Source organism: Cajanus cajan, chromosome 6 (assembly GCF_000230855.2).
Source record: "Cajanus cajan strain Asha chromosome 6, NIPB_CcT2T_4, whole genome shotgun sequence".
In the NCBI taxonomy this organism is placed as follows: domain Eukaryota; kingdom Viridiplantae; phylum Streptophyta; class Magnoliopsida; order Fabales; family Fabaceae; genus Cajanus; species Cajanus cajan.
This window is the reverse complement of record NC_138522.1, coordinates 22,347,502-22,491,680: the sequence shown is the minus strand read 5'-3', so window position 1 is coordinate 22,491,680 and position 144,179 is coordinate 22,347,502. Positions and strand designations below refer to the sequence as shown.

Below are 144,179 nucleotides of genomic sequence, written 5' to 3'. Positions count from 1 at the left end.
GGACCAAAATAGACCAGCCAATTAATGCAACCAACAACATAACCCATAATCAAAACTAGAACTACAAACCAACAACTCCATCAAGCCAAAACCATATATAATAGCAATACCAAACCAAACCAAAGATGTGTAATGTGTTTTACCATTTCACTCTTCATCTTTTTCTAATTCAATTTTTTTGGACATCTTCGCCACCAGATAATTCATAGGAAAAAGGAAACTGCTATGTTCTAAGCATGGTTTGGAGGAAATCTTGATTTCTTTAAATTTAATTACAACTCAATTATATATATCAAGACAAATGTAGATCGAAGTCTTGTCACTATTTATCATGATGTCTTGTCACTATTTATTTATTTAATGGTAACTTTTCATTTTGTGATAGATTTAATTGTAGTTTTAATTATTTGCGACCTCTCTCTTGTTAAAACTTGATTGTATACCAATATATATACATATCTATTTGTCTTTCAAACCTTTGGCTACTATATCCATGGCCTACTAGTATTCCAACAATGTGAGTTATTACACTGTAAATCGTTATCCTAGGTTTAATTTTTTATATTAAATATTATTCAATTATATATAGATATTGCTAATTGGAGCTCATGATGATAGCTTTTAACACCTTGCTCTACTAACTTCATGTTTCACGTGCTAACTAAGCTATGTTTTTTAGCTTCTAAAACTTGCTTTCTCTTGCACTTCTTCATATGCTTTCTTTACCAAATCAAGTGTTTAGTGTAGAAACATATGATGAAAACACACTCACATAGACACTGTGGAGATACTATTATATATAATGAAATAATTGCATGGATCCTTCATGTCTTATCTACCATAACTAAAGGATTTTCCTTATATATATATATATTCTAAATTTTCAATATGTATACATCATTGTGTTTTGTTATATTTAATGACTAGTAATATGTTTTTTGCTATTAGTAAGACTATGTATGGCTGCATAATGGTAAATACACATACAGTAGCTACGATAAACCATTCATATCAATCATAGAATCACTACTTTATTAGTCATGGTTCTCAAATTAATATTATAGCTTTATATATTTGAAATTATAAGGTGTATAACTAAAAGTGGTTAAAAATAGGAATTTATCTTCAAGTGAATTGTTTGAAAAGATAGACCAATGTCAAAGCTCACCATGTTAGAGATATTGTGAGCTTTTTATTTTTTAGTTCACTTGGATTTAATGATGAGACCACAAAAAAAATCTTACTTTAAATCTTTTTATTTTTATTTTTGCTATGTGCTTGTGTCAAAAATCAAGATGGCTTCTGTACATGTGTCTAAGACTAGTTATGGGTGAAAATCAAACCATATTAATTAAGACATATGCACATTGTTTTGGCACGCTGCTTCTATGGATAGTTGCAAGCTTTAAATAAAAGCATCATGGCATGGTTGACTCAACTACATGACATATATTCCATGATACAAAAACTCTAAATGTGATTCCCATGATATATATTCCCTGACACAAAAATTCCAAATGTGATTCTTTTTTATAGTATTGGCATTAATAATTACTTATAGTAGATTCACAATATAGTTTAGTTTATAAACTAAATAATTGATTTCATTCCGTTAAAACAAAAATGGACAGAATTAGGCAATGTATTGAATTCTGTTTATTTAATAAAAATTATCTTTTTTGAAAATTATCATTCAAATCAATCATCCAAACTAAAGTTAGACTAATTATTCATCAAATTCAAAGCCTTCTTAACAAATAAAAGGTCTTTAATTAATATTGCACCAAATTATTCAATGAACACAAGCCCTATGTCAAACACCAGACTATCATAATTACTCAAAATCATTTGAAAACAAAGTGAAAAAAAAGTTATGTATCCCCTCTATGAGAGTAACCCATACACTTAAACTAAACTTATCTAGAATACTTGTAAAGCCTGAAGAGGCTAGGAAAAAAATACTTGTAAAGCCTGGAGAGGCTTGTCAAAGAATACTCACTGTGAGCCAGAAGTAGCTGAGTAAAGAATACTAGCGTTGATGAGTGAAGTCAACGGGCCAGGAGTTGGTCGAGAATACTCACTGGGAGTCAGAAGTGGCTGATTAAAGAATACTAGCGCTAGTGAGTGAAGCTGGCAGGCTAGGAGTTGGTCGATAATACTCACTGAGAGCTAGAAGTGGCTGAGCAAAGAATACTAGCGTCAATAAGTGAGGTTGACGAACCAGGAATGGTTGAGAATACTCGGGCAACCAGAAGTGGTTTAAGAATACTAGCATTTGTGAGTGAAGCAGACGAGCCAGAAGTGGTTGAGAATACTTGAGACCAGGAGTGGTCGTGACCTGGATGGTCTATAATACTCACTACAAGCCTGAAGAGTGATGGAATCATGCTTTGGAGTGCAAGAGGTGACATACTCAAAGATCCAAGAGGAGTTGGCTAGACATGAAGGTTTGGGCCAGTCAGATGGGCCTGGGAAAGCCCAAGTTGAACTTTTCATGGGCCATATTTTGTTATATCTATTTTCATATGTTTTGTATACATCTTGTTAGTATAGGTATCATATATTTTGGTCTTATATTTTGGGCCACATAGAGTAGCATTTTAGGTTTTAGGCTTGTTGGGCCTAGTTTTGGGCTTCATGGGCCTTTGGGCTTTTGGTACCCAATATTGGGCTCATTTTCATTCTTGTAATTTTTCCTTTCCATTGTATTTGTTTTACCATTGTATTTAGGTCATTAGATTAGGAAAATACAAGAAATACTAAAGTCGGCTAACTAGGTTAAATTAGGTTTAATTTGGAAGCCATTTAAGTTACATTTGAGTCACATGTTTTGCACCAATTGGTGGCTGAACATGTGACACTCAAATTAACCCTAAATGACTCTCAAATCAGACCTAGATGCACATTAGGTACCTAAAATTTCGGAGTAGCACATGGGAGCCAAAATTTGAATTCAAATTTCAAATTTGAATTCAAATTTTGGGCGCCACTTGTGAGCTTTAACTTAGGCGCCCAAATGTTTGCAAAACCGGATGCTACTTAAGTGTTTCTTCTACTCTTTGTATTCACTTTTGAATATATGAGAATTTCTGAATTCAATCTTCAGCTAATTCCCTCAAGAGTCACCGAAGTTTCCAAGAGAGAAAACCTTAAGAGAGTGCCTTCAAAACCATTAGGAAAACCTAGATTCCTACACTTTGAAGTGTGCAATCCCTTGAGAATTTGAGCTTTGATGCTTCCTTCTTCCATTTCCGCAAGAGTTCTTCATCTCAACATGTTCATCAAGTGTGTCTTAATCTCCATTGAAGAAGATCCGAGCCTAGGAGGAGCTTAGAAGGAGTTTGTGTTTCACTTCTTCTACTCACCTCCATCAATTTTGGTATCAAGAGCAAGGTCTTCAAGGAGATAAGTTCTTCATCTATTTGTTGTGTCCGTGTTCTTGTGTTTTTGTGTTTGTCTTATCTTCTTTGAGTTTCTATTAGGATCTAAATGTTTTGAAAAAATTTTTGAGTTCATAGATCCATTGTTGATTGTTCTTGATTTTCTTCCTCAATCAACTTGCTTAGGAACTATTTGCTTTGTGCTAATTTTGATTTTATTTTGAGTCTCTCCATTCCTTGTATGTGTCCGTGATTGGACCTCATTCATTGCATTAGAATTTTGTTTTGAATCCTTGTTTTGTCTTAGAAGTTCATGTGTAGTCCTTATATGTTACAAATTCCTTGAATAACATGTTTAACCTAGTTTTATTTTGAATTTTGTGTCTACATGTTGCTCTCGGTTTGTGTTCTTATTGTGCCTACCTATATGTGCTTTTTCTTTTACCTTATTGTGTTCATAATTTGCTATTAGTCCTAGCAAATTTCTTTAGAGTTAGGTTTCCATTGTGTTCTTAAGTTTTCAAATCACTTTCCATTGAAAATCTTATAAAAAATTGTGATTCAAAATTTCAAGTACTTCTAGTGCACTTCTTCTTGTGGATTCAAATTTAAAAAAAAAAAAGTGAGTTAAGTGGCTGAAAAACAGAGTTTAAAACAGAGCCTAAATACCTAAAGTTCAAAAGAAAAGAGTGCAAAAAGGAATCCAAATCAAAACCTAAAGACTAGTGCACTAGTTTCTCAAGTTTACTTGAATTTTGACCTAATTTTTTTGGCTAACTTGTAGTCTCGGTTTCTATAGCTTGGAATCATAGAAAAATTTGAAACAAAAGGCGAATATACTCTCTGGACTCTTAACTTGAAACTGGAAAAAGAAAGAATAAAAAAAAAATATAGAGAAAACAATTTAAAAGGAAAAAGCCGAGAGGTGTACAAGCTGAAAAATCACTTGATTCCTTGTTATTGTTTTTGACTACTACTTGTTCTATACTCATCCAATTGCTTTCAAATTTTTTTTGTTTTGTTCATCTACTCTAGTACCTATCTAGGAACATTCCTAACTGAGTGCTAGCTTTATTTTGGTTTCTTAATTTTCAGTTTTACTTGTTGAACTTCTTTGTGTCTTGTCATATACACCTATTACTCTTAATTTTGGTATAAGCTTTCCAAATTGTGCTTTATTGCTTGTCTAGTTTTCTTTCAATAATTTTCTTGTGCTTGAAGTGGCCTCAAATCCTTGCTCAAGGATCAAGCATTGCTCAACAAAGAGTACGAAAAGTTTGGACACTAAGACCTTAAAATTTGACCTAAATTAGTGACCAAAACTTCTCCTAAACTTCCTTCACTTGAGTGACCATTCCTTTCACCTTGTGAGGCAGCCACCATTAACCTCTTTGTTGTGTTTCTTTTGCAGGTCCAGTAGCATCATATTTGAAGGATTAGTGGCGGATTAAACACTTGAACAAGTGTTAGAAAAGTTGAACACAAAAACCGTCACTAATTGGTCACAAAACCGCCATTTATTGCTTTCTAAGCTAGTTTACATTTTTTGTCAAAACTCTTGTATTGTAAATCAATTTGTAAAGCTTGGAGGGAGTATTAAGAAGCTGGTCAGGTATATCTAAATCCTTGATAGCCTCTCACGTGTAGTACTAGTGGAAGTGGCTTGGAAATTTCATATGTTTCAAGCTTCCACTTAGGGTTATACGACTAGCTACTTATCCTTGCTTCTTTTAAGCTTCTTGTTCATATTTGTGTTTACTTTGCTGCCTTAATACGTCTAAAACTGTGTAGTTTTATTTTTCTCACGTTTAGTTTAGACTCAAAAACAAACCAATTGAGAAAAGCATACAAAAATTTTTTTGTGAAAAGCTTTGGGGGATTGGAAATACCACAAAGGAGTTTAGTGATTTCCACTTGAAAAGGCTTGGTTATTAAGTGGCTCTTAGTAGCTCACCTTCCTTGATAGTGCAACTTGTACACTTAGACTTCCAAGTGCTATTTTCATTCCTAGAAAATACCAAAAACATTTTATAACTTTTTGCATAGCATATAAAATTCTCTTTGCTTAATCATGAGTCATATTTCTCAAAGTAGTAGTGACTTTGAATCTCCTAAAAGTTTTAGAAGAATTGTTAAGGAGGTTGAGGCACTAAAACTTTGGAAGCAACAAGAGGTACTTCAAAAAGAAAAAGAGAAAATTGAAAGAGAAGTACAACTAGTTGCTTTAGAGGAAGAGATAAACAAGATCAAGCTAAAAGAAGAAAAACTTTTGAAAAAAATTCATAAACATAAAAGCCAAAAAAGTTCTTCCACTAAGAGTTCCAATGACTCTCAAAGCCAAGAAAAAGATGGTAGTTTGAACATGGATGCATACTACCAACCTCATCCTCGGAGAGTCATTAAAGAACACAAAGTGAGGGAATCAAGGGTTGATCTCCCTTACTTTCAAGGCAAAGAAAATGTGGATGCCTACTTGGATTGGGAGATGAAAGTGGAGCAAATCTTCACTTGTCATCAAGTAGGTGAGGAAAGAAGAGTTCCTCTAGCCACCCTAGCTTTTCAAGGACAAGCCATGTATTGGTGGACATCCTTGGAAAGAGAGAGAAGACTTCACAATGATCCTCCCATCACTTATTGGAATGAATTGAGGAGTGCTATGAGAAGAAGGCACATTCCTTCTTATTATAGTAGGGAGCTTATGGATAAGCTCCAAAGACTCCAACAAAAGAATATGAGTGATGAGGAGTATAGGCAAAAGATGGAGTTGTATCTCATGAGGGCTGGGATAAGGAAGGAAGAAAGATTGACCATTGCTAGATTTTTAAGTGGTCTCAATTTTGACATAAGAGATAAGGTTGAGTTACTCCCTTATAGGGACCTTGATGATTTGGTCCAACTTTGTATAAGGGTGGAACAACAAAACTTGAGAAAAAGCTCTTTTAAAGGCAAAACTCAATCTAGCTCTTATGTTAAGAAAGATTACAAGAGGGAGGGTCAATATGATTCTTCTAAAAACTCTAGTAAGGGTCAAGAAAAAGAAAAAGAAAAAGAAAGTGATAAAAATAAAAATGTTGTCACTTCTAGTAGTAAAACTAGTGTCATCAAATGTTTTAAATGTCTTGGGAGAGGCCATATAGCTTCTCAATGTCCAACTAAAAAGGTCATGATTTTGAGAGGACAAGACATTTATAGTAGCCTTGATGAATCTAGTTCTACCACTTCAAGTGATAGTGAGACTAGTAAGGAAGACCCTCAAATTGAAAAGCTATATCCTGTTGATGGTGATCTTCTTATGGTCAAAAGGCTTCTTGGAAGTCAACCTTGTCCCACTTCACTATCACAAAGAGAGAACATCTTTCACACAAGATGTTTAGTTTCTAAAAGAACTTGTTCTCTCATTGTTGATAGTGGATCATGTTCAAATTGTTATAGTAAAAGGTTGGTTAACAAGTTAACACTTATCACCATTCCTCACCCTCACCCTTATAAACTTCATTGGCTCAATGAAGGTGAGGAATTGGAGGTGAATCAACAAGTGAAAGTCAAGTTTTCTATAGGGGATTATAAAGACAAAGTTTTATGTGATGTGATCCCTATGGAAGCTTGTCATATTTTGCTTGGTAGGCCATGGCAATTTGATAAACAAACTATACATAATGGCCTCACTAACAAAATATCCTTTACTCATAAAAATAAGGAAATTGTTTTTAATCCTTTAACACCACCCCAAGTGTTTGAGGATCAAAAGCAAATGAAAAAGAAAAGAAACAAAGAAAAGAAAGAAGGAAAGAGTGTGGATAAAGGGGACTCCACTAAGACCTTTGTGACAAAAGATAGTTATTTTATGACCAAACAAGACTTGAAAAGAACTCTCTTTATTCATAAAAGTCTTGACTCTTATCCTAATGCTGCCACTTATCTTAAAGTTGAGAATGAGGAACAAAATGAATTTCAAGCAAAGAATTCTTCTCAACTTCGAGATATAGTGAAGAAGGAGTGGACTATACCTAGTGTTACTCCTTATACTACTTCCTTGAAGGTGCACAAGGAAGGAAGTATTTCTTTGGATTTCATAAAGCACCCAATTTTCGGTTTACATTGTTTAGTAGATATAACTTGTAATAATCTATATTCTATGTTTGATCTTATGGGAAGTTCTTACTCTTTTGAACTTAATATGTTTCCTTCCCTACAAGATAAATATAGCTTATATGATTATAAATATCTGCTAAACAATGAAATCCAAAATTGTCTAGGACGTTTTCTATTAATTTTTTCTTTATATTTTAGGAAAAGTCTAGGTTACCATTTAGGGTACTTTAGGCAAGATATAGTAGTGTTTAAAAATCATTCTTTTCATTGTATTAGTTATAGTGTCCTTACATTTTTAGGGTTTACTTCTAGGTTATGCTTAGAAGAGGAGCCTATTTTTAGGGAGTCTAATTTTTATAGTTTATTTTTTCTTAGGCTAGATAGAAGGACTCCTCCTAGGATTTCTGAAAGTTTCATCTCTTATCCATTTTATGTTGTACATGTAGGTGTTGAGTTTTCTTCCATTCATCCTCGAGATTTGAGGACAAATCCTTTTCAAGAGGGAGGGGATGATGGAATCATGCTTTGGAGTGCAAGAGGTGACATACTCAAAGATCCAAGAGGAGTTGGCTAGACATGAAGGTTTGGGCCAGTCAGATGGGCCTGGGAAAGCCCAAGTTGAACTTTTCATGGGCCATATTTTGTTATAGCTATTTTCATATGTTTTGTATACATCTTGTTAGTATAGGTATCATATATTTTGGTATTGTATTTTGGGCCACATAGAGTAGCATTTTAGGTTTTAGGCTTGTTGGGCCTAGTTTTGGGCTTCATGGGCCTTTGGGCTTTTGGTACCCAATATTGGGCTCATTTTCATTCTTGTAATTTTTCCTTTCCATTGTATTTGTTTTACCATTGTATTTAGGTCATTAGATTAGGAAAATACAAGAAATACTAAAGTAGGCTAACTAGGTTAAATTAGGTTTAATTTGGAAGCCATTTAAGTTACATTTGAGTCACATGTTTTGCACCAATTGGTGGCTGAACATATGACACTCAAACTAACCCTAAATGACTCTCAAATCAGACCTAGATGCACATTAGGTACCTAAAATTTCGGAGTAGCACATGGGAGCCAAAATTTGAATTCAAATTTCAAATTTGAATTCAAATTTTGGGCGCCACTTGTGAGCTTTAACTTAGGCGCCCAAATGTTTGCAAAACCGGATGCTACTTAAGTGTTTCTTCTACTCTTTGTATTCACTTTTGAATATATGAGAATTTCTGAATTCAATCTTCAGCTAATTCCCTCAAGAGTCACCGAAGTTTCCAAGAGAGAAAACCTTAAGAGAGTGCCTTCAAAACCATTAGGAAAACCTAGATTCCTACACTTTGAAGTGTGCAATCCCTTGAGAATTTGAGCTTGGATGCTTCCTTCTTCCATTTCCGCAAGAGTTCTTCATCTAAACGTGTTCATCAAGTGTGTCTTAATCTCCATTGAAGAAGATCCGAGCCTAGGAGGAGCTTAGAAGGAGTTTGTGTTTCACTTCTTATATCACCTCCATCAAAGAGGATGAACAAATAATACTTGTACTTAATTGTTTAATCTAGTGGAACCCTTCTTTTGAAGGAGACTGGACATAGCTCAGTGTGAGTGAACCAGTATAAAAATACTTGCACTATGCTTTAATGTTTTAGACTCACTTTATTTGATTGATCTTAATCATTAAAAACTTCGTCCAATGATAATTGTCTATTAAAACATCTTCAGATGAAAACCATACCTGTTCAACTTATCACCTCAAAGAACGATTTTCGTTTAAAGAAGCATTTTATCTAAACAAACGATGAAACTCACAGACTGAAAATGATTTTGATAAACCAATCCTGGGTAGTTTCTGTTCAACTTTCACTATTATTATTTCACTGGTTGAAAGATAGCTTAGTTGCGAAAAAGATTTTAACATTCCTTTAGTCACATACACATATTTAACCCATCCTTCTATGTGTTTTTCATCTAACTTCAATTGGTATCGGAGCTTGACCCCTTGGGTTGAGCATCTAACAATGCAGGGGAACACAATGATCCATGGAAGAACAAGGACAAAGTGAAGCTGAAGAGCAAGGAGGACGAATGACTGGTATAGGTAAAATTGGTATCATCTTATCTACTCAAATAAAGCATGTTCTATATGATATAAAAGTAGATCACATCTGATGCACTAATATACCTATACATGTACCACTCTGTATAGTTAGAAACACAATAGGAAGTAAACATAGTAAACCACTGCATCTTAATATCTCTCAAAATGCTGTAAGAAATGATAGGGTTTGAAACTCTTCATCCTATGAAGAATGTAAACTTCTTGTTATACGTCTCAAAATTTCACTCTATCATATTCTCATTAAAAAATCCTCAGATGAAGACTGCCATGCAAGCATTTAAAGAATCAAGTCTCAAAGGACAAATCAAGGCATCGTCTACGACCACACAAAAGCTCTCAAATGAATGCGCAAGAAATATAAGAAAAAAAGAAAGAGAAAATCAAGCGTAGAAGTAAAAGCTTGCATGTGTCAAAAAAAGTACATCACTTTTTCAGATAAGGACCACTTCATAGCTACGTGACCAAAAAGGACAAAAAGGTTCCTAGGTCTCTGCTAAATTCAGACACAACTACTAACAAGGCAAGAAGAATTCACGCAATGTCTATGAACAGGAAGCAACATTTAATGCAAGATTCTAAGATTAAATGAAAAATTAAACTAGTCATGAACGACTATATCCGCTTCAATGGACACTTGCAACAGGCATATTTCACTAGACTATATATAGGTCACAACGTTGAACCTGGAGAGGTTGGCTGTTTGGCTCGAAATGGTTCAAGCGAGAAAAAGAGTGATATCCAGCCCGTGAAGCAACAAAACCAGAGATAGAGCGTGTAAAGTCAAATGTATCATAAGACATTCATTTCTGTAGACTAAGGAGTTCCAAGCATGTGCATCTTAGGAACAAAACCTTAGTGAGTGTACCAATTTATGTATCCTCTCTGTGAGAGTAGTCCAAACACTTAGCCGGTGTAAAGACTAAGGTTGCACACCTTAGTGAGTGTAAAAACCTATGTATCCTCACTATGAGAGTAACCTAAACACTCAAACCAAACTTGCCTAGTTGATATTTGAAAAGCTTGAAGAGGCTAGGGAAAGAATACTTGTAAAGCCTGGAAAGGCTTGTAAAAGAATATTCATTACGAGCTAGAAGTGGCTGAGTATATAATACTAGCCTTGATGAGTGAATTCAACGGGCCAGGAGTTAGTTGAGAATACTCATTGGGAGCCAGAAGTGGCTGATCAAATAATACTAGCGCTAATGAGTGAAGCTGGTGGGCCAAGAGTTGGTCGATAATACTCACTAAGAGCTAGAAGTGGCTGAGCAAAGAATACTAGCGTCAGTAAATGAAGTTAACGAACTAGGAGTGGTTGAGAATACTCAGGCAACTAGAAGTGGTTTAAGAATACTAGCATCTGCGAGTGAAGTTGACGAGCTAGAAGTGGTTGAGAATACTTGGGACCAGGAGAGGTCGTGACCTGGGTGGTCTATAATACTCACTACGAGCTTGAAAAGGCTGAACAAATAATACTTGTACTTAATTGATTATCTAGTGGAACCCTTCATTGGAAAGAGACTGGACGTAGCTTAGTTTGAGCGAACCAGTATAAAAATACTTGCTCTACGCTTTAATGTTTTATGCACATTTTATTTCATTGATTTAGTATTTTGAAAACTTCGTCTAATGCTTACCGTCTGTTAAAACTATCTTTAGACGAAAACCATACTTGTTCCCAAAAGAATGGTTTTCGGTTAAGTAGTAATTTTCTCTTAACAGACGATGAAACTCCCAGACGCAAAATGATTTTGGTAAACCAATCTTGGGTTGTTTAAGTTCAAGCATTTACTAATAATATTTTTACTGGACGAAAGAGAGCCTTATTGAGAAAAGTTTTTAAAACTCATTTGTTCACATACATACATATTCAACCCCCCTTTTATGTGTTTTTTCGCTAACTTCAAAGGTGACACTTGACACTCTATGATTGGTTCTTCTAGATCTAAGTGTCCTCTCCTTGTCTTCTAAGAGACAAGGTGACACTTGGCACTCTATGATGGGCTAATCTAGATTTAAGTGTTCCCACCTTGTCTCTACCTTGTCTAGCTTGCACTACAAGCTTCTCCACCATTATATATAGTTTGTTCCTCTTGTAAAACTCACTTTTGATCATATATGATCTTTGGCTGAGTTTTCTATTTAGAATTCTCTCTTTCAAATTTCCTAATTTCTTTTTGATTTTCTTTCAATTCTCTTATCCATTTCCTAAGAGTGTGGGGAGAATTGAAGTGGTTTATCTTCTACCTAGAAGTGAAACCACTTGAAGAGAGTTCTTCATCTTCCAAGGTGAAACCGGAGGTCTCTACCTCCATTAGAGACCTTGAAGAATCTTGATGAGTGTCAAGAAGCCAAAGATTTAGGGAGGAACTTGAAGGAGAAGCCAAAGCTATTTGGTTACTCTTAAAGGTTTCCCACCAACATTTCTTAATAACTTATGATATAATTTGATTGTTAATGACTTGAGGTGTTTTGATGATAGCAATGTCTAATGACTTAATATGTGATATTGATAAGGTTGTTAGGTTATTGAAGCTATTGATTTGAATACTTAGTGATTCTGGTTAAGGTGGTACATATGATTAGACAATCTCATAATGATTCTATCTTGAGGTGTAACAAATGATGTTGTGTAATTGTTATTTAAACCATAAACATTTGTAATCATTGTACTAATTAATATTGATAACTAGTTATGGTATCTAAGTATGCTATGATATGATTATGAGCTATGTATGAGTTGCAGTGATGTAATTCCTAACACAATTGATTGCTAATATTTAATTTATATATTTGAATTGTTAATTACTATATTAAGATCAATTGACAATGAAATGATATGATAAGACATCTAATATGTGAATTAGTAAGATCATATGAGTTGTTATGCATAGAGTTTTTTTGACACGTATCATATGCATAAAAGTGTTTGTAAGGGTATGATATAGAATACACCGCTAGTGAAGGTCCCTTGTGTAAAAACTTGGGAACCAACCTTGGGGATAGCTTGATTTGGAAGTCCTAGTCTCACCCTTTGTGTGCATGAGATGTATCTTGCATGGCTCAGCTATCTTTACTGGACCCTGGTAGTATATTCTCCTAGTGAGACGGTGTGACTTGGCATGTACCCCTAGGCTACTCTATGTGTATTGCTAGCGGTGATACATAGTGTGATGTTATATTTTTACTAGTGCCACATGCATGATAACTAGTTTGTGTCCATTGCATAATGCATTTTAATGTTATGTGATATTTAAGTATTATGTCATGAAAGGGTGAAATGAGTTAGTGTTACCAATATGTATGTGTTATATATATAAGTATATATCTTGTTTGTGTTTGGTTGCCTGGCTACATCTTACGTCGTGAGCCAGAGTAAAATGTTTCTCACTTCCCTTGTTTTTTGTTTGTCTCTATTGTATGTTCTTGTAGGTGTTTTACATCATGAGGTTGAGGATGTTGCTGGTGAGGAATTATCTTCTTTTGTCATGTTTTGAGATAATTATTAGTTTCATTCTAATAGATTTCATTTGGATATCAGTTGGTTTTTTTTTGTTAAAATGTGATATTCTCTATGTTGAAACACAATAGATTTTCATTATGATAAAAAAAATTTATTCAATTTTACTTATTTCAAGTATTGTGGTATGTGGGGTAGAGATGTAACAAAAAGGCTTGCTAGTGTAGCCATCTTATGAATCATATCTACATTTGCATTACCATCCTATTAGTTATCAAGGAGTTCTCCTTTTGCTTGAACAAAAGTAGCAAAATTATCATGGGACAGATTCTTGTGGGAACCTTGCACACCAATACCAACAAGTTTTTCATGTGATTGCTTCCTACATTGAGAAACTTCATGTCCAATGGAATGGCATAGGTTACAAAGCTAGGAATTTTTTCATATACTACCTACAAAAAGATAACAAACTTTTCCCTCTCAATCAAAATATCATTATGGAATTGACCAAGTAGATCAACATCTATCAAACCCATTGCCCAAAGTTGTGAAAATCCTCGATTGAAGCGAATGAGAATCTAAAACCCCCTTTCCTAAGGGATAACCTTCCATAGTCAAATGGGTTTCCATAAAAATGATAGCTTAGAACACAAGTCATTCATCTTGTAAGGTTTATCTCCTTTCGTGAGGATAATATGACCATATAGATTGTTTTAACAACCCTTTGAATTTTTTTTATAGAGATAAAGTCATCTTTTACACAAGGGCGAAGAAGATGACTCGAGGGAAAGTCTAAAGAGTTATTGAGGGCTTGAGTTGCAAGGGAGGTTGGGTCCACGCCATTTCTTGTTCATTTCTATGATTTTAAATGTATAAATGACATTGAATGTTAATCACCAAAAAAGTAATTAACATTTAATATCATTTATACGCTCAAAATTATAGAAATGGACAATAAATGGAGAGAAAGAAAGAGAGATCTCAATTCGATGTAGGGGGTGCGAAAACACACAAAGTGTAGGGAGACATAGAGAAAATGGCAAGGAATGCCCAAGGGCATATTAGAGTAGCTATGATTCAAATTTTATTATAATATTTAGCTATAAATTTTCTAAATCATGATTGTGACTATACTTTATTTTATAAAGAGTAACTTCACATTTTATATGAGTCAAATCTTAAAATTTAAAGGAAAATAAAATGAAAATTAATGCTAACATTTTTGTAATTAAAGAGCATAATGGTGTGATTGGACGAAGATTAATATAAACTCAAGAAATTTGAAATCCTTAAAATTTGAATTACTTTATTTCAATTATCTTCATTCTTTAAATATTTTGTTTGGGTAACTCAATTTAAAATTTTTAAATTTTAAATTCTTAGTTTAAATATGGTACTTTTTAATTTCTGCCATATAAAATTGATTATATATATATATATATAAAGAGGGAGGGAGGGAGGGAGGGGGGGCAAGGGAGTCGCCATCTGTTGCAACCCGAAAATTTCCGATCTTGCGACCTATGACTTAGACATCCTTTTAAAAATCACATCAATTAAGGAATGCTCGAAGACCAGACTAATCCTTAATTAATGGTTTTGAAAAATGAGTTCATGGAGTCCCCACCAATGTTTTACTCAAAACATTGGAAAAAGAAAAGGTTTTTAAAAGTTCAATAATGGCCTTGATAACCAGAATTGAATTCGGGGGTCGGTTACGTGTAGGGAAGGTATTAAGCACCCCTACAACGCCCTTAATCGGTACCCTTATGATGAAGTTAGCATAATAAAAATTAATAGTTAAATATTTAATACCCTTTATTAATGGTTATTTACATGTTTGAAATTTAAATTACGATTGAAGGGAGTCGCCATCTGTCGAAACTCGAAAATTTCCGATCTTGCGACCTATTGTTTAGACATCCTTTTAAAAATCTCATCAATTAAGGAATGCTCAGAGACTAGACTAATCCTTAATTAATGGTTTTGAAAAATGAGTTCATGGAGTCCCCACCAATGTTTTACTCAAAACATTGGAAAAAGAAAAGGTTTTTAAAAGTTCAATAATGGCCTTGATAACCATAATTGAATTCGGGGGTCGGTTACGTGTAGGGAAGGTATTAAGCACCCCTACAACGCCCTTAATCGGTACCCTTATGATGAATTTAGCATAATAAAAATTAACAGTTAAATATTTAATCCCCTTTATTAATGGTTATTTACATGCTTGAAATTTAAATTACGATTGATCCTAAAATGTCTACATGGTTGCTTTTATTATAACGATATTTAAATTGAGGAAATAGAGAAAAGAGAAGAGAATTAAATGAAATACTTCTTAAAAGAGCTTTACTAAATCTTCAAATATGGGGATCTATTAGATGTATTTTGGCAACCTAGCACACTACAATGTTCAACCATGACTCTCCGGCAATGATCACAAACCACTACTAGAAAATTGCAAAATAGTGACCGAAATTAGCGACCGAAATTTGTCAGTCACTATTTAGCGACTGATTTAGCGACCGATTCTAAATAATCAAAATACCGACTGATTTAGCGACCAAAATAAGTCGTCGCTAGAAAATCAGTCGCTAGCTACTAAATTGTAAAAAATGTTGCGACAAAATTGAATTTAGTCGCTAAATAAGAAATTTTGATTTTTTAGCGATGGAATTAAATTCGGTTGCTAAATATTAGTTAAAATTAGCGACAGAATTGAATTTGGTCGCTAAATATTAGTTAAAATTAGCGATAGAATTGAATTCGCTTGCTATATAAAAAATTTTAATTTTTTAGCGACAAAATTCAATTCGGTCGCTAATATTAGTTAAAATTAACGACGAAATTCTATTCGGCCACTAAATATTAGTTAAAAATAGCGACATAATTAAATGCAATCGCTTAATATTAGTAAAAATTAGTGACGAAATTTTATTCGGTCGCTAAATATAACTTAAAAAAATTTATAAATTGCTTAAAAGTGATGATAATATTGTTGTTGAGTATCAATCCCATTTTTTTTTTGTAAGAGTAAGACATTAATTTATAATAAAAAATAATATTTATATGCACTCCTACATAATTAATACCAATAGTTATTATGTGAAAAAATATTTAGAGGTTTTTTTTTCCGATTGGATTTTTAGGCATTGTTTTAATTAGAGTATATGAATTTTTTAAAATTTCTTATTTATTTTGACCATGTTTATAATATATATTTCTAACTTATGATAACTTTATTTTTAAATAAATTTTTATATTTAAATTTTATTGATAGAAGAGATGTGATATCTTAAGGAAAAAAAGAATTATAACATCCTCTCTCTTTCTAATAAGAAGAGTACAAATGTATTTTCTTAACTATTAGTAATTCTTTATTGTTGTGTGATAAAATTGATTATTTTAAATTATTTAACTAGAATCTTATTAATAATTTACTATATGATTTTGATATTTTTGTATAACTAATATATGATTTTAAACTTGAAATGAAAATATTATGATATAACTAGATAAGATTTTAAATTAGTATTTTATTAATGGTTGATAATTAGAAAATAAAACAAGGATAAATACATTTTTTGAATTTTATATCTTAGATTTAAGATGAATAAATATATTAAGTTAATTAATAATTTATTTAAAATGTTAAAATTTAATTTATAAAAATAATATTTTAAAAGAGAAGGGTTATAATAGTATCGGTGTAACTTTTACTAAGTATTATATCGCTCAATAACTTTATATTAAATGTGAATTTTATAAATTCAACCATTAGATTGAAAGTTTTTTACCCTTAGATCATATATACAAAATTTTATATGAATTCAAGATGATTTGATACTTCATTCTTGTAAAACAAAATTGAAGTAATATATACATTTCAAATAAAATATGAGCACTTTGATTACTTTCAAGTTGTTGTTCAATTTTAACAAAACTTGATATAAACATATAAAGTTATATGAACTTTTAATCTAACGGTTGAATTTAAAAAATTCACATTTAATATAAAGTTATTGAGTTGTGTAATACTTGTCGCAACCCGAAAATTTCCGATCTTGCGACTAATGGTTTAAACATCCTTTTAAAGATCTCATCAATTAAGGAATGCCCGGACACCAGACTAATCCTTAATCAATGGTTTTGAAAATAGGTTTTATGGAGTCGCCACCAATGTTTTACTCAAAACATTGGAAAAAGAAAAGATTTTTAAAAGATCCAATAATGGCCTTGATAACCAGAATTGGGTTCGGGGGTCGGTTACGTGTAAGGAAGGTATTAAGCACCCTTACAACGCCCTAAATCGGTACCCTATGATGAAGTTAATGCAATAAGAAATAATAAATTAAATATTACATCCCCTTTTATTGATGATTATTTACATGATTTAAAATTTAAATTAACAATTGACTCTAAAATATCTACATGATTGCTCTTATTATAAACAATATTTATCAAATGTAAGAAATAAAATAGAGAGAAGAAAATTGATTTGAATACCTCTTGAACGAGCTCTATTAATCTTCAAAGATGGAGATTTGGGTGCTTTTTGGAATCCTTTCACACTACAATACCTCACAAAAATCTCAAGAAATACAAAAAGAGAGGGGAAGAGAGAAAAAGAGAGAAATTTCGAGCTATAGGAAGTCTGGACGAAATTTCGGTGTCCGGAAAAATGAGCCCCAGCTGTCTATTTATAGGCTTCGGGGAGGGGGTCCAGAATGGCCCGTTCCAAAACCGGAACGGCCGTTCTGGATATGGCCGTTGTGCCTAAATTTTGTACCCCAGAACGGCCCGTTCTGAAATCGGAACGGCCTGTTCCGGGGGGGGACCAGAACGGCCCGTTCTAGATTCAGAACGGCCCGTTCTGGGGGCAGAACGGCCCGTTCCAAAATCGGAACGTTCGTTCTGGGGTAACCAGAACGGCCCATTTTGAAATCGGAACGGCCCGTTCCGGGGGAACCAGAACGACCCGTTCTGAATTCGGAACGGCCCGTTCCGGGCCCCTAAAAATCCCTAATTTTTCTTTTGGGTCCCTGACATCCTATATTGTTGTTTTGTACCTCCCGGACGAAATTGGGTGTTTACAGCTGCCCCTCTTTACTTGTCTTTTGGAATAATTGTGTTACTTTTCCAAAGGCAAGTAAAGACGTAGACATTTCGTCCGGGTCTTCTCTTTGTCTCTTTGTGTGATGCTTCTACGTTGCTTCCCTTGGATAGATGTATTTGCTCGTATCATCACCCTTTAGAGCAGTTGCATACTCTTGGGTAACAAGGCTGACAAATTGTACACCTGATCTTCAGTCTTCGAGTAGAAGCTCCATTGTTTTTCTTGTGATAGTGAGGTGAAAATTCGGATCTTCACTCTTGCTTTGACAATGGATACCTTCACATTGTTTCCTTTGGGTAGACGGTGTTCCCTATATCCCTGCCCCTTGGAGCAACTAAGTGTTAGGTTGTATGCTCCGTTGGGTGTTAAGGATGGTAAACCGAAACATCCAGCCTTCAAGATCCATGTGAATGCCCCATGTCGCTTTCTGTGTCCGAGTCCTCTCCTTTACTTCAGCAGTGTAGATGCCCCCACATCATTCCTTTCGGGTAGATGGTGTTTACCTGTATCCTTGTCCCTAAGAGTAACTGAGTGTTGGTTTATGCTCCGTCGGGTGATAAGGATGGTAAATCGAAACATCTAGGCTTCTGGTCTTGATATAGACGCTTCCTACTACTTATGCTTGTCTCATGGTAGTGTGTCTCTTTATTTGTGGCTTGTTAATGAGGGAGTATATTCTAAGCTCAGCCTCTCCAAGATGGACTGATATTTAGGGCTTCAGCCGGCCCACTCTAAGGTCAGGTAACCCACTTTGTTGTTGAAGTAGTTTTGTAGCTCAGCCTCTCCAAGCTGGACTGATATTCTAAGGCTTCAGCCGGCCTCCTCTAAGGTCAGGTAACCCACTTTGTTGTTGAAGTAGTTTTGTAGCTCAGCCTCTCCAAGCTGGACTGATATTCTAAGGCTTCAGCCGGCCTCCTCTAAGGTCAGGTAACCCACTTTTTTGTTGAAGTAGTTTCGTAGCTCAGCCTCTCCAAGCTGGACTGATATTTAAGGCTTCAGCCGGGCTCCTCTAAGGTCAGGTAACCCACTTTGTTCTTGTACTAGTTTTAGGGATCTAGCAACCCTTTCACTAAGGTCAGGTAACCCACTTTGTACTAGTTTTGGGGATCTAGTAACCCTTTCACTAAGGTCAGGTAACCCAATTTGTACTAGTTTTGGGGATCTAGCAACCCTTTCGCTAAGGTCAGGTAACCCACTTTGTACTAGTTTTGGGGATCTAGCAACCCTTTCCGTGTTTGTACTTGATGTCTTCTTGTTGGTGTTGTGAGATGAAAGTCTGCCCCTAGGTGGATGGGTAGGAAATGTTTGATGTGCCCCTATGTTGGTGGGCAAAGATAGATGGATGACAAGGATTCTAGTGTTTCCCCTGCCATGTGAGTATTATGATGCCTCTCCAGGCGTCTTCATTGTGGGATGGTTGGTAGGAGTTTGGTTTTGTTCTTGTCAAGGTGAGTATTGTAATGCCTCTTCAGGCATCTTCTTGTTGTAGGTTTTTTCTTTTCATTTCTTTGTTTAGCTTCGGATTTTTCACATTTGAAGCTTGCCTTTTTCTGCTATTTTCATAAATTGCTTCGGCTTTTTCAACATTTGTGAAGCTTGCCTTTTTTTGATGTTGTTTTTTCTTTTTTATTGTCATCATTGGTGGAGAGATCTATCCCCATGATGATGTTATCTGCTGAATCTTTATTGATGAGTATTATTTTGGAAGCCACTCCTGGCTTTGGTAAGGAAACCATTCCTAGTCTTGGCATTCTCTTGGATCATCCTTCATTTAGTTGAGGAGTATGGCACGATGGCCTCTTCATGCTTACAGACTTGCTTGTTTGATCGATTCTATTCTATTCCATTGTTGATATGTCTTTGCTTAGTAGGCACATAGAATCACTTGGGGTTGCCATTTGACACCGCTTTGACTCATGCTTGGCTATTGAGCTTTTACGAGTGCTTTGTCCTGATGAGTCATCTTGACCCATAGCAAGTATAATGCATGGATGCATGGATGCAAAGAAAATGCAAGACAAGAATGATTCTTTTATTTTTTTTGTGTAACGCCCTTCCATATGCCCCTAACTCATATGCATGCGATACAGTTTATGCTTGTGTTTGTTCCTAAAGATGCAATTCATTTTTTTTATATCGGGAAATTAACCTGTACGTGTTAAGGTTAATGATGACGATTCCTTTTCATTCATGTCGTTTATGATCATTGTTGGGATATGTTCTTTTGAACACGAGCTTCAGTGGCTACTTGACTATCCGGTCGATGTGTGGTCAAGCGTCTCTAACCTCTGTTTGAGAACATCTCGGCCTTCCCTCTGTGAGTATTCACTGTGCATTTTTCGTGTATCTTTTCAGTGCTATTTTAATGCCATAAGGGTCAAGAGAAAAGAAGAAAAAGGATGTTTATTTTTTTTTCAAAAGGTTGTTAGAAGGGATTTTTTTTTCAAAAGGGGTTTTTAGAAGAATGGCTGGCCAAGGTAGGCTTTGGTGTTTAGGGTTATTAAACAAAACGTATTTGCTACAAAGAAGCTATCATTGTGTTTAGCCTTTTTGGAAAGTGAAGTGATGACTCGGGGTCGTACTTTAATTGGATGATTCTTCTGAGCCGCCTTTGAGTTTTCAACTCAGGTTGCTGTTTTAACGTCCTAACATTTGCCTAGGTCACTTGAGATGTGTTTCCTAGCGGACATTTTTCTTTTGATCTTTTTCTTTTGCCTAGGTTACCCATTTTTACTTGTGGATTGCCTAGCAGATCCTGCCCTAACTTTTGCGCAGCCCCCTTAGTGGGTTTCCTGCCGGGCCTTCTTTTTCGCAACATTTGTGTGGGACGACTTTATTTTTATTGAACCCTAGTCATGTTCGGTTTTCTGATTGTTCTTTTGTTATCCTTTCCATGCTATTTTCGAGTAACATCTTTGTCGCAAATATATTTTGTTTATTAAGGGTTGATGGATGAGGCCTAGAGTGAATATTTTAAAGGGAGAAGAGAAATGAAAGAATGTTATGGCATTTAAAACAGTACTTCCAATTTACACGTGCCCCTTTAGCAAAGCTCGGAGGCTCGGGCATGCCCCGAGTTCGTGATTCATACACAGAGAGATTAACCGAGGTTGCCCCCTAGAGAGGCATGGTTGACGATTGGTTGAACTGCATTATGAATGCATTCCCACTTGCTTGAATGTGGGTGTTTCGACTTCAGAGTGAAACCTTTATGAATTCTTTCTTTCTAAAGGGAATACTCAAGCCGCCTTTCATTTTTTAACTCAAGTAGGCATTACTTTTTATTTTTTATTTTTTTTATTTTTATGTATCCCTAACTTTTGCATAGGACGTATCCTATCGGGATTTTGATTTTTTTTCTTTACCCTAATTTTTGCCTAGGACACCCTTTACAGGTTTTCATCCTAGCGGGTTTTTGTCATGCAATGCCTTTATTCTTCAATTGAGTTTTGTTGTAATTCCCTAGAAGCAAGGATTCATTCATTCTTGATTGTTCCTCCTATCCCAACAGTTGTCATTTCCGCATGGGGAACTCTTGGTGTTTGAATCGTCAATTTGGGCGTGTTATGCCCCCCAGTTTTCTTGCACAATTACTGGTTTTTAAGTGCTTTCAATTTGATGTATCGAGTTTGCACTTGACTACCAGTGATCTCATTATTTGATTAACACGCACAGGTTAGATTTCCCTTTTTATTCTTATTTATTATTTACAAGGAAGACATATTATCTATATGAAGTGCAAAATAGGATGCAAAGATGATTGAGAAATTCAACAAATATCATTCTCATTGATTTATTTGTTTAGAGAACATTCTTTGTACAAATCTTTTGGTGCACTTTGATGATGTTGTTGAGGCTACAGAAGCTCATGCTTGAATGATGTCCCTATGGACATGTTTGCTCGTTCGTTAATTTGCAATTAGTTCTTGTTTCTTCTCAGATTCTCTTCTTGTTATTCCCATCAGAAGTAACCATCAATAGGATCTTCAAGTTCACCACTATTTTGGTGATTGCCAAAATTTTCATCTTTATTGACGAGGTTGATGAGTTAGAAAAGAAAGATGCAATTTGGAGTGATTTGATAACGAATTGGAGGATTAGGGGAGCTTATCATCAAATTTTTTTCGCTTCAATTTTTTTTTTTTTTTTTTTGCGTGCCTCCTTTTCGAAATTTCAAATAATCTCCTATTTGAGTTGAGGAATGACATCTTTTTAAATCGGAAGAAGTCTGAGAAGATGTAGACTTTGCCTTCTATGGAAAGGATGACGAGAGTCCAAAGCCTAGTAGGCCTCTTTAGTGTGTGCACACGATTCTTGTACTTTAGAATGTTCTCCTTTCTCAAAAATCTTTACATACTATGTGTCTTCCATTTTCTAATGAATGTATATGCTAAACTAAAAGATGCATGATATTTGTTTTCTGCCTAAACTTTATCATTCATTTTTTTTACTAAAAGGAAATGATGCATGATTTTTGCTATATATTTATCTTTTTTTTTTTGAAATAAACTATCTTATATGATGCTTTGAAGTTTGGGTATATAGAAGGGAGTTAAAATTTTATCATATTTTTTTTATTAATATTAATTTGTTTGTAATTCTTATCTATTTGAAATAAATAAACACAAACAAATGCAACACACATATGCTCAAACAAATGTACACCCGCGAACAATCACATTTAAATTCTTGGTCTGTGGTCCCTGCAAGAAAAGTGCATTGTATAAGATAGTTCTAATCTCGCTGGTCTTAAGGCCCCCAAGGTGCCCCCATTATAGGGACCCAGTATCTCTGTCGCCGTCACCTGGCAAACTCTAAGGTTTGTCGCAGTATTTCGGGCTAGAGTAACCGGTTATCACCTTGAGTGTGATTTCCGACAAGGCTCGCAGGCTCCAAGGCCAAACTTGGGCCGGTCGTACGTCAACCACTCCTTATGTTTATTACCCTCATGCCCCCGGGTGTAGGGAGAACTGTTGTGTGCAAAGGATTGTGTATAATTTTTATTTCAAACAAATGCTGAATTTAAACAGGCAAACAAATATTAAAGCCAAACAAATAAAGCAAACAAAGTAAAGGGGAAAATATTTAAATTATTATTTTTATTTTATTAACTTCATCAATTAAATGGGTCTGACCCTCTTTAAACGTCCCTAGTGGAGTCGCCATCTGTCGCAACCCGAAAATTTCCGATCTTGCGACTAATGGTTTAAACATCCTTTTAAAGATCTCATCAATTAAGGAATGCCCGGACACCAGACTAATCCTTAATCAATGGTTTTGAAAATAGGTTCTATGGAGTCGCCACCAATGTTTTACTCAAAACATTGGAAAAAGAAAAGATTTTTTAAAGATCCAATAATGGCCTTGATAACCAGAATTGGGTTCGGGGGTCGGTTACGTGTAAGGAAGGTATTAAGCACCCTTACAACGCCCTAAATCGGTACCCTATGATGAAGTTAATGCAATAAGAAATAATAAATTAAATATTATATCCCCTTTTATTGATGATTATTTACATGATTTAAAATTTAAATTAACAATTGACTCTAAAATATCTACATGATTGCTCTTATTATAAACAATATTTATCAAATGTAAGAAATAAAATAGAGAGAAGAAAATTGATTTGAATACCTCTTGAACGAGCTCTATTAATCTTCAAAGATGGAGATTTGGGTGCTTTTTGGAATCCTTTCACACTACAATACCTCACAAAAATCTCAAGAAATACAAAAAGAGAGGGGAAGAGAGAAAAAGAGAGAAATTTCAAGCTATAGGAAGTCTGGACGAAATTTCGGTGTCCGGAAAAATGAGCCCCAGCTATCTATTTATAGGCTTCGGGGAGGGGGTCCAGAACGGCCCGTTCCAAAACCGGAACGGCCGTTCTGGATATGGCCGTTGTGCCTAAATTTTGTACCCCAGAACGACCCGTTCTGAAATCGGAACGGCCTGTTCCGGGGGGGACCAGAACGGCCCGTTCTGGATTCAGAACGGCCTGTTCTGGGGGAAGAATGGCCCGTTCCAAAATCGGAACGTCCGTTCCGGGGTAACCAGAACGGCCCATTCTGAAATCGGAACGGCCCGTTCCGGGGGAACTAGAACGGCCGTTCTGAATTCGGAACGGCCCGTTCCGGGCCCCTAAAATTCCCTAATTTTCCTTTTGGGTCCCTGACATCCTATATTGTTGTTTTGTACCTCCCGGACGAAATTGGGTGTCTACAATACTTAGTATAAGTTATACCAATGTTATTATAACCCTTCTCATTTTAAAATATATAAATTATTACTTAAACTTTTAAATTTATAATAAATAATTTAAATTGTATCATAAAATTAATTTTAAATAGAAATAAGTAGATTGTTAATTATAAAAGTAAGTATATATATAAATAAAGATTAATTAAATATAATATAATTATTATTATTAGTAATATAATTATTATATATTTATAATGGTCCGGATACACCAAAATGATAAGGATCCAAAGATAGTATAAATATGAGTTTGGATAGTTGAGGATGCCTAAAATGAATTAATTTGTACTACTTATATTAACAACATGCATCTGCTTTTCGGTAGCTTATCTCATTAGAACTTTACAGTTAAGCGTGCTTGACTTGGAGTAATATAGGGATGGGTGACCTTCGGGGAAGTTTCCATAAATTGTGTAATTAATGACAAAACATGCTAAAAAGTTAAGTATTGTGAAATAAAATCCTTAAGAGGCAAATATGAGTGGTTTGTAGCGACCAAATTTGCGACATATCTATAAAATTTAATAAAATAAAAAATAAATATTTAGCGACCGATTTATTCGGTCACTAATTTGGTCCCGTAAACTTCAACGATCAAAATCTTGCAACCATTTTGTGACCAAAAATTTTTCTGTCGCTAAATAGCTTAGCAACCAAGCTTTTAGCGACTGATTAAATTCGGTCGCTAAGGTAAATAGCGACCAATTTTAGCAATTTAGCGACCGATTTTGGTGGTCGCTAAATTGCATATTTTTTGTAATGAATGACATTGATAATTTGGTGAAGGAGTAAGGCGTGATGGTCTCTTCATGGAGTCGTCACCAATGTTTTACTCAAAACATTGGAAAAAGAAAAGGATTTTAAAAGTTCAATAATGGCCTTGATAACTAGAATTGGATTCGGGGGTCGGTTATGTGTAGAGAAGGTATTGAGCACCCCTACAACGCCCTTAATCGGTACCCTTATGATGAAGTTAGCATAATAAGAATTAACAGTTAAATATTTAATCTCCTTTATTAATGGTTATTTACATGTTTGAAATTTAAATTATGATTGATCTTAAAATGTCTACATGGTTGCTTTCATTATAATGATATTTAAAATGAGGAAATAGAGAAAAGAAAAGAGAAATATATATATATATATATATATATATATATATATATATATATATATATATATATATATATATATATATATATATATACACATATAAAGAGAGGGGGGAAGGGAGATTTTACGATTAAATTTTATAAAAATAAATACTAGCAAAATTTTAAATATTTAATAGTGTTAAAAATTAATATTAAATGATATTTAATAATTTAAAAAATATTTTGAATATTTAATAATTAATTTATATATATATATATATTTTTTTTTTAATATTTTTTATATAGGTGAGATAAAAAGAAAAAAAATATGAAGAATTTCAAATTCTTACTTTTTTTTTTTAGAAATTGAAACTTTACTATTTAAAGAATTTTACAAATACTTGGAATATTTTAAATTCTTCACCCAACTAAAACATTTTACCATAAGACATTTAAAATTCTTCAAATAAATGAATTAATATACTTAATTCTCGATCCAAACATACCATAATGTTGGAATTTACGATGGTCATAAGATGTACATTAAAAAATTACAAATATAATCAGAGAATACATTTTTTTTTCATAAAAACCTCCAGTTGACTTTGTTCTTGGCCAGGAGCCACCTTTCTTTTGCTAAACTACAAAAACAAACAAACAAAATAAATAAACCACCCGTCAATATCTCATCCCATCTCATTCTTTAGTATCTCATACATTTGCATATCATTATTACATGTGTGTTATTATTCAACAAAATGCATTGAATAAATTAGTACATTAGATCCAGTAGTTACTTTTCCAAATTGGATCAAAACAAAAACAATGAACTCATCGTCATCATCAACAACAGGAGACACGACCAAGGTACCACCAATAAAGTCATCGTCGTCGATTGCAGATTCATTGTGGGGATGCGGAATTTCGAGTGGTATTCATGTGAAAAAGGAAGAGCTTAAGCAAAAGCTAACAATACCACAATACCTACGCTTTTCAATGCAAGATTCCATCAAGTTTAGGGACCCCACCGCTGGCCAAAGTCATTACATTCAAAACAAAGACAACGACAATGTGGTGGCGCCATCCACACCTTTGGTTGTTTTCATTAACCCTCGTAGTGGTGGTCGTTGCGGCCCTATTCTCAAGGAAAGGCTTCAACATCTTATGAGTGAAGAACAGGTCATGTTTTTATCTTTCTTTGCATAATAATAAAATGCGATTATAATATTTTGATTTTGAAATTGTAGTTTTAACTCAAGAATGCCTATTTATGATAGAGCCAATTTCTAAATAATAATAATAATCAACAAATATATAAATATATGCAATATTTTTAATATTCTCATCTTCTATAGAGTAAAATCTTTACATGCCATTTGAAGACACACCCAAAGGATCAAGTTTCTGCATGGATGTGAAATAAATGTTTGCCATATATGAGTGTCTATATATCATTATGCTTTACTCTTTATTTTGAGATATATGGATGGAAGGAACTAAAGAATAAAAAAAAGAGAAGAAATTAATACATGTGACAAATGGTCCAATAAAAATTGAAGAGAAACATAGAAATGTTGAGTGTGTGAATATTATAATTGTTTTTTAAAATACTTTTTATTTGGGATTTAATTTTAGATGGTTTTTTTATGACTTTCAAATTGGAGTGCAACAAATTTAATTTTGTGATGATGAACATATGTACTAATGAAGTATAGAAAATAGTAACTTATATTTGTTTATAATTACAATTTTTCTTGTTAGTTAATTCAAGTTACTGACTAAAAGCGAAATCATAATCTATGACTATTGTTGTTAGAGGATCTTTAGGAATTGATGTTAATATGATTAAAGTAATGTTTATTACAGGTTTTAGACATGTTAGATGTGAAGCCTCATGAGTTTATTCAGTTTGGGTTAGGCTGCCTAGAGATGTTGGCTGGTCTTGGTGATTCTTGTGCTAAAGAAACACGTGAAAGAATAAGGATTGTGGTATACTCTGCTACATTTATTACAAGTGTGCTAAACAACAATATACATTTTGTTTTCACATAATAAACACACAATTATTTGGTTTCATCAACCTCATATATTATTTGGATTATTAATCTTTAATATCAAAACTCATTATTTAGTCTTTTGCCACTGTCCATACATTGTTTAGAAAAATAATAAGTTAAAACCCAAGCATTAGATATTGTATTCTTTTTTCCTTCCTAAGTAAATTCAAATTTATCTTCAAAAATATTTGTTGACACTTACACTAGTGATTAAGAATGTAAAATCAATCTCAATTTGGTCTCTAAAAAATACAATGGCTAGCAAAGGGACAAATATAAGAAATACTGTGACAAACCTTTATGGTTCTTAAAATTGAGATAGGGTTTTTCAATCCCATAAAGACATGTATTTGTAGAAAATTTCTTATGGGTGAATTTTGAAGTTTACTTTTTTCCTCTCCAACATAAAATTAAATAAATAAATTAATATTGATTGTAAATGAGTTTATTAGTTAATATAAATATTTTGTGCATGTATATATGTATGTATGGCGGATGAATGTTTATATCAACTTGATAGGTAGCCGGAGGTGATGGTTCAGTTGGATGGGTATTAGGATGTCTCACAGAACTTCATGAACGAGGTTACGAGTCAGTTCCTCCAGTAGGGATAATACCACTTGGTACAGGCAATGACCTATCTAGGAGTTTTGGTTGGGTAAAATCATATGCCATGAAACTGTGTAAAATAAAAGTTGATTATAGTTGTAAATAATATTAAATTCTTTTTTAATTTATTATGTATTGCCAGGGTGGTTCGTTTCCTTTGACATGGAAACCAGCTATTAAGAGAACTCTTTACAAGGCTAGTATTGGTCCAATTTGTCATTTGGATAGGTATATATTATCTTATAATTTTGCATGGTTAATTATGGTAGACATGCATACTTAAGTTGGTGTCTACAAATTAGTAGTTATTCAAAAAAGTTATTAAAATCTAAGTTGTTGTTTGGTAGAAGACTAAAAATATTGTTGCATATATATGAAACAATTACAATAATGATTTTTTGTAATGATCTTCTAATTCTACTATAAATATTGAATTGATTAAATTAATATAGATGATGACTTCTAGCTTCATGAGTTTCTATTTGCAATTTTAATATACTTAAAAAAACACATCTTTCAAATTTTACTGCTCTCAATTCTTATACTCGAAGAATGGAATCAATACACTAAATTATCGAACAAATTATTACTAATATGTTTCATCAATTGACTTTTTTTTATTATTATAAAAAGATTAATCTATATTTCATAGTTTTTATGATTTAATATGATTACTTTTTTTAAACAAGACAAACTATAAGACACTTTAATGAGTTTTCTACTTCAAATTTTTCAAATAGCTTACAGTATTATTTTAGCAAATTAATTTTTTTTCATAGAATATTTTCTCTTCCAAATTTCAATGCTTCAGTTATAGTTTATATTGTTCCCAAACTGATTTAATTTTATCAATTTGTAAGATATCACATACTTAACTGATAGAATTTCTAAAAGGCTTTGCATTTTTAGTAGTAGTTTTGTGATGATCATGATATCTCTTAGAATTTGAATATAGGTAGACATAACTCTTTCTCTAAATTTCTTCTATGCAGTTGGCGATTTTCACTTTCAATGCCAGAAGGCACAATAATAGAATCACCACATTCTTTGAAGCAAACTATAGAGTTCACACTTGATGAGGTTTTTGGTTCATCTTTTATGTCATATAGCTAAATTTATTCTAGGCATTCATAAAATTAATTGAGTTGGCTTATTTTTTTAAATTGTTGAGGTTCTTTATCAATGTTTTCATATTCATATGATTTTGTTAATGCATACATGAATGATAACCAATTAGGTTATTGTCTTTGAGGCAGTGTCTCATGCTTTAAATAATAAATATTGAATTATGATCAAAATGGTAATAACATATTTTTCTCAATATATATAGAGAAAGTATCAAATGAATATACTTCTAATCATAATAAATAAAAATTATAAATTTAGACTATTAAATATCATTTGAATGATTAAAATTAAAATAAAAACACACGTGACTTTCAAAAGTGGTTGCAACCACTAAATAAATTTCAGTCTTAATCATTCTCGTGTAGTTGTATAACTTAGATTTAAATTTCTTTTTTTCTTTTCTAAGAAAATTAAGAACCATTCTCACTTAAGAAACATCCATAAATACTAAAAAAGTTAAAAGTGACTTTATTTGATCTTAGACATAAATAAAATACAAAATATATAAATTTCATAAAAAAAATATAACTAATTTTTTTTATATCCTAAGATGTTAACCATAAGATTCTATGATCCTTTTTTATTGTATATGATCTTGGTTCATACTTTTGATCCTTGTGCAATTTATTACGTGATTTTAAAACATATAAAATAATGTGTACCTTTTTGATTTGCATACTTCAATTTCATTACAACAGTTGAAAATATAAAAAAACGTAAAACATGAATATGTACTTAGTTTATGACCATTTTTAAAATGACAACTCATAATTTTTTCTACTCATTTTTTTAATAATTGTGATAGAAACAAAGTAAAGTGTTCAATTGGAAGAGTTTAATAAAACTCATTTTGCATGCTTGTGAAGTTGTAGTACCAAGGTAAACATGGGTCATAATATAGAAGAAAATTTATAATTTCCACATAATTATATTTAATCGTAGGTAATATAAATAATAATAGTTTAATTAGTCTTAAAATTCATATGAAAACATTTCATATCTTCAAATTTTCTAGTGAGAGTCAAATGATTAAATAAATATTAGCTATATATTTTTCTTTTTTTTATTGATAAGCCATATAATATTATAAATATAACAAGTTGTTGATCCGAGTGGTACTAGACTCATTCTTCTTAAGTGAGGTCTCGAGTTCGAATCTTTTGTATAAAAGAAAACATGATTGGGAGGAGAAATCCCACTAAATGTGTCTAACTAGACTTCTCAATGGAGATTAGTTATCAACGAAGCTAATAGATACTTTGTACAAATAACATGGTTATCCAAAAAGATAATTTTTTTTTACATTTCAAGTTAATTGGCTTGAAATTATTTTAAAAGCCATATATGTTTAAAGTAATTGTTATAAAGCTTAAACATATTGATCCATTTTGGATTGGTTCTAGTGAATGATAAACACTCTCTCAATAAATTAATATTGAGTACTTTATATATCCGATACAATCAAAGTAAACATAATCTAATTAGTAGAGAATAAAATGATTTTTTTTCTTTCATTGATGTGAAAATTGTATACGAGTCTTGATGATTGTTTTTGTTGTACTCACTTATTTATGATAACTCAATGTCCTACAAGCATAATATTAATGCACACCATTCACACTAATTTTAATATTAGTTATTTTTTTCATTGAGATTTTCACAACTTAATATATTGGTGCATTTTTGTATAATATATAAAGTTTCTTCTGATTGAAGGGCTTAGAAGTTGAAGGAGACTTGCCTAAGAATGTCATATGTTATGAAGGCGTGTTCTACAATTACTTCAGTATAGGTATTGTTGTCTTTTATGTATGCAACAAGTTTCTTCCATAACTATAACTATTAAATTTAAATGATAGTTGTAACAATTTTATAACGAAACATAACCTTAATTATGAAATTATTTGATAAAATGGATTTTTTTTTTCTAAACAAAACCTACAGGAAATTAAAGTAGTGTAGTAGATGAATATTGTCCTAGGTTTTGGATTTCTACCCTTTAAATATATGGGAAGAGTTATCTTTCTATAATAATCCAGGGAGATCTCCAAAAAAATGGAGATGTAAATCAAACATTATATGTTACATACATGTGCATTAAAACTCATAGACTTAAGAAACTCATTAGCGATAATACTTACATTGTGATAAAGATTGTTAAGGGAGAGAGTGAGATTAGTTGCTAGTACCACTTATCTGCATTTTTCAGTGAAACATCGAATCAAATTTTATTACTTTATTGGCCATACTACTAAGGAGTTGTTTTTTCAATTTTCTTAAACTCTTATCATACTATTAGAGTTTCATGGGATAAATTTAAATTAAAAAAACAATTTACATTAAAAGATCCCATGAGAGGAACAACTCCTTTCTCATAGATCATAAACTACCTAGAACCACATTAAGGGTTTGAGATTTTACTTTTGAAGCATGATTTAAGAATTTTCATTGAATAACTTTTGTTTGAATGGAGGATGATCTAATTTTGATCACCAAGCACCAAAAGCATAATGCCTTTACTCAACCCACATGAGCAACACTAGAGAGGGTTTGGTGCTAGTCATAGAAATGGAAAAAATAGTTTTGTAAGACAACACAAAACCTTTATTTTAATGTGATTGGCAAAATTAGGTTAACACGTCCTTTTATATACTACTATTTAACCTAATTTGCATCCTTACTGGATTTGTAAATTAGAAGCCCAATTTATTGTCCAATTTAATTAAATCATATTTAATTAAACCTTTCTTCAATTATTAATTAAATATTATCTAATTAATTAACCATTAAGTTAAATGTCTTTTAACTTAATTACTTACTCTAAGTTTTTTATTTGATGAATGTGACCTTGTAGGTTCTCACTTAATTGATAATAATATTTAAATATCATGTTGAATATAATACTAAATATTTTAGATGAATATTGACATATAACAATGATTAATTGACACCAAATTCATAAGAAAAATTGATGATCAAATTTCAATCTTCCATGACCATAATTACTATAGATTAATTTATCCTTTCATCCATACGCCTTTGATTTGAACACGGGACATAAAAGTGTCATTCTCGTTATGTTCAATCATATATTTGTTAATACCCAAGTAGATGTTTAAACATAAATATAGTCCCAATATCTCATATTGACCCATTCTCGATAGGCACACATATTTCATGTCTCAATCACATTCCTCCACATAATTCATTGTAGACCCAATTAACTAATTTTATAATTACCCTATTACGAATAATATTTGATAGCATGAAAGCCTACAACTCCTAAATGTAAGGATTATAGTGACTTCAAGTCGAAGGATTACTCTACTATGGTTTCCATGAAAAGCACTTATGACACTTGCATAATTATTATAAAGCTTTCTCATAATGGGTCCATTCAACATAAACATTACTTCTAATATTTATACATGTGTCTGACTCAATATCTCATATCCATGATGTGTGAGATGCGATCATCAATCAACTCACACAATAGTCTCAATGTATTATTGTCATCCTAGTTAAAAATAATACTTCACTACAGATAATAGATAAAGTATTGGCCACTAGGGTTAACTCCAACAATCTCCCACTAACACTATGGTGAATCAAACATAATCCTATTGCCTATCAACCTAGTGAGTGCATCATGTTTTTGTTAAGCAAGATGTTTTATAAGTGGGTAACCACATTCTCCAATGTGAGCATTCTACATATCTTAACATCTCTTCTATTTATACTTTATTGAATAAGATAAAAGCCTCTAAATATAAATATACTTTTGGATCACAGATGAGATCTAAGTTCATTAGCTTGCATGATTTCTCTATTGTCATCACAATAAAGGTCAATCAACTCTATAATGCCAAGAACAACTCCAGGTTTAGTAACAAACTTTCTGACTTGAACAACATCCTTAGTTGCATCTGATGCAACTATATATTCAAATTTTATAGTTAAATTGGCAACAATTTCTTTTTATGAACTCTTGTAGCTCATAATGCCACCATTTAAACAAAACATAAATCCTGACTATGATCAAGAATCATCCTTATTGATTTAGAAGTCAACATTGGTGTAATCCCTTACAACGAGCTCTTCCTCATCTCTATATACCAAGAATGAATCCTTTTTAGTACTAAAGGATATTATTGACAGTTATCTTGTCAACTTTACCAAGATCAGATTAGTACCTTCTTTTGATGCTTAAGCATACAAAGCATTTAGTCTAGCACAACTACATACATGATAGATTCGATTTTCGTGGCATATGGTATCTTATTCATGCATTCCCTCTCATCCATTGAAGCATGGGACTGCCAATTGGAAAAGTATACACTATGTGACATATGAGCCTTTTAGCTTATAATCATGCAAATTAAAGCTTTTTAGCACTTCATCAACTCATATACTTTGACTAAGGCTGAAGAATTCCAACGATCTATCTACATAGATCCTGATTCTTAATAATATATTTTGCCCAAGTCCTTTATTGAAAAATAATTTCTCAACCATATTTTCACAAGTAGAAGTGCTGGGATGTTGTTTTCAGTGAGTAGTATGTCATCCACACACAAAACTAAAAAAACAATCATGCTCTCTGTAACCTTCTTGTAGACAAGGCTTTTATTTGTTAAAGATGAATCATATTGTCTAACAATATAACTACAATAAAGTTTACATCTTGTAGAAGCTTGCTTTAATTCATAATGGATCTTTTGCCAGTAACATAGTTTTCCATTTTATCTAGATTGATAAAACTTCTAGTTGTGCCATGTACAAATCCTCAAAAAGATTTCCATTAAGGAATATTGTTTTGACATCTATTTGTCATATCTCATAGCCATGATATGAAATAATAGTAAGTATAATTTGAATGAATTTAAACATCGTAACTGAAAGAAAATGAGATCAACAAAAGAGAGGGAAAAATTTTACTTGCACATAAATGCTTGTCAAAACATAAAACATATAAATTGCACATAAATATGATGACAGACACTCTAATTTGAACCAAAACACACAACATTGAAAAATGTATAAACCTTAAGATTTGAAATTTCGAACAATTTACCGAACAAAGGATTTTGATAGTCACTAAGAGTTTTGTTGCATGAGAGAGAGTGAGAGATAAAATGATAAACCCTAAATTCCCAACATTGCATAATAGATTGTTGTGAAAGAAGGAGTGAGTGATTGTTGGAGAGAGAAAATGACTATAGAAAGAGAAAATAAAATAAAATAAGTAAAAATCATGGTTGAGATGCTTTGATTAAACAAATTATTGGGGGATTTTTTACTAGCAATTTCTATAGTGGTCATTAATGATAGGTTTTCTAATAACAATTATTTATTAGTCATAAGTAGTTTTCATTAGAGAAGAAAATACTTGCAATAGATTTATTGCCACTAAATCATTGTCATTAAAAATAAAATTTGTTAGAAATGGTTTTTAGAAAATATGGTTTATCCAAGACAAGGTGAATTGGATATTAAGAAAAATTCTTTCTGAATATTCTTATTTTAAAAACCTTTCTAAGACTTTCCAATGAAGTATATTGATATACGGTTGAATATATGATACAGTGTTAAGATATTTTGTGCATTTAATATCATATTCTAATAGTCCTATATGCAATATTCATGATTCACATCATACAACATTAAGCTTATAATTAGATTTACAAGAATGTAAATACAAGTGTAAGGATAAAGAAAAATGCACAAAAAATTTATATTGGTTCAACCACATCGACTTGTGACCTACATCCAGTCCCTAATCAACCTGATTGAGATTTTCCATTATCTTTGAATTCAAAAGGTTTACAATCACACAAACACATGTAATACACTTCTACACATTTAAAGAAATCACTTCTTGCAACCTAAGAAGTTTCCTCTTGTAGCACCCCACTACAAGATTCCCTTTTCTTATGGAACTAATTACAGAGATTACGAATTCACTTGATGTATAAACAATTCAGAGAGGTGAATAAAAAATAATGTAGCTTAGCCTAAATTTCCATGTAAATGATGATGATCAATTCAGTTCTTGAATTCTTTCTTGAAGTTCCCATAAAAGGTATCAAACCTTTTCTTGTAGATAAAAATGTTTTTCAAAGAGTATTTTCAAAATAAATATCACAAAGATTCAAGTTTCACTAGGTTCTGAATGTGAAAAATGATATATAGAGTTTTTTGACAGAAATAATTGATTATTTCAATGGATAATCGATTATTTTATTCTTCATAGAAATGAAAATTCACCAAGATCAGTTTAATCAATTATTTCTAAAGATAATCAATTATTCTTAAGAGTTACTTATGAGATAATCAATTATTTCATTGGATAATCGATTATTACAACAATGCTTCTCAAATTTTGAAAAACATAGCAAATAATCAATTATTTTAAGTGATAATTGATTATTTTGATTGAAAACTCAACACTTTGATTTTTCCAATCAGATCTTTTTTCAAATAATTTTTTATAAAAAAATATCATCAAACATCGCCTATACAAAGATTTAAAGCTATGTTAGTTAAAAAATACAAAACAAATATGCAACAATAAATAAATACATAACAAGATACAATTTGCACTTTTATCACTCAAGAGACCTATATTTGTAATCATCAAAGCTAAATACACCATGTCTTCATCTTGAGCTTGATCAACAATGGTAAATATTAAAAGACAAATGTCCACAAATTTAAGTAGTAATATGACTTCTAACTAGCCTTTAATATTGACTATCCTTATGATATGAATCCCATACAAATCAAAATTCAAGCATCTCACAAAGGAATATTTTGAGCAAATTTTTAGGAAAACCCAGGAATTCAAAAGCAAAAATGGATTAAGGTAAGAAATTGAATAACAACACCACAATCTTAAAAAATTGATAAGTTGAGGAATATTTTTTGTGACAACTTCTACTTCACATACCATAACACATAAATAATAAAATTTGAATAACACAATCTTTCATTATTAAAATTCCAAACGTGTTCAGATCGAGAGCACCACATCCATGACTTAAACAAATAACATAATCAGTGGAAATTACAAAAGAAATTCCAAACGTGTTCAGATCGAGAGCACCACATCCCATGCACACAATGGGTGAGACTAGGACTTACAAACCGAGCTATCCCCAAGGACTAATCCCAAAGATTTTACACAAGGGGGCCTTCCCTGGCGGTGTATTCCATGTCGTACCCTTAAAACATTTATGCAAATGATGCATGTAATTCAAGACTCTATGCATTCTCATATCACATCATCATGTCTTATTATCACATATCATCATATCTCATGTCTCATTCACTTTTCACATTATCTCATCATATTCACATAGTCTCCATAGAGCACTCTAATTCCTATCAAAACATATTCAAACGCAAAATTAAATAGACATTCATGCTCAGTAATCATCAGGAAACACAATAGAAAACTCATAAGGTAAAACAGAAAACATTAAAATTTGTCTGTTTTTGTGGGAACTCACAGAGCACTCTAATTCATATCAAAACTTGTTTATTTTCAAAATTAAACACATATTTACACTCAACAAATATCAAGGAATACAACAGAAAACTCAGAAGGTAAAATAGAAAATATTAGAAATTTGCTTGTTTCTCATAGGATTCCCATAAGAACCCACAAAACACTCTAATTCATACCAAAACTTATTTATTTTCAAAGTTAAACACATACTTACACTCAACAAACATCAAGGAACACAACAGAAAACTCAGAAGATAAAACAGAAAACATAAGAAATTTGTTTGTTTCTCATAGGGTTTCCCGAAGGAACTCACAGAAATCTCAAATCATACAATTACAATTCTAAAACTGAAATTAATCATTCATTCAAGCAATTCATACAATTAGTTACATATAAGAAGAACAATAGATGAAACAGACACAATTGGAGAAAAGCCCTCATACATGAACATACAACAAACACAGGATTGAGGCCAATCCCACTACCCAACATACATTCTCACACCCAGAGCGAGGTTTCTCACTTCCCCTTACCTTGTTGAGCAAAAAAGATGAATGGTTAAGTTTGGTGTGATTTCCTCCTCCTTCCGGTTCTCCAAGCTCTGAAGCGTAAACGCGTGCATATGTGAGAAAATGTAAAATGTAAAACTGATCAGCTTTTTTTATTTTATTTTATTTTATTTATTTATTTAAACCTAACCCCCCTTTAACCCTTTAGTAAAAAATGTGAACCATGATTATCAAAATAATTTACCTTCCCTTATTATAAATAATTACAATAAAACACATAATTTTTTTTCAAATACTTATTATAACAAAATATCATAAGAATACATAGTTTTCTAATAAATATTACACAAAATAATTTTCATAAATATTTATTATTTAATTAAAATACTCATAATTATTAAAAACCTCTAAAATATTCTATAAGACCCATTTAATTAATTAAAACAATTATAAGAAAATAAACCCAATAAATATAAAAATAAATAATAATTAAACTATTATATTAGTAGAAAATTAGGGATGTAACTTTTTTGTTTTGTATTTGAAAATTTAAGGATAAAAATCAAAAGTAATTCTTAAGAACATAGAGAGATATTTCTGTTAGAAAACTTAAACCTTTATTTCAAAATGAGTTAAAACTATTTATAATATTAGCATTTGGACTAGTTATACAAGACCTAAAATCCATTGTTTCCTATACTAAAGGTCCTAGTAAATAAAAAGAATAAATCTATTCTAACCAAGCCTAATAAGGTCCAACAAGTATACTAGTAAAAATATATACATACATAAAAAAAGATCGAACAAAGGCCTAAAGAACAAAAATTTTAAAAAATTCCAAAGCCAAACAAATGGCATGGCTAATAAAATTCCAAATACAATATATATCTATTAATTCTCCTCAAACTTTTCCAAGTTCAGCCTTTGATAGACTCCACTATTCTCTTCTTCTTGTGTGAAATGCATCCTTGAATTTGACACTTTATTACGTGTTTCAATAAAAGAGAATGCATCAAAATTTAGTAGAAATAACATTAAGAAAGTCCTACATCTAATGAGACTAGAATTCCTTGGAAGGAAAAAAAGCCTCTTTTTATTTATGTGCTTGCATATCCATCTTTTCATATCAAATACAAGCAGAAGGAAACCACCAAATAATATTAAATGAAAATGCTCCCCTCTCTTGGATCTTGGGTACTTTAGCATAAATCAATCTAGTGAGAATCAAAATCAAGTATACAAAACTATGAACTAAAAATTTAAATTTATCCTTTTTATGTCCATTCTTTCTATCACTAAATTTTAGCATATAATGCCTTAGGTGATTCTCACATAAATGTCCATGACTAATTAAACTTTCACCATGTATTCTTCTAATTAACAAATCATGCAGTGCAAATTTAGGCACCTAAAATGACATATTTTCACACAATTTCCCTTGTTAAAGAATTCATCATGCTCACTTTTTGAAAAAGTAACAACACATGGAAAATGTCTCATAATGATTATACAAGTCTAAATGATGTTCACTAATCTCAAATCTCAAGGACTTGACACCATCACCCAAAACAATATAATTCAAACCCAAAGGGATGTGAAATTCACAAGCATTTTGGATTAACATATGATACACATCAATTAAATCAAAAGCTTTAAAGATGGTATAACCCAAAATTTTCTTCTCTCTATGGTTGCATTGGTCCTGATGTGTTTCCACTTCTTGAAACTGTTTTTCCCATCGATCCTTGATATTCAATTATGTCTTAGACGTCAAAACAAATGAAGTTCCATAGTTAGATTCACAATTGAATTCAAAAATAAATTTTTTAATTTAATTTAGAAGAAGGAATTAGAGTTGTGCATTCTTCCTTTAAGAGCTCATCTCCAATTTGATCACATTTAATCACATAATTAAAATGTCAAGCTTGAAATTCCCTCTTAAGAAACTCTCATTCAAATTCCTTCACAAAAAAGTTAACATAATCAAATGAAAGGTTAGTGTTGGGAACAATCAAAGTCATACATTGTTCAAAACAAGGATTGACATGTGTTTATAAATAGATAGATAGTCTATTTGTAAAAGGCTTTTTGGGTGATGACCCAAAGCAACACCATAAGGATTTAGGCTCAAAGTGGACAATATCTTACTAATGTGGAAACATGTGTGTGTAAAAGCCCCCTATTTGCACAATAGTTAAAATGATCACAAGAAAATTCATAATTTTCTTTACCTTCATCTTTTTTTTTTTTTGCACTTCATTCTTCTTCCAACTCCTTTTCTCAATTTTTTTTATCACAATTTTCTCTTTTATCTTATTTTATTTCAACACTTTTCTCTAATATTTTATTTTCATTATCAACTTTTTTTTTATCCTTAATTGTTTCCTCATGTGAAAATAGACGTTGTTTTATCCGATGACTTTCATGTACAAAAGAAATCTTATTATCCATTTTAATATCACTAGAGGTATTAGATGAGCTAGTTAAACATAACTGGTGACAACTCCATTGTCCATCATGGCCATGGTTTTCTTATTGGAACAATGTAATGCAATATGGTAGTTACCTAAGCATTTAAAACATTTAATTGAATGACTACTAGACATAGAAGGAACTTTAAGGTTAGGAACTTGTTTACCAATTGGAGACTTTGAACCTTGTTGCTTAGTTAAGGGATATCCTTCCTTCTTGCATTTGTCCTTATCACTGGAGGAATCATGGTGATAGGTCATTTTGCATGAATGCTTCATGTCAAGTTATCTCTCCATTTTGTTGGCTTTAATCATGACTCTCCATTTCTTTATGGAACTTATCTACTATCTTTGATCCTTGAGAAAGATGCTGCAACTTGTTGTGAATCTCTATGATAATAGGATGAACATATTGTCTCCTTATAATTCTTTTCATCTCCTCCCAATTGTCCATCAACGATTCTCTATATCTAACTTTCTCCTTCCACTTTTGACCTCAACAAACAAGAGCGTAATCAATTAATTCAAGAGCTACAAGTTTCAACTATTTACCTTCAAAGTAGTTTTGAGATAAGAAAATTTGACTAACATGTATTTCCCACTCCAATTCTTCCTCAGAATCACTTTTCCTTTTCAAATTTGGTATTTTAAGCTTCACTCCCACAATTTTATTCTCTTTGATATTTTTTCCCTCCCTATTTCCTCCATGTTTCCCTCTTCTATGTCCACTTTCCTTCACCTTTCCAATAACCTCTCTCACTTACATAATAAAATGGAAAAATACATTTTTGTGCAAAAAGGCTAGTGTAAATAACCAAAATTTATTTGGACCTCAACACTTTCTAAGTGTTTAGACTCAAGATTCAATCATTTTTTTTTTCACTTTTGAGACTTTTTTCTATAATGTCCACTCTTATCATTTTCCACTCAAACTCCTCTTTAGCTCTTAAAAAGTATTTTCTATCAAAAATTGAATTTGTATTCAAAATGAAAGACGTAACAAATCTTAGTTCAACTCTAAAAGCTAATAAGGAGAAAATTCAAAGAAAAAATCGAGCAATTTTAAAGACAAGTAATAAAAACTAAAAAAAAAAGAAAGGTAACTCAAAGTAGAATGTCAAAGTAGATAAGACAGGAAACACATGACTAGGAAAGACATGGTAATGAGCAACTCAAACTCTTTTGATTATAGTCGACAAAACTTAATTCCCAAAATGGATTTGCACGTAGAACTACAATCCGCACCACTTGATCTTAATTGAGGCACCAATTAAAAACACTAAATCAAGATGTACAATTTAGATTCAGAATAGGAAAAATCAAGAACATAGACCCAAATAAAAATTTAGGCACAATAATTATGAATCAAGTGAACAACATCAAGACACAAATTTGATGTTGAAATTGGATCTAAATACGAAATGATATGAGCTCCATACAAATCAAAATTCAAGGATCTCACAAAGGAATATCTTTTAGGAATGTTTTAGGAAAATACAAGAATTAAAAAGGAAAAATGGATTAAGGTAAGAAATATAAGAACAATGCCGCAACCCTAAAGATTTATAAGTTGAGCAAGATTTTTTTTCTTTGAATTAGGAAATTCAAGAATAAGAATCAAAATTAGTTCTTAAGAATCTAAAAAGAAATTTCTTTCATAAAGTTGAAAGTTGCATTCCAAAATGATTCAAGATTGCTGAAAATATTAGCATTTGACCTATTTATAAAATCCATTATAGCCCATACTAAAGTGACTAACTAAATAACTAGAATAAATCTCCTCCAACCAGGAACAATAAGCTCCAGCAAGCATAATAGTATAAAAAATTACACATATAAAGGTTCAAACAATAGCCTAAAATACAAAATTGAATGAAAAATTCCAAAGCGCAACAAATTGCATGGCTCACAAAATCCCAAATACTAAATATGCCTGATCTATTAATTCTCCTTAAGCTCTTTCGAGTGTAGCCTTTCATAGGTTTCATCATCTTGTATAATCTCATAGTTTCAAGTTTTTAATTTTTGCATTCTTAAAATGAAAATTGATTTTACTATATATGTCTCCCATGAACCACTAGGTCCAAATATCAGTGTGACCATTGTATATCGAAAAGGATGTCCCCAATGGATTATCATTCTCTTTTGGTTTGATGGTAGTTCATCTTCACCAATAGTTATTTCTTAGTCATTTTTCATGTTTTGTTCTCATCCTTCCTTATTCCTTATATACTTACCTTGTGCCATGATTATACCACATCCACTTTGATCCCTAGTTCTTATTAATGCATTTGTTTTCACTCCCTTCTTTATTTGCATATAAAACCTTAGGTATAAAAATAGAGCGATGTGGTTCTTTTAGAATTTGGAGAAAGATAAGAGAAAAACTAAAAGTGGTATTTGTAATTAGGTCATAAGAATGAGTTTACAATATGGTAGTGAGACTGGAGATAGTAATAAAAATTATAAGATCCTATCTAAATATAACATGCATATATATATATATATATATATATATATATAAGCATAAAGGAAAAAGCCCTTTAAATCACACTTGATTTATCTTTGTGATTGTGTTATATGAATGATTTTGTAGAGAGAAATATTTGTACTAGCAAGTCTATCCCTAATATATAATTTTTACTAATTGAATTCTAATAAAGATAAATTATATTTAGGTAAATGACTTTGCACCTAAATATTCTACCACTAAAGTACATTTTTCTACAATGCAGTAAGGCAATACGATACAAAAACATAGTATAGATGAACAAATGACATATTTTTAAACATCAATAAACATAGTATAGATGAACAAATGACATATTTTTAAACATCAATTTCATATTCTTTTATGCAAAGAACTTTATCCAAATGAATGTACTAATAACTATTCATAAAAATTAATTTGGTGAGTAATAGATGAAAATTATTTTTATAAACAAAAATGTCAAAATGTTTACCATTCTTTTGAATTCTTGGCTTCTTTATTGATTTATGAATCTTTAACTTGTTTTTGTTGACATAATTATAGTTTTTTTTTTTCATTTTACAGGAATGGATGCCCAAGTAGCTTATGGTTTTCATCATTTACGTAATGAAAAACCTTACCTTGCCCAAGGTCCAATTGCTAATAAGGTATTAACAATTAAAACTCTTAAGATTTTGAATGTGTTTTATACATAAATATTCTTTCTTAAATACTTAGGTTAACAAGATGAGAAAAATAGACGGGTTAGAAAATCTAAGTGTTTAAATAACATAGTAAAAACTATATCAAATATGGGATTTCATCATATCTTATAAATTATGGGATTATAGCTAATCGTTTTTTATTGCAAATTTTTTTTAATCAAAATTACAATTTTGTAGGGATTCCTAATTAATTATTTTATTTCCAATTATCGATTTTTTTATAGATTCTCAATGTTATCTAGTTATTTTCAAAAAAAATATTAATTACTTAATTATTTGAGTAAAACATAAATAATAATGCCTTTTTATGTTTTTGATCATAAATGATAAAAAAAAAATGATCATAAAAGGAAGAAACCATTCTTTATATTTTATTCAAATGATTGAGCAATACATAAATAGGTAGAGAAAAATCTAAAATGGAACCAAACTATTAACAAATCCTACAATTAATTAGGAATCCCTAAAAAAATAGTAATTACTATATAAACTAAATGTTTGACTACAATTTTTTAAATTATGGGTGAGATTATATTGCAAATTTTTGGATCCCTATCTAACATTCTCTCTAAGGCTAAGAAATGAATACTTGACATTCCTTACTTGCTAAAATTAAACTCAAAATTTAAATTTAATAATAAACTCAAAATTTAACTTTAATAAAGCCTTCATCATAATGTTTACTTCTTGTTACTTGGTGGAGGCATGGTGTTGAGAAAATGCCCCATTTTCCATTTTTTAGTTGACAAAGTTTTTGTCAATTTTTATATGCTTCAATTTTCATATATTTTCTTATGCACTATTTATGTTGATGGTTGACTTGCTTTTAATGTATAGCTTTGTAGGTTCTTGATTGTGAATAAATATATCATGAAGTAACCATAAGGGAATAACCTTAGGTTATAAATTTATCAACGAAAGTGCAAATAAAACATCTTACAAAAATTACTTGAAAATATGATGCATGAAGGTACATATGTGACACCCTTTACCCAAATAATTAACTAAAGAATTTAATTTGTAATAAATGTTAAAACCTCAAGCATTTATAATATACGATTCATATACATCACTTCTCGGTAAAAGGGTTTACAAATCTTTTCAACTTTATTGAATAAAAGAGACACAACTAAATAATGTGTAAAATTAATATAAATTTTAAAACCACCCATTTGAAAAAAACTCCAACATGAAACATGATTAAATTAAACTTGACTAATTTCAATTAAAATCTAAAACTATAAATCTTTGCCTTGATGTCACACTAATCAGAACAAAAATCTCCAAATAAATAAAGCTCTAAGCCTTTCCTTTATCAAATACCTCTTCTTATACTTGATCTATTCCTACAAGTCATGATCAACCCAAACACAAATAATACACAAACGTAAAGAGTAAGGATATATCTCATCCATACATAGAATATATAAGGCATAATGATAGACACACACATCTATAATATCAAAACATCTCATATTCATATAAACCTCCATCCATACATCTACAATAATCATTGCCATACATTCATCCAACACCCACAACCAATAAGTCATATAATTTACTCAATAATAAAATAGGAATCGTGCAATGTATGCTCCTAACTCTACATGCATGTGGTACAAATCTCCCCCTCATCATCATCAATACAAAATAGCCTAGGAGTCATGGAATGGGACCACCTATCAATAGAGATCCCATTCTCGTAAAGATTTTCCCACCATAGCATTTCTCGAGGCATAGGTAGATAACCTATGATATCCCACCTATATATACTTGCATTATCCAGCAAACAAAACATGAATACATGGACTCAACAATCATATTACAATCACACAATATGCAATAACTCACTTCCTCATTTGTCAGTCTACCTCAAGTGATATTATCACTATACATCATCACACAACATGTATCATCATATCTCAATATTATATCTCATCATCATTCATTTCATGCATGATATTATCACTATACATCATCACACAACATGACAATATATATCATCATTACTCATACTATTCATTCATCACATATTATAGCATTATAACATTATTCATCAATATCTCAAGCATTGTACACATCATTCTCAAGTTAAAAATCCACATTTCATATCACTTACAGGCACAAAGTTTCAAGACTAAGCACTTAAAGAATAAAATAACTCACTATTACAACTCACAAAATCTTTCTTTTATCTTAAGCTTTTATGAGGTCGTGTGGTCTAAATACATTATCTAGAGATGTATCTATGTTATCAATTTGATCTTAATTTTATTAGATAGCTAAGATCATTATCTACAACTTCTATGTTGACACCAAAAGTTGACTTTACCATCTAGTATTTTAAAAATTACAAAACTATAGTATTTTAACATAATTTTGATAGTTTGACCTTTGCTCACAAATTTGATCCCAACTTGAGTTCTAGAACTTCTTTTTTAGTAATTATAGTGCCATTGGAAAGAGAAAATCCAAGGCTACAACTTTTATGAAGACATAAAAAGATAAATCTAATTTTAAAAGGATGCATGGGCATGCACAAAATAAACCCAAGTGTGTTTCACTAAAATCAAGCATGTGCGGCTGTGGTTTATTAAGCATAGTTGTGGTTCCCTCAATTTCGTCATGCACGGACGTGCTTCCTTAAGCATAGCCATGGTACCTCATGCACATTCTTGCATAGGTGTGCTTCCTTCAAGCACAATTATGCTTATTAGTCCAAAGCCATGAAATCACATCGAGTTTGATTGATTTGCACACGATTCTCACCCTTTTCTTCTATATTTTGCATCAAATCATAAAATTATCTAATAATTCATATAACCATCCAAAAATTAAACATCATACTCCATTAATATCACTAAATCATTAATTCATCAAAGTTTATCCAATTAAACCCCAAATACCCAAATTCATACATGTAATATCCAAACCTTTGAAATACATAGGCTCATCACCAAACTTATTTAATTAGAGTAAATTTATGGTTTGTAAAATAGAGTAGCAACAAATTTTCAATTAAATTCATATGCATCAATATGAATCAAACAAACAAACAATCTAAGAGGCTTAGAGATCACCTTTCTATCCTTATCTCTCATATATTCCTATGAATGTGATAATCTCACTCCCCTTTACCTAGAGTGATAATCTTGTGGATCAACATGCCTCCTAATGCTCTGGCCACTAATCTGCCCCTTTCCTAGTGGTCTCTTCTAGGTTTCCTCCTATCAGTGCTCTAGGTTTTTTTAGAAAACAAGTGATAATCTAATTCCCCCCTTATTTTTTACTTCTTTTTAATCAATCTCCGAGTTAGGCCAAAGCCCATTCCAAAACTCCTTAATTCACCTCTCCTTTTTACTTTATTAATAAAATATTCCTTATATTTTACTCTAATTATTATAATAATTTATTATTTATTATTAACTTTAAAAAAATGGGATGTTACAACATACATGTGAAACGTAGAAAAACAAAAGCAAAGATGTTGAATTATGTCCTTAAAAAATATTTTATTTTTTAAACTTTTTCAACAAATGATAGTTATAAGATGAAGATACTTAACATGATATTGGAGAGAGAGAGAGAAGGAAAAATAAATGAGCACACCTACTTTTATATCAACTCGTCTCCACCAATTAGATTATCTCTAGTACTTGATGATCAACCTAATCATGTCTCACTAACTTCACAAAGTTAAAACAAAATTTTTTTGTAAGACATTTTTGGCAAAACCTCTTCAAGGAATTACCTAAGTAGTTTTTAGAAACAAAGTCTCTCCAAGCTTCACGAAAATTTATGTATTCATTACATTAAAGCCTCTTGAAGCAATTAAGAGATAACACAAAGTTTAAGCTAATTGAGAAGATAAGTAACAGAGAAAATAATCTTTTTTATAAGACATGATTTTACAATGAAGTACATACTATACAATAATATTTTTAAAGATTAATCATTCAAGAGAATGAAAACTTTAAGTTCGAAATATCTTCTACCTTGAGCAAGTTTTTTGAAGGTAACCTTCATGACACCTTTCTACCCTAAAATGTTCTAATATAATAATATTGAAAAATAGTGTTCTTTCAAAAGGAATAAAACTTTTTGTATGCATGATAAAACAATTCACACATGTAAAAATCCACTATATAAAACTCTAATCATATTAAAAGAATTTGAAACAAGAATAACTTTGCTAAAACGGGCATAAATCAAAGTTTACAAATTCTCCAAAGAAAAAAAGTCTAAGCGTGCTAAATAAAACTATAGATTCTCAGAAACAAAAATAAAACATAACTATTCACTAGCCTCATTATCACACTAATCAAAGCAAAATTGAAGCCCAAGTTTTGCCTCCCTCGTGTTTGAACTCATCTACATGATTAGCTCTTACAAATGGAATTCAGCACAAACATGAAAGAAACAACAAAAACAAGAGGAGTAAGAATATTTCTCACACATGTATAAGAATATACAAGACATATAGATAGTATTCTAACACTTAACACAATCACAACTCCTATCCACTCAAGCATTCATATCTCAACCTCAAAGAACTTCATTTAGCACATCAAACTCAAAATCATACACATCCATTTCTCAAGGACTTATGTAGACTTGTGCTTTTAATTCTATAAGCATGTGGTACCAATATTTATCATCACACAAGGTGCTTGATATCTAAGCAGTCTAGAAGCATAAGAACACAATACATGGCTCCCACACAATGGGCACATGTATCAAAAGTCAGTCAAGATGTCACAACTGTATATGGTCACCTTCCATCCTACATTATAGGTTTCCCACCATAATACCCCCGACATCTAAGGTAGAAGACCATAAAACTCTTCCTACATAGAAACATGTCTGCTTCCAAAGAATTATGCATGTATGCACAAATAGTTGTCTACCTTTATCTTCCTTAACACAATTGTTGATCCCAAAGTGCTTTATATTATTGCACTTTTCAAAACAAGAAATAAATATAGATAATAGTATAAAAGGAACAATAAATGTAATAATTTAATGAGGTGTCGTCCATTGATAGAAAATGTATTTTGTTTGTTAAGAACTTAATTTTTGCCACTATAAATAAAGTTTCATATATAAACACAAACTTATTCTTTACTTCAAAAACACTTATTTTTAAACATAATTTTGGGGGTCTTAATTTGTCACTTGTTCTAACATTCTCCCTTTATGTATGATGCAAACAAAATTTTTTAAGGCACGAACTTTTCAAAGATATTTTTATCATACCATAAAACTTAAACATAGTTTAATATGGAATACATTTAAAGTATAAAAAAATTAAGGAAAAAATAACTTAGTGCTATATAGAATACTATTAGATATAATTAAGAAATATATGAGAAAATAAACAAAGAACTTCTATCAGAGTAAGCACGAATAAGACCATTAATTGTGTTAATGATGAGAGCATAAGTATGTTACAAATTATGTAATTAAAGCATAACAAATCATATAAAAATATAGATAAACAAGACTAATATAAGAACATCAAAGCTTATACGATGAATAAATGTATTTAATATTTAGAGCATCCTATTTAAAGCATTCAAACATAAAACCAAAGGTGATGCAACATCGAAAACTATCAAAATCCTTATACCATTATTTTTTCCCCTTGTTGGTATCACCCAAAACTTAGCTTTTATAAGGAATGTAAGTTTCAACATTTGCTACAATGGAAGATGATATTAGGTATGGTGGCAAGGCTTTGAAAAGCTTTCTAAGTTATGATATTTTCTCCTTGAGGATGGACACTTGTTTGAAAGAAGAGATTGAAGCTCCTACAACATCAACTTTATGAGGGGTACAAAGAAACAAAAATTCACATAATGGTAAAATTTCATTAAGGAAAATTTTAATGGAGAAGGTTAAGATTATTCCTTGAATTGTTTCAATAGAATGTTGGTAAAGGATGGTTTGATGTTACAAGGTAGGGTGTGATGAAACTAGTTGAGAAGATGATGGATGTTTCTCCTCATCTAGCTTCTTTACTCCTCAAATTTTCATCCATGGCATCAAATAAAAAACAAAAAAATGGATAGATAATAAGGTGTTTTATGTGCCACTTCCAAGTGACAAATAAGTAAGAGAGTTTCATCTTACCATAAGGAAAAATTGCTTGATAAAAGACCTTAAGGAGAGAAATTCTCTAAGGAAAGAACTAGAGACTTTGAAGAGAGAAATTGAAAATTTCAATTCTCATAAATGCTCAAAATTATTTAACCAAGGGGAGGGGGGTTATATGTATATAAAGAGTTTGGTAGCTTGTGGTGCAAGTTAAGCTAACCATGGTTAAGGGTAACAAAGGTTAGGTTAACTTGTACCCAAGCTTACTATCTCTAGTTCAAATTTGAAATTCAAATTCAAATTTCCCCTTTGTTTTTTGACGTTTAACCTAGATATAGAATAGTTAATGGGAGTTTGCCACATGACAAGGTGAAAAAGGTGTCATGGGGATGTGTTAGTAGAAAAAAGGATGTAGAAGCAAACATGCCAAAAGTGTGACTAGAGTGTGGAATATGTGACTTTGGTGGGTTATATATGAGCTTATGAGAGAGATACGATTACTAAGGAGTGGACATTCACTCTTGAATAATAATCACCACTCACTCATTGGCCAAACAAGTATAGTAAACACATATCACAAATACTAGTTGCACCCCTCTGAATTACTAAAAAAAACCTTTAAAAACAAAATTACAAGGAAATAAATTTTTCTACACTATGATGGTAAAATAAGGTGAAGAAGATTGATTTTCTTCCTTTGGCTTTGCTCCAGCCACTAGATCTTCTCCTTGAAGCAAATATGGACTTCAAAGTCCAGAATTGAGAAGATAAATTATGGAATTGAGTGAAGATGGAAGCACCAATGCCAAAGGAGCAATGGATTGCTCATAAATTAGCTAAACCTATAAGATTTTCTAGGAACCTATGATCTAGGCGTGAAAGACTATGAGGAGAGAAAATTCTGAAGAAAATTATTCAGATTTCTCTATAATGATTCAAAATGCATACGAAGTGTAAGGGAACAAGCATATATAGTCCATGGATCAAGAAAAATTGGTTCCAACCAATGGGTGCACACTTTGGCGCTGAAATTTGAATTCAAATATCACGGCTAACCCATGTAAGCAGCACGTGACTGGTCCAATATGCATCTTAATTGCATTTGGACTTAATTTGGAGTTGATTTGGTTAGTCACATGTGTAGCCACCCTTGGCTCAAAACATGTGACTCAAATACAACTCAAATTATTTCTAGATGCAATATAGATTCTATGATCCTTGCCTATTTATGTAATTCCCTATTATCCTACTCTAATGGCCTAATTATAATGGCCAACCAAATATAATCAATAGGAAATAATAAAAGACACAAAATGAGCCCAATATTGGGTACCAAAAGTCCAAAGGCCCATAAAGCCCAAAACTAGGCCCATGAAGCCTAAGACCCAAAATCCTATTCTAAGTGGTCCAAAATACAAAATCAAGAATTGTAAATCCTATACTACTCAAGAAAGAAAATAACATGGTGATCAATGTAAAGCCCATGTGAAGAGTACCCTGAGCCCACCAAGCCCATTGGGCCGACCAAGCTCTAAAGCAGTCAAGTCTTCGAGTAATCTTCTAGCCATAACTCTATTGGTTGGACCTATTGATGGAAGACCTCCTAGCATTGATGGACGAAGGATGATCAATGAGAGGACTCCTAGACTCCATGGACCTTAGTTCTTCAAAGGCCATAAAATCTTATAATCTAAGGCACCCCATAATACAAGGGTAAAATGGGAAATACAAGTAATAAATTCTATGACTAAGACACCCCAAAATACAAGGGTAAAATAGGAAATACAAGTAAAATAAATCCTATTTCTAAGGTACCCAAAATACAAGGGTAAAATAAGAAATTAAAGATAAGGGTAAAATAGGAATAATAAATTTAAAGCTAACAAGGCTTAAGAGAATGATTAATAGCCATAAGAAGCATGTTTCTAAGGGTTTTAGCTAGCTCCCCTATCCTCTTCCAATCTCCTAGCCATGGACCTAGTGATGGGTCCCACATAAAGCTCCAAGGATGGTCCTCCATCATCCCTTCCTTCTTAAGAAGGATTTGACCTCAAATCTTTAAAATCATCCATGCCATTAGTCCCTTCAAAAGATGTGAGACCACAATTAGGAAAATAAACTACTAAATCTTTCTTATGCAATCCTTAAGTACATGATTTATTAGATGAATGAAAGTGTTAGGGGCATTGGGGAAGCCAAAAGGAATCACCAACCATGCACATACGCAAATTTTGAAAAATTTAATGGCCCCACGCAATTCATCCATCAAATCATCTAGCTTAGGGATTGGGTGCCTATACTTTATTTAATGATGGATTTTTATAATCGGTGCTCATCCTCCATTGCCATCTTTCTTTGGCACCAAAAGAATGAGGATGGCACAAGGGTTAAGGTTTTCTTGAACCTAGCTCTTCCTTCTCTCTAAAGGGAAGACTCTTTTCTTTTCTTTTTATTTTTGTTTTTGCTTTTTTCCTCTTCGTCTTTCTTGGCTTTCAATTTGAGTTGGTCCTCATTCACTTGAGAGGGTGATATAGGACACCACACAAACTTTTTACCTAAGTGTTGGAAACTTATTTTATTTGTGAGACCATCATGGAATTTTTTCTTGTCAAATTTCCATGGCCTCCCAAGCAAGACATGACTAGCCTCCAATGGCACTATGTCACGCAAAACTTCTTTATATTTGCCAATGGAGATTGGTATACTTGCTTGTTGGTTAACTACAATACCTCTTTTCTCATTGATCCATTGCATTTTGTAAGGTTTAGAATGAGGTTTTGTAGTTAAGGCTAACTTATCAACCAATCTAGTACTACAACAATTTGAACTAGACCCACTATCTACAATGAGGGAACAAGTGTTTTCTAAAACTTTGCATCTTGTGTGAAATAAGTTCTTTCTTTGAGATTGGTCAATTTCACTAGATTGATTGCTAAGGATCCTTCTAACCAATAATAAGTCTCCTTGACAAGGTGAGATTTCTTCCTCGGAATCTATGGCTTCATCTTCAATACTAGAGGAAGATGAAGTAGCTTCATTAAGGCTACTATAGTGATCTTGGGCTTTTAAAACCATAGTTTTCTTTGTAGGACATTGAGAAGCAATATGTCCTCTTCCAAGACACTTGAAGAACTTAATTTCACTTGACTTAGATTCTTTGGAAGATGCTTTAAGAGACGATTTTTATTTTTCTTTTTCTTTTTATTCTTTGGGATAAGGTTGTGAAGAGTTGCCCTCCTTCTTAAAACTCTTAGAATAAGAGGGAGTGGAGTCTTTTCCAAAAGGTTTTCTTTTGAGTTGATGCTCCACCCTTGAACAAAGTTGAAAAAGTTCATTTAAATCTCTATAAGGAAAAAGTTCAACTTTGTCTCTTATCTCAAGGTTAAGTCCACTTTGAAATCTAGAGATGGTGGTCCTCTCTTCCTCCCTAATCCCAGCCCTCATCATTAGCAACTCCATGGTTTGCCTATATTCTTCCACACTAGAGGACCCTTGTTTTAATCTTTGAAGCTTATCCATAAATTCTCAGTCATAGTATGGAGGAATATGCCTTCTTCTCATGACACTACGGAGCTCATTCCAATATTGGATTTGGGGCTCATGATTTATTCTTCTTTCTTTTTCTAAGGAGGTCCACCAATACATGGCATGCCCTTGGAAGCTAAGGGTTGCCAAAGAAACCTTCCTTTCTTCGCTTACTCCATGGAAAGAGAAAAGTTGTTCAACTTTCATTTCCTAATCCAAATATGTTTCAACATTGTCTTTGCCATGAAATGAAGGAAGAGTGATGTTGGGTTCCTTATTGGAAGACTTTCTATGCCTATGTTGTCTTTGGGGTCTTTGATAGTAATCATCATTGTGATGACTACTATAAAAGCTATCACTTGGAGGTTGGGTATGATGCCCTTCCTCCTCATGAACACTTAAAGGTATTCTAACCCCTTTGCCATTTGAGGACTTAGGTGGGGGAACTCTAGGTTTTGATCCATTAGCCTCCCCTCCCACAACCAACCTTGCAAGTAGTTGTCTTATTTCCTCATTATTCCTTACATTCTCTTTCTCTATTTTTCTAAGTTCTTCCTCTCTTTTTATATTTTCCTCTTCTTTTTTCCTCAAATAGTCTTTCAACTCCCTAAGCTCATCCCTAACACTAGGTCTACTACTACAAGAGTTATGACCATGTACACTAGAGTGATCACTCATCTTTGATCAAGAAAAAGGTTTTCACAAATATGTTTCAAAAAGGTTGGCACTAAAAAGTTTTCACAAAGAGTGGGTGATAAAAGATTTTCACAAAAGTTTTTAATGTGTAAGATTGGTATAAAAAGGCTTAACTGTACAAATTGAACTATCAAAGGAGGTGGACTACTAAGAATCACTTTAAAACCAAGCCTTTTCAAGTAATCACTAAGCCCTTTCACACTTTTCTTACAAAATTTTTTTTTGCACTATAATTGAGTGTGTGTGTGCACGGCCCCTAGTAGGCAACTTGTAGCCTTCTAAAATGAAACAACAAGATAAAAGGACCTAAGCAATTATACTACTAAAGCAATAAAACATGCAAAGAAAGCAATTAAAGCATGTGCTAGTCAGGTTCCCTAGGGTGGGAGCTTGAAGTGACCTTGGTGGTATTCAAGCCACTCCCATAAGCACTACTCGAATTACCCTAAAAACTACTAGGTTTAAAGAGGCCAATTACAAACCAAAATCAATGAAAACAAAGGCCAAAATACAAGTGGCCGAAATTTGCACAAAGGATACAATTAACAAAAAATTAGGTCTTCAAGTCTCCAACTAGCTTCCCTTCACAATGAACACCCAAGTTAGTCCTCTCCTTGGTGTTTTATCTCTTAGTTTTTGTGTGATCCTCCAAAGCACCTTGGACACCAATTCAGACAACCCCTCCACTCAATCCACCAAGAGAGTGTGTGGTGTTTAGAAGCTTTCCTCACCTAGGCCAAGAAGAAACCAAACCAAGAGTACAAGAGACCAAGGAATAAAAACTTAAAAGGCACAATTAAAAAAAGGCTAAACTCAAGTGGAGATTGATGAGACAAACTTAAGAATAAAAGAAAGACTCAAAAACTAAAATTAAGGCACAATAAAGAAAGGAAAGCACTCAAAAGATTAAGTCCTAGAATAACACTAAAATGGAATTCAATCAAATAGGTCTAAAATGAATAATGCACTTAATATGTTTGATTAAAGGTTTCATATAGCCATACAATCTTTGTTCAAAGGTCCAAGAATAACTCTATTGCTAAGGTAGGAAAATTTTGTCCCTAAGTCAACAAGTCTAGCAAAGGTTCCCTTTTCCTTGTTTTTGATTCTTTTGTTCTTTTTTATGCTTGAATAAGCCTTGATTTTGATGTGAAAGGTTCAGCCACTTTTCTCTTTTTTTTTTATTTATACTAAAGTCCTCCCTTTGCTGGGGTTTTACACTTGTGTCCAAAAATGGATTAGCAAAAATTTTAGGAGTATCCTTTTAATATCTTGTAATAGGTTAATGAGACAACAACTTGAGTGATTTTTAAAAATTTTAATGTGCAAATGTCCAGCAGTAAAATGTGCACATAAAAATCACTCTCATGCTCAAATCATCAAACAATATATAGGCATATCAAGTGCACAAGGGAATACAAAATAATGGCCGAAAATTTTTAAGCAAGTATGTGCAAAGAAATTAATCACACATGATATTTAAGTGATGTAGAACATGCTAAAACTAATTAGCATGCATGATTGACTCTCTAAAGCACACTAGAGACTCACGGCCATTTCATCAAACAAGTGGCATGCATGTCATTTTTTTTGATCATTTCAAGGTTTAAGCATGAATACTTGAAATTCTTTCAAGGTGGGTTCAAAAGAGACAAGTTAATGACAAAAACGGATGGATTAAAAAGAAAAATATATCATATCATCAATGTTTCACATGCAGCCCAAAATTTTCAGCAACTCAAACTTAAAAAGAAAATGGTAGAACTTAAGCAAAGAAGCCTAAAACACCAAGATGATTCACAAGGATGAAGATGGCATGAATCAACACATGAAAGAAGAAAAATGGATTATAAAAATATGGCAAGATGATGACCCACTTTAGCACAACTTTAGTGACAAGAAAAAAGACACAAATGACATGACCGGATTTTTAAAAACACTAGATGTTACCCTTGAAGAACTTTTGGCTCTAGATACCACATGATGGAAGACCTCCTAGCATTGATGGAAGAAGGATGATCAATGAGAGGACTCCTAGACTCCACGGATCTTAGTTTTTCAAAGGCCTAGCCTTGGATGGTGGTGGTAACCGAAAATGGAGGAAGGATGACGGTGTTTGATGAAAGGCTTGAGAAGGCACTCTAGGGTTTGGCTCACTCCATGGATGATGAAGGCCACTTCTAGGATTTCTCTCAAGATGAAGATAGGTAGGATTTGGCCAAATATTAGCCAAGAATGACTAAGGAAAATATTAAGGCAAAAGACTCACTCAATATTATAAATTCCAAAGTATTTACAAGGAGGCTAGCCTAAAGTATTTATAGAAGGGAGGATGCATTTAGGGTTACATTTGAGAGTGCATGGCCAAGTAATGCAAGCCAAATGTACTTCAAATGAAACCTAAATTAACCCTAGATACTACTTGGTGACCAAGGATGGAATCTTTGGGTTTGGTTAAGCTATATCTAGGCGCATGATAAGACTATGCAACCTAGGTGCCCTCCACTTGGGCATAAGCCTTGCCAAGTACAAAAAATAAATCCAATGCCACCATAAAACATGTCTAGGCCTAGTCTCCAACCTTAATAAAATACCCTAGCTGTAAAATAAAACCCTATAATCTAAGGCACCCCATAATACAAGGGTAAAATGGGAAATACAAGTAAAAATAAATCCTATGACTAAGACACCCCAAAATACAAGGGTAAAATAAGAAATACAAGTAAAATAAATCTTATTTCTAAGGTACCCAAATTACAAGGGTAAAATAGGAAATTAAAGATAAGGGTAAAATAGGAATAATAAATTTAATTGTAACAAGGCTTAGGAGAATGATTAATAGCCATAAGAAGCATGTGTTTAACGGTTTTAGCTCCCTATCCTTTTCTAATCTCCTAGCCATGGACCTAGTGATGGGTCCCACATAAACCAAAACAACTCACATATTCAGTACAAAAAGGCTTAGAAAAAAAATTCACATGCTACCTAAACCATAAAAGGTCAACATGCAACCATCAAACTCTAGAAATCATCAACACTTCAATCTCTCCTTAAGAATACCAAAACTCCAATTCTCAACATACATCATCCTTGGATTCAATCACTACAACTATAGCTTTCAAAAATTCCACCAATCGTAAACTCTTAATACACTAAAAAAAATCAATGTCTTACCCAAATCTAAGGCCTCAATAGTTCCTACAATATTAGCACAATATCTCGTCTACCACTACTCGCACATATGCTTGCAACACAAGCGATATCACTCAACCACTACTTCTTACGTAAGTAAGAAGTATCATACAAATAAGCAATCATAAGAATGAAGAAGAGCGGTCATAATGGTATTAGCTAACACTATCATGACTATCATTCCTCTAATTACAAAATAACTTAACAATATCAAACTCAACAATATCAACAGAAGAAGAACATCATCATCATCAAAGCAAAACATCATCATAGTACACAACAAACAAGACACAGTCAGAGTACACAACAAAGTCATGATAAGCACATAACACACACGGTCGATTGGATCGACCTGCTCTGATACCACTTAATGTGACACCCTCTACCCCAACATATATATATATAATAATAAAAAGAAATATCTTATTGGATAAAAAAAATATTTAAAATTGAAACGACAATTCCAATAATCATGTGAGTAGAGAATTCACATTCATGTCCTTAATCCAAATAGCAAATAAAATTACAAAGAATAAAAATTGAATTTTCCAAAATATATACTTTAATAAATCATAAATAATGTCGTATTCTAATTCTATCTATGTCCCGATGTCACATGTCCTATCAGAGCAAAATCCCACATAGAAGCCTAAGCTCCATCATGCACATCCTTAGCCTCATGCTGCTAATGGTCTCCTATATATCAAACAAGAGAAACAACACAAAAGAAGGGAGTGAGAAATATCTCACTCTGGCTCACGGTGTAAGAATGCACACCGGATAGCCAAACACAAACAATACAGTTACCTCATAGATCAATCAACAACAATAGCTTATCCAATCATCCAAGTCATACAAATAGTAATTTATCATCATTTAATAATAAGGATGCACATGCATGGACACGGACTTCACATTATCATGCATGTGGCACCAGTAAAACATCACATGGAATATTGCCGCTAGCAATACACGAAGAGTAATCTAGGAGTACATGCCGGGTCACACCCTCTGCGCACTCTCACTAGAAGGATATACTACCAGAGTCTCGTCGGGATAGCTAAGCCGCGCAAGATACATCCCATGCACACAATGGGCGAGACTGGGACTTCCAAACCGAGCTATCCCCAAGGACTAATCCCCAAAACTTTTACACTAAGGGGCCTTCTCTGGTGGTGTATTCCATATCGTACCCTTAAAAACATTTATGCATATGATGCATGTCAATCAAGACTCCATGCTTTTCTCATATCACATTTTCATGTCTCATTCCCATATCACATTATCATGTCTCAACACATCTCATCATCACATCTCATCATTACATTTCATCATCACATTCGCATTATCACATCATATTCACAATTTTCACAGAGCACTTTTATTCATATCAGAACTCATCTATTTGTGAAAGTAAACTTATATTCATACATCTCATACAACAAGGAATACAACAGAACAATCAAAAGGTAAAACAGAAAATATTAGAAATATGTCTGTTTCTCATAGGGTTCCCACAGGAACCCACAGAGCACCCTAATTCATATCAAAACTTGTTTATTTTCAAAATTAAACACATATTCACACATCTCTTTTAATAGGGAATATAACGGAATAGACAGAAGGCAAAACAGAAATATTCCTGTTTTGTCTGCTGCTCATAGGGTTCTCTCAAGAACCCATAGAGCGTTCCAATTTATGCAATAAATATTTAAAATAAGACAATTCACGTATATAATTATTATCACAATTAATTTACTCATACAAGCACCAATGCACTCCCTTAGGGTTTCCCGTAAGAACCCATAGGAGCACCAAATTCCACAATCATAGCCTAAACAAAGTTTCTATTCGTACATGCATATTAATTAAGTAATTGGAACATACAAGAAAAATATGACATACAATCCCACACCCAGAGCGAGGTTTCTCACTCCCCCCTTACCTCGATAAACAGGGGTTGAAACTAAAGCATGATCTCCTCCTTTGGGTTCCCCTTGGTCTCCAGAAAGTGTAGAAAAAAAAGGGTCAAAAGTGAAAAAATGCGTTTTTCTGGAGTTCTAGAACGCATTTATAGGCATCAGGATTTGTCCACAATGGCTCGTTCCGAATCCAGAACGGCTCGTTCTGGGCACATAGAACATGTACAAAAGCCTCTCCCAGAATGGCCCGTTCCAAAACCAGAACGGCCCGTTCTGAGTCAATATTTTTTTCTGTTAACCAACATCCGGAACGGCCCGTTCCCAAATTGGAACGGCTCGTTCTGGGTTGAAATTTTACCCATCCATGCTTGAGTTGGAATGGCCCGTTCCCAAAGTGGAACGGCCCGTTCCGAGGCTATGAAAATCCAAAATTACTAATTAATAAATAAATAAATAACATATATATATATATATATATATCAAATTAAAATAAAATATCAATACAATTTAAAACATGATTTTCTTCAAATAATAATTATAACAAAATACCATAATTAATAATATTATACAAAATAATTTTCATAAATGATTATTATTAAAAACCTTTAAAACTTCAATAAAACCCATTTAATTAATCAAAATAATTATAAGGAAACAATCTTCATAAATAAAAAAATAAATAATAATTATTCGTAGTGTTAGTAGAAAAATTCGGGGTGTTACACATGTAATGGTAGTTGTCCTTTGTTAGATCAATTTTATCTTTGTCTAGACTAATCCCTATTTGATTTTGATAATGGTTTGAGAGAGATACTTCAGCTTGTTACACTTTAGATGAAATGTAGTAGTCTCATCCTTCTTCCATGCATATCTTTACATGCTATGATTGAGAGGGGGAGTTTTCTTCACTAAATGGGAGTATACAAAAATATCAGCAGGAGTTTGACTTCTCTTACTAACATTAAGTCTTGAGGGGTTAGGGATGAATGTGGGACTTTTAATACAAAGCAAGAGAATTATAATTTAATACTTCAACATACAAATTAATCCCCATGGTATGTAAAAATTTATCACCATCTTACCAGTACCTCTAACTTTTACTTTGTCATTACCTCTAAATGACATTATTCCTTCATATGATTGGAGGTTTAGGAACATGACTTTTGCTAATAAATGTATTTTTTATTATGCATTTATTTTATTATGCATTCATGTTTCATAAATAGATACCATTAATTTGTATATTGTAAAAATGATGTCATAGATTCAATCATACTAACACAAGATTGCTACAAATATTTTTTTTTGTTTTGGTTGTAGATTTTATACTCAGGTTATTCCTGTACTCAAGGATGGTTCTTCACGCCTTGCACTAGTGAACCAAGTTATAGGTGAGATATATCTCAACTAATGCAATCCTATGTTGAATTAAACTACAAAAATTAAGAAGTTATAATTATGATTTTGTTTCTTATTTTAGATCACCTCAACAAATTTTCTTTAATAAGAGGTAGATCATATGACCAGTGCAACAAAATTTTTGCCTTATTTATTTATAGACATAAAGAATTAGAACACAATAAGCTTACCATTTTGTAAGATTCTTTTTCTTTTAGTACTATTATGAAAATTGTGACACCCTCTACCCCAAACATAAATATATAGTAAATATGAAACAATTTTCCAAGTAAGTAAAAACTTTCATTATTAAAACAATTGTTCTCATAACATAGGAATAGAGGATTCACATTTATAATCATAATTCATAGTTCAAATGTGGAATATAAAAAGTAAATAAAACTAAGGTTTTCCAAAACAAAATAATAAAATGAAGTCCTAAACTAGTCTTATCTATGCCCCGGTGTCACATGTCCTATCAAAGCACGCCTAATACCGAAGCTAAGCTTCATTACCAACATCCTCCTACTGATGATCACCTGCAACACAATTACAAACTTACACAAACAATAGAGGAGTGAGAAACATCTCACTCGGGTTCAGATGCAAAAACAATTGTCAGATAACACACACACAAAGCAACCACAAACAAAGCACACATACAAGCTAATGGCATCCTTGCTTGCATTGATGTAGAAATGTGATCAATGAGAAGGAAGCCAAAACTCCTTGGATAAAAGCTCTTCAAGGGACTTCTTTCATGGAGGAAATGGACGAAAATGGAGGTTGAGTAGAAGGTGTTTGATGGAATGCTTGAGAGGTACTCTAGGGTTTGGCTCACTCCAAGGTAGATGAAGGCCACTCCTAGGGTTTTTACTCAAGGTGGAGATAGGTAGGGTTCTTGGCCGAAAAAGACCAAGAGAGACTAAGGAAAATATAAAGGCACAAAAAGCTCACTCTATATTAATTTCCAAAGTATTTACAAGGTTGCTAGCCTAACGTATTTATAGAAGGGAGGATGCATTTAGGGTTACATTTGAGAGTGCTTGGCTGAAAAATGCAAGCCAAATTCACTTCAAATGAAACCTAAATTAACCCTAGATGCTACTTGGTGGCCAAGGATGGAATCTTTGGGTTTGGTTAAGCTACATCTAGGTGCATGATAAGACCATGCAACCTAGGTGCCCTTCACTTGGGCCTAAACCTTGCCAAGTCCAAAAATAAATCCAACGCTACCAAAAAACACGTCTAGCCTTATTTTCTTACCCTAATAAAACACCCTAGCTATAAAATAAAATCCTATAATCTAAGGCACCCCATAATTCAAGGGTAAAATGGGAAATATAAGTAAAAATAAATCCTATAACTAAGACACCCCAAAATACAAGGGTAAAATAGGAAATACAAGATAAGTAAATCCTATGCCTAAGGTACCCAAAATACAAGGATAAAATAGGAAATTAAAAATAAGGGCAAAATAGGAATAAATCCTATACTAATAAAAAACGTAGGAGCTAAGGCCCAAAAGTAGGCCCACTCCTCTTATGGTTTTCAAAACTAACCCATTCCTCTTGCCTCCTCCAATATATCACCTCTTGGTTTTCTTGGCCTTAGTGTGATTCCATCACAAGCCATTCATAAAACAATAACACATGCATAATCATTTACCATGCAGTAATGCCATGGACTCGATTTGTAAATGCATGCATGTGGTGCTATCCCCTAGGACTCTTATGAGATGTTTCACCCTAAGGGCTTTCCCTAACAGTGTACTCCATATCGTACCCCATCACATAGATTCATATGATGCATGTCACATATTCACATGTTCATAGAATCAACATTTCACTTGTCATATCTCATCATGTCACTTGTTCTCATATCACATTATCATACTTATAGTCACAAGGTCACATATAAGAGATTCTCATTCTTATCATGCTCATAAAAATACACCATTTAAATCAACACCATAATAAGACAGTTCTCACACCATTAGCACGTTCAAACATAACATAAAACTTATCTATTTTCAAAATTATTTGTTCCTCATAGGGTTTTCCACAGGAACCCACAAAGCACCCTAATTCATATAAAAACTTATCTTTTTTTGAAATTAAACACATATTCACACTCGACAAACATCAAGAAACACAATAGAAAACTTAGAAGCCAAAATATAAACATTCAAAATTTGCATGTTTCTCATAGGGTTTCTCGTAGGAACCCATAGAGCACTCTAATCCATATCAAAACATATCCAAGCTCAAAATTAAACATATATTCATGCTCAGTAATCATTAGGGAACACAATAGAAAACTCAGAAGGCAAAATAGAAAACATTCAAAATTTGCCTATTTTTCATAGGTTTCCCATAAGAACTCATAGAGGACTCTAATTCATACCAAAACTTGTTTATTTTCAAAATTAATCTCATAACCACATTCAACAACCATCAAGGGATACAACAAAAAACTCAAATACGAAAATAGAAACATTCAAAAAGTGCCCATTTCTAAGAGCATGCATTAGGCAAGGGGTTGAGGCCAATCCCGCTACCAAACATATCCATTATTAAAATTGAACACATCTACATTTAAAATCACACAAGGAATGCAATATAAAAATCAAAAAGCAATACATAAAACTTTTATAAAGTGTCCGTTTCTATACGCATACATTAAGCAAGGGATTGGGGGTCAATCCGACTACCCAACAATTATTCCCGCACCCCAAGTGAGGTTTCTCACTCCTCCCTTACCTTGATGATTAGAAGATGAAGCACAAGAAGAACTAGGTTGTTTCTCTTCTTGAGCTCTCTTTGTTCTTTAGAAATGTGAGAGAGAAATGAGGAGTTAAAAGCATGAAATGAAACTTCCCCTTAACTCCTGATAACCTCCTTTTCTTAAAATAATAATAATAATAATAATAATAATATTACTATTTAGCAAAAGACCACTACATTCTTCCTTCCCTTATCATAAAATAATTAATACAATATAATATAATTAAAATACATCTCTTCTCTTTAATCAAATAACATAAGCATGATTATTAATAAAATACAATTCATAAAAGTTATTGATATATCACCAATAAAAATAATAATTATAAATCATACTTTATAATAAAATAGTGTTCATATAAGTAATTAAATAATATCAAAATCCTTTAATAAACACATTAAAATATTAAAATAATTTCTAAAATATTATTATTATAAGGTATGAAAACCGGGGTGTTACAAAAATAAGTTTTGTGCTTTGTTTTTCTTTTTTATATGACTAGGTGTGCAAGCTTAATATTTACAATTAGTTTTGACAAACAAAGATGTGATTCTTGAATTTAGAAAAGTTGGGTGATTATTCTTCCTTAATTGGTAAATTAGTATTATTGGTTATCAAAAGCAATTATCTAGTTCAATTACAAAAAATTTAATGACTTATTGCAACAAAAATGATGAAAGGAACACTTGATTTATAACTTATTCTTGTTATAACTATAATTAATTTTTGTTTATTAAAGTCAATGAACTCTTCTTTTGTATGAACAATTTGACTTATATCTTATGTATCTTATATGTTTAGTGTATGGTTTGGGAAAGAGAAAAGTAAGACCCTTTTCTTTCTTCGAATTACGATAAAATATGGTTTCTATTTGCTAAGTTCATAATGGTTAGATCCATTGAAAGTTATATTGAACATAAATGGATGTATTTAAGATATGAAAATGCATCAATATCATTTACACAATAAAATGTGATCCAATAATTAATTCTTTAGCATTTAGCATCCAACATCAGTTGAGGTCAATGTGATGAAAATTTTAATAAAGATAAATATACAGGTAAATCATCTTCAAATGATGATGTCTATAATATACCATAAAATCAAATTTACCATTTTGCAATTATTCTTCTATTTTTTCAAGAAGATTTGAGACAATTGTTAATTTTATGTTACAAGTTATTTTTAGATTTTTTTTCTGAGATAAATTATAATTTAAGTCTTTTATCTTATTTTTAAGATTCAATTTAATCTTTTGTCTGTTAAATTTAGGTCAAATTGGTCTTTTCAATACTATAATTATTTTTAATTTCGATACCATTTTGAATCTTTTTTTGACTTATTAAAGATACAAAACTTATCTCATTATATTCATCACCTACATGAATACTATATATGAAACCAATTGATATGCGAATAAAAAAGTTATAAAAATGGTAAAATTTGTGGGGAAATATATCTCCAAAACAACAAAAAAAAACTATATATATATATATATATTATTTTTCAAAATTTTCTAGTTTCTTGTTGGAATCATTTTCATGTGATTTTCATCACATTTCATTAATTTTTTTTTCAAACATTTGTTGAGTTCAATAGTTTCATGTATGTGAATCAAATGATACAAGTTTCATAATTTGAATCCGTTGAAAAAGGATTCAAAACTAACACAAAATTGAAAACATTCACTGTTTTGGAATGATCAAATTGACCTAAGTTTAAAAGTTAAAATAATGATTGAAATGAATATTTTGAAAGATAAGAAACATAAATGAATCTTAAAAATAAGATAAAAGACTAAACATATAATTTAGCCTCCTATCTAATTGACATACTTATTTTAGTTTATTTGAATTTTTAAGTGGAAATTCTAATAAAAACATTTGTAGTTAATTTTACTTTCTTGTTTTAAAGTTTGTGTTTATATTTAATTCATGTCGATTGCACTTTTTTCTTGAAAAAAGTAACACTTTTGGAGTTCATTATATTTAACTCTACTGCTTTGAGTGCTAATGGGAAATAATTGGTCTAATAACTACTTTTTTAGTTTTCCGTGACTAAATTATTAAAAAAAATCTTCCAATAGGGGCCTTAAGAATATTTTGCGGATGCATGTCAAAAAGTTCAATTGTACAGAATGGGAACACGTTCCAGTTCCTACAAGGTATATTTCTTGAACTATGTTTTATTTTTGTGTATTAACTTGCACACAAAGTAGTGTTCTTAAAATTGGCATCATCACCAATTAGGCTATTACCATATTCAATCTAGTTACCAATGGATGTGAATTTCTCCCATGCATATTCAAATTTTCAAATTTTTGGTTTTTTTTGGAATTTGAAGTTTGTCTAGTTTACATAAGTGTGATAAGGATATTTTTTACGATTTTGCTTTTGCTTTTGTCTAATTTTAAATAAGGTTATGCCATTTGCTTTCAGTGTAAGAGCAATAGTTGCTTTGAATCTTCATAGTTATGGAAGTGGTAGAAATCCATGGGGTAATCTAACTCCCGAATATTTAGAAAAGGTAATGAACTTTTCTTTGCTTTGATAATCCTATTGTTGAAGAAAATATTCTTCCTTTGCTAACATTTCAAAAAGAGGGAGAGAATTAAGTTTTATCTCAAGTTTACAAAATTATATTTTTATCCCTATATTTAACTATAATTTACATCCAATTATGATGATATAATGAAGAAAAGTTTCAATACAATTTAATTGAATGCTTAATCATACATATTGTTCTTGTATTATGATTAATCGGTTATTTTGTTCCCCAAGCAATTTTCTTCTTCAAATGTAGTATTATTATTTGTTTTTTGATTAAATAGTTTATGCACTAAGAAGTCTAAATGATTTTTATACTATTAGTTAATCATAAAGTGTCATGTATGGTGAGTTTGTGCACTTTAACAACAACTTTCTTAAAGGTCATATCAATGATTTTTTATTAGTTGACAATCTAAATTTTTACACAAACAATGCTTAGAAATTATTTTTTTTTTAGTAAAATGAAAAGATATTTTTAAATATTCTACCTAAAATTCTCAAATCCTCAATTTATGATCAAATAATTTGCAACAAAATTTATTAAACAATTTTAAACTATCTAACTATAAAAACTTATAAATCAAAATATCATATTCTTATCCAATACTAGAAGTATTAAATGTTCTCCGTTGTTAAGACTCTAACTTCATATTCTTTAAAATGCTATAAATTTCATAAAGAAAATGTGTCAATTATTTTCCTTTGCATTTCGACTTTTGAAAATATTTCATATCCCAGATTGTTTATAAATAACTAATTTATATTAGGAAAAAAATGATTAAAGAGTTGTATGAAAAATATAGTCAAAGAGGATTAAAAGTATAAAAATTCCTTTTATTGAAAATTTAATTTATAATAATGCACAATTTAGTTGATAAATGTTTTGGTTGATGAATAATTAACATAAAAGGTATTAATGGGAGTACAAATGACACAAGAACCCTTGTACACTTAGGGTCTATTTGTGGTCAAGATATGATAAGATAAGATATAAATGAAAGAAAAGAACAATATTATTATAGAAGGATAAACTTGCTTAAGTGGGTCAAGTAATAATCAAGACATGTAACACTTGGGTTGCGATGATTAAGTAGAAAAAGTTGTGCCCTGACTATCAATTATAGCTTTTAGCCTAGTGGTAAGCCCTCGATCCAACAATTGTTATCAAAGCCAATGTCATGTGTTCGATTTTCAATGGGAGCAATTGTTGAGGATGAGATTGTCTACCGGGGTGACATCAATTATCCCATGGCAAAGACCTCGATGAGTCAAGTCATAGTTGAGACACATGGCGCTTGGGTTGCTACGATTAGGTAGAAAGAGTTGTGCCTTAACTATCAATTATAGCTTTTGGCCAAGTGGTAAATGCTCGATTCAATAACTTTAATTCTTTCCAATTTTTATTTCAATCCAGAAGACATTTTTATGTTATCTTGTCATGTGTATTTGATACGAAGAAGATAGTGATAGATGGTAGTGGTGGCTACAATAATGATAGTGGTGATCATAGTAGCGATGACAAAAATAGAGTTATGGTGGTGACAATGATGGAAATAATGATAATGACGAGGTGGTGTTGACAATGGCAATAATTATGGTAAAGACAATAGCAATAATAATAATGATGATGGCAATGGTGGTGACAATGACGAGGTAAGGTAGTGGTAATAGTGGTCTTGTGGGTAAGGGTAATGAGGGAAAGGGTAATGATGGAGGCAATTGTGACATTGATAATGATGGTGATGATGGTCGACATGGTTGTAGTAATGACTATGGTGGAAACGGTCATATTACAATAATGTTGATGCAATGATTATGACAACAGTGTTACCAATGTCAAAAACAATGATAACAATGGAAATGAAGATGGTGGGAGTGGTGGTGTCCTTGATAGGAGTGGTGGCAACAGTGATGTTGGTGATGGTGGCGACAAAGGTAATGGTGATGGAAATAAAGGTATTGGTACTAACAATACTGGTATTGACATTTGTGGAAAATAAGGTGGTGATGGTGAAAGGGAGGGAGGAGAATGATTGTCCTATCTTGTTGCTTTATAACATAACTTCTCCCTCAAGAAAAGAAATACACTACACCAATAAAATAGGATAAGAAAATCATATCCTTAGTACACTAACCAATGTATTAGCAAGGAATAGAATAGTTATCTTATCCTATTCTATCATATCCTATACACCAAATAGACCCTTAAATTATAGAATTTCCTCGTTCTAGATACATTCATTATAGAAAATAAAGGATTCATACTTGAATTTGAAAGACAACTTGAGATAGCATCAAAATTCCAAATGGAAAGGTCGGATAGCTTTTGTAATCAAAATCCAATTACACCATTGAAGTATATTTTAACTCAAGGAAGAAAGTTCAAAATGGTGAAGATAAAAAGATTGATATAATGGAACCACAATCATATAATGTTGATTGATGAGTTTGTGAAGATCTATAACAAAAAGAAACCTTTAATAATAATTATTTTGTTCTATATAAGAACCTAAAAGGAGTTTTTTTCCACTTTCAACTAAGAAAAAGCTTAATCCCAAATAATAGACATAGTTCCAAAATTTAATATTAAAAGGTAGTCTAAGAAGCCAAAAGATCAAAAGTCTTAAAAATGTGAACAACACAAAAAACATTTTTCACAAGTAATAGGTGGGACAAATTTTGCCTGTACATGAATAGTTTTTTGTTGGCAAAGTCACAGGCATAAAAAAATTGTTACAAGTGATTAGTTTTTTTTTTTTTTTTTGCAATGTTTACAAGTGTGAAATAATTGCTAAGGACATAACAAATCTGCCAACTTGATTTCTTCCTTAACTTGGCTCTGAGTGATGAGACTTAAACTTCCTTCAATCAAAGGCATTGCATGCATTAATGTTTTTGAACATTTGTGATAGATATTCATTAATTTACTTACTCCTTAACTTACTCATAGGTCCCTATATTTTTTTAGAACATCCTCAAGTTCTTCCATGTCTTTCTTCCCAGTCTTCTCTTTCTTGAAGACAATTTGACCTCTTATTAATATTATGACACCTTTTACCATGAAATCATATGTTTATAAGAACATTTTTTAAGAATAAAGAATAATAACATATGTTATAACAACACCAAACTAGCCCAAATAAAACATAATTAAATAAGTTTATGGAACCTCAAAGACCAATACATAAATCATATAAAGAAATTCACATATCTAGGCCCTATTTTACAATCTATAAGAGCATAACTAGCCCAAAACAATACAACAACTAAGAACTAATCTCCCAACTACAATAATGTGTTCGACACACATAAGATCAATATGGACCATTTGGATTTCCTTACCAAATGTAATCTCCTTCAAGGTCTTGGGTTAACAATCCTCTATGACCTTCATCGACTACTTCATCAAGCACACAAAAATGTGCATGATTTCACAACTTCCACATGCAGGCTCTACCCTTATAAAGGCTAGGCCCTTATTTATTTTATAATTTAAAAATGACATAGCATTTATAACATTCATTCTAATTCACAACATGTCACATATATTATTCATCATCAATTCATATTGTATAAAAACTACTAAAATAAATATATAAACATTAAGATCAAATAAGGAAAAGCAAAGGATTCATGCATACCCTGACCTTACTCATTTTTAATTCTAGTGCAACAAAGAGTAGGGGTTGTCTTTTGGAGCTCTATTACTTAGCACCACTTCACCCTCTCCTATCCCAAGATCAAAGAGAGCAAGTTTTTTTTTTTGGATCTCCCAAACTTAGTGTTCCTTACCTTATGCTTAGTGTCACAACTAGGGCTCCCTTTTGTAGTTCTTGCACTAAGCAAGACAATACTCTCACTTGGCATCAAAATTTTAGTGGTTTACTAAAGCTTTTGCACTTAGCATATTGTCTCAATTGTGTTTGGTGCAAAAGGAACATAGAGCATGGGTATTCTAGAGCATTCATGATTAACGTGAGATCTACATCGTATCTGTTAGTACATTATTTGCAACTTTGTGATTATAGTATACTCAAGATTTTCAAAGCCTCTTATATATCCATTATCATTGAAGGATTTAACCTAATAATTTTACCTACTTTATTGCATTAAATTCTCAATTATCTTACTAAGTCACAATTAGACCCTTCTTCTCAAAAACCTTTATCAATCAAGAATAAGTAATTCATTCTATACTATAATTCAATCAATCCAATTGCCACAATTGTTATAAACATAGTAACACGAGAAATTCATGGACATAATAGAACAACAAATAATTTAATCAATAAAATTCAATTAAACAAATTCATGTCATCAATTTATAAACACCAATTTCCAAGAAGATAAAAACGAACCAATTCATTTACATAACAATTGACAATGATTAAGACAACAAAAACCTATAGGACTAAAAGGAACATCAATAATTCAATCACAAAACCAAATAATATGAAATAAAATCAAAACAACTTAATAAGGTTTAAGGTTATCCCCTATACCCATAACTCTCATTATACCAATTCATTCTCCCTTAGCTAGAAAGATGAAACTCAAAGACTACAAGCAAGTAATTGACAACTTCTTCAATATTCCTCTCTAGAATCATAGTTCTCTAACGTATGATTCCAAGATGACAAAATAAGAAGATGAAGTAATAAGAGAAAAGAGCTTATTAGGCTCACAAAGACAAAACCCAAAATCTTAAAACAAATTTCACTATTTTAAAAAGCCTAATTTTTCTTTTTCTAAAATCCTTTTAGTTATAAAAATAAACATATTTAGCAACCCATTTTCCTTAAAAAAAATCATTTAATTAACTATGATATATTGGATTCATTTGTTTAAACCATTTTTCTTATAAAAGTGTTTTTTTAATAACTATATCTTAAGAAGTAACTCTTATTTTCTTCTTAAAGAATTATTTTTTTAAAAAATAGAACTTCATTCAATGATATGAGATGCATCATAGACATATTTTTCTAAGTTGAGCACTGAAGTTAGCGGAAAACCACAAAGAAGGGGGTTGAATATGTGTGTGTATGTATGAAAGAATTTTTTTTTATAAAAAAAACATTTTCAAAGAGTAATATACTTCGTCCAATGCACTTTCGAATATCAGACGGTTAGTCAGAATTTGATTAACATAAGGTCATTGCATCTGACAGGTTTATTGACTGCTGAGAAAAATTGTTTATAATAATAATTATTGAAGTCGTAACACTTTCCTTTTCAAGATAGTTTCGTTTAAAAACAAGCAGTAGATAAAACTTTTCAGGATAATATATTTGTTAAACAAAATTGCGTCTTCGTCTGAAAAATGCTTTTAACAATATGTAAATATTGGACGAAGTCTTTCACAAAGATTTACTTAATAAAAATGATTTGTTTCTAGTTAAACAAGAAAAGTAATGCAATCATTTTATACTGGTTCGCTCAATTGAGCTACGTCTAGTCTCCTTCAATTGAAGGATTCCACTAGATATCAAAATGAAGAACATTGAGTATTATCGTTCACTCCTGGACCTAAGTATTCTTGACCACTCCTGACCCACCAGTTTCACTCACCAGCGCTATTATTCTTAAACCACTTATGGTTCTCTAAGTATTCTAGACCACTCCTGGCCCGCCAGCTTCACTCACCAGCGCTAGTATTCTTAAACCACTTCTGGTTCTCCAAGTATTCTCGACCACTCCTGGCCCGTTGGCTTCACTCACCAACACTAGTATTCTATTATCAACCACTTCTGGCTAGCATTGAGTATTCTTTGACAAGCCCATCCGGGCTTTACAAGTATTCTTTTCCTAGCCTCTTCAGGCTTTACAAATGGTAGATAGATAGTCAGGTTTGAGTGTTTTGGGTTACTTTGACAGAGAGGATACATATATGATCTACACTCACTAAGGTTTTGCTTCTAAGATGTACACATTTAGAATTCCTTAGTTTACAGAGAGAATTACACTAAGGTACATTTGACTCTATATGCTTTATCTCTGATTTTGTTACTTCATGGGATGAATATGATTGTTCTTCATGCTTCCAACATTTGCGCCAAATAGCTAACGTTTTAAGGTTTGATGTTGAGACCTATATATAGTCTTGTGAAATCTACCCGTTGCAAGTGTCTGTTGAGGCAGACAGAGTCGTTCCCGACCAGTTTGATCTTGTCATTTAATGCTCAGATTCTTGCATTAAATGTTGCTTCTTGTGATAGACCTTAGGTTAAGTGTTCTTTGTCTTGGTAGCAGCAATGTCTAAGTTTTGCAGAGACCTAGGAACCTTTTTGTCCTTTTCTGGTCTTATAGCTGTGAAGTTTTGTCCTTGTCTAAAAAAGTAATGTACTTTTTCTGACACATGCATGCTTCTAGTTCTGCGCTTGATTTTATCCTTTCCTCTTTTCTTCTTACAATTAAGATGAATTCGTGTGTTCTCCTATGAGTGTGGATGATATTCAAATTTTTCTTTGAAGCTTGATTCCTCAAGTGATTGCGTGACAATTTTCGTCTTCGTCTAGTAGTCTATTTGTTGTTCAAACTTCGACCTTTGTCTGAGTATTTTTTTATTATATTATTGATTTTTCCTTTCGTCTGGTGAACCTTGTATATGGTCAGACTGTCCATTTCTTCTAGAGTTTCTTTATGGTCGTTGACCATCTTGCGTCAGGGTCTTTATGTTTCGTCTTTAGATTTTTCTTGACGCGCTTTTGTCTTGTTCTTCATTTTACCTGTTCTCTTATTTTCTGAAACACTAAAGAACTTGTTTGATGATGAAAAATATAATTAATCAGATTTGTTTCAGATAAGACTTGAAAACTTGAAATGCTTTATTTCAGTTATAACCCTATGGATCATTATGTTACTTATGAGTCATAACTAAATATAATTAATCAAATTTGTTTTAGATAAGACTTGAAAACTTGAAATGCTTTATTTCAATTATAACCCTATGGATCATTATGTTATTTATGAGTCGTAACACTCCCCCTAAGTCTATACTCCCCCTTTTACTCGATCTTTCAGTAATGATTGATTTTCTTTCCAATATTTGATCAATATTTGATTATTTCTTTTTTATTTCTCCCCCTTTGTAATCATCAAAAAGAAATAGAGGATTCAAAAAGGGAAATGCGGCACATATTGAATTAAGACGAACTAAAACAAGTGTATACTAAAATATAGGGGTCAATAAGTTTGAGAGAAAAATGTGTATTAAATGGAATAATGCGTGTTGGAAAAAAAGAACAAAAAAAAATACAATTTGTTTTTCTCCTCCTAACAAGACCAATCTAGCACATGCTGTCCTATCTTCCTCAATATGATCATCTAGACGGAGGTGGATCCTTGGAAAGCTTGGATGCAATCAGATTAAACAAGTTGTCAAACTTGTTAGCTAGGTTTGTTCTGAACATGTTGAACTCCTCAACCGAGACATATTGTTGTGCGGGTTCAGAGGTAGATGGAAGTACCTCTAGAGGGGCAGACACAAATATTTGTTCATTAGGGATAGGTTCTGACGTGTGTGATTCAGACCGTGCATCTTCAGAAGGGGCATCCCAAGGCATAGGCATACCTGGTTTCCATGGTGGGATGTCCTTGCACCATTTATATTCAACCTTATGCCATGTGTCTGTGATCGCCTTCTACTCATCTCTATATAGGTCGAGATTGAAAAGAGAGAAGTGGATGAAGTATCTCTTGCTAAGAGCATCAAGATTAGGCCCTCGTTGTCTATGAAGAAAGGAAACAGATTTGTCGTTGAAGTGCAGCACTTTACATGGGGTCATCTAGTGATACCCATGTAGCATGAGTGTCTTAGTATTTTCACCGTTTGAGAGACCAGATGAGCTTGCCTCTTGCCCACACTTATGCATGAAGTTCTGATAGAACTTTTCAGCGTCGTCTTCAGTATATATTAGTGCCCTGGCAAGATCTTGTTGCCAATCTAGGTTCGTTCCTTTATATCGACGAACCTCAACCTTTGATGGCACGGGCATTCGTCCCAGATGGAGTGCAGGTTCCTTCATCTTATTTTGATCAATTGTAGGAAGACGTGGGTAGATATGGTCAGGATAAATGTAGATTTGTGTTGCTTTTGGAGTGTATAGAGAGGGAGGTATGTACAATTGTGAGGGTGTACTATACATAGGTGCAGATGACCAATTGCTGTAAGGTCCAACGCCGAGAGGGAGCGATAGTGACCTATATGTACACGAAAGAATTTATTAGGAGAATTAAATAATTCTACCTTTGGTAGACGGGATGGAGGCTTCCTTGGTTGGGTGGAGGACGAGGTTATCTCTTTGGAAGGTAAGGAGGATGAGGATTGTTGACGGAGAGGACGGATAAGTTGGGTAGTCCCTTGTGGTGGAGTCCATGTGAATTTGGACTTGATTACTCCACCTGGATAGATTTTCCTCTTGAATGTTAGGGAGGAAGAGCAGTTATGGCATCGGGTGGTAGAGCTAGATATGCCTCAGACAGAGAGAAAGGTACGTCTGGGCAGTATGGTTTGCACTTGTACACTCCTTCCTCATACTCATATTCCAGCATGGGAAAAGAATTTGGGCATGTCAGAGAGGAGTCTTCAACTGTTTGACTGTGAGGGTGAGTGACAGTAAGTGCAAGAAAGTGTTTCAACAGAAAATCCATATGTTGGCTTGTTGGACAGGATGGCTTCATACTTATGAGTATTCCCTTGCGAGTTGCATAAAGGGTTCCCTGAGGCATCCAGTATGATTGAGCCTTCCTCAAGCCAAGAGGACACTGGTCAATAATATCTCAAGGCATACGAAGTGGGTGTTTGTAAAACATAGCGTCCAGCCCAGCTAATGGGATAACGGGAGCAAAGCACACTGATTGTTTTGTCAACAATGTATGGTCATGGTTTTGAGTGCAGACCGACTCTGTTTCATTTCATGATGTCCCTATCGGTGGTGAGATGGATGGATTAAAACAACTCTCTTTCTCCTTTAGGATTTGATGCACCAGGATAGATGAGTGAATACTCATCCGTATTTGGAGGCATCCCTTTTAGAAGTAATGGATTTGTTGTTTCTTTGAGGGAGAATGATGAGGAGGAAAGGGACCATGGAGGCAAGACCCTATAATCAATCTTGATAGCTGATTTCTTTCTCCTTAGGGCCAAGGTGTTTACAGAAGAAGTCTGTAAAGAGATTATAGTTAGAATTTTAGGAGTGTAGGAAGGAATGAGATATAGAATCATTACTTACAGAGGGAGAATGTATAGTGATGAGGGAGGAAGAAACGTCTTTTTGAGTCTTTGTCAAAGCTGAAGGGACGATGACTTCAGCTGTTGGTTCAGTAATAACTGCCTGTTCAGCCACAGGTGGAGGGGGCATGCTGATTTCTCCAGTGCAACCACCTTTGATGCAAGCCTCACATTCCTTTTTCGTTTAATTAGGATGAGGTGGTGCGAAAAAAGGTAGAGGAGCCATTCTTTTCAAGGCCATCACAATGGGTTGGTCGTCTTCAGCATTAGACGTAGAGTCTTCGTCTGATTAGAGGATTATCCTTCTTTTAGTTGGTTGTGCAGCAAGAACCAAGGATTCGTCTTCTTTGGGAGACGAAAGATGAGGATTCTTCCTTGTTGAGCGTGTCACAACTTGTCCTTCTTTGATCTCTGCCTTAACTTTTAAGGCTACTGTGGGGTCAGAGATTTTGAAGCTAATAGACATCTTCCCCAGGTTAGCTTTTCCAAAGATGATGGGTTGTAATCTCTTGTCTCTCCCTATTGCCAATATCTTCTGCTTCTCACCTTCTTCAAGAAAGAAGAGGGTGTGATAGACGTTGTGATCCTAGAGGATTTTATTGAGGAGCATGGTATGAACCACAAAGTCCTTTCAATCCTTTAGGCACCCTCTCCAGTGCTGATAAAGGATTTGTGGTAGATTGAAGGCTCCTCCAGTCATCATCTGAAACAGACAGAACTTGTGCATGTCTGAGATGCTATCCTTGGCTCCCACTTTGTGAAGAATCGACTTGTTTAAAATTTGTTGAAAGATTTTGGCTTTGTTGTCGAGTTTGCTGTAGACAATGGGTCTCTCTTCTCCCTCTTTGTGAACGATCTTAATGACGTTGGTTAAACCACCGGCGTCAGGCATCCATTCCTTATGGTAGAGAAGACTCATTCCTTCACACCCAATGGCTTGTGTGATAGAAGTGGGACAGACCCTGACTTTAACTCCAAGCACGGTTCCCTCAAAGAACCCTGGGGATGCCCTCAAGGATTCATAGAACAGTTTTATCAGTCTGAGATATATGACCTCCTTTATGTTGAAGTTGCCAAGGATCCCACAGTCAACCAGATTTTCATAAATGGGTATCCCCCATTCCTTCATCTGCTTGATGTTGAAGTGGTGCTCCAAGTATATGATTGGTTTTTCTTCCGTGGAAAAGGTATGGGTGCAAGTGTCGTACGACTCACATTTAATTTAGGGTAAAGGATCTATCTTTCCAACACGAACCCCAAACGACGATTTTGTCATTTATCAATTTAAGTATTTTATCTTTAAATGCGGAGAATATTTGTATTCGACTGCACTTCGTTCATTAATGACAATTTGACGAACTAAATTTTTCATACGCAAGAGAAGTGGTTTACACACTCCATCTGATGGAGAGTCTCAGACGCGATAATTTCTTATAGTGTCCTTATGAGTATATAGACGCAGTAATTTACTTTGTCTCTGTCTGCACGGATGATAGACGTATAAAAATATTCTAGCATGTTAGACGATATGTATCCTAATATAGTGTAGATTATGCTTTATTTGAGTAAGTAAAATGATACCTGTTTGACCTATACTAGTTGTCCGTCTTCCTTGCCTTTCAGCTTCCTTTGTCCTTCGTTCTTCTATGGATTGTCCTATTCCCCTGCATTGTTAGATGCTCAACCCAAGGGGTCAAGCTCTGATACCAATTGAAGTTAGCGAAAAACCACATAAAAGGGGGGTTGAATATGTGTGTGTATGTACGAAGGAATTTAAAAAAAAAAAACATTTTAAAAAGTAATATACTTCGTCCAATGCACTTTCGAATATCAGACGGTTAGCCAGAATTTGATTAACATAAGGTCATTGCACCTGATAGGTTTATTGACTGTTGAGGAAAATGGTTTATAATAATAATTATTGAAGTTATGACACTTTCCTTTTCAAGATAGTTTCGTTTGAAAACAAGCAGTAGATAAAGCTTTTCAGGGTAATATATTTTTTAAACGAAATTGCATCTTCGTCTGAAAAATGGTTTTAATGATATGTAAATATTGGATGAAGTCTTTCGCAAAGGTTTATGTAATAAAAATGATTTGTTTCTAGTTAAACAAGAAAAGTAATGCAATCATTTTATACTGGTTCGTTCAACTGAGCTACGTCCATTCTCCTTCAATTGAGGGGTTCCACTAGATATCAAAATGAAGAACATTGAGTATTATCATCCACTCCTAGACCTGAGTATTCTTGACCACTCCTGGCCCGCCAGCTTTACTCACCAGCGCTAGTATTCTTAAACCACTTCTGGTTCTCCAAGTATTCTCGACCACTCCAGGCCCATCACTCACCAGTGCTAGAAATCTTAAACCACTTCTGGTTCTCCAAGTATTCTCGAACACTCCTGGCCCGTTGGCTTCACTCACCAATGCTAGTATTCTCTTATTAGCCACTTCTGGCTAGCATTAAGTATTCTTTGACAAGCCCCTCTGGGCTTTACAAGTATTCTTTTCCTAGCCTCTTCAGGCTTTACAAATGGTAGATAGATAGTCAGGTTTGAGTGTTTTGAGTTACTCTCACAGAGAGGATGCATATATGATCTACACTCACTAAGGTTTTGCTTCTAAGATGTACACATTTAGAATTTCTTAGTTTACAGAGAGAATTACACTAAGGTACATTTGACTCTACATGCTCTATCTCTGATTTTGTTACTTCATGGGCTGAATATGACTCTTCTTCGTGCTTGCACCATTTGCGCCAAACAACCAACCTTTTAAGGTTTGATGTTGAGACCTATATATAGTCTTGTGAAATCTACCCGTTGTAAGTGTTCATTGAGGTAGACATAGTCGTTCCTGACCCGGTTGATCTTGTCATTTATTGCTTAGATTCTTGCATTAAATGTTGCTTCTTGTGATAGACCTTACGTTAAGTGTTCTTTGTCTTGGTAGCAGTAGTGTCTAAGTTTAGCAGAGACTTAGGAACCTTTTTGTCTTTTTCTGGTCTTATAGCTGTGAAGTTTTGTCCTTGTCTGAAAAAGTAATGTACTTTTTCTGACACATGCATGCTTCTAGTTCTGCGCTTGATTTTCTCCTTTCCTCTTTTCTTCTTACAATTCAGATGACTTCGTGTGTTCTCCTGTGAGTGTGGACGATATTCAAATTGTCCTTTGAAGCTTGATTCCTTAGGTGATTGCGTGACAATTTTCATTTTCATCTAGTAGTCTATATATAGTTCAAACTTCTACCTTTGTCTGAGTATTTGTTTATTATGTTATTGATTTCTCCTTTTGTATGGTCAACCTTGTGTATGGTCAAACTTTCCATTTCTTCTAGAGTTTCTTTATGGTCATTGACCATCTTGCGTCTGAGTCTTTATGTTTCATCTTAGGTTTTGCTTGACGTTCTTTTGTCTCGTTCTTTATTTTACCTGTTCTCTTGTTTTTCTGAAGCACTAAAATACTTGTTAGAAATAACAACATGTATTATATTTGTCTCAGTCAAAACTTTGTTGGAAGTTTCTTCGTCTGGCTTAACAAGCATATAATAGACAATATGGATATTTGAAAGGTATAGTGGTAGGGCCCTTGATAGGCAACTTCCCCAACTCTTTTAAGAATCTACAAAAGACCAATAATATGGAGAGTAAGCTACAAGATTTCAAAGCCCAACCTACTCTAGTCCGTAGAGTGGCTTTTCTTCCTCTATCATAATAAATTTTCTACCTATTTTGAGAATGTTTTTTTCCCTTCTCAAATCTCATGAAAAAGGAAACTATGCACTTTCAACATACCCATCCTAAAATTCTTAGGGCATTAGTGCAAATTAGGCTTTTAAATATAGTTGTTTTAGGCATTTAAAATTGTTTTTTTCCCCGATTTTCATGTATCCAATTTAGTAAGTGTGAACTTTTAAAACTTAGTAAGAACCCATTTTAAAAGTTCTCTTTTAAAATTGGTTATTCACAACCAATTTTCGATGTTCTTGTCTTACCAAATCAGTTATACAAACTGATTTTGCAAGTAAAGCAATGATCAAGGAGTAGTAAGTCAAGAACAAGCACCAAGTAACTCCATATATTGGGATTTCATCACATTATACATGAAACATGAATTAACCATCGAGTTTTCAAATTGTATAGCCAAAATAATCTATTTCTCATTGATAGAAAAATCTAGGACAAAACCAATTTCCCAAAACCTTTACACGATCTCTTCATAATTCAAAAAATCAATATTTCTATGGAAATTTTACAATTAAAATTTCATGCATCAAATATTTGCAAAAATAAATGTAAAATAAATAACTACTATTTTGATGAATAAATTTGTTCAAATTGAAAAACTAATTATATCCAATCTAGTACATATACATTATACCATATTAAGAACAACAAACACGTAAGCAAATAACACCTAAGCATCTTCACTGATATCAACATCTAGTTGATTCTCATTTGCAAATGGCATTTGGCCTAAACTCAAACAAAACATCAATAAAAAAAATTATATTTCAATTAAATCCAAGAGGTATATATAGTCATGTTTTGAAACATCTCATGTAACAATGCAATTATGCATGTGGAGCCATGTTCAAAGTCACATTGCAAAAAGAGTAAACTTGGAGTACATGTAAATGAATGGATCCATCCAACCCAAGTGTCCACAACCAAATAATCTCACTAGAAGGCAAATCCACTAGTGACTCGTCTAGGTTACAAGGTCACGTTGAGTCCACCAATCCTCATTATAGATGTGAATGGGGTTCCTAGACAAAGTAAACCCCCGAGGTCTAAATTTGAAGACCCTTAAAGTGACCTCCTTATCATAGGATTTCATATACCAATACCACCAAAAAAGATAAGTTTATGCATAAGATGCATCTCACTTATCAGTATGATTCAATCATTTCAATTATTTAGGTTTATCAATTATTTGCATGCAAAATCTCATTATTCATTGATGGTTCCTCTTAGGTTGCACTTTTTTAATATTAAACTGTGTTACACATGGCATCACTATAGGAAAGTGTTATCCCTACAATGTTGGCACCTCAAAACCTATCAATCATCTACAACATGCCTGCTATTATTAAAAATAGAAGGAAAAAAAAGAAAGAAAGCACGGGGGACTAGACCAAAACCCATAAAAAGGATAACAAAACCAAAGGTTAGGTAAAACTTAATGATTGCATGAAAAAGCCTCTCTAGAGAAATCATAAAGTTCTTTCTACCAAACAAAATTCAACCTATGACTAAGACTATATCTAGCTAATCCATCAACACGGTAATTTCCTTCTTTATAAATGTGAGATGAAAATAATCGTATCAATGAACTTCATCAAAGGCATTGCATCCATCTACTATAAAGCATCTACTGAACAATTTTGACATTCTACAACACATCCAAAAACCAGTTTAGAGTAACATTCCAACCAAAGGTTCAACCAACCTTTGTCATGTGTTATTTTGATAGCCATTATGGCTGCCATTAATTTAGCATGCAAAATTGTTTGTATTTCAATATAGGAGGAGAACTTGCCAATGAAAGTGCCATTACAATCCCAAAAGATGCCACCACTAGCTGCATGTCTAGGAAAACTCACTACAATCCCATTAGTGTTACACTTAAGAAAACATAGGTGAAACGATGCCAACCTACATGAATGATCTATTGTGGTTTAGGAGGATGAATTGTGCGGTGAAACTTCTTTAACAAGAAGACATTCATCCATTAAGACGAAATGTAGCTTGTTAAGAGGAACCCAACAAAAAGACAACTAAAAGGACAAGTGAAATTGCCTTATAAAGTCAGCCCAATGTGTTTCTAATCGAACATTATTGCTATAATGCCAAATCACGTGAATTAACACAATGGATAGGACATCCTTGATTTGTGCAAAAAAGACACTAAAGAAATGGGAGAAATATCTACCAACAGGTACTTTTATTATGCTTTAGAGCCATAACCAAAAGAAGACTGAAAAAGGACAGTGAAGAAATAAATGTTTGGAAGTTTCACCCTAAGAGCTAGTAAGACTGTAGATGGAAACAACTATTCTACCCCTCTACATAATGTAGGACCTTAATGGAAAAATGACCTTAAACCATATATGGCTCGTCCAAGGAAGTTTTTGGGTATGCATCACAAAGACAAAGGTTGCAATTAACAAAAAGTTGTCAAATTGGCAAATCAACAAGTAATCCTAAAGGAAAGCTATAGTGGGAGAGGACCTTCATTAGGTTTGGTAACAAGACCTATATATGTGAAGGAATGCACTATGTTCTATAATGAAAGTCATTACTTCCTACACGTAGCAAGTCTGGAGTATCAAGTTAGCATGCAATGGACATCTCCATGCACCAATTATCTAGCCAAAAAGTTGACACAATTCCCGTTTCCCAAGATCCACTTAGTGTTCTCTTGAATGACTTTCTAGTGAGGCCAAATGGAATACCAAATGAAGGCAAAAAAATGCACCATGTAATTATGAATATCCTCTTATGATTCCAACAAGTGCTCACCTACTTTGAGGTAACTCGTGGACTTGGCAGATCTTTTATATTTAACAAGTCTATGGAATAACATCATATTTTGGTCCCCTTGCGAATTCCAATTCACTTGAACCTTTTCCTTCCAAAAAGATTCTTCAAAAGCCAATGCATGTTTCAATTTTATTTGTACCTCTATTTCCACTTTAGGAAAATCATCATCCTATGAGTCCAAGCCTTGCAAAGTTGAAGATTAAATAAATACATAAAAGGGGATTAAATGTATGTGAGTGTATTTTAGAAACTTTTCGCAAAATAAACACTTATAAGTTAATAAAAGAAGTTAATCCAAGAAGTGTGAGGAAAGAGAAATGGAATAATGCATTTTATGTTTTTATCCTAGTTTACTCAACCCGAGTTACGTTCAATTACCTCCAAACTAGAAAGGTTCCATTTACTTGAAAACTTTTACAAACAAGTATTCTCAATATCACTCCTGGCTACAACAAGTATTCTTAATGATACTATTGGCCAAAACACAACCATGTGTTGTAGTATTCTTTAACTAGCCTTTTTAGGCTTACAACGAAAGAAGGTTTGAGTATTTACAACTAACTCTCATAGTGAGGATATGTATATTTAGGTACAATCGAATGAGGTTTAACTTGTTTGGAAAAAAGTGTTAGATGATGATATTACAAGATGTTTAAACTTAGAGAGATTTTGATAGAGTTTATGCATAGCTTGAAAGAGTTTTTATAATTTTCACAAAGTCCTACTCTTCTTTTCAAATCTTCTTGTAGTTATAGGGTTTAGAGATATATTTTTGGGTGAGAGCCTTCATACTTGGTCATTTGAAAGGAAATCTTCAATCTTCACTAAATAATCATTCTTTAACTTTTGTTTAGATGCTTTAGGGCTTCATACAGACTTGGGTATGATAAGGGAATAAAGTAGAGAGAAAAGACTTTTGAACAAGTTGTTATTTGCACTATTAAGGTGTGAAACATTCAAACAAGTGTTGAATTATTCATCAAAATTGGAATGTTGAATGTATACAAACATGTTGGGTTCAACAAAAGCTTCCCAAGCTCGAGAAGCCTTTAACATTTTCTCTTGCACATTTCTAAAGACCTCTTTATTATAGATCTTCAAATTCATCTTAACCAAATTAGGTTTTTCTTTTAGGATAAACATATATTGGACATAAAAAAACCTGAGTTTCCCACATTCAAAGACCAACCTTTGGCAATTTGAATGGTCTTTCCACATATCTAAAAAATTGAAAGGAAAAAAGGGGATAAAAGGAACCACCTTTAGATAGAGAAACCAAAAGTAGAGAGTGATTGAATTTACTTAGAAGGATAGTACAACATGAAATATTCTCCCAAAAATATAAGCATGCTGAGTTATAAATCATGCTTGATTTTCTAAGAGTTACTTTGTAAAAAAAAATTCTTATGTCAACCACAAGCATAACTGTGTTCATTTTCTCATTTTCTGCATTGGAAAAGAAGCAAAACCATGTCTAACTAAGCACATTTGGGTCGATGTTAACATGATCAGCTTTTGCACAGCAGCGTCCCCAAACGTGCAACGGTGGCATGCACATACCCTTTGTCTCATCTCTTCACTTAGGTTCAATTGTCACATACATTATTGTCAATAATTGACATGATTTTCAATATAGTAATCACAAGCAATAAACACACAACAATTCAATTTATACAATGCATTCAATTCAATTTTTATTCATCAATTCTCAAGAACCTTAAGGTCTCTAATTCATGATAGAAAAATCATTAATCATAAGATAATTAAATTTATCATTAACTGGTACAACATAATCAATCAATTGCATAAATAACAATGTCTCAGGGTATTTATAACTCATCTAAAGAATGTGACACCCTTACTACCCCAACACATATATAAATAAATCTAAATGTGACACCCTTACTAGCCCAACACATATATAAATAAATCTTGTAAATAAACTAAAGAATAAAATATTCAACGTTGGTAAAAGGGATCACATAAAACCTTCAAAAATAACCAAAATAATTAAAAATGAAATTTAGAAGGTAAAACTTGAGACTTTACAAATTGCTTTCAAAAGAGAAGGTATAACTCCAAATACATATAAAAATTTATCCTAGAATTCTCTGCCCCGATGTCACAATATCATAGCACACCCACAACTCAACGGTTGACATTCTAGATGCCACTCAAAGCCGGATCTTCCTCACCTAAAACATCCACAAATTGTACGGTGAGAAAAGAAAACATTTACATATCAAGCACACAAGGAAATCCACAACATTATCTCATCATAACTTGAAATGTTATTTACAAGCATTTCTATAGATATATCATCATTCTATCAATCATTCATCATCTTCACATCACAATTCATAATTAAACAAATCCATTACAATCCACACAAATCTTACAATTAACCCTATGCCAAGGTCATGTCTGTAGCATCTCTTGCTCGAGGTCGTGCCACCCCCGACATAAATATGAGAAATCACACTCCTACACTGTGCCAAGGTCACGCCTACAACATCTCTTGCTCGAGGTCGTGCCACCCCCGACATAAGCATGAGGAATCACCCATCCCATACTATGCCAAGGTCACGCCTGTAGCATCTCTTGTCTAAGTTCGTGCCACCCCTGGTCACAAGTGTGAGGAACCACAATCACATTCATATCCACATCCACATCCACATCTCAATTCCACAATACATACACAATCCACACAAAATAGTGGTTAACATACCCCTCAAGTAATTCACCATGAATCCTCATCTTCATCTAGATCATTAATTTTACCAAATCATGTAATAATAATATTTATAAATTAATATAAAACCATATTAAATCGCCAATTTAATATAATTTTAACCCGAACAATAAAACCCCCAATTTTTCTAAAACCTAACTCACAGGCACTTTTCTACAAATTCGTTCTCTCTCCCAGATCATCATTTGTACAAATTATTAGCATATTTCTAATCCTCAATACATATACAGTCTAATGGAGTCATTAATTCCTCAAACAGAAATAATCCAATTTTTCCAAAACCTAACTTACAGGAACTTTTCTATAATTTTGTTCTCTCTCCCAGAGCATCATTTTTACAAATAAATCATATATTCGTAGTCCTAAATATATACAGAATCACATAAGACCAATAATTCTCCAAATAGAAATAATTATAAAATTACTCATAATCCTAAGGGACTCTTCCTCTACCCAATTCCCTCATGTAACTCTACATATAAATAATTCCTTTTTCCCCCGTACCTGGATAAACAGTAGTTGAAACTAAAACAGAGATCTCCTTGGTCTCCTCCTCTGAGTGCCCCTCGGTCTTCAGAGAGTGTAGAAGGAAAAGAAGAGAGCAAAGAAGAAAAGAAGAGAAAAGTGAAAAGTGTGCTTTTTAGGAGTGGCAAAGAGCTCAATTTATAGGCATCAGGTGTCTCCAGAATGGCTCGTTCCAAATTCGGAACGGCCCGTTCTGGACCCTTAAATCATGAGTAAAATTCACATTTAGAACGGCCCATTCTCAAACCAGAACGGCCCGTTCTGGGTTTTCATTAAAAACTCTTAACGGTCATATTTTGGAATGGCCCATTCTAAAACTAGAACGACCCGTTCTCAATAAGGTTTAAAGGCCATTTCTGAAATCCAGAACGGCCTGTTTCAGTTGGAAACGCCCGTTACGAACTAAGAATCATAGGAAAATTTAATTGTTTGGAACGGCCTGTTCCATTTTGGGATAGGCCCGTTCCGAGCCACTAAATCACCTTCGTTTTAGTAACTTGGAACGGCCCGTTCCAATTTTGGAACGACCCGTTTTGGGCTACTAAAACACTCCTATAAATTACTAAATTACCCTCATTGAGCTTTTGGGCCCTCGTACATTCTATGAAAATTGGGCTGTTACAATTCTCCCCTCCTTTATGAAATTTCGTCCCCGAAATTTTTTGCAATGGGTAGACTCCTTGCATCTTGCTTTTTAATTCCCATGCAACCTCACTACTTTATAGATGTACAACTCTATCAACTTCACTAAGGAATGTCTATTATCAATCAGGGTAAGACAAGTAAACTTGGTGAGTCTATCCACTACAACCCAAATAGAATCAAATTCTTAAGCATCTTAGGCAAACCTACAACCAAGGTCTATTCACACACTATCTCACTTCCAAACTAGGGCATCTAAAGGCTATAAAAATATTAAAGACTTCTAATGTTCCACCTTAGACTTCTGGCATACTACACACGAGTACACAAATTCCTCTACTCCTCTCTTCATCTTAAGCCACCACGCTTCCGCTATGCTACTCTGATACATCTTAGTAGCTCTTAAATGAATGCTAAGAATACTCTTATGTCCTTTCTCTAAGATCATCTTCCTTAATTCGGGATTACTAGGCACATATATTCTATCCTCGAACCCCTAAAACACCATCAACCTCCACTTGTAAGGGCTATCCATACCCCTACCAATTCTCTCCACTTGGTTCACTAAGAAAAGATCTAACTCCTAGGCTTCTCTAATCTCATCCATTAATTCACTAGTTATTTTTGACATACCCAATCCAATGCTCTTAAGGGTGAGCTTATACATCACGCTTATGTTTTTAACCTCCTCAATTAAATCCAACACATACATCATCCAAAAACAATAGATGAATGATCATCCTACTCAAGGCATCTGTCACAATATTAGCTTTACTTCTATGACCCTCTCTAAACATCCAGCACCTAAGCGTAAGTTCACTAGGTATACATATCAGATCTCTAATTTCACCACTCCATCTACACCCAAGTCAAACTCTTATCCATCACCTTATCCTATAACCTCATATCTTGTCACCAAAATGAATCAACTAATTATGCTTCTCCAATTTCCTTCAACAATCTATTCGTTACTCAAGTCATACTTCGTCTCACACTACTAAGGGTAACCTTATAAGCCAAACTTAAATCTCTAATTTGAGCCAAAAAGATTCATCTCTCTAATCATAAGGGAAGATAAATATAAAGGTTTCCTACACAAAACATCGGTCACCACAATGGCTTTGGCCAAATAATAAATAAGATCAAAATCTTATTCATTAAGAAATTCCAACTATCTCTTTTATCTCATATTCAACTCCTTTGGTCAAAAGATATTTAAGGTTCTTATGATCACTAAATACCTCAAGCTTAGAATCATATAGGTAGTGTCTCCAAATCTAAGTATAAATATTAAAATCGCTAACTCAAGGTCATGGGTAAGGTAATTCCTCTCATGAATTCTCAATTTCCTAGAAGCATAAGCTACTATTGTTCCTTCTTGCATCAACACTCTGTCCAAACCTATCTTAGAAGCATAACTACATACCACAAAAGGTTTACTAAGATCAGCCAATGCTAACACTAGTGCACTAGTCGATCTTTCCTTAAGAATTTGGGAACTATTCTCACACTTACTATCTCACACAAAAACAACACTCTTCTTATTTAATCTGCTCAAAGGTAATGCTATCTTAGGAAGTTACTCAATAAATATCCAACAACAATGAGCTAATCTAAGAAAACTCTTAACCTCACTAACTAACTAAGTTATCTCTCACTTAAGCATAACTTCTACCTTAGGTAGATCTATGTTATATCTCCACTAGAATTTACAGGGCCTAGAACATTCACCTCATACAATCAAAAATCACACTTAGATAACTAGCATAAAACTGTCTGGTATATATCCTCATCCTCAACTCTAATTTGATGATACCACATCCTAAGGTCAATCTTACAAAACACACAAACACCCACTAATTGTTATATAAGGTCATCTATCCTCATATCAACATACATGCATATCAAATCATATTAGAACACCTACTTCAAACATTCATATATACCATCCCTAAACATGTACGAATCAATCATTGTTTACTCCATATAACATGTACATGAACCAACCTTACCACATAGCATCATACCATCTTAAACAACCTCTCAATGACAACACCTCAGAACATCATATCCAAATTAGTTTTTATCCTTGCTATGCCTAACAACTCAAAAACATCATAACAACATACACCTCCCTTCAACAACTGTCGAAGAAAATGACACACAGAGAGTCATACTCATCCAAATGATCTCAAACCTATCTCAAAAGAAAGCTAAGATAATAAGCTATAACTCTTATGAAAACATAAAATTCTAAAATGATTATCTTCTTAGCTAAAAATTCAAAAATCACGACAAATATATTCAACACTTATAGCTAGACCTTTGATCACCCAAGCAGCTATAACTGGAGTTCTAGACCTTCATTTTTCCTGATTCCAGTTCCACTGAAAAGATAACATCTAAGGATTCAACTTTCATGATGATGTCAATACGGTACTCATACTAGCACAACAAAACTTCAGCGAAAACATCCTCTATACCAGACAACAATATTATATCAACCTCTAAAACCACGAAAATACCTCAATCCTTCCAACTCACTTCTTTTCACCTCAACTAATATTCAAGCTTCCCACTACAATCCTAAACCAAAATAACTCACATACTCAACACTAAAGACTTAGAGAATAAAATTCACATGCTACCTAAACCATAAAAGGTTAACATGCAAACACCAACACTCAGGGAAATTACCAATGTTCCAATCTCTCATCAAAAATATCAAAACTCCAATTCTCAACATACAACCTCCTTGGATTCAACCGCTACAACTATAGATGTGAGAAACTCCACCTATCGTAAACTCTTAATACACTCGAAAAATCAATGTCTCACCCACATCCAAGGTTCTAATAGTTCTAGTTGGCTAGCACAAGGCTTCGTCCACTATTACTGGCACATATGCTCGCAACACGAGCGATACCACTCAACCACTACTTCTTACGTAAGTAAGAAGTATCAAAATAAATAAGCAATCATGAATAGCATCAACTAAGCTATATCATGTCTTTCAGCCAAACTATGAGAAAACAATATAAGTGTAAGCACAACACTAACAACACAAGGGAAACATCATCATCATTATCATTATCATAAAGCAAAACATTGTTAGAGTACACACAATTAAATAAACAACAAACATAGTTGTTCATCATTAGCACATCAATAAGTTCCACAATTCATTTCTTCATTCATCTACCAAACAAGCATAGTAGACTCATAACTCACGGCCGATTGGATCGACCATGCTCTGATACCACTAAATGTGACACCCTTACTACCCCAACACATATATAAATAAATCTTGTAAATAAACTAAAGAATAAAATATTCAACGTTGGTAAAAGGGTTCACATAAAACCTTCAAAATTAACCAAAATAATTAAAAATGAAATTTAGAAGGTAAAACTTGAGAGTTTACAAATTGCTTTCAAAAGAGAAGGTATAACTCTAAATACATATAAAAATTTATCCTAGAATTCTCTTCCCCGATGTCACAATATCAGAGCACACCCACAACTCAACGATTGACATTCTAGATGCCACTCAAAGCCGGATCTTCCTCACCTAAAACATCCACAAATTGTACGGCGAGAAAATAAAACATTTATATATCAAGCACACAAGGAAATCTAGAACATTATCTCATCATAACTTGAAATGTTATTTACAAGCATTTCTATAGATATATCATCATTCTATCAATCATTCATCATCTTCACATCACAATTCATAATCAAACAAATTCATTATAATCCACACAAATCTTACAATTAACCCTATGCCAAGGTCATGCTTATAACATCTCTTGCTCGAGGTTGTGCCACCCCCGACATAAATATGAGAAATAACACTCTTACACTGTGCCAAGGTCACGCCGACAACATCTCTTGCTCGAGGTCATGCCACCCCCGACATAAGCATGAGGAATCACCCATCCCATACTATGCTAAGGTCACGCCTGTAGCATCTCTTGTCTAAGGTCGTGCCATCCCTAGTCACAAGTGTGAGGAACCACAATCACATTCACATCCAAATCCACATCCACATCTAAATTCCACAATACATACACAATCCACAAAAAATAGTGGTTCACATACCCCTCAAGTAATTCACCATGAATCCTCATCTTCATCTAGATCATCAATTTTACCAAATCATGTAATAATAATATTTATAAATTAATATAAAACCAAATTAAATCGCCAATTTAATATAATTTTAACCCAAACAATAAAACCCCCAATTTTTCTAAAACCTAACACACAAACACTTTTCTACAATTTCGTTCTCTCTCCCAGATCATCATTTTTACAAATTATTAGCATATTTCTAATCCTCAATACATATACAGTCTAATGGAATCATGAATTCCTCAAACAGAAATAATCCAATTTTTACAAAACCTAACTTACAGGCACTTTTCTATAATTTCCTTCTTTCTCCCAGAGTATCATCTTTACAAATAAATCATATATTCGTAGTCCTAAATATATACAGAATCACATAAGACCAATAATTCTCCAAACAGAAATAATTATAAAATTACTCATAATCCTAAGGGACTCTTCCTTTACCCAATTCCCTCATGTAACTGTACATATAAATAATTCCTTTTTTCCTCTATACCTGGATAAACAGTAGTTGAAACTAAAACAGAGATCTCCTTGGTCTCCTCCTCTGAGTGCCCCTCGGTCTTCAGAGAGTGTAGAAGGAAAAGAAGAGAGCAAAGAAGAAAAGAAGAGAAAAGTGAAAAGTGTGCTTTATAGGAGTGGCAGAGAGCTCAATTTATAGGCATCAGGTGTCTCCGGAACGGCCCGTTCCAAATTCGGAACGGCTCGTTCTGGACCTTTAAATCATGAGTAAAATTCACATCAAGAACGACCCGTTCTCAAACCAGAACGGCCCGTTCTGGGTTTGCATTAAAAACTCTCAACGGTCATATTTTGGAACGGCCCATTCTGAAACCAGAACGGCCCTTTCTCAATAAGGTTTAAAGGCCATTTCTGAAATCCGGAACGGCCCATTCCAGTTGGGAATGGCCTGTTCCAAACTAAGAATCATAGGCAAATTTAATAGTTTGGAACGACCCGTTCCATTTTGGGAAAGGCCCGTTCCGAGCCACTAAATCACCTTCATTTTAGTGACTTGGAACGGCCCGTTCCAATTTTGGAACGGTCCGTTCTGGGCTACTAAAACGCTCCTATAAATTACTAAATTACCCTCATTGGGCTTTTGGGCCATCATACATTCTATGAAAATTGGGCTGTTACAAAGAACATGTAATTAAAATCTATTGGGTTAAAGGACAACTCTACTACCCATAATTCGCATCATACCCATAAGTCATCTTTTAAGCATCAATGTATGTCTTGATCAAAGATAACTTATCAATCTCCCAAACCCTATTTTGTGCACCTTCGTGGTTTTATCCTTCCTTAAATGTAGGCAACTTGTTTATTTAGAGTTGGTTTGACCTATAGAACTTAGTTGTTTTACCTTCTTTATTTTGATTTTTTCGACAACCTAAGCTAAGACTTGAAGAGAACTAGTAATATCATGATTATATCTACCTATAAAAATTACTTTCAAGACAAGTAAGAAGTAAGAAAGTAGAGGAAAAAAAGTAAATAGGATAAACAAACACAAAGTAAGAAAGGAAATTGATGGAAAACCTTTAAGAGTAACCAAATGGCTTTGGCTTCTCCTTCAAGTTCCTCCCTAGATCTTTGGCTTCTTGACACTCCTCAACCTTCTTCAAGGTCTCTAATGGAGGTAGAGACCTATGGTTTCACCTTGGAAGATGAAGAACTCACTTCAAGTGGTGCCACTTCTAGGTAGAAGGTAAACCACTTCAATCCTCACCACACTCTTAGGAAGAGGATAAAAGAATTAAAAGCAAATCAAAGAGAATTTAGGACCTTTAAGAGAGAGAATTATGAATAAAAATCTTGGCCAATGCTCATATATCATCCAAAAGTGAATTTTACAAGAGTAATAACCTATATATAATGGTGGAGTAGCTTGTAGTGCAAGTTAGACAAGGTAGAGACAAGGAAGGGACACTTAGATCTAGAAGAGCCAGTCATGAAGTGTCAAGATTCACCCTGTCTTGGCTAACCAAGAGAGAAGTGTGTTAGAGAAGCTTCATAATTTTCGGCCAAATGAGAAGGATAGGCGGCCTAGGTTGATTTCTTTCATCTAATACAATACAAAAACTATTGGAATTGGTTTAGTTAGGTTCACTAAATGATGGTGAGACTTAGCTAAATAAATTCCTTCGATTAAATGAAGAAAAAAAAGCCTAATATGTAAAATTTGGCCTAGGTCCACTAAGGGCCCAATTGCTAGCTTCACCTACACACTTGTTATTTGCTACCTCATTACTAATACTAAAAATATGAAAATCTATGATCCTTAATATAAGGTCAAATGGAGTAAAAGTCTCCAAGTAACATACCCTAAAATCCTAAGGGTATGACCTATAAAGAAAGATAAGTCTTACAAATACAAAGGCAAAAATAAGTCTATACAAATATTTACTATATACAAGGTACTATACAAGGTATGTATAATAGAGACTAAGGAACTAATAAGAGGAATCATACTCAATGCTTATATAGAGCATAAGTCTTAGAAGCACATCCTCTGTAGAAGCCTCCTCTAACCTCTTAACCACAGACCCAGTTAAAGGCTCAATGATCTTCAAGTGTAAGCTCTCTATGGGTGGTCCTCCATAAAAAACGTAGGAAACACACAACACACTAGCTAGATGAATTGATTTGCTCTAAACCATTAAATGTGACACAAACTTTCTTGAAATAATTTATTTATATAAACCTTGCTAAAATAACTGGATTATATTGATGTTAATAAAAATATTTTTATTAATAGTGGATATGACACATTCTAACATTACCAAAAACTAGCTCAAATAAAATATAATAAATTAAAAAAGATTTTGGTACTTCAAAGGACAATACAAAACTTAATTAAAAACATAAATATTTAAAAGTATAAAATTATTTTATCATTGAAACATACACCATATAAAGTAATCCACATGTCTAGTAACCAACCCAAAATGAAATAACAACCAAGAAGCAAAAGCATCCTCTATAGCATTTTTCTCAACATCTTTATGAGCCTCACTTCTTAATGCTATCAGTCCAAACATAAACAAGAATAAAGAATGGAGTGAGATACATCTTACATCATGCTTAAGGTATAATGAAAGTTGTAATAAAACACACATGTTCAACAGGTTATAAGCATTTTCAACATGTCATAAGTTAATTCAATCACATACACATGATGCAATGTCCTTAAACATTTAGCTCATATGCACTTGGTACCAACTTAAAACATTGGAAAAGTGGATTAGGAGTACATGCAAATGACGATTAACCCTAAATCGATTATAATTGCCGACACTCAATCAACTAAAAAGATACACTTGGGTGACTAGTTAGGGTCACCTAGCTACAATAATATGTCCAGATTCACATGACATCAATATGGACCATTGGGGATTCTCTTCCCCAAATATTATCTCCCACAAGGTCTAGAATTAACAACCCTCTACGACATCCACTAGCCTATTCATCAAGAATTTTCTAAAAGCATAAGTTCACCATCAAAATGATGCATGATTACACAAATTTCCATGATTTCACAAATTTCATGTGGAGGTTCCTACCTCTCTATAGGTTAGACCGTCTTTTAATTTCATAGTATAGCCACACCATGGCATCCATAACATCCTTTCTCATTCACAATTTGTCATACATGTGTGTGTATATATATATATATATATATAAACACCATCAAAACAAATATATAAAAATTAATATAAAAGAAGGAATAATAGAGGATTTAGACTTAGCTTGACCTTACTCATGCTTAGTATCAAGAGAACAAAGAACATGGGTTTCTTTTTCAAGTTCCCTCGCTTAGTGCCATGTCACCCTTACTTAGCGATCCTTACCTTACACTTAAAGTTAAAAAGGGGTCCCTTTCTCAATACTTATGCTTAGTAAGACAATACTATTGCTTAACCTCAACATTTTAGTGTCTTGATGGAGCTTTCACATCTAGCATCATCCCAGTTACGCTTACTACCATAAAGACAAAGATGTTGCTCATTGTAATGTTTTTCTATTGTGTCCAAATTTCTTGTAGTGCTAACATAGTGGCTTTCCCTAATGCCAAGAATCATTTTCCAAGTGACTATTTTTTTAATAAGCCACATGGAAGATACTTATCTTTATTGATCTTAATTGAAACTTCTAGAATTTTTTTTAAATTCTTAAAACTTCTCCATTTTTTGTATTCTCTCTATATTTTATTTATTTATTTTGAGACAACAATTTTTGAGCTTTTAATGGAAGGTGTTTTCCATAGATTCTTCATCACATCTTTTCAATTTTTTTCTCAAGCAAGCCCATTAATTATGTCATTGATAAGATGGACAAATCTTTGATTTGTTCAATCATAATCACATTTGCATCATATTTATGGGGAATAGAAATCAAAATTTTTCTTCTTAGGAATATTTTTTTTCCATATGTTCTCATTTGAATAACTAATTCTTTTATTCTAAAATAGTAGTCTATTATGGTCTTAGTCATTATTAACTCCAACTCACTATAAAATTTGAATTTTATCACTTTATATCTTGTCATCTCCTTGAAATTCCTTTAGGGTATTCTACTTGTTTTACACTTGTGTCATTCATCATCCTTGGAAAGATCGCGTAAAACATTGCTTGTTGCAAAATAAATAATGCCCTCATATCTATTTATTTATTCTCCTTCAACTTTTTCTTTTAAGTTGCATTAAATCTTTTTTCTATAATGTCTCATAAATCTTAAGAAAAAAAAATCTTTATTTTAATGATCCAAAAATCATATTCTTTTTGTGAAAATATGAATCAGAATCGATTATAGTTAATTGGTCATGGTTAAGAAATTATTTTCTTTTGTATGATATAGTAAGATTTTTTGGAAATAGTTAATCGACATATTCACACTCGGTAACCAAATGTAACTTTGGTACTTCTATTAGTTTTAAAACATAGTGATAGTGAAATAATATTTTAAATTACTTGAATAAAAAATCACTACAAAAAATTTATCATGTTATGGTACACCTTATAGTGACACAATTCTTTTTACTAAAAATTACTTTTGCCTATACTATATGTACAATGTATATTAGTATATTGTTAAAAAATATAGGTATAGGTTATAGTGACACACAATGTATGTTTTTAAATCTCATTCAAAATCAACATTAAATTATGTGTAGCTATATGTTAAATAATAGATTTTATTGATACATATATTGTATCTATAGTGATATTTTTTGTATGTCACTATATGTAACATTTATTATAGTGAATGTTAAAATAAAGGAGGTATAGGACTTTTATAATTTTGCATTGAAAACTTTCATTGAAGGAATACACAATACATTGGAAGCTCAAGTGTTTACATATAGTATGTTGAAGTCAGTGATTTAATTTTCCCTAGCTAGCAATGGATAATTCTAGACTTTCAATAGTTTACAATATTTCTAAACTTATCCCATTTCTTGTTACATTTTCTAGACTTTTCTAATCATGTGAATAAGTTTCTTTGATTTTGGATCACTTTATCGACAATTTATTTTTTCTTTTACTATTTTTTAACTTTTAAGTGCAATGTTTTTTAATGTGCTTCCAGAAAGGCTTCGTTGAAGCAAAGGTTGATGATGGACTTATAGAAATATTTGGTCTGAAACAAGGATGGCATGCATCATTTGTCATGGTTGAATTGATTTCTGCAAAGCATATAGCCCAGGTATCACCTTAATTTGACATATTTATAGTTTTTATTTGAAGTGAATCTTTTACTTCAAAATTGTGAAATACATGAACTCAAAATTTTCTTATTTCTTAATTGAATTGTGAAATATAATGATTTAAGGTGGACAAATTCTAAATAGCTAAGCAAATTCTATTACTTTTTGGGTTATCACAACTTATTGTATTCAAAATTTCCTCTTTCAACATATGTATTTTAGTTTATCACCTTCGCTCTCAAGTAGACAACTAAATATTTGGATGTTATAAATCAGGTACATAAATGTGACCAATTTATTATTCTTTATCTTGAGCTACACAGTCCTTAATATAACCTTGGGGACTAAATGGAGTAATTAAACCACAATTATTTCTATGTAAAACATTGGTAACGAGCAATGTGACCTATATTTATTCTTGGAGTCTTAATTTACCTATTCATGATTTATTTATCTAGTTTGAATATGACATACAACAACCGACATACTCCCTTGTTTGATAACATAAAATGTTCATTAATGTAGTTTACTCACATTTTATAATAATCAATAACCTTAATTGTAACTATTATATATTTATATGTTGCTATATATATATATATAATATGATGGTTATCCTTAGCATCATTTGGCAAGTGTGAAATTGACAACAAAGGTATACTTTTAGGCAACAACTATTCGATTGGAAGTCAGGGGTGGGGAATGGAAAGATGCATATATGCAAATGGATGGAGAACCCTGGAAACAACCTATGAGCAAGGATTTCTCCACATTTGTGGAAATAAAAAGGGAACCATTTCAATCAATCATGATTAATGGAGAGTAATCCTTTCTTCAAAGGTGTGCATATTAAATATAATTTTCCACACTTATTTTTTATACTAGCCTAGCATCCTATTCCATTTTTCTTTTATCTCTCTTTTCTATCAAATTATTTATTATATTATCAATTTTTCTCTCTTACTTTCCTACCTCTCTTTTTCTTAGTGTACACATCTTTTTGGGCATCAAATGATTATTTTCAATGTAAATTTAGGTAATAACTAATGCAAAAACTACAATTGTTAAAATTTCTTCCCTATTACTGAAATTGATAATATTACTAATTATAGAGGTTAATGAAAAAATGTTATTAAAAGGAATGTCCATGGTTGAATTATGATTACATTGTATTAAGTGTAAGCATAATGCATTCTAAGGCCATAGTGTTTGTCATAATGTGTTATACACATTTATCTTAGAAGATCAATATTTTAAAAATGCAAAAAATTTGTATGTCACAAATTAAAGGTTTATGAACGATTCTTGTCCATGTCAAAATAATGTTTAGCCAACGAAAATTAAGCTTCACAAGCGTTGTGTGTGTGTGTGGTTAGATGAATTTAAAGTTTAGATGCTTATTAAACATGTAGGATTAAGAAAAAAAATATGTGGATTTATTTTATAATAACATCATACAAGAATATAAGTAACATCATCAAAGCACATGTGTTGAGACAAAGACATGGAACATCCAATGCTACATATAAAAACGCACTTAAAATCAAACGTAACTTATCATGGTAGTAACATATTTAATTGTGACAAAGTTCAAATATCAAACTCAAAGAATTAGGTTCAAGCAATTACCAACTTAATCATGACTTTTAGTAGTTTTAAGGAACACATTTGATTGTAAAAACAAGATACAAATTCCACAATTTATAAATTAATGTAAAAGAAAATGTTTTAATGAAATTTAAAGATTAAATCCCTAGAGTTTCGATTTCATTAACCCCGATTATCTCCAATGTAAAGTGCATGAATTATAATCCCCTCTACTGTTAGTCAAGTAGTCTCGTATAACTTAAAAGGGGGGGTGAATTAAGTTATCTAATTTTTCTTCTCTTTATAAGTTTTTCTAACTTCTTTCTTATAAATTCAATATCATAAACAAATTGTATGTAATGATGCAAAAACTTCACAACAAAGTTAAAAGTATAGGGAAAGAGAATTGCAAACTTGATTTTATACTGGTTTGGCCAACCTTGCCTATATCCAGTCCTCAAGTCTCCCACTTGAGATTTTCACTATGCTTGTAACTTTTACAAGACTCAAATTCTCCAACACCTAGGAATTCCCTTTCCTCGTGTTGAGAATCACAGACCAACAAGGAGAACAACACTTTCTCCTTTACAGATCAATAGATGATTTGAATAAAGTAGAACAACTCTCTTTTGAAGAGTGGATTTTACACTTTGTTGATCTAGTAGAACTCTTTAGATAATGTTTGCAAAATGATTTTGGCAAAGTGATTTGTAAAGATAATTTTCACAATAGAGTTTGTAACCTTTTTCTGAAAAATTATTGGTATTTATAGATGATTGTTTCTTAGGTTATGACTTTTCATGAAGAGTTGTGTCTTTCTAAAATTTTCCAGAAAATAGGCTCTAGTAATCAATTACAAGACTTGGTAATCGATTACAACGGTTTAATTTCAAAATGTTTGGAACATTGTATAATTTAAATTCAAATTTTGAAATTTTATCTTCTGGTAATCGATTACAAGAATGGGTAATCGATTACCAGAGCACGTTTTAATAAGTAAAATTTGAATATATGAGTTTCATCCTCTAGTAATCGATTACATGTACTGGTAATCGATTACCAGACTCTTAAAACAATAATTACCTTATTAAAACTTAAGATATAGAAAACTTCTATTTTCAAAACCTTATTTATATAAAAAAAGATTATATTTGGGTTTTCTTTGAAATTCTTTATTTTAAATGGCCAAGAATCTTATGCAATATTTCTAAAGATTTCTTTTTACATATAAAGCTTGGTTGACAAGACTTATCTAAAATACTTTGAGATTTTTGTTTCTTGATCACCTTGCTTTAACTTGACTTCTTGTTTTCTACAATTTCTTTAGCATCATCAAAATCTTTTAAATACGTTCTTCCACATACCAATTTTACATCTATAATTTGTTAACAAGTTTTTTCAAGGAAGTTAAATAGTCTTTACCTTGGGAAAAACCATAAATTGATCATATAGAGTTATCACAAAGCAAAGTGTAAAATCAAAGAAGTTGATTAATGAGTTAATTCAATTGAAAAGTGAGAAAATTAGTTTGAGCATGAAAATTAACCAAAAGAGATTAATCATGCACTTTTAATTAATTTAGTTAAGAGTAGAAACATTAAAATAATTAAACAATTACATAAACAAATTCATTCAATTAACAAAAGGGTTCATTGAAGACAATTACATCATAACCTTAGACAGAAAGATTAGCCAAATATGACAGGTAAGAAACCCAACATCCTGGTAAAATTCAAAAACAAGGGAAAGGGATTAACTGTAAAGGGGAAGAATCCTTCTTAAAGAATTTGGCTCTCAACCTCTCATAGAACCTCAGTGGATAATTGAGAAAAAGAAAGAAAAAATACTAAAAACTATACTGAAAGCCAAATAAGAAAATGATTATTGACATCTTTATGTAGGTAAAATTAGAGCGACATTTCAAGTACAACCATGTATACTAGCATAGACATGTTACTTTTAACCAGGATGTGTTTCCAATGGAGCACGATCATGCATATGTTAGAACCCAAAAAATTTTGATCTTACCCACAGATGGTTTGGACCTCCATTTTAAAAATCTCATCGGTTAAGAAATGCTTGGAAACCATACTAATCCCTAATTAATGGTTTTTGAAAAGGTTTAAAGGAGTCACCACCAATATTTTACTCAAAATGTTAGAAAAAGAAAAGGTTTTCAAAATTTCAATAATAGCCTCCATAGCCAGAACTGGATTCGGGGTTGATTACGTGTAGGGAAGGTGTTAGGTACCCCTACAACGCCCTAATTTGGTACCCTATGACGAAATTAATGTGATAACAGATAATAATTTGAATATTTATTCCCCTTTAAAATTAAATATTTACATGTTAAATTACAATTACTTAAGAAAAGTAGGGGTTTTTAAAACCCCACACGTTTAAACCTAATATATCTACATGATTGTCATTTATTTATCACAATTATTATGAGAACAAAGTAATAAAGAAAAAAAGAAATTTCATGAATATACCTCCGAAGCAAGCTTTTATGGAATCTTCTTTGAAATATAGGGGCTAGGTGCTTTTTGGCAGCCTTTTACACTACAATTATGCTCACAAAACTCAAGAAATACAAAAAAGAAGAGAGAAAGAGAGTGTCTGGCATTCAACTATAGAAAACAAGTCAAAAGTTGTCACTTTTTGGTTCCACTTTGGTCCTTTTGTACTGTGCACGAGACACCTATTTATAGGCGTCAAAACTAACTGGAATGGTAATTTTGGTCATCGAAACAAGCTGCTCTGGGTTGGTTTGTTATAAACAAAATTTGAATTCGAAACAAGGAATTTTAAAATCAAAATGACCCGTTCCAAACTTTTATTTTGTTTGTAACAACCTGGGTCAAAATGGCCCGTTCTAGATTGGGAATGGTCCATTTTGACCTAGGATTTTTAGGCCATTTTGGTGGTTTGGAATGACCTGTTCTGGATTCGGAATGACCTATTACGAGCTTTTAATTTGGCTTTTTTTATCTTTGGGCCTTCTGATAATATTATGATCTATTTTGATGTCATATTGGGCCTTCAAAGACCTTTTACCTTGTTTTGGTAGTCTTTTATCTTGTTTTGGTATCCTGGACAAAATTGGGTGTCTATAGTTGCCTTTCTTTACTTGTACTTTGGATGGCCATATGAGGGAAGAAAGACGTAGACATTTCGTCTAGGTTTTCTCTTTTGTCCCTTCGTGCAGGTGCTTCTACATTTATTTCTTTGTATAGATGGTTTTGCCCGTATCCTTTCTCTTTGAAGTAGTTGAGTGTCAGGTTGCATACTCCATTGGAGAAAAAAGATGGCAAAATGTACCATCTGATCTTCTGCCTTTATGATAGATGCTCCCTTCTGCTTCTCCTGATTGCTTGTTTTATGATGGTGAGGTGAAGATTTCTTCTAGGTTTGCTGTGGAGTGAGTATATTATGAGCGCAACCTCTCCAGGCTGGACTAGTATTAGGGCTTCCAACCGACCCAAGTCGTGATGTGAGTATCGCCTCTCTAGACTTTCCCTTATGGCTTTATCGTATACCAATGAGGGAGATGAGTATTTTCTGAGCTCAACCTCTCTAGGCTGGACTGATATTAGGATTTTAGCTGGCGTAAGTCATGATTTGAGTACCATCTCTCCAGACTTTCCTTTATGGCTTTGTCATATACCAATAAGGGAGATGAGTATTTCCTAAGCTCAACCTCTCTAGGTTGGACTAATATTAGGGTTTAGGTTGGACTAATATTATGATGATGTAGTTTGATTGTCTTTTCTCTTAGGTGAGGATGCTAATAATTTGTTGGTAGTGCCCTTGTACAAGTGGGCAGAGGAGTGGAAGGATCATAACTTGTGATCCTATTTTTCTCTACTATGGAAGTGATGGAAGATAGTGCCTGTTGATGTACTTAATGCTCTTCTAGTGCCCCTGGCTTAGGTTGCCTTTGCTTATTGAGTTTAAAGGTTAGTAAGAACTTTATGTTTTTCCTACTGTGTGAGTATTATGATGCCTCTCCAAACGTCTTTGTTGGGGATGGATGGTAGGAATTCTAGTGTTGTTCCCTCCATGTTAGTATTGCAATGCCTCTCCATGCGTGTTTGCTATGTATCTTGAGCTTTTTCCTTTGTGGATGAGTGTTGATTGTTGAGGTGGACTCATGTGGATGTTCTGTCGAAGTGTTATTCTATGTTGTGCTCATTGTAGTGTCAAAGCTCAAGAATTGTTAGTTTGAATGTCTTGGATTTTTTGGTGTAGTTGTCAAGGTGTTTGAGGAGTGTCTGCATGGTCTGGAATGTTGATGTGGCATGACAATGTTGTGGTTGACTTGAAGATGGTCTTGATCTTATTGAGGTTTTTGACTTGATTGTTGGGTGAGATGGCTTGCTATGAGGATTCTCTTCCCCTTGCTTCTTATGTAGAAGCTTTGCCTTTTTCTGTGTTGTCATTCATAATCAGTTTTTGTTTCTTTTTTATATTATCATTATTATTTATTTTAAGACTATAAGAATAAATGAAGACAACAATGTGGACAAAATTGATCTCACATCATAAAATATAATCATAGAGTACGATGAATACATGATCAGAACATACAAAGAAAATAAATAAAAAGTCATAATCTTCCGCCAAGGGATCTGGGAAACACCTCTATAGCCAGCCTAACATTTGCTCATGTCACTATCGATGCTCCTGATGTTGCTAGTGCATCTCCTCCCGTATAGTTGTGAGGCAGCTAACAAAGCTCTGGAGCCAACTCTCCATCTATTAGCGAATTGCCTCAACATCTAACCCTCCCTAAGGCTATAAGGGCATTGGCTGCTCTTGTTAGGGTGCTAGCTAATTTGGTTGCTACTCCAATTGACCCTTGAGCTGAGTGGCCTCCTCCCCGAAGATGAAGTAATCCATGTCAAAAGCCTCGATGATCATCTCAACTGAGGGGGGCCCGATCTCGATATCAACATCGACGACCATGAAGTGCTCAACCAATCGTGCAAACATGGCTCCAACCACTATATAGTCGCTACAGGAAGGTATGCTAGCTCGCTCACCGTAGTCATAGATGTGCTGAAGGAAGAAGGTCCCTAGGTTGTAGTAAACATCATGGGCCATGTAGTAGAGAGGGAAGAGGTCCCTTTGAGTGATAGAGCCTAGGCTGATAATGTTTGTCGATAGTGCCCGTTATGAGCTTGTGGACCACCCAAAGTTTTGGGTCCCTAAGCCTCAATGCCTTGGCTATCCTCGACATGATTGCTTCTCTGATGAGATCCTACGACATGGAATCGATGGGGGTGTCGGTGATAGGCATGAGGAGGCTATCCATGTACACCTCCATTGATAGCTACTCTTCTAATATGTAACCGACCACCCGGTTAAACTTGTCCAATGTGAGGGTGTGGAGAATCCCACCCATCCAGAATAACATCATCAGGACCTCCAGTCCAACTGGAGCAGTGGTAGTGTGCTACCTAGCTAATGCCAAGGACTCTATCGTGGCATCCTTGTAGGCACGCCTCAGCGGCTTTAGAAGGAAGTCTCATCCTATGGTAGCCAATAAATCCAGGACTATACTTGTCGGAACCCAAAAAATTCTAATCTTGCCCACAAATGGTTTAGACTAATGGTTTTGAAAAGAATTCATGGAGTCATCATCGATGTTTTGCTCAAAACATCGAAAAAAGAAAAGAAGAATTTTAAAATACCAAAATAGCCTTTACAACCAGAATCTGGTTCGGGGGTCAATTACATGTACAAAAGATATTAGGCACCCTATAACGCCCTGAATCAGTATCCTATAATGAAACTAGAGTGATTGTAAACAATAATTTAAATATTAGGTTCCCTTTTATTAATAATTATTTATATATTTACATAATTTTCCTTAAAACGTCTACATGATTGCTTTCGTTTATAACAGAAAGGATAGATAGTAAAGAAAGATACCTCTTAAAATGAGCTTTTATAGATTCTTCCAATATAGTAAATTTGAGGTGTTTTTTTCACTGCCTTTCACACTTCAAAATACCTCACAAATCTCAAGAAATACAACAGAAAAAAAGAGAGAAACGCATAGATTTTAAGGGAACTTTTTAGAGACTCAATTTTTGAAAACTCTGTTTTATATCTCACCACAAATTACATTATCCCTTCATTGCTTGAGGCAAAGCATAAGAATAGCCTAATAAGCTCAAGGTAATACGGTTCTTCTAACTCCAAGAACTTCCCAAGTTCCTGGTGCTCCAAGAGAGGAGGAAAGCTAAAACCCTCATTCTTGAACCATTCTAGCTTCAAGGTTTTCGGAGGGATGATTCTCCTACCCGCATACCATTCAAAATAGTAATCTTGGGTCTTCTCATCAGCAAATCACTTAGAGATGAGTTGCTCAGCTCCTGTGGGCAGAGGTCTTTTGATCCCCCTGACTTCAATCTTCTTTGGCCTCTTGGAAGATGATGCCATTTTGAGGTTAAAGGTGAGTTCTTTGTTGGAGATGAAGAAGATGAAGAAGAAAGTGTGTTAGGGTTTGAGAGTTGAGAGAATGTAGGTATTTGGAAAATAAGAAGGTTTAGGTGTTTTAAAAGCCCTAGCACCAGATTGGGGTAGAGGAGAGGTTCCACTTATGAGAGAAGTGGGAAGTTGGAGGTTGGCGCGAATAAAACCGTTCAAAAACCATCTGGAAAACCAAGGGTCGCGCAAATAATCGATTATTTGTATTAGTAAAATCCTTTGAAAAACCCTTTCTACACTAAATAATCGATTATTTTTGGAATAATCGATTATTCTAGAGGGTCATTTCCTCTCACTTGCCCAGATAATCGATTATTACCCAAATAATCGATTATTCCAGTGACTCTTTGTATTCTTGCTACCTAGATAATCGATTATTGCCCAAATAATCGATTATTCCAAAGACTTATAGACTTCCTCTTCTCCCAGATAATCGATTTTCTTCCAAATAATCGATTATTCTCCTAGGCTTACTTACAATAATCGATTAAATTTTACAATAATCGATTATTCTAGAGAAGTTTTGCTTCTCTTATTTCTAACCTTTTAAACCATTCCTAATCTATTTCAACTCTTAAACTTACTCTTATATGTATCATATATCAGTGTTTTATACATACATCAACCAACTTTCAATCAAGCAATCAAACTCAACTACACATTCACAATCAATTCAAACAAGACTCATTAATAATTTCTAGTTCAATTCTCAATTGATTAAATCTTTCTCTTGGTAGAGGTTTTGTAAATATATTAGTGTAAACATCCAATTTCGTCCGGGGGCATACAATCCACAGGATAGGACATTAGAGGGCCCAAAAGCCCAAATCAACTGTTTTGAGTGGCCCGGAACGGGCTGTTCCAAAATCAGAACGGCCCGTTCCCAAGTCCAGAACGGGCCGTTCTGATTTTGGAACGGGCCGTTCCGAGACTCCTTAAAAAGGCCTAAAATTGTAGATTGGAACGGGCCGTTCCAGACCAAAACAGGCTGTTCCAAACCAATCAAAGGGCCTAAAATTTGTACCCCGGAACAGGCCTTTCTCATTTCAGATCGGGTCGTTCTAGTTCCCGTAACGGGCTATTCTGATTTCAGAACGGGCCGTTCTAGAGTGCAAAAATAATACATAATGTTAAGATCCAGAACGAGCCGTTCCGAATCCAGAATGGGCCGTTCTGGCCCACGTCTGATGCCTATAAATAGAAATCTCGGGCACAGTTCAAGGGACCCCAAAAATTTCGTCCAAGGCTTCTTAGAGCACAAAATTTCTCTCTCTTTCTCTCCTATTGTATTTCTTGAGATTTGTGAAGCACAAAATTCCATATTTGAAGATTCAATAGAGTTCGTTCAAGAGGTATTTCAATCAATCTTTTTCTATAACTTTTATTTCTTATCTTTATCTCTATTTTTTATTTATAGCAAACGCAATCATGTAAATATTTTAGGGTTAGTCGTATAATTTAAATTTTCAATATGTAAATAAATATTAATAAAGGGGATTCAATATTTAATTTATTAATTCTTGTCATGTTAACTTCATCATAAGGTACTAATTGAGGGCATTGTAGGGGTGCTTAATACCTTCCCTACATGTAACCGACCCCCGAACCCAATTCTGGTTATCAAGGCCCTTATTGGATCTTTAAAAACCTTTTCTTTTTCCAATATTTTGAGTAAAATATTGGTGGCGACTCCATGAACCTATTTTCAAAACCATTAATTAAGGATTAGTCTGGTGTCCGGGCATTCCTTAATTAATGACATCTTTAAAAGGATGTCTAAACCATAGGTCGCGAGATCGAAAATTTTCGGGTTGCGACAGATGGAGACTCCACTGGGGACGTTTAAAGTGGGTTAGGCCCATTTAATTGATGAAGTTAATAAAATAAAAATAATAATTTAAATATTTTCCCCTTTACTTTGTTTGCTTCATTTGTTTGGCTTTATTATCTGTATGCTTGGTTAAATTCCGCACATGTTTGAATTAACAAATTGCACACAAACCATAGCACACAACAGTCCCCCTACACCCGGGGGCATGAGGGTATTAAACATAAGGAGTGGTTGACGTACGACCGGCCCAAGTTTGGCCTTGGAGCCTGCGAGCCTTGTCGGAAATCACACTCAAGGTGATAACCGGTTACTCTAGCCTGAAATACTGCGACAGACCTTAGAGTTTGCCAGGTGACGGCGACAAAGATACTGGGTCCCTATAATGGGGGCACCTTGGGGGCCTTAAGACCAAAGTGAGGATAATTAGAACCGCCCTATACAATGCACTTTTCTTAACAGGGACCACAGACCATGGATGTATACGCGATTGTTTGTGGATTGTATGAGCATATGTTTGTTGCATTTTGTCTATTCAAATCATTCATTTATTTTTTATAATTCCCCTAAGGTAAAGAAAAAACACAAAAAATATAAAATGCATTATCATGTGAGAGAAAATCTAGTGTGCAAATAAGATTTGTGAGAAGCATACATTCCTTCTTTCAAAAAAAGGGGGGTGTCATGCATTATCTACAAAATAAAAAATATAATAAATAAAAGGATAAAAAAAAGAGGAAACATGCATATCATATATTTAGGATCACAAGGGGATTTGTATCAAAGACGAGAAATCAGTGTGACCTCTGTCACATCATAAAATATTATGAAGAGGAACACCGATAACTCACCTCTCGACAAGGATGAGTCATCAAGTCTTTGATAGAAACTCCCTTCATGCATTACCATTTAAATAAGCTTAATAGGAAATTATCTTACCCCTCAAAGGTGGCTTTTCAACACTCCATACTCACGAACTCTTAGGGTGGAAGAGTCATGGAAGCTTTACAAGAAGGAATTTGTGTACTTTTTAAGGAGTTCATACAGCTCAAACAACAAATGGCTAAGACGTTTGAGACCATGACTAGAATGCAACACGACATCGATGACATTAGAGGCCATGTAGGTGCCCTAGAGGAAAGATTGAGAACCATGGAGGACCACAAATTTGGCGGTAAACATGCGATCGAGACCCACCTAATACAAGACATCCCATTCGGATATGAAGCCATAGAGCCTCACCGTTGGACAATGGTCTGTCAAAAGGGCTTTATGAAAAGAAGAGGGAAGAAGGGGTCCACGCTGTCATCTTTGCTCCAAAGAGTCGAGCTGCATCACAGGCAAAGCTTAAAGATGACAAGGTAGTAGACAAAATCCCCATCACATATGCAGAGCTACTACCCCAAATCTTGGAGGCCTGGATGTTAGTACAACTTCCTCCAACAAAGACGATGAACCTTCCTTACCCATCATGGTACAAGCCTGAGGAAAGGTGCAACTATCATTCTGACTCTCCGGGGCACTCGGTGGAGCGGTGCAAGGCCCTACGATTTCGTGTGTAACGACTTAGAGATGCCGGTTGGTTGAAATTTGACACCAACACACCCAACACCAACAAATACCCGTTGCACAAGCACGATAAGAAGTGACCTTGGAATGCAATGTTGAAAGGCCATCGGGGCAGGGACTCTATTAAGTTTTGTTTTCTTTTTGCCCATAACTTTCGCCCAGGGTTGTGGGATCTCACAATAAGGGCTTGTTTTTATTACATTCATCAATAATATACGTCATTTCCATAAATCTCTTGTGTTTATTCTTTTCCCCCTCTTCCCACATATTAAATTCTAAAATCAACCACAATAAAAAAAACATGACCGAAGATAATAAAATTAATCAAAGCTTCGAACATCTACAACGCATTATCTAAGTCTAAGGTAGATAAGAAGATCACCTCCTTGAAACACACAAAAATAAGAAAGTGATCAGAAGAGTCTTACACAAGATTCTCATTGCATAAGAAGAGTCTTGCAAAAAAAAAAAAACTTTCACTCAATTTGGCTGACAAAGGAAGCACAAATCTCGGCTCATGAAAGAACTCTTTCTCAACACCCGTAGGTTTGGGCAACATCTTTCTCCTTGGTGTACGCGAATGGGGGGCAGTGTTAACCATCAAAGATGCTGGTCCTCCAAACGCGAATGGCAGGAGATTTTGTCAAAGCAAAGAATTGTTATGCCAAAAAACAATATCACTTGCAAAATATTGCTAGGATGAAAACCCGTAAAGGGCATCTTAGGCAAAAAAAAAAAATCAAAATCAAAAGTTCCCGCTGAGACACATCTTAGGCAAAACTTAGGGATCTAAAAAGAAAAATAGCAAGTGACGACTCTCCAAGTTGGAATCCGACAGGCGGCTTGAATACTTCTACAAGAGGCCAAAATACGAAGACTCTGCCCAAGACTCAGATATGTAGTTCAAGATAATTAGGAGAATGATTATAATAAGTATCCAAGGAAATGTTTGTTTAAAAAACTTAAACACTCACCTACCTCAACTACCCATTCATTTTAAATCATCCTACCTCCATTACCCATTCATTATAAATCATCCTACCTTCACTAACCATTCATTTTAAATCATCTTTTTCTTTCCTTTCTGTCTTGTCCAATCTTAATAACGTATATTGTTGATGGTTGTCAAAATTTAAACAAGTACAAAAAAAAAATGACCCGCTGGGATGAAAACCTGTAAAGGGTATCCTAGGCAAAAATTAGGGCAAATGAAAAGAGAAAAAAATACCTGCTAGGATACATCCTAGGCAAAAATTAGGGTTTTTAAACAAAAAGAAAAAAAGAGCCCCGAGATGACTCAATACACCAAACGGCCAATATGACTAATGTTGCACATCAATCAAAGCAATCCATTCGAAGAAAAGCCACCATGTAAAAAAGGGAAAACTAAAATACGCATCGCATGCATCTAAAAAAAAAGGGCATTTCACACACTTAGAAAATTTTCTTTATCAAAGGGGAATTATCCAAAATATGAAAAAACTACCATCATGCATAAATAAGCATTTAGCATTCTTTGCATCTCAAAAAGCCAAAAAGGGAAACACAAGTTCCAATTGACATCACCTAAGCAAAAGTAGCCCAAACCAGGGGCATCAACAATCAAACAATCATTCATAAACAAACCTCAACATACGCCTAGAGAGGCATCACAATACTCTGATGGTAGGGGCAGTACTAGAACCCCTGTCACCCATTTACTCCTTTTCCCACCATCACAAGGGCACCACCTACTAGCAATCCTCGTCTTCATCAAACATCCTCCCAAAGAAAAGGGGGCAATCAAATCACCATCAGTAGCTAGCCTGGAGAGGCCGGTATAACAATACTCACCATCAATAGGAGGCCTGGAGAAGCCGGCATAACAATACTCACCATCAGCAGGCGGCCTGGAGAGGCTGGCATAACAATACTCACAATATCAGTTGGCGGCCTGGAGAGGCCGGCACAACAATACTCACAACATCAGCAGGTGACCTAGAGAGGTCGGCACAACAATACTCACAACATTAGAAGGCGACCTGGAGAGGCCGGCATAACAATACTCATAATATCAGCAGCTGGCCTGGAGAGGCCGGCACAACAATACTCACAACATCAACAGGCGGCCTGGAGAGACCGGCACAACAATACTCACAATGTCAATAGGCGGCCTGGAGAGGCCGGCACAATAATACTCACAATATCAGTAGGCGGCCTGGAGAGGCCGTGATGGCTTCCTCCTTCCATGGATGATGTAGAGTATGAAGGGGAAGACCTTGCCATGATCTAGGCTCACCAAAGGGTAGACAAAAGGGAGGTTTATGGTGACAAGGGAAGCTAGGCGTGAAATGGTTGTAGGTGGCGGAAGTGTATGGTGAATGGTGTATGAATGCTCAAGGTTGGCTCACTCCAAGTGTAGATGGAGGCCAATCTAGGGTTTCACTCTCCAAGGGGTGGAGAATGAAGGTGGCTAGCCGAAACTAACCTAGTGACTAAGGAGAGGATTTGAGGCAAAAATGCTCACTCAAATTCATATATTCCAAAGTATTTACAAGTGGTGGGGTGTTGGGTATTTATAGGAGGGGAGGCATCTAGGGTTGCATTTGGAGTAGGCAAATGCATTCCAAATGAAATGCAAATGAACCCTAGATGCAACTTGGTGGCCAAGGATGGAATCTATGGGTTTAGATTGGCTATATCTAGGTGCATGATAAGACTATGCAACCTTTGCCCTCCACTTGGGCCTAAGCCTTTCTAACACCAAAAATAGGTCCAAGGTCACCAAAAAATGCGTCACCTCCTAATGTTAAACCCTAGCCCAAAATTAAAACCCTAATCATCTAGAACACCCCATAATACAAGGGTAAAATTGGAAATACAAGAAAATAAATCCTATGACTAAGATACCCCAAAATACAAGGGTAAAATTGGAAATTAAAGACAAGGGCAAAATAGGAATAAAGAAATAAATGCTATAAAACTTAGGAGCTAATGGTCCAAAAATGGCCTTACTATCCCATTCCTCTTGCCTCCTTTAGTATGTCACCTCTTAGTCTTCTCGGCCTTAGTGTTATTCCATCATCCCCTCCCTCTTGAAAAGGATTTGACCTCAAATCAAGAGGTTCTTCATGGTGGGCCTCATGACCAACAAAAACATAAAAGTAAGCATGAGAGGTAATAGTATATGATATAGATGGAAAGTGCATCCTAAGAGGAGTGCCACAAAAATTGCTAAAAAGATTTTCTAAACCAAAAAGACTAGACTCCCTAATGCTAAGGATAGGATCCTCCCCATGATGAAGTCTAGGTGTATAACTAAAACCTAAAAAGGTAAAAAGACTAAAACTATAGCACACTAATGCATTAGTCCTAAAAACTAGAACATCTTGCCTAAAGTACCCTATGTGGTAACCTAGGCATTTCCTAGAAAACAAAGGAAATACAACTAGAAAATTTCGTAAGCAATTTTGGATTATATTATTTGTTGGATAGTTATGAAAAGAATTTGTCACAAGGAACCTTGAAGGTTCATATGTTATATCCAACAAAGAATATATTCCATAAATTGGGTGCATTATTGACACAACTAAGGTAGGAAAAGTCCTACACAAAGGAAGGCTATCTACCTTGGGCACCACCAAGGAAGTAGCACAAGAAGTGGAACTAAGTGAAGTCCATTTCTTCTTCACTAAATCTTGAAGTTGAGATTCTTTTTCTTTAAAAAGGGTTTGTTTTTGAATCTCCACTTCATGACTAGTGGCAACATGGGAGAAAGAGTTGAGGTCTTGATGAATAAAGAGAGTTTCTTTTAAATCATTTTCAATGGGAAAGTGACTCTCTTCAAGCATAAGCCCTTTGGAGGAAACATTATCCTCCTTACTCTTCTCTAAGAGTGTTTGTTGTTTTTCATTTTCTAACCACTCTTGAACTTTTTCTATGTTTTTCTTCATTTTTACTTTCTTTTCTATTTTCTTTTCTTTTTCTTTTCTTCTAAGTTCTTCCTCTCTTTTTGTATTTTCCTCCTCATGCATACTCCTAGGGACTCTAACTTCTTTTCCTATTTGAGATCTAGTTGGAACAATCCTAGGTTTGGATCCACTAGTTTCTACCAACTTTGCTAGTAAATTTCTTATTTCCTCATTATTCTTTTCAAACTCTTTTTCTTTTTGTCTTAATTCTTCCTCTCTTTTTATATTTTTTCTTAGGTACTCCTTGAGTTGCCTAAGTTCATCCCTAACACTATACCTAGTACTACAAGAATTATGACCATGTGCACTAAAATGATCACTCATCTTTGATCAAGAAAAAGGTTTTCACAAATTGTTTTCAAAGGGGTTAGAAAAGTTTTCACAAAGAGTGAGTGATAAAAATGGTTTTCACAAAAGGTTTTCAAAGTGCAAGATAGGTAGGAAAAGGCCTAAGTGTACAAAGTGAACTTTCAAGGGGAGGTGGACTACAAAGAATCACTTAATAACCAAGCCCTATCAAGTAAAAATCACTAAGCCTTTTCTACTTTTCTTACAAAACAATTTGGCACAACAATAAAGTGTGTGTGTGCACGTTACCCCTAGTAGGCAAATAGCAAGCCTTCTAAACGAATTTGAAGACAAAGATAAAAGCCTAAACAATTATACTACCAAAAGTTATAAAGCATGCAAAAGAAAAGCACTTAAAACATAGTCTAGTCGAGGTCCTAGGTGAAGGTTTTCAAATCACCTTCAAACTACACGAAGCTAAACCAAAATGAAGAGGTTTAAGAATGGCCAATTACAAACCAAAAGAATGAAAACAAGGCCAAAGAACACAAAAGGCCGAAAAGAACAATTCAAGCAAAAATTATGAAAAACAAAAGTCTTGGTCTTCAAACTCCTCCACTTGGGGTTCCTTCACAAAGAGCAAACTTGTTAGTCCTCTCCAAGTGTTTAACACTCCTTTTGTATGGTGGAAATCCCTCCAAAGGCTAGGTTTGGATTCGGTTCACTCCTCCACTCAAATCCACCAAAGGTGTGCTAGTTTGCTAGATAGGTTCTTCACCTACAAACAAAATGAAACCAACCCAAAGAGCAAGAGTCCAAGAAATAAAACTGAAAAGCACAATTAGGGAAGGCTAAACTCAGAGAGAATTAGTTGAGACAAAACAAAAGAGGCCAAAGAAAAGACAAACTAAAATTAAGACTCAAACAAAAAAAAAGGAAGCACACAAAAGAGTAATCCTAGAATGGCACTAGAATGGATTAGTGTTTAGTCCACTTGCTTAAGTCTTTTAATTGATTCGTTCCAGCCACCTTTAAGGTCTCAAAATAGGTCAATAATGGTCTTAAGTCCAACTCCAAAAAGCATAGGTATTGGTCCAAGTCCACAAGTCTAGCAACAAGTCCTTTTTGGTCAAAATTTTTTTTTTGTTCTTTCTTTTCCTTTCTTTTCACGTCACTTTCTTTTATACTTTGGGTCCAAATTTTTTTTTTAATGTTCAGCCCAATTGTTGCTTAGGTTTTGCACTTGTGGGTGGAGAGAAATTAGGTCAAATTTTAGGAGAAGGAGAGGAGGACAACTGGCGGTTTCTTAGTGGTGCTTAGGGAATCTTTTGAGTGGAAATTGATTTGTACTATCTAGTACAAGTTGTTTTGCACAAAATTTTCAGCACACCTCTTAGATTCTTTTAGGGTTATTAAGCATCAAATAAAGACCATAACAAGTGGAATGCAAGGGAAAAATGGGCAGCAATTTTTATGCATGTGCAAGGAAGCATTTCACACATGGAAACTCAAAAATACAAAGAACATGCTAGGACTAAGTAGCATGCATGAATGACTCCTAGATGGTAGCTATATGTCACGCCCACTATATATATCATGCACTATGGTATATTTTTTGTTCATGTATTCATGCAAAGGTGTTTGGCACATACATGGAATTTTTTTTTGACAAAATATAGGAAACATAAGATGACAAAACTTAGGTGGATTAAAAAATAAAAAGCATGTTCATGGCATGTTCATATGAGACTCAACCTAAAATTAGAAAAGCATGGCAACCCTAACAATGGAAACCTAAAAATGACAAGGAAGGTTCACAAGGAACAAGAACATGAACCATAAGCATTCGATCATACAAAGCAAGGCAAAAAGAAAGACAAAGACCGAATGGAAGAAAATGACAAAAGATTAGGAAGACAATGTTTTTACCCTTGATGATCCTTGGCTCTAGATAGCACTTGATGGCTTCCTCCTTCCATGGATGATGTAGAGTATGAAGGGGAAGACCTTGCCCATGATCTAGGCTCACCAAAGGGTAGACAAAAGGGAGGTTTATGGTGACAAGGGAAGCTAGGCGTGAAACGGTTGTAGGTGGCGGAAGTGTATGGTGAATGGTGTATGAATGCTCAAGGTTGGCTCACTCCAAGTGTAGATGGAGGCCAATCTAGGGTTTCACTCTCCAAGGGGTGGAGAATGAAGGTGGCTAGCCGAAACTAACCTAGTGACTAAGGAGAGGATTTGAGGCAAAAATGCTCACTCAAATTCATATATTCCAAAGTATTTACAAGTGGTGGGGTGTTGGGTATTTATAGGAGGGGAGGCATCTAGGGTTGCATTTAGAGTAGGCAAATGCATTCCAAATGAAATGCAAATGAACCCTAGATGCAACTTGGTGGCCAAGGATGGAATCTATGGGTTTAGATTGACTATATCTAGGTGCATGATAAGACCATGCAACCTTTGCCCTCCACTTGGGCCTAAGCCTTTCTAACACCAAAAATAGGTCCAAGGTCACCAAAAAATGCGTCACCTCCTAATGTTAAACCCTAGCCCAAAATTAAAACCCTAATCATCTAGAACACCCCATAATACAAGGGTAAAATTGGAAATACAAGAAAATAAATCCTATGACTAAGATACCCCAAAATACAAGGGTAAAATTGGAAATTAAAGACAAGGGCAAAATAGGAATAAAGAAATAAATGCTATAAAACTTAGGAGCTAATGGTCCAAAAATGGCCTTACTATCCCATTCCTCTTGCCTCCTTTAGTATGCCACCTCTTGGTCTTCTCGGGCTTAGTGTTATTCCATCAGGCCGGCACAACAATACTCACAACATCAGCAGGCAGCCTGTAGAGGCCAGGCATAACAATACTCACTGTTCAGCAGGCAGCCTAGAGAGGCCAGGCATAATAATACTCACCATTCAACAGGCAGCCTGGAGAGGCCAGCCATAATAATACTCCCTCTTAAAAAAACTAAAAATAAAGGGACACATCATCACAAGAAAAACAATGGAGCTTCTACTCGAAGACTGAAGATCAGGTGTACAGTTTGTCAACCTTATTACCCAATAGAGTACGCAATCAATGCTCAACTGCTCTAAAGGGTGAGGATACGAGCAAATACACCTATCCAAGGGAAGTAACGTAGAAGCATCAACACAGAGACGAGAAGAAGACCCAGAAGAAATGTCTACGTCTTTACTAGCCTTTGGAAAAGTAACACAGCTATTCCAAAGGACAAGTAAAGAGGGGCAGCTGTAGACACCCAATTTCGTCCGGGGGCATACAATCAACAACATAGGACAATAGAGGGCCCAAAAGCCCAAATCAATTGTTTTGACTGGCCCGGAATGGGCTGTTCCAATATCAGAACGGGTCGTTCCCAAGTCCGGAACAAGCCGTTCTTGAATTGGAACGGGCCGTTTCGAGACTCCTTAAAAAGGCCTAAAATTGTAGGTTGGAACGGGCCGTTCCAGACCAGAATGGGTCGTTCCAAACCAATCAAAGGGCCTAAAATTTGTACCCCGGAACGGGCCTTTTTCATTTCAGAACGGGTCGTTTTGATTTCAGAACGGGCCGTTCTAGGGTGCAAAAATAATACATAACGTTCAGATCTGGAACGGGCCGTTTCGAATCCAGAACGGGCCGTTTCGGCCCACGTCTGATGCCTATAAATAGAAATCTCGGGCACAATTCAAGGGACCCCAAATATTTCGTCCAAGGCTTCTTAGAGCACGAAATTACTCTCTCGTTCTCTCCTATTGTATTTCTTGAGATTTGTGAGGCATATTGTAGTGTGACAGGTTGCCATAAAGCGCCTTCTCCATATTTAAAGATTCAATAGAGCTCGTTCAAGAGGTATTTCAATCAATCTTTTTCTATATCTTTTATTTCTTATCTTTATCTCTATTTTTTGTTTATAGCAAATGCAATCATGTAAATATTTTAGGGTTAGTCGTATAATTTAAATTTTCAATATGTAAATAAATATTAATAAAGGGGATTCAATATTTAATTTATTAATTCTTATCATGTTTACTTGATTATAGGGTACCGATTGAGGGCGTTGTAGGGGTGCTTAATACCTTCCCTACACATAAACGACTCCCGAACCCAATTCTGGTTATCAAGGCCATTATTGGATCTTTAAAAACCTTTTCTTTTTCCAATGTTTTGAGAAAAATATTGGTGGCGACTCCATGAACCTATTTTCAAAACCATTAATTAAGGATTAGTCTGGTGTCTGGGCACTCCTTAATTAATGAGATCTTTAAAAGGATGTCTAAACCATAGGTCGCGAGATCGGAAATTTTCGAGTTGCGACAATCAGCTAATTGTATACTTGTTTAAACAAACTCTACAACACAATCATTTTTCTAAACATGATCTCTTAAGAAATGATGCCTTATCTCTATATGTTTTTTCCTAGAGTGCAAAATTGGATTTTTGGTTAGATTTATAACACTTGTATTATCACATCTCAAAGGAATTTTGTTTAACTAAGTTCCATAATCTCTTAGTTGTTGTTTCATCTAGAGAATTTTTGCTCAACAACTTCTGGCAGCTATAAACTCAGCCTTAGCTGTACTTAAAGCAACACAAGCTTTCTTTTTACTATGTCATGAGACTAGTGCACTTCCGAGTAGGTGACAAGTACCACTTGTGCTTTTCCTATCAAGTCTACACCCAGCATAGTTTGAATCCGAGTAACCTATCAGACTTAGTGAGACTCCTTTTGGATACCATAAACCTACATTAGTTGTTCCTTTTAGATATTTAAGAATTCTCTTTACAGATTTCATGTGAGATTCTTTTGGATTTACTTGAAATCTTGCACACAAGCACACAACAAACATTATATCAGGCCTACTAGTTGTCAAATATAAAAGTGATCCAATGATACCTCTATATTTTGAGTTTTCAGCAGCTATCCCTTTCTCATCCAAGTCAAGATTGAATGTGTTTGATATTGGTGTTGCAGCCTCTTTACACCCTTCCATACCAAACTTCTTCAACAGTTCATTGCAATACTTGCTTTGAGTTACAAAGATTCCATCACTCATTTGTTTGATTTGCAACCCCAAAAAGAATGTAAGCTCTCCCATCATTGACATTTCAAATTCACCTTGCATGGTCTTAGCAAATTCTTTGCATAGAGAGACATTAGTAGATCCAAAAACAATGTCATCCACATAGATTTGAACATACATTGTATCATTTTTAAACTTCTTCACAAACAATGTATTATCTACTTTCCCTCTTACATAGTCATTCTCAATCAAAAATTTGCTCAACCTATCATACCATGATCTTGGAGCTTGTTTCAAGCCATAAAGTGCCTTTTTAAGTTTGTACACATGATTAGGATACTTAAAATCAACAAAACCTGGTGGTTGCTCCACATACACTTCTTCTTGTATTAAACCATTAAGAAAAGCACTTTTCACATCCATTTGATAAAGCTTGAAATTCATTATTGAAGCATAAGCAAGAAGTAATCTAATGGCTTCTATCCTTGCTACAGGGGCAAAAGTCTCATCATAATCAATTCCCTCTTCTTGATTATACCCCTTAGCCACTGACCTTGCCTTATTTCTTATAATGATTCCAGATTCATCAAGCTTATTTCTAAAAACCCACTTTGTTCCTATAATTGGATAATCTTTTGGTAATGGCACTAAATCCCATACTTCATTTCTTTCAAATTGATTTAGTTCCTCTTGCATGGCCATTAACCAATGTTCATCTTGTAGTGCTTCATCTATTGTCTTAGGTTCAACTTGTGAAACAAAAGCCATGGTATTACAAATATTCTTGATGGATCTTCTAGTTGACACTCCTTTACCAATATTTCCAATTATATTTTCCATTGATAAGTCCTTAGAAGGTTTCCATTCCTTTGGCAATTGTTCACTTATCTTTTCAGTGGTTTCATTCATTTCACTCTCTTTAGGCTTGTCATTAGGTTCACTTTCTAATGGTGGTTGATCAAACAAATCAGTCAAGTCCTCTATTTCAGTTTACTTTTTTTCTTGCTTGTTGGTCTCATCAAACACAACATGTACTGATTCTTCAACAATTAGAGTTCTTTTTTTATATACTCTATAGGCTTTGCTATTTGTAGAATATCCTAAGAAGATTGCCTCATCAGCTTTTGCATCAAATTTTCCAAGTTGTTCTTTGCCATTGTTCAGCACAAAACACTTTCACCCAAATATCTAAAGTATGAGATATTTGTCTTCCTCCCATTATAAATCTCATAGGGTGTTTTCTTTATAATAGGCCTAATTAGAACCTTGTTTAACACATGAAAAGTTGTGTTAATTGCATCAACCCAAAAATATTTTGGTAGTTTGGTCTCATTCAACATAGTCCTAGCTAATTCCTCAAGAGACCTATTTTTCCTTTCAACAATCCCATTTTTTTGAGGTGTCCTAGGTGCTGAAAAATTATGATTAATATCATGCTCCTCATAGAATTTTTGGAACAAAATATTTTGGAATTCACCTCCATTGTCACTTCTAATTGAGGTGATCATTGTGTTCTTTTCATTTTGAACAAGCTTGGAAAATTTCTTAAAATCATTAAAAGCTTCACTTTTATTTGCAAGAAACATAATCCAAGTGAATCTTGAATAGTCATCTACAATAACTAACCCATAGTAGTTCCCACCTAGACTCATGGTTCTTGAAGGACCAAACAAATCCATGTGAATTAATTGTAAAGGTCTAGTAGTTGAAATCTGATTTTTGCTTTTAAAGCTAGCCTTCACTTGCTTACCCTTTTGACAAGCATCACATAGTTTGTCCTTACTAAACTTGAGTTTAGGTAATCCTATCACTAACTCCTTTCTATTGAGTTTGTTTAAGTGATCCATGTGTATATGTGCAGCTCTTCTATGCCAAAGCCAAATATTGTCTTCTTTGGTTATTAAACACTTGTGTTGGAAATTGCTATTGAGTGTTCTAAATCTAGCATGTATATGTTGTCAATTCTTTTTCCAACGAATCTAATTTCTTTTGTAAATTTATCACATATCAAGCAACAAGTGTTATCAAATTCAATTTTAAAACCTTTGTCACTAAGTTGACTTATACTAAGCAAGTTATGTTTCAGCCCTTCAACAAGTAATACATTCTCAATCAATGTTAAGGAGGAAGAGTTACCAATGTTTCCATGACCAAGAATCCTCCCTTTGTTGTTGTCACCATAAGTAACAAACCCTTCATTATTTAATTTCAGACTTGAGAATTTTGAAGGATCTCCTGTCATATGCCTTGAGCAGCCACTATCAAGGTACTATAATAAGCTTTTGGCTCTCAAGCATTCCTACAACAAAGATCAGAAAATTGACTTAGGTACCCATGTGAAGGGTCCTTGATGGTTAGTTCTCAGCCTTTGGCTCTTTTTAATCTAAACCATTTCTCCATTTGGAACACCATACTTCCTGAAGTAGCAATTCCTTATTGTATGACCTTTCTTACAATACTAATAGCAAGTTGTTTGTTTAATGAAATTGTCTTTGTATTTTTTAAAAAATTGGTTTTTCTTAAAAACTCTTTCCTTTGTTTTTAATGGCATGCTCATGCTTTGATTAAAACCAAGTCCACTTCTATCAAAAGTATTTCTTTGCTTTCCCAAAATGATATTCAAATTTGCATTTCCATTTGTGAACTTTGCAAGAGTGATTTTAAAATCAGCATTTTCCTTTTCCAAAACCTTGCAATTTTCACAAACAACTTTTGAAGAAGGGGAGGTTTCACAATGAGCTTCATTTAAGTTCAAAATAGTTTGAAGATTGTCATGCTCATTTTTCAAATTTTCAAGCTCTTGTTCAGCTCTAATTAAAGCATTTTCATACCATGACATCTTGTTTTTAAGCTTCGAATTTAAAGCATCTAATTTCACAGCCTCTTTGTGAATTTGAATGAAAGCTTCTTGAATTTGATCATAGTCCAGATTAAATTCAAGGTCAGAATCACTTACTATTTTGCCTTGATCAGCTCCAGCCATTAAACATAAATTGTTCTCTTCAAATTCAAATTCATCACTTGTTGTGCTTGAGTCATTGTCTTCCCAAGCAATGTAGGCTCTTTTTCCTTTGACATTTTTCTTCACTTTCTTTTCCTCTTGTTGCTTCTTTAATAGGTTTGGACATTCAGCTTTTATGTGTCCTGGTTTTCCACACTCAAAACAATTGTAAGAGGATGTACTTGCTTCCTCTTTCTTATTAGCCTTCTTATTGAACTTGTAGGGCGAATTCCTCTTCTTTCTTAGGAATTTTCTGAACTTCTTCACCAGCAAGTTGAAGTTCTCTGTTTTAGAATCTTCGGATCTTGATTCTTCACACACTTCTTTGCCTTTGACTGATTTCAAGGCTCTTAGTGACACTCCTTTTCCCTTTTTGTCTTACTGTTCATTTTCCTCAAATATATGTAGCTTTTGCCCATGCCCTCTTAGCTTTCCAAAGAGAGTAGCAAGGGTTAATGAAGTCATGTCCTTTGATTCTTCTATGGCAGTTACGTTTGCTTTCCATGATCTATCCAAGCATTGCAGCACTTTCAAATTTTATTCTTCTTCTTCAAATTTCCTGCCAAGATCAACAAGGTGATTTATCAAACCTCTTTTGAAAATCAGAAATTGATTCACCATTGTTCATTCTCAACAATTCATATTCTCTTATGAGAGTATGCTTTCTAGATCTCTTTACATCACTTGTTCCTTCATGAGTGACTTGCAAAGTGTCCCACATTTCTTTAGCAGATTTGCATTGAGAAATTCTAAAAGAACTCATCAATAGAAAATGCAGATGTAATAATATTCTTTGCTCTATAGTCATATTGGGCTCTTTTTCTCTCATCATCACTCCACTCACTCCAATGTTTTTCTCTCTTCCCATCATCATCTTTGGTCATAGGGATATAGGGTCCATTTTAAATTGCATCCCACACAGCAATGTCAATTGCTTCAATGAAAATTTTCATCCTAATTTTCCAATAGACATAGTTTTCACCATTGAAAACAGGAGGTCTATGAATAGACACACCCTCACCATAAGGTAGGTTGTGTTAGAAAAGAATGGCTCAATCCAAGAGGGGGGTGAATTGGATTCTATGACACTTTAAAAAATTTCAGAGTATTTAGGATCTTTATTTCAATTAAACTTTTCTAAAAATGAATTTTCAATGAAGTTCCTTAAAGACTTGTTATTGAACAATGAATCCTATATGCTTTCTTGATTAACCAATAATGAGATTCAAAGTTAATACCAATATGTAATGCTTTGATTCAATTCAAACCAATGTTAATCATGCACACATGTTAATCAAGAACAATCTTCTTTAATGTACAATCAAGATATTACACAAAGTAAAAGATAAGAGTAAGAGAAGATTGCACAAGTCTTTTATCCTAGTTCACCCACTCCACATGTGACCTACATCCAGTCCTCAATCATAACTTGATCAAGATTTGTTCCACTATCTTAATGAAGAAGGTTTACAAGCATACCACACATGCATATACTCCTACATTCAAGATAACCACTTTCTTGACCTCAAGAAAGCACCCCTTGTAGAAACCCACTACAAGAATTCCTTACCACTTGAGAAACCCTCTCAAGATTTACAAGTATTCACAAAGAATTAAGGAACGAATTCACCTGGAATTCAGAAACAAATCTTAATCTCTTCCCTTTCAAGAATATGATGATGATGATCTTTTCTCAAAGCTTTTCACAAACGTTTTTCTTCTTGGATTCACAAAGAAAACTCTCCAAGATTGTCACAAAGACTTCACAAAAACGCTTTTCTAATTTTGATTCTCAATTCTAACTCTGTTCTGAAGTTTCAAAATGTTCAAACTATTTATAAAAGTTTCAGAACCAGATAATCAATTATTTTAAAGAATAATCGATTATTTTGTTCTTCAGATTTTCTGGAAATCCACCAAGAACAATTTAATCAATTATTTTGCTAGATAATCGATTATTCTAGAGAGTCATTTCTGGGATAATCGATTATTTCACAAATAATCGATTATTACAGAAAGGCATTCCTTTTTTCCTGTTGCTGGAATAATCGATTATATTTAATGATGATTGATTATTTTGAGTTAATTTGCAAAACTTTGTTTTAAGTCTCAAAATAACTTTTTAACCTTTAAACTCATCATCATACACTCCCTAATCAGATTAGATATAGATTTAGCTCATGCACACTGTAGACCCCTAAAATTGTCCGGGTCGGAAATAAAACTCGAAGACCCTCAAAGATCGAAGGAAAGTCAGCCAGAAGGACTCCTAGAAGACCATAGGATGGCTATCTGTAGGTTTAGAGGTCTTAGAGTAGCTTAAAATAAGGAAGTGGAGGGAATGAAGCCCAATACGGCCGTACTAAACTTAATACGGCCGTATTGAAGCTTCAATACGGCCGCAGTGAACTCAATACGGCGTATTGAAGTTTCTGAAACTTCAATACGGCCGTACTGAAATCAATACGGCCGTATTGAAGCTTCAATACAGCCGCAGTGAACTCAATACGGGCGTATTGAAATTTCTGAATTTCAATACGGCCGTATTGAACTCAATACGGCCGTATTGAAGTTCAAAAATTTCAATACGGCCGTATTGATTCTGTAGCCCGTATTGGGCCTGTTCCCTATAAATATGACGTCAATTGGACGTCATTCCACACTTTTACACATAGTTTCAACCCTCTCCTTGAGTATTCTGGGGTTTTTGAGCAGTGTTCTGCCCTAGAAATCACTCGGAGAGTTGATCCGACGAAGTTCTTGAGCCCCGAGCCATTTTGCTTGAGGATCGAACCTAGTCGAAGGGAAATCCTCCGGATTTCCATAGTTAAAATTTTATAGGAGGGAGCGAGCGGGCTTGTAGAGCGAGGGAACGCCAAAAAGCTTCCCAGTTTTACGAAATATATAAAAGCACGCTTCAAAGGTTTCTTCTTAAATCCTTCCTTTTACTGCTTTCTGTGTGCATATTAAAAATTGTCATCATGTAGATATCTAAAGTATAATTGCTTATAATAAATAGGGGTAATTTAGTAATTTTATATTGTTATTTTAGAAATAATCTGTCATAGGGAACCCGAAAGGGGCGCTGTGGGGTGCTAACACCTTCCCCACGCGTAACCGACTCCCTTACCCGACTCTGGTTGTAATGGCCGAAGTCGATTTTTGAATCGATTGCCTTAAACTTCTTTTTCCAATGTTTTGAGTAAAACATTGGTGGCGACTCCATGAACCCTTTTACTACGAAAACCACTAATCCATGGAGGGTCCCGCTTGGGATTAACATGGATTGGTGAGACATTTAATAAATAAATTGGATAAGATCGACAAGGTCTCAGTTTGAGAACAAGTCGTTCTAATAATCCAATACATTTTCAAAACTAAAATAAAAGCGAGCTCGACCGTCTTCGCGACCGCCGAGGCCCGTTTGGGCCGGTGGCGACAGATGGCGACTCCACTGGGGAAGCCTCGAGAGTCAGTCCCATTTAGTGACAGATTATTTTTAACAAATAATAGTTAAAATTACTTTATTACCCCTCACTTGTATGATAACATGTTTATCTATTTGGCTTTAATAACTGTTGTATTTTTAAATTTACGCAATTGTTTGAAATAAAAACTGCACACAAACCTTTGCACACAACAGTTCCCTCTATACCCGGGGGCATGAGTGATTAACCATAGGGAGTGGATGTTAGTACGGCCGGTTGTCGAATGGGTCTATAGGTGCCCGTAGACCGTTGTCGGAAAGCATCACTCAAGGTGATAACCATGAACTCGAGTCCGACAGTGCGTTGGAGCTTTCCATCGGCTTATGACGAGAGGAATTGGGTCCCTATAATGGGGGCACCTTGGGGGCCTCAGACCGGTGAGAACAGTTAGATCCACCTTGAATATGCACTTTTCTGCAGGATACCCCTACCTCGTGATTCGCTCGTGACTGTTCGTGGATGAGTGAATTGTTTGTGCATTGATTATGTGAAATTGTTTGAGCATACATTGCATTTCTTTAAACATACAACATTCTTTTTTTAAAAATAAGAATAAATAGGAATAAGAATCTTCCATTGCATGGTGTTAACATCTACCTTCATCACATTCATATAGGTAGTTTCCCTTTTCACCCAAAAATACAAAAAATAATAATAATAAATAAAAATACCCAAAAAAGAAAAAAGGGTTATTTATCCAAACCAAGCAATATCATGCATCATCTTAGGGACATCCTAAAAACATGATAATGCTTAGTTGAATAAACACAATGCATGCATATTCAACGTCATCATCTCATATCATGCATTCTTATCAAAGATCATGGAGGGATCTAGGTTTACATTTCATACATCCCTCCCAATAAATCATTAATAAACATTAATAAAAAGAAAGAAATAATCGATGCGTATGTTCAAGATGGATCGCACGCCATTTGTTATTAAGTGTAAGCCAACAACCGCGCCAAGCGAGCGCACATCAACTCCGTTGTTGGTAATCAAGACGAATAAAGGGGAAGGTCCAACACCATTAAGGATCACTGCTCCAAGACCTTTCCCCTACGAATCAAATAAGGTTGTGCCGTGGATATACGACATCCATTCTTCTGCCTACAGCGATATCTCTAACATCGCTGGACTTGGGGGCATGACTAGGAGTGGCAGGATCTACACTCCCGATGATCTGCACGACAAAGCTCCCAAAAATAAAGGAAAAGAAGAAAAGAAAACCGAGGAAAAAGAATCCGAGGAGGAGACAGACGAGCTGTTAAAGTTTATCCGACAGAGCGAGTACTCCATCGTGGATCAACTTCATAGGACGCCAGCAAAGATTACGCTGTTGTCGTTGATCCTAAGTTCCGAACCGCATCGGCAAGCTCTGTCGAAAGTCTTGAACGAGGCATATGTGTCGCACACTATCTCCCAAGACAAGTTTGAGGGGATTGTTAGTCACATCACGGCTAGTGATCACCTCACCTTCACCGATGAAGAAATCCCCGCTGGGGAACCGAATCATAACAAGCCCTTGCACATCTCTGTAAAGTGCAAGGAGTATCACATCGCTAAAGTCTTGGTAGATAATGGATCTTCCTTGAATGTGATGCCAAAAAGAACGCTCAAGCAATTGGCAATCAAGGGAGTCCAAATGCGCCCGAGCAACATGATCGTTCGAGCCTTCGATGGTTCTAAAAGAGAAGTGGTGGGAGAAGTCAATCTTCCAATCCAAATTGGACCCACCGTCTTTAATGTCGAATTCCAAGTGATGGACATTACTCCCGCATACAGCTGTCTCCTCGGCCGACCTTGGATTCATGATGCGAAAGCTATACCCTCTACGCTCCACCAGAAAGTCAAGTTTATAGTGGGTGACAAACTGGTGACTGTACAAGTTGAAGATGACATACTCATCAGCAAGCCATCCAACATACCTTATGTGGATGCAGCAGAGGAAGCTTTGGAAACCGCCTTCCAAGCATTGGAAATTGCCAATGTTGAAACGTTTCCCCGAGAAATGAAGAAGGTAGCCCATATGCTCATCAAGAATGGATACTTGCCGGGACAAGGACTTGGCAAGGACTCCCAAGGAATCCCGGAGCTACCCATTATCAAGGATAATCCGGGGAAACAAGGGTTAAGATACAACCCTAACAAAGATCAAAGAACGAAGAGGAATCAAGATCCTTCTCGACGTTCTTTAAGCCAGATCTTTAGGAAGGCCGGTTCACAAGCGTCAAGGCCGGTCGTCGTCATCAAGTGTTCTCCTCCTTCCGATAGGGATGTGTAAACCTGATGACTATTAGAGATTACTCCTCGGGGACAGCCCGACCCCCGAGCCTCGATAGGGCACATGTTTCCACTATGATTATAATAAAATCATTCTTCATTATTCTTTATTGCTTCTTTTCTTGCTTGCAATAAAATTCTAGACCACATTATTTAACCCTGTTTGAATGAACATAAGTGAGGTTAAAATCGTCTTAATAATCAATAAACCCACATCATTTTGTGTGGAGGTGTGCACGACAACTTGGAGCACCTTTTCTTGGCTTCAATAAGTGCCGTCATGGATAAAAAGAAATCCATTCAGGATAAAAATCCTAAAAAACAAAAAGCTCGGCAGGAAACCCAAAAAAGGGGGCTGCGCAAAAATAAGAGCAAAAGACCCGCTAGGAATCCCACAAAAGGGTGACCTAGGCAAAAATTAGGGTTACAAAATAATGAACAAAAACAAAAGCCCGCTAAAACTCCACAAATGGGTGTTTTAGGCAAAAGTTAGGGCAATCGAAAAACAGAATAAATCCATGATGGTACCACCAACTGAATTCAACAAAGGGGCTCAAGAAAAGCTATCCAAGTTGTCAAATCACAAATGTTAATAACCAAGACGTGCTTAACTTCATAAGTGTTTAATCAAACAAGCCTAAACACATAAGCCTACCTTGGCCATCCATTCTTACAAAAACCATTTTTGAAAAATAAATCCCCTCTAAAACACAAACTTCAGAATAAAAATATCTTTCCCTTCTTTTCTCTCTTGTCCCAAACGATTTTTGAATAATCTAGTGGAAACATGGAGATATAGTAGTCAATAGGAGGGTTGACACATCTTCTAAAGGAAAGGAAAATCATTTGATTGTTGACACCAAATCTCAATATAACACGCATCATTCCTCGGTTACAGAAATCGGCAGCACACAGCCCGTCTAGAGGAATGGCAAAAATCCAAACAGAGAAACGCATCGGTTAATTCTTTTGAAAAGTGAATCAAATAGAATTAGGTGCATCATACTGCATACATGCATACAGATGATAGGTGTAATGGAAGATCACTTATTCTCTGTTTATTGAAAAAAAACAAAAAAATATAAACTTCAGAAAAACAATACGCCCGTATCATGTTCAGTACGCCCGTACCAAAATTAGGGTTATGAACAAATTTTCAATTCAATACGGGCATACTAAAATGGATGCGGCCGTATTGGCCATAAAGAAATTTTCAAAGACCTCGTCATGAGGCAATTGCATAAAATAGAAAAAATAGAAAAAATTGCTTGTGTATGACAGCAGCAAACAAAATGCAAAGATTCAGAAAATCAACAGCGTCATACAGAATAACTGAGCCTGGAGAGGCTTGCCGAAAGAATACTCTCAGAATAACTGAGCCTGGAGAGGCTTGCCGAAAGAATACTCTCAGAATAACTGAGCCTGGAGAGGCTTGCCGAAAGAATACTCTCAGAATAACTGAGCCTGGAGAGGCTTGCCGAAATAATACTCTCTCAAAATAACTGAGCCTGGAGAGGCTCGCCGAAATAATACTCTCTCAAAATAATTGAGCCTGGAGAGGCTCGCCGAAATAATACTCTCTCATAATAACTGAGACATTTCTGTACAGAAAAAGCCGAAAAACAACAGAAAAGGCAAAAATACAGAAAAAGCCAAAAAATGACAAAAAAGGCAAACATACAGAAAAAGTCAAAAGTCGACAAAAAAAGACAAAGATTTCACATCTTTCAGAATAACTGAGCCTGGAGAGGCTCGCCGAAATAATACTCTCAGAATAATTGAGCCTGGAGAGGCTTGCTGAAATAATACTCTTTCAGAATAATTGAGCCTGGAGAGGCTTGCAGAAATAATACTTCCTCAGAATAACTAAAGCCTGGAGAGGCTTGCAGAAATAATACTCCCCCAACTGTACAGAGTAAATGAGCCTGGAGAGGCTCGCAAAAATAATACTCCCCAGAGAAACCTCAACTCAAGCTCACGGAACGAATCCCCAGCGAGAGCTATCAAAGCAAGATCGACGACATTCCCAATGGAAGCACGATCACCCAAGCAGTATATCTAGTCAAAGGACTTAAAACTTCCTCAGTGGAAGATAGCTCTCTGACTCAAGCGCTGAGTGAGGCTAAGCCTGCAGAGGCTTCCTAAATAATACTCTGGGATACATAAGATCCCACATTCCCCAGTCGCCTACTCAGAGGCATCCCTGCAAAAGGAGAAAAATCAAAAAAACATCAATAACCATTCCCCAAGCGGAATTTGGCACTCAGCCGAACATTGAACTTCAAATCCCCAGTCGCCTACTCAAGAGGCACCCCTTCAAAAAGAGAAAAAATCAAAAAGATCAATAACCATTCCCCAAGAGGAATTCGGCATTCAGCCAATCATCAAACATCAAGATAATTCGCCTATTCAGAGGCACTCTTTCAAAAAAGAGACAAAAATTGAAAAGATCAATAATCATTCCCCAAGCGGAATCCGGCTCTCAGCCTATCATTGAACATCAAGATGATCTGCCTAACAGAAGAGGCCAATCACAACCAATGACAAAATCCCCTGGCGGATAACAGCCTACACAGAGGCAGTAAAAATCAGAAAATCAAAAAGAGATACCCGAATAAGGATAACCGGGATACTCCACTGACGTCAAAGGACGTCAGCCAAACATAAGGCATTGCTCAATTCAAGAAGAGCATCTGTGTCTACACCCCAAGGAAACAAAAATTCCCCATGGGTACCAACTAAGCAATGCAAGTTGGGGCACAAAAACCTATGAATGACTGCACATCCCGTAGACGGATCCCTGCATTATCCAGCCCTCAGTGGCACCAAAATCAAAATCAAACCGTCGAAGCAGCATCGTGGACTGTGGAGACAAAATCATCTCAAAGCCTAAAAGGCAATACTCAGCTACCCAGTTGTCGAGAGCACCGAGGTATGCACAAGTCTGGAGAGACAGTACTCAGAGTCTGGAGAGACGATACTCAAAGTCTGGAGAGACAGTACTCGATGTCTGGAGAGACAGTACTCAGAGTCTGGAGAGACGATACTCAGAGTCTGGAGAGACAGTACTCAAAGTCTGGAGAGACAGTACTCAGAGTCTGGAGAGACGATACTCAGAGTCTGGAGAGACGATACTCAGAGTCTGGAGAGACGATACTCAGAGTCTGGAGAGACGATACTCAGAGTCTGGAGAGACGATACTCAAAGTCTGGAGAGACAGTACTCAAAGTCTGGAGAGACAGTACTCAGAGTCTGGAGAGACGATACTCAAAGTCTGGAGAGACAGTACTCAGAGTCTGGAGAGACAGTACTCAGAGTCTGGAGAGACGATACTCAGAGTCTGGAGAGACAGTACTCAAAGTCTGGAGAGACAGTACTCAGAGTCTGGAGAGACGATACTCAAACAAAGTCTGAAGAGACGGTACTCAAACAAAGTCTGGAGAGACGGTACTCAAACAAAGTCTGGAGAGACGATACTCAAACAAAGTCTGGAGAGACGATACTCAAACAAAGTCTGGAGAGACGATACTCAAACAAAGTCTGGAGAGACGATACTCAAACAAAGTCTGGAGAGACGATACTCAAACAAAGTCTGGAGAGACGGTACTCAGACAAAGTCTGGAGAGACAATACTCAAACAAATTCTGGAGAGACAGTACTCATGGTCTGGAGAGACAATACTCAAGGTCTGGAGAGACAATACTCAGCCATCAGCGTCGTCAGAGGCACGTTGGTGTTAAACTTAGCTACCGAGGTTGTCAGAAGCGCCGAGGTATGCAACAACCTGGAGAGGCTACTCAACAATTTTCCACCGGAAGACACTACAAGTCAGAAGGTTGGTGTATTACCCGGACAATTGGGTCAACTCCTTTACTTGTCAATCGGTACACCAAAAGGCCGTTTGACTAAGTAAAGGGGGGGCAACTGTAGACCCCTAAAATTGTCCGGGTCGGAAATAAAACTCGAAGACCCTCAAAGATCGAAGGAAAGTCAGCCAGAAGGACTCCTAGAAGACCATAGGATGGCTATCTGTAGGTTTAGAGGTCTTAGAGTAGCTTAAAATAAGGAAGTGGAGGGAATGAAGCCCAATACGGCCGTACTAAACTTAATACGGCCGTATTGAAGCTTCAATACGGCCGCAGTGAACTCAATACGGCGTATTGAAGTTTCTGAAACTTCAATACGGCCGTACTGAAATCAATACGGCCGTATTGAAGCTTCAATACAGCCGCAGTGAACTCAATACGGGCGTATTGAAATTTCTGAATTTCAATACGGCCGTATTGAACTCAATACGGCCGTATTGAAGTTCAAAAATTTCAATACGGCCGTATTGATTCTGTAGCCCGTATTGGGCCTGTTCCCTATAAATATGACGTCAATTGGACGTCATTCCACACTTTTACACATAGTTTCAACCCTCTCCTTGAGTATTCTGGGGTTTTTGAGCAGTGTTCTGCCCTAGAAATCACTCGGAGAGTTGATCCGACGAAGTTCTTGAGCCCCGAGCCATTTTGCTTGAGGATCGAACCTAGTCGAAGGGAAATCCTCCGGATTTCCATAGTTAAAATTTTATAGGAGGGAGCGAGCGGGCTTGTAGAGCGAGGGAACGCCAAAAAGCTTCCCAGTTTTACGAAATATATAAAAGCACGCTTCAAAGGTTTCTTCTTAAATCCTTCCTTTTACTGCTTTCTGTGTGCATATTAAAAATTGTCATCATGTAGATATCTAAAGTATAATTGCTTATAATAAATAGGGGTAATTTAGTAATTTTATATTGTTATTTTAGAAATAATCTGTCATAGGGAACCCGAAAGGGGCGCTGTGGGGTGCTAACACCTTCCCCACGCGTAACCGACTCCCTTACCCGACTCTGGTTGTAATGGCCGAAGTCGATTTTTGAATCGATTGCCTTAAACTTCTTTTTCCAATGTTTTGAGTAAAACATTGGTGGCGACTCCATGAACCCTTTTACTACGAAAACCACTAATCCATGGAGGGTCCCGCTTGGGATTAACATGGATTGGTGAGACATTTAATAAATAAATTGGATAAGATCGACAAGGTCTCAGTTTGAGAACAAGTCGTTCTAATAATCCAATACATTTTCAAAACTAAAATAAAAGCGAGCTCGACCGTCTTCGCGACCGCCGAGGCCCGTTTGGGCCGGTGGCGACAGATGGCGACTCCACTGGGGAAGCCTCGAGAGTCAGTCCCATTTAGTGACAGATTATTTTTAACAAATAATAGTTAAAATTACTTTATTACCCCTCACTTGTATGATAACATGTTTATCTATTTGGCTTTAATAACTGTTGTATTTTTAAATTTACGCAATTGTTTGAAATAAAAACTGCACACAAACCTTTGCACACAACAGTTCCCTCTATACCCGGGGGCATGAGTGATTAACCATAGGGAGTGGATGTTAGTACGGCCGGTTGTCGAATGGGTCTATAGGTGCCCGTAGACCGTTGTCGGAAAGCATCACTCAAGGTGATAACCATGAACTCGAGTCCGACAGTGCGTTGGAGCTTTCCATCGGCTTATGACGAGAGGAATTGGGTCGCTATAATGGGGGCACCTTGGGGGCCTCAGACCGGTGAGAACAGTTAGATCCACCTTGAATATGCACTTTTCTGCAGGATACCCCTACCTCGTGATTCGCTCGTGACTGTTCGTGGATGAGTGAATTGTTTGTGCATTGATTATGTGAAATTGTTTGAGCATACATTGCATTTCTTTAAACATACAACATTCTTTTTTTAAAAATAAGAATAAATAGGAATAAGAATCTTCCATTGCATGGTGTTAACATCTACCTTCATCACATTCATATAGGTAGTTTCCCTTTTCACCCAAAAATACAAAAAATAATAATAATAAATAAAAATACCCAAAAAAGAAAAAAGGGTTATTTATCCAAACCAAGCAATATCATGCATCATCTTAGGGACATCCTAAAAACATGATAATGCTTAGTTGAATAAACACAATGCATGCATATTCAACGTCATCATCTCATATCATGCATTCTTATCAAAGATCATGGAGGGATCTAGGTTTACATTTCATACATCCCTCCCAATAAATCATTAATAAACATTAATAAAAAGAAAGAAATAATCGATGCGTATGTTCAAGATGGATCGCACGCCATTTGTTATTAAGTGTAAGCCAACAACCGCGCCAAGCGAGCGCACATCAACTCCGTTGTTGGTAATCAAGACGAATAAAGGGGAAGGTCCAACACCATTAAGGATCACTGCTCCAAGACCTTTCCCCTACGAATCAAATAAGGTTGTGCCGTGGATATACGACATCCATTCTTCTGCCTACAGCGATATCTCTAACATCGCTGGACTTGGGGGCATGACTAGGAGTGGCAGGATCTACACTCCCGATGATCTGCACGACAAAGCTCCCAAAAATAAAGGAAAAGAAGAAAAGAAAACCGAGGAAAAAGAATCCGAGGAGGAGACAGACGAGCTGTTAAAGTTTATCCGACAGAGCGAGTACTCCATCGTGGATCAACTTCATAGGACGCCAGCAAAGATTACGCTGTTGTCGTTGATCCTAAGTTCCGAACCGCATCGGCAAGCTCTGTCGAAAGTCTTGAACGAGGCATATGTGTCGCACACTATCTCCCAAGACAAGTTTGAGGGGATTGTTAGTCACATCACGGCTAGTGATCACCTCACCTTCACCGATGAAGAAATCCCCGCTGGGGAACCGAATCATAACAAGCCCTTGCACATCTCTGTAAAGTGCAAGGAGTATCACATCGCTAAAGTCTTGGTAGATAATGGATCTTCCTTGAATGTGATGCCAAAAAGAACGCTCAAGCAATTGGCAATCAAGGGAGTCCAAATGCGCCCGAGCAACATGATCGTTCGAGCCTTCGATGGTTCTAAAAGAGAAGTGGTGGGAGAAGTCAATCTTCCAATCCAAATTGGACCCACCGTCTTTAATGTCGAATTCCAAGTGATGGACATTACTCCCGCATACAGCTGTCTCCTCGGCCGACCTTGGATTCATGATGCGAAAGCTATACCCTCTACGCTCCACCAGAAAGTCAAGTTTATAGTGGGTGACAAACTGGTGACTGTACAAGCTGAAGATGACATACTCATCAGCAAGCCATCCAACATACCTTATGTGGATGCAGCAGAGGAAGCTTTGGAAACCGCCTTCCAAGCATTGGAAATTGCCAATGTTGAAACGTTTCCCCGAGAAATGAAGAAGGTAGCCCATATGCTCATCAAGAATGGATACTTGCCGGGACAAGGACTTGGCAAGGACTCCCAAGGAATCCCGGAGCTACCCATTATCAAGGATAATCCGGGGAAACAAGGGTTAAGATACAACCCTAACAAAGATCAAAGAACGAAGAGGAATCAAGATCCTTCTCGACGTTCTTTAAGCCAGATCTTTAGGAAGGCCGGTTCACAAGCGTCAAGGCCGGTCGTCGTCATCAAGTGTTCTCCTCCTTCCGATAGGGATGTGTAAACCTGATGACTATTAGAGATTACTCCTCGGGGACAGCCCGACCCCCGAGCCTCGATAGGGCACATGTTTCCACTATGATTATAATAAAATCATTCTTCATTATTCTTTATTGCTTCTTTTCTTGCTTGCAATAAAATTCTAGACCACATTATTTAACCCTGTTTGAATGAACATAAGTGAGGTTAAAATCGTCTTAATAATCAATAAACCCACATCATTTTGTGTGGAGGTGTGCACGACAACTTGGAGCACCTTTTCTTGGCTTCAATAAGTGCCGTCATGGATAAAAAGAAATCCATTCAGGATAAAAATCCTAAAAAACAAAAAGCTCGGCAGGAAACCCAAAAAAGGGGGCTGCGCAAAAATAAGAGCAAAAGACCCGCTAGGAATCCCACAAAAGGGTGACCTAGGCAAAAATTAGGGTTACAAAATAATGAACAAAAACAAAAGCCCGCTAAAACTCCACAAATGGGTGTTTTAGGCAAAAGTTAGGGCAATCGAAAAACAGAATAAATCCATGATGGTACCACCAACTGAATTCAACAAAGGGGCTCAAGAAAAGCTATCCAAGTTGTCAAATCACAAATGTTAATAACCAAGACGTGCTTAACTTCATAAGTGTTTAATCAAACAAGCCTAAACACATAAGCCTACCTTGGCCATCCATTCTTACAAAAACCATTTTTGAAAAATAAATCCCCTCTAAAACACAAACTTCAGAATAAAAATATCTTTCCCTTCTTTTCTCTCTTGTCCCAAACGATTTTTGAATAATCTAGTGGAAACATGGAGATATAGTAGTCAATAGGAGGGTTGACACATCTTCTAAAGGAAAGGAAAATCATTTGATTGATGACACCAAATCTCAATATAACACGCATCATTCCTCGGTTACAGAAATCGGCAGCACACAGCCCGTCTAGAGGAATGGCAAAAATCCAAACAGAGAAACGCATCGGTTAATTCTTTTGAAAAGTGAATCAAATAGAATTAGGTGCATCATACTGCATACATGCATACAGATGATAGGTGTAATGGAAGATCACTTATTCTCTGTTTATTGAAAAAAAACAAAAAAATATAAACTTCAGAAAAACAATACGCCCGTATCATGTTCAGTACGCCCGTACCAAAATTAGGGTTATGAACAAATTTTCAATTCAATACGGGCATACTAAAATGGATGCGGCCGTATTGGCCATAAAGAAATTTTCAAAGACCTCGTCATGAGGCAATTGCATAAAATAGAAAAAATAGAAAAAATTGCTTGTGTATGACAGCAGCAAACAAAATGCAAAGATTCAGAAAATCAACAGCGTCATACAGAATAACTGAGCCTGGAGAGGCTTGCCGAAAGAATACTCTCAGAATAACTGAGCCTGGAGAGGCTTGCCGAAAGAATACTCTCAGAATAACTGAGCCTGGAGAGGCTTGCCGAAAGAATACTCTCAGAATAACTGAGCCTGGAGAGGCTTGCCGAAATAATACTCTCTCAAAATAACTGAGCCTGGAGAGGCTCGCCGAAATAATACTCTCTCAAAATAATTGAGCCTGGAGAGGCTCGCCGAAATAATACTCTCTCATAATAACTGAGACATTTCTGTACAGAAAAAGCCGAAAAACAACAGAAAAGGCAAAAATACAGAAAAAGCCAAAAAATGACAAAAAAGGCAAACATACAGAAAAAGTCAAAAGTCGACAAAAAAAGACAAAGATTTCACATCTTTCAGAATAACTAAGCCTGGAGAGGCTCGCCGAAATAATACTCTCAGAATAATTGAGCCTGGAGAGGCTTGCTGAAATAATACTCTTTCAGAATAATTGAGCCTGGAGAGGCTTGCAGAAATAATACTTCCTCAGAATAACTAAAGCCTGGAGAGGCTTGCAGAAATAATACTCCCCCAACTGTACAGAGTAAATGAGCCTGGAGAGGCTCGCAAAAATAGTACTCCCCAGAGAAACCTCAACTCAAGCTCACGGAACGAATCCCCAGCGAGAGCTATCAAAGCAAGATCGACGACATTCCCAATGGAAGCACGATCACCCAAGCAGTATATCTAGTCAAAGGACTTAAAACTTCCTCAGTGGAAGATAGCTCTCTGACTCAAGCGCTGAGTGAGGCTAAGCCTGCAGAGGCTTCCTAAATAATACTCTGGGATACATAAGATCCCACATTCCCCAGTCGCCTACTCAGAGGCATCCCTGCAAAAGGAGAAAAATCAAAAAAACATCAATAACCATTCCCCAAGCGGAATTTGGCACTCAGCCGAACATTGAACTTCAAATCCCCAGTCGCCTACTCAAGAGGCACCCCTTCAAAAAGAGAAAAAATCAAAAAGATCAATAACCATTCCCCAAGAGGAATTCGGCATTCAGCCAATCATCAAACATCAAGATAATTCGCCTATTCAGAGGCACTCTTTCAAAAAAGAGACAAAAATTGAAAAGATCAATAATCATTCCCCAAGCGGAATCCGGCTCTCAGCCTATCATTGAACATCAAGATGATCTGCCTAACAGAAGAGGCCAATCACAACCAATGACAAAATCCCCTGGCGGATAACAGCCTACACAGAGGCAGTAAAAATCAGAAAATCAAAAAGAGATACCCGAATAAGGATAACCGGGATACTCCACTGACGTCAAAGGACGTCAGCCAAACATAAGGCATTGCTCAATTCAAGAAGAGCATCTGTGTCTACACCCCAAGGAAACAAAAATTCCCCATGGGTACCAACTAAGCAATGCAAGTTGGGGCACAAAAACCTATGAATGACTGCACATCCCGTAGACGGATCCCTGCATTATCCAGCCCTCAGTGGCACCAAAATCAAAATCAAACCGTCGAAGCAGCATCGTGGACTGTGGAGACAAAATCATCTCAAAGCCTAAAAGGCAATACTCAGCTACCCAGTTGTCGAGAGCACCGAGGTATGCACAAGTCTGGAGAGACAGTACTCAGAGTCTGGAGAGACGATACTCAAAGTCTGGAGAGACAGTACTCGAAGTCTGGAGAGACAGTACTCAGAGTCTGGAGAGACGATACTCAGAGTCTGGAGAGACAGTACTCAAAGTCTGGAGAGACAGTACTCAGAGTCTGGAGAGACGATACTCAGAGTCTGGAGAGACGATACTCAGAGTCTGGAGAGACGATACTCAGAGTCTGGAGAGACGATACTCAGAGTCTGGAGAGACGATACTCAAAGTCTGGAGAGACAGTACTCAAAGTCTGGAGAGACAGTACTCAGAGTCTGGAGAGACGATACTCAAAGTCTGGAGAGACAGTACTCGAAGTCTGGAGAGACAGTACTCAGAGTCTGGAGAGACGATACTCAGAGTCTGGAGAGACAGTACTCAAAGTCTGGAGAGACAGTACTCAGAGTCTGGAGAGACGATACTCAAACAAAGTCTGAAGAGACGGTACTCAAACAAAGTCTGGAGAGACGGTACTCAAACAAAGTCTGGAGAGACGATACTCAAACAAAGCTGGAGAGACGATACTCAAACAAAGTCTGGAGAGACGATACTCAAACAAAGTCTGGAGAGACGATACTCAAACAAAGTCTGGAGAGACGATACTCAAACAAAGTCTGGAGAGACGGTACTCAGACAAAGTCTGGAGAGACAATACTCAAACAAATTCTGGAGAGACAGTACTCAAGGTCTGGAGAGACAATACTCAAGGTCTGGAGAGACAATACTCAGCCATCAGCGTCGTCAGAGGCACGTTGGTGTTAAACTTAGCTACCGAGGTTGTCAGAAGCGCCGAGGTATGCAACAACCTGGAGAGGCTACTCAACAATTTTCCACCGGAAGACACTACAAGTCAGAAGGTTGGTGTATTACCCGGACAATTGGGTCAACTCCTTTACTTGTCAATCGGTACACCAAAAGGCCGTTTGACTAAGTAAAGGGGGGGCAACTGTAGACCCCTAAAATTGTCCGGGTCGGAAATAAAACTCGAAGACCCTCAAAGATCGAAGGAAAGTCAGCCAGAAGGACTCCTAGAAGACCATAGGATGGCTATCTGTAGGTTTAGAGGTCTTAGAGTAGCTTAAAATAAGGAAGTGGAGGGAATGAAGCCCAATACGGCCGTACTAAACTTAATACGGCCGTATTGAAGCTTCAATACGGCCGCAGTGAACTCAATACGGCGTATTGAAGTTTCTGAAACTTCAATACGGCCGTACTGAAATCAATACGGCCGTATTGAAGCTTCAATACAGCCGCAGTGAACTCAATACGGGCGTATTGAAATTTCTGAATTTCAATACGGCCGTATTGAACTCAATACGGCCGTATTGAAGTTCAAAAATTTCAATACGGCCGTATTGATTCTGTAGCCCGTATTGGGCCTGTTCCCTATAAATATGACGTCAATTGGACGTCATTCCACACTTTTACACATAGTTTCAACCCTCTCCTTGAGTATTCTGGGGTTTTTGAGCAGTGTTCTGCCCTAGAAATCACTCGGAGAGTTGATCCGACGAAGTTCTTGAGCCCCGAGCCATTTTGCTTGAGGATCGAACCTAGTCGAAGGGAAATCCTCCGGATTTCCATAGTTAAAATTTTATAGGAGGGAGCGAGCGGGCTTGTAGAGCGAGGGAACGCCAAAAAGCTTCCCAGTTTTACGAAATATATAAAAGCACGCTTCAAAGGTTTCTTCTTAAATCCTTCCTTTTACTGCTTTCTGTGTGCATATTAAAAATTGTCATCATGTAGATATCTAAAGTATAATTGCTTATAATAAATAGGGGTAATTTAGAAATTTTATATTGTTATTTTAGAAATAATCTGTCATAGGGAACCCGAAAGGGGCGCTGTGGGGTGCTAACACCTTCCCCACGCGTAACCGACTCCCTTACCCGACTCTGGTTGTAATGGCCGAAGTCGATTTTTGAATCGATTGCCTTAAACTTCTTTTTCCAATGTTTTGAGTAAAACATTGGTGGCGACTCCATGAACCCTTTTACTACGAAAACCACTAATCCATGGAGGGTCCCGCTTGGGATTAACATGGATTGGTGAGACATTTAATAAATAAATTGGATAAGATCGACAAGGTCTCAGTTTGAGAACAAGTCGTTCTAATAATCCAATACATTTTCAAAACTAAAATAAAAGCGAGCTCGACCGTCTTCGCGACCGCCGAGGCCCGTTTGGGCCGGTGGCGACACACACAACACACACAAAAGATAAACTCAATCAAAACAATTTTATACACTATAAACTACTCCTATTACATAGTATTTTCCTTTGACTTTGTTTTTGACTTCTTTGTTGTTGATGTCCTTGGTACACATTTGTTATCATCAAAACTCTTCAAACTTCAGAGGTGATCTCATCAATCTCAGGCTTTCTAATCTCAACAATCTCCCCCTTTTTGATGATGACAAACCATGCTAAGCTTGATGACAAACCATGCTAAGCTTGAGCAATTTTGTTCATTTTGCTTTTGCCTTTTCTTTCACATTCAAAACCTGCAAAACAACCAAAACAAAACCTTTCTCCCCCTTTGGACATCATCAAAAACAAATCAAGCTATGTATGTCCACAACACACAGTATGAGCTTTATGCATACTCCTTATATACTTAGAACAATACCAAAATAAAACTAATTTAACAAAATAGAGGAATTGGTCATTCATAAAACTTTGTGAACTCAATTCATAATCACCAGCCAAAATTACCAAATACAATCCAATATCACAATTCAGATTTTCAGGACTCAAAAACATTATGCTTACCAAATATCAAAGATCAAGATATCAATGCTCAAAAAACAAAACATCACCATGCTCAAAAATAGAGCATCATATCATCAACCAACCAAATCAGAATTTGTCACACCATTCAAACCAACATATCATCAATTTAAACTTCAAATACCATCAGAAATTAAACTCTTCAACAGATTAAAGCATTAAAATTGTTCCAGAATTAAAAATATTACAACCAAATTGAAATTAAAAATTCAAAAACAGAATTTAAACTTCCTAATTAAAACAGAACAGAGCACTAATCAAACTGAGTCCTCAGGTATCCCATGGCGAGTCTTGAGTCGGTTAATTTCATGATCAAGGGTATCAAACCTATCAAGAATACCCGAATAAATTGACTCGTGCCTTCTAGACATCTCCATCACAGCATCAAGCTTATTAATCATAATTTGCTCGAATGGAGAGAATGGCTTAGGCTCCGCCTCTTGCTCCCGGTCAGGCTCAGCTTCGACCTGTGGTGGCTGGTCCTCATCATGAGATGGAACGCCATCTTCATCTGTCGCCGGTTCAGGGGTTGGAGGTGTTGAGCTTAGGAGAGCTTGATTCTTAAAGGAGTTTTGGTGATCACAACAAGTATACAACAACAACTTGGAGCACAAAAACAAAGTCAAGGAAGAGTCAAGAAAATGCTATGAAATGGAGCTATGTAATAGAGCTTAGGAAATAAATTGTTTTGAATGTGTTTTTATATTTTGTGTGCTTTGTATGCTTTGTGCATAAGCAAATCTATATCTAAACTAAGTAGAGAGTATATGATGATGAATTAAAAAGATTGGAAACTTATTTTGAGGTATAAAATGAAGTTTTAAAAAACTAACTCAAAATAATCGATTATCATTAAAAATAATCGATTATTCCAGCTAATAGGCTAAGTGGAATGCCTTGCTGTAATAATCGATTATTCGCCAAAATAATCGATTATCCCAGGAACAACTCTCTGGAATAATCGATTATCCAGCTAAATAATCGATTATATTGTTCTTGGTTGATTTCCAGAAAATCTGAAGAACAAAATAATCGATTATTCTTTAGAATAATCGATTATCTGTGTCTGAAACTTTTATAAATAGTTTGAACTTTGAGAAACTTCAGACATGAGTTAGAACTGATAATCAATTTGTGAAAAACGTTTTTGTGAGTCTTTGTGACATCTTGGAGAGTTTTCTTTGTGAAATCCAAGAGTGAAAACGTTTGTGAAAAGCTTTGTTAGAAGATCATCATCATCATATTCTTGAAAGGGAAAGATAAAGATTTGTTCAAGAATTCCAGGTGAATTCGTTCCTTTTATTCTTTGTGAATCTTTGTGGTAAATCTTGAGAAGGGTTTCTCAAGTGGTAAGGTTTCTTGTAGTGGGTTCTACAAGGGGTGCTTTCTTGGGGTCAAGAAAGTGGTTATCTTTTAGTGTTGAAGTATATGCATGTGTGTGTGCCTGTAAACCTTCTTGCTTAAAGATAGTGGAACAAATCTTAATCAGGTGTTGATTAAGGACTAGGTGTAGGTCACAAGTGGAGTGGCTGAACCAGTATAAAAGACTTGTGCAATCTTTGTAACACCCCGAATTTTTCTACTAAAACTACGAATAATTATTATTTATTTTTGTATTTATGAAGATTATTTCCTTATAATTATTTTGATTAATTAAATGGGTTTGATTGAATCTTTAAAGGTTTTTAATAATAATCATTTATGAAAATTATTTTGCATAATATTATTAATTATAATATTTTGTTATAATTATTATTTGAAGAAAATCATATTTAAATTGTATTGATATTTTATTTTCATTTGATATATATATATATATATATATATATATATATATATAATTTATTTATTTATTTATTAATTACTAATTATGGATTTTCATAGCCCCGGAATGGGCCGTTCCAACGCGAGCATTGATGGGTAAAATTTTAACCCAGAACGGGCCGTTCAACTTTGGGAACGGGCCGTTCTGGATGTCGTTTTTAAGAATATGGCGTTGACTCAAAACGGGCCGTTCTACCTTGAAACGGGCCGTTCCGGAAACCCCAGAACGGGCCGTTCTGGTTTTGGAACGGGCCGTTCTACGAGAGGTTTTTGTACCTGTTCTGTGTGCCCAGAACGGGCCGTTCCAATTTCGGAACGGGCCGTTCTGGCCGTGGCCTGGTGCCTATAAATAGAGCGTTTTGCACTCTTTAAAATTCATTTTCTTCATTTTCTTATCTTTTTCCTCCTTTCTCCCAGAAGACGAAGGGGAACCTAGAGGGGGCGACCAACAAGATTCAGCTCCTACTTATGGTAAGGGGGGAGTGAGAAATCTTGCTCTGGGTGTGGGAATATATGCTGGGTAGTGGGATTGGCCCCCAATCCTGTGTTTGCTGTATTTTTTTGTATGCTCATGTATGAGGGGTTTCTCCCAATTGTATCTGTTTTGTTTCTTATTTTTCTTATATGCAATTACTTATATGATTTGAGATCTCTATGGGTTCCTATGGGACACCCTATGAGAAATAGGTAAAATATAAATATTTTCTGTTTTGATTTCTGATTGCTCTATTATATTCCTTGTTGAATGTGATGTGTAATTATGTGATTAATTTTGAGAATAAATATGTTTTGATATGATTTAGAGTGCTCTATGGGTTCCTATGGGAAACCCTATGAGAAATAGGAAAAATATAAATATTTTCTGTTTTGATTTCTGATTGCTCTATTATATTTCTTGTTTGATGAGATGAAAAAATATGTATTTAATTTTATAAATAAATGAGTTTTGATATAAATTAAAGTGCTCTGTGGAGGCCTTGTGAATATGATGAGATAATGTGAAATGTGATTGAAACATGAGATATGAAATGTGATAATGAAATATGATGTGATATGACCATGAGAAATGATAATGAGATATGAGAATGCATAGAGTCTTGAATGACATGCATCATTTGCATAAGTGTTTTAAGGCTACGATATGGAATACACCGCCAGAGAAGGCCCCCTAGTGTAAAAGCTTTGGGGATTAGTCCTTGGGGATAGCTCGGTTTGGAAATCCCAGTCTCGCCCATTGTGTGCATGGGATGTATCTTGCGCGGCTTAGCTATCCCGACGAGGCTCTGGTAGTATATCCTTCTAGTGAGAGTGCGCAGAGGGTGTGACCCGGCATGTACTCCTAGACTACTCTTCGTGTATTGCTAGCGGCAATATGCCATGTGATGTTTTACTGGCGCCACATGCATGATAATATGTAGTTCGTGTCCATACTTATGCATTTTTAATGTTATGTGATAAAGTGATGGTTTATGTCTTGGATGAGTGTGATGTTATTATTAATTTATCTATGTTATACCTGTTTTGTTTGTGTTTGGCTATTCGGCGTACATTTCTACACTGTGAGCCAGAGTGAGATGTTTCTCACTCCCTTTTCTCATGTTGTTTTGCTGTGACTATTATACAGGTGATCATCAGTGTGAGGTTGAGGATGTTGGTGATGAAGCTTAGGCTTCTATGTTGGGTTTTGCTCTGATAGGACATGTGACATCGGGACATAGATAGGATTAGTTTAAGATGTTCTTATTAAATTATTTTGGAAAATTCAGTTTTAGTTATTTTGTAATTTTACTGGCATGTTATTTGGGTTAAGTTTATGAATGTGAACTCTTTACCCTTACGTAGTTGGAAATTTGATTTTTATTGATGTAAAATTATATATATATTTTTATAATTACTGTATATGTATGTTGGGGTAGAGGGTGTCACATTAAGTGGTATCAGAGCAGGTCGATCCAATCGACCGTGTGTGTTATGTGCTTATCACCACTCTGTTGTGTGCTCTGACTGTGTCTTGTTTGTTGTGTACTATGATGATGTTTTGCTTTGATAATGATGATGTTCTTCTTGTGTTGATATTGTTGAGTTTGATATTGTTAAGTTATTTTGTAATTAGAGGAATGATAGTCATGATAGTGTTAGCTAATACCATTATGACCGCTTTTCTTCATTCTTATAATTTCTTATTTGTTTGATACTTCTTGCTTACGTAAAAAGTAGTGGTTGAGTGATATCGCTTGTGTTGCAAGCATATGTGCGAGTAGTGCTAGACGAGATATTGTGCTAATATTTTAGGAACTATTGAGGCCTTAGCTTTGGTTAAGACATTAATTTTTTTTTAGTGTATTAAGAGTTTACGATTGGTGGAATTTTTGAAAGCTATAGTTGTAGCGATTGAATCCAAGGATGATGTATGTTGAGAATTGGAGTTTTGGTATTCTTAAGGAGAGATGGAAGTGTTGATGATTTCTAGAGTTTGATGGTTGTATGTTGACCTTTTATGGTTTAGGTAGTATGTGAATTTTATTTTCTAAGTCTTTTGTACTGAATATGTGAGTTGTTTGGTTTAGATTTGTAGTGGGAAACTTTGATATGAAGTTGAGGTGTGAGTTTGGAAGGGTTGAGGTATTTTTGTGGCCTTAGATATATTGATACACTAATGCTATTTGGTGTAGAGGATATTTTCGCTGCAGTTTTGTTGTGCCAGTATGAGTACCGTATTGACAGATTTAGATTTTATGGTCTTCACAAAAGTTGTATCCTTGGACGTTATCTTTCCAATGGAACTGGAATCAGGTAAAACGGAGGTCTAGAACTCTAGTTATAGCTACTTTGGTGATCAAAGGTCTAGCTGTAAGCGCTGAATATATCTGCTGCGGTTTTTGAAATTTTTAGCTAAGAAGATGATCTTTTTAGAATCTTATGTCTGCATAGGAGTTGTAGCTTATTCTCTTAGCTTTCGTTTGAGATAGGCTTGAGATCATTTAGATGAGTAGAACTCTCTGTGTGTTGTTTTCTTTGATAGTTGTTGAAAGGAGAAGTAGGCTGTAATAATGTTTTTGGGTTAGTAGGCAATGCAAGGATAAGAATTGATTTTGTTAAGATGTTTTGAGGTGTTTTCATGTGGATTGAGAGGTTGTTTAAGATTGTATGATGCTATGTGGTAAGGGTTGTTCATGTACATGCTTATGGATGGTATATTTGAAGGTTTAAAGTAGGTATCCTAATATGATTTAATATGCATGTATGTTGATATGTAGATAGATGACCTTAGGGATCAATTGGTGAATGTTGTGTGGTTAGTGAGATTGATCTTAGGGTGTGATATGATCATATTGTAGTTGAGGGTGGAGATATATCTAACACGGTTGTATGTTAAGTTATCTAAGTATTACTTTATTTTATCTTATTTTATGTTATTTTATTTTATTATTATTTTTTTTATTATTGTATGAGATAAGTTTTCTAGTTCCTATAAATTCCAGTTGAGGTAAACATGGATCTGTCTCAGGTAGAAGTTGTGTTTAAGTGGGGAGACATCTAAGCCAGTTAGTGAGAATAAGAGTTTTATGAGGTTAGCTTATTATTATTGGAGATTTATTGAAGGAATTTCTAAGATAGCATTGCCCTTAACTACATTCACTAGGAGGAGTATTGTCTTTATGTGGAATAGTAAGTGTGAGAGTAAGTTCCGAATTCTTAACGAAAGATTGACTAGTGTTCATACTACTAGATTTTAGTAAGTCTTTTTATGGTATATAGTAGTACTTATAAGATGAATTTGGATGCATTGTTGATACAAGAAGGAAAGGTAGTAGCTTATATTTCTAGGCAATTGAAAATTCATGAGAGAAACTACCTTATCTATGAGTTAGTGGTTATGATATTACATTAAGATTTGGAGACACTTCCTACATGATTCTAAGCTTGAGTTATTTAGTGATTGTTAGAGTCTTAAATATCTTTTGACCAAAGGAGATAGTTGGAATTTCTTAAGGACTAGGATTTTAATCTCAATTGTTATCTAGGTAAAGGCAATGTGGTGACAGATGCCTTGAGTAGGATGATCTTTCATCTATCGTTTTGATGATTTAAAGGTTAAATTTGATTGAAGAGTTTAGAGATTTAAGCTTGATTTGTGAGCTTACCCTTAGAAGCATTGAATTGAGTATGTCGAAAGTGACTAGTAAATTAATGGATGAGATTAGAGGAGCCTAAGAGTTAGATCCTTTCTTAGTGAACCAAGTGGATAGAGGATTGGTAAGGCTATAGATAACCCTTTTCGAGTGGAAGTTGATGGTGTTTTGTGGTTTGAGGATAGAATCTATGTGCCTAATAATCCCGAATTAAGGAAGATGATCTTTGAAAAAGGCAATAAGAGTACTCTTAGTATTCACTTAGGAGCTATTGAGATGGATTAGGACCTTAGGAGGATGTATGAGAGTGACGTAGCGGAAGCGTGGTGGTCTAAGGTGAAGAGAGGAACAGGGAAAGTTGTGGACTCGTGTGTAGTATTCCAGAAGTCTAAGGCAGGAGACTTATCCATTTTTATTTGCTTTAGGTAATTTCGGGGACAAAATTTTTAAAAGGAGGGGAGAATTGTAACACCCCGAATTTTTCTACTAAAACTACGAATAATTATTATTTATTTTTGTATTTGTGAAGATTATTTCCTTATAATTATTTTGATTAATTAAATGGGTTTGATTGAATCTTCAAAGGTTTTTAATAATAATCATTTATGAAAATTATTTTGTATAATATTATTAATTATAATATTTTGTTATAATTATTATTTGAGGAAAATCATATTGAAATTGTATTGATATTTTATTTTCATTTGATATATATATATATATATATATATATATAA

The 144,179-nt window shown here is 34.5% G+C and overlaps 1 protein-coding gene across 2 annotated transcripts; it reads left to right on the top strand.

Annotated features, from left to right (window-relative positions):
• Window positions 1-25,986: 25,986 nt before the first annotated feature.
• LOC109788862 (diacylglycerol kinase 4-like) lies at window positions 25,987-95,753 on the top strand. Of its 2 annotated transcripts, XM_020347700.3 has the most exons (12): window positions 25,999-26,678; window positions 27,366-27,488; window positions 28,077-28,214; window positions 28,308-28,393; window positions 29,158-29,245; window positions 31,010-31,085; window positions 42,840-42,922; window positions 59,731-59,801; window positions 64,682-64,759; window positions 65,034-65,121; window positions 94,565-94,681; window positions 95,350-95,753. In XM_020347700.3, exons 1-12 carry the CDS (start codon window positions 26,325-26,327, stop codon window positions 95,506-95,508), a joined length of 1,461 nt encoding a protein of 486 aa, XP_020203289.1. In that variant the 5' UTR covers window positions 25,999-26,324; the 3' UTR covers window positions 95,509-95,753. The 2 variants fall into 2 exon arrangements, 1 of the variants encoding a protein (XP_020203289.1); XR_014434610.1 differs by lacking the exon at window positions 65,034-65,121 and having other exon boundaries at window positions 25,987-26,678; window positions 95,350-95,476.
• The last annotated feature ends 48,426 nt before the right edge of the window (window positions 95,754-144,179 follow it).

Coding starts and splice junctions, on each gene's coding strand:
- LOC109788862 (XM_020347700.3), top strand. CDS start 26,325: ATGAACTCATCGTCATCATCAACAACAGGAGACACGACCAAGGTACCA. Junction 27,489..28,076: donor GTGAAAGAATAAGGATTGTG/GTATACTCTGCT, acceptor TCAACTTGATAG/GTAGCCGGAGGTGATGGTTC. Junction 28,215..28,307: donor TATCTAGGAGTTTTGGTTGG/GTAAAATCATAT, acceptor ATGTATTGCCAG/GGTGGTTCGTTTCCTTTGAC.